Source organism: Atractosteus spatula, chromosome 4 (assembly GCF_055471065.1).
Source record: "Atractosteus spatula isolate fAtrSpa1 chromosome 4, fAtrSpa1.hap1, whole genome shotgun sequence".
In the NCBI taxonomy this organism is placed as follows: domain Eukaryota; kingdom Metazoa; phylum Chordata; class Actinopteri; order Semionotiformes; family Lepisosteidae; genus Atractosteus; species Atractosteus spatula.
The window spans coordinates 10,051,907-10,196,085 of record NC_142709.1 but is presented as its reverse complement, the minus strand read 5'-3'; the positions used below and the strand labels follow the sequence as shown (position 1 = coordinate 10,196,085).

The 144,179-nt window shown below is 36.1% G+C and overlaps 4 protein-coding genes across 8 annotated transcripts in view; 2 read left to right on the top strand and 2 right to left on the bottom strand.

The window, feature by feature from the left end:
- Positions 1–1,835, top strand: part of ecrg4a (ECRG4 augurin precursor a) — an 8,195-nt gene extending 6,360 nt beyond the window's left edge. Inside the window, exons 4-5 of the mRNA XM_088914709.1 lie at positions 240–388; positions 1,485–1,835. Of these exons, the coding sequence (XP_088770835.1) occupies positions 240–388; positions 1,485–1,637 (302 nt within the window). The 3' untranslated portion in view covers positions 1,638–1,835. The remainder of the gene's footprint in view (positions 1–239; positions 389–1,484) is intronic.
- Positions 1,836–1,998: 163 nt separating this feature from the next.
- uxs1 (UDP-glucuronate decarboxylase 1) lies at positions 1,999–50,502 on the bottom strand. Of its 2 annotated transcripts, none has more exons than XM_088913020.1 (15): positions 49,836–50,502; positions 43,230–43,257; positions 40,264–40,312; positions 35,169–35,212; positions 34,161–34,221; positions 32,898–33,078; positions 31,534–31,638; positions 30,344–30,403; positions 27,111–27,232; positions 15,518–15,637; positions 14,791–14,834; positions 7,168–7,228; positions 5,635–5,692; positions 4,726–4,829; positions 1,999–2,807 (listed from the first exon to the last, which is right to left on the bottom strand). In XM_088913020.1, the coding sequence occupies exons 1-15, from the start codon at positions 49,927–49,929 to the stop codon at positions 2,676–2,678; spliced, it is 1,263 nt and encodes a 420-aa protein (XP_088769146.1). In that variant the 5' UTR covers positions 49,930–50,502; the 3' UTR covers positions 1,999–2,675. The 2 variants fall into 2 exon arrangements, with proteins under 2 accessions (XP_088769146.1, XP_088769147.1); XM_088913021.1 differs by lacking the exon at positions 1,999–2,807 and adding an exon at positions 3,093–3,508 and having other exon boundaries at positions 49,836–50,497.
- A 17,414-nt stretch (positions 50,503–67,916) lies between these two features.
- Positions 67,917–86,212, top strand: tmtops2b (teleost multiple tissue opsin 2b). Its single transcript, XM_088914616.1, has 4 exons — positions 67,917–69,050; positions 76,166–76,491; positions 77,190–77,423; positions 85,325–86,212. Exons 1-4 carry the CDS (start codon positions 68,681–68,683, stop codon positions 85,538–85,540), a joined length of 1,146 nt encoding a protein of 381 aa, XP_088770742.1. The 5' UTR covers positions 67,917–68,680; the 3' UTR covers positions 85,541–86,212.
- LOC148835793 (beta-galactoside alpha-2,6-sialyltransferase 2-like) lies at positions 82,888–122,069 on the bottom strand. 4 transcript variants are annotated; one of them, XR_016090994.1, is made up of 8 exons: positions 121,852–122,069; positions 102,281–102,337; positions 100,257–101,213; positions 91,911–92,008; positions 90,967–91,068; positions 88,664–88,838; positions 84,671–84,755; positions 82,888–83,836 (listed from the first exon to the last, which is right to left on the bottom strand). XR_016090994.1 is itself a non-coding variant. In XM_088914612.1 (7 exons), the coding sequence occupies exons 3-7, from the start codon at positions 101,158–101,160 to the stop codon at positions 83,589–83,591; spliced, it is 1,527 nt and encodes a 508-aa protein (XP_088770738.1). In that variant the 5' UTR covers positions 101,161–101,213; positions 102,281–102,337; positions 121,852–122,069; the 3' UTR covers positions 82,888–83,588. The 4 variants fall into 4 exon arrangements, 3 of the variants coding, with proteins under 3 accessions (XP_088770738.1, XP_088770740.1, XP_088770739.1); XM_088914612.1 differs by lacking the exon at positions 84,671–84,755; XM_088914614.1 differs by lacking the exon at positions 82,888–83,836 and having other exon boundaries at positions 83,864–85,192.
- Between the last annotated feature and the right edge of the window lie 22,110 nt (positions 122,070–144,179).

Sequence of the window (144,179 nt, the reverse complement as noted above, 5' to 3'; positions counted from 1 at the left end):
TGAGAGTAATACAGGTATCTGCAGTTACCTCGCAAAAATCATGAAGGTATATTAGTCAAGAGTTAGCTTTTTAATTCCAGTTTATTAATAATAGTTTGGGGGTCATTATCTCAGTTTACACAAAGCAAACGAAGGCCAAAGTGCTACACCGGTTTATTTACTAACAGGTGACATCCTAGTGAAAGTACTGAATGAACGTGCATTTTTATTTTCTGTTCATCTCATTTCGCCCTTCAAAGCCAAGCCAGAACCCCTTGCGGTGTCACCATCTAACGCAAAAGAGTTTCTGACTGCTCTGAAACGACCGAAGCGAAACCTATGGGATCGATCCCGGCCAGATGTTCAGCAGTGGATTCAGCAGTTTATGTACATGGGCTTTGATGAAAGTGTAAGTGTTGAACCCAGCAGCATTCTGGAGATCCTTTTGATTTCAACATAGCAATGCCATGCTCGAAATAGATCTCTATCTGAAGTTATCAATTAACTTCTGCTTCCTCCCAACTAAAATATATTTTATTTTAGTTGGGAGGATTTCACTGCAAAAATTCATATTAAGCGCCAGCATGAAAAGGGTCAATCTGGTGAACAAGCCTCCAGCACTGGTTCAGCAATCCTAGCAAATGAATAGCCCAGTCTGAGGTTTGAAGAGTTTTTAGGATGAACCACAAGAATACTTACTCTCAGGTTCCTTGGTAAAAATATCCTGATATTATCTATATAATCTAAGCTTTATAAACATAGCTGGATATTATCTGTTATTGTTTCAGTTATTGCTGTGTTCATGTTGTCACCAAAAAAGCATACATGGCACACCTTTAACTATCGTCATACTAGTGCATGGCTCATAACACTTGGATTAAGTTGTTTGAAATGTCAACTCATTTTCAATTAAGGGTAACTTTAAAAAACAATTCTATGCATTAGTATCTATTATACAATATTGCTGGTATAGTGTTGCTGTCAAATTCTGTGGTAAAGGGTGCATGACACAGCTTACTGGACATTTCACTTCTAAGATATGGAAAATGTCATTCCATCCAAAGCGGGTCTGCTGAGTTACTTTGGAAATCGCACAACAGGTGGTATAAACTGTACTTAATATGAACTTGTATTTAAACAGAGAGAAAAAAATGTTTCTGGTCAACCAAATCTGAATCCTGATGGCCAGAGATGAATTATCTCAGTTGTCCAAAATGGAATACTCCATTTTCAAACAGCCCATTAAATAGTTTGTGCTTGAAATACTTCAATCTTCTTTTTGTATTCTTCATATTCTTCAGTATCTGAAAACTGTGAATTACTTTGACCCAGAAACTTGAATATTGTGAACAAAAGCTTTAAATTATGTTTGAAATAACTATGTTGATTGTTTCTTACAGAAGCTTAATTTTAATATAATTAACAGTCTATACAGTACTTTTAACAATAAATGTGTCTTTATATTTGGCAATATGTTAAATGAAAATGTTTTTTTTTTCTGTTAGAGATTTGAAACAGATTTATCATATTGGATGGATCACTACAGACAACACGACTACTATGGATATCAACACCATTATGATGAAAATGCACCTATTGGACCACGTTACCCGGGTTCCTTCAGGCATGGAGCAAACGTTAATTATGATGACTATTAAATAGGCTCTCATTACACTTACTCCCACTATGGCTCAGAATGTCCCCTGGTGAGAAACATAGAAATGCATGCCATTGTTATACCTTTGATACTTCTGCAAGCCCTCTTATACAAAGTACGCAAAAAATATAGTAAAATGTGTTACAGTATATTTCATAATTGTGTTTGTATTTGTTTTAATTAAAAAATAAACAGTGTATTCTGAAATTCAGAGATTTTTTTTTTCTACACAAGTTTTCAAACCTTTAGCAGAAACAAAGAAATGGTAAATTATGAATCCATGAATATCTAGACCTCATAGAATTCTGAAAATGACAGTGCATACCCAGATATTTGGTCTAAAAAGTTACACAAAAAAGTAAATGTCCTCATCAATATTTTATTAAAATAGTATATTCAATCACTTGTACTGTAGTTCAATATACAGCAAATTCTGTTCTGGAGCTCACAGAGTAACGTGTTCAGTACCAGTTTACTCATGAGTACAAAGGAACAATAAATCACTTTTATGCTTTAAACCTACCTATAAAACATTTTTAAAGGTATTCAAAGATGGTCTTTGTTTTCAAAGTACATCTAAACAACCATCACCAACATTAAGGGTAACTGCAAGTGTTCCACACATCAATATCATTAGTTTATTTAAAGCCTCTGTATGCATAGGAAAGCCACATAGTTAAAAGCACTCTGTAGAAATTTTAAATAAACTCTGCTTTTACAGTTTCTTTGGGATTTCAATGTCAACCCCAGCAAGTTTTTTTTTAAGAAAAAAAAATCACATCAAATGGAACACACAAGATAAACTTAAAAAGGACAGGTGACAAAGTGCAAGGCAAGGTTTGCAAATTTCTTTTCTTCTTTTTAGGCACATCTAACTTTGTATAGAAAGCTTGACTGGGGAGAAATTTCCAGCTTGCTTTTCACAAAACAGTAACGAAAGACAAGTCTTTTCAAGTTCGTGTTCTTTTAATGTTGAGCATCCAGAGTGCCCTTGCAAACTTCAGAAGTAGGTTTAACATTCCCTTTCAAGACTGGCTCTTTAGTTGTGCCTTGGCCTGCCTTTCTTCATCCGTGCAGGTTTGGGCTTGGGGATGTATTGGTTGTTTGCCTGATATTCCAGTTCTTTGCTGAAGTAGTGAATTGTTTTATTTAAGCCTTCCTCCAAAGGCACCTGTTAAACATAAAAAAAATCTAAATTATTAGGATCACCAGCACAACTAATGGCTCTATACAATAAAAAAGTTTTCAAAGTTACTGATTAGAATATTCAATGCTTTAAAAATGTACTGGAACTTTAACATAAAAGCAAATCTTACATAAATGTTTATACTGTACAAAAAAACACAAAGACATAAGATATATTTGGATGATTTAATTAGTAAAACGCTCCCTTAGATTTACCCTTTGGTTAGTGGCCGAAATTACTTCTTCTAGACGTTTCCTGTGACTTTATCCAGTTTATCTCTCTCTTGGCCCAGCTTCTATGAATCTTGACCCATCTATTCTTAAAAAAATGCTTCAGGTTGGTCAGTGACATTTGAAGGTTTCTTTTTATGAAAATCTCAGATCAGTTCCTCTCATAATTCAGTTTAGGTCTAGACTTTGACTTGGTCAATCCAAAATGTTAGATTGCTTCTCCAGTCAATCTGTTGTAGATCTGCTTGTATGCTTAGGATCATTGTCTTGCAGCATGACCCACTTTTGGCTCAGCTGATGAATGGGTGGCCTGACATTATTCTCCAGAATTTTCTGATAGAAAAGCAAATTCATAGCTCTGTCAATCATGGTCAGTCATCCCAGTCTTGAGGCAGCAAAGCAGATCCAAATCATCTTGCCCACATCATCATGCTTGACGGTCAGAATAAGGTTCTTCTGTAGGAAGAAAATGTTTGGTTTTTACCACATAAAACATTTCTTACTGTGGCCAAAAAGTTAAACTTTTAACTTGTCTATCCAGAGAACATTCTTCAAAAAGTCTTGTGGATTGTCCAGGTGCTTTCTGTTGAAGTTGAGATGGTGGCAATTTGCTTTTTAGAGAGCCATGGTTCCTTCCTAGCTATCCTCACATGAAAACCATAAGCCGCAGCAAGAAATGCCTGCTGATCCTTAGATGTTACTTTCAGGTTCCTTGCATCCTCCTGGGTGATTTTCTGGGCCACTCTTGGGGAGATCTTGGTATGATGACTGGATCTGTTTTAACATGTTTTAAATATCTTCCATATGTAGACAGTCTGACAGTGATTTAATGGAGACTCCAATGTTTAAAGATGTTTTATAACCCTCTCCAGAGTGATAAACATTAGCTAATCTTTTTCTCAGATCCTTTGATATCTCTTTTTACCATGGTTTGTCAAGTTCCCACTATCCTGAATGGGTGAAGACCAGATGCACAACATTTTTGACCATGTCAAGGCTATACGGTATATATGACAGGGCCACACAAATTTGGTCCTTGTTACCCAAATATTCAACCATTTGACTCAAATGATTCCCTAATTGCATAAACTAAGGGTTCACTTATTATTTCAAATACACAGATTCCTTATTAGGCATTTTTCTCTTCTTCATACTTCACTGTGTTCCAAAAAAACCTGAATTTATAAACAGAAACCCTTTCAGTTATTTAAGAAAAAGTCTGGTTTTAATCAAAAATGGATAACATAATAAGAAATTGTAATTTACATAATTCCATTGGGGGTTCACAAACTTTTTCTCAGCACTGCATGTTATAGACAAATCCAAATTTTAAGCACATTGTGAAAAACTACAGAAACCTTTCTTCATAAACTTGTGGAATATTGATAGTATAAAATATTATGGGAATGATACAGCATTGAAGACCACAGTGTATTTATCTCACTGTCAACATTTTTATAATATATATTGCCAAAATGAACAAACTGAATGGAGTTCTTTACCAAGCAGCACATCTGGTACGCCTTAGTACCAGGAATTCAAAAGAAGTATCATTAGTATAATAGAGCAGGCACATATTTTCTTTGTTAAGCCTTAATGATTATGGTAATTATGGGCTTTAAGATGGACAGAAAGTAAGGAAAACACACTGCTTCCTAATCATCTGTACTCACCACAGGCTCCCACCCCAACATCATCTTAGCTTTTCTGATGTCAGGCTTCCTTCTTTGTGGATCATCCTGTGCTTCAGGAAGAAATTGGATCTGACTCTTGCTATCTAAGGAACAGAACACAGTAATTCACTATAGTTCTAAACTCAATTCAACAGATTCTCATCGCACATAGATTATCACTACAATGCAGATAAACTATAACATTAGGAAGAATAAGCATTGTTAACAGCAACAAAACATATCACTTTCTAACCTAAGTAATAAAATCCACTTTTAAGAGAGAAAAATTAAATTAAGTTTATTATTGCAACATAACACCATTCAACCCCTAAGCATTTAGACAGCAGATGACAGCACTGCATCAAAGCTGGCTTTTATCTAGTCTCAAGATGAACAACATAAGGAAAGAGAGTTTTGTTAATGAATCCCATGATCATTTTAGCATATACTATGTTAAGGAAGGAACTTGCTGAACTGATCTTATTAATGGACTGAGAAAGGTCTAAATAATTCTATACAAAAAACAATTTGATATTTATTATTTACTTTAGAGTAAATTATTGAAAAACTATATTCCAAAATGATCTTAAGATAGGGAGGTCAGAAAAGTGCATTCTCAAAAAGAATTCATAATTTCATATCTACAAAATATATTTCAATGACAGAAAGTAAAGCTTCTCAAAGAACAAAGAAAATGACATGTAACATTTATAGTAGGTGATGTAAATGTTAGCAGTAGATGTAACATTTAGAAAATTTAGAAAAAATGGGGTTAGCTCTATAACTGGAAAATTAAGGAGAGCTACTATTGAGAGAGATAAGGAATGTCTTTTAAAGGTAGTACCTTGCAGGATCTCAAATCAATACAATGTTAACTAGATTAGTTAAATCATAGGCTTCATCACTTACCAACCAGGCTCTTGATTAATTTGGCAAACTCTAATATTGTGTGTTCTTCTGGATTCCCCTGTAAAGAAAATAATAGGAAATCAGTTAAAGCCACAATATTTGAATTGGTTTCGCTGGTCTAGAGATGTACCAAGCTCAAAGAAATACCCAACCTGTTACCTGGTTTACCTCCTATTGCGGGAATTGAAGTATACCGAGTACCACGACAAAATAACAGAATTGCAATAAATTCACAACTTACGAAAATATTGTATCTCACACATATGATCAATAGAGCTTCAGTCTGACAAAAAAAAACATCCACAGGATATCTCATTCTAAGGAAAGCTGCTACATGAGCAGCTTGAGGATGTATATTGTCTTGATGGAAAGTTGTTGCATCAGGATAAGCACACAAGAAGGGCTACAAGTGAGTTCCCAGGGCTTGATTTGTGCCATCAGGTTACCCTCAATCACTACAAGCAGAGTTCTGTAGCAGCCCGATACTCCTCAGATAATCACACTTGGAACTCCTCATTGATCTTGGTGAGGGTCATGACTAGTGTTCTCTAATACAAGGTCATGACCTAATACCGACAGGCTGATTGTAAGGTCTTGCCCTATTAAAAAACCGCTGGCTGTGAATGCTAATGTAACCTTACCCATACCATGTCTATGACATGAAGGAGTTCTTCTCTTGAGACACACCGATCCTTTTTGTGTTTTTATATCATTTTTACCAGGATTGGCAAAACTGGTTAAATCAGTCAAAAACCTTCTCACTAAAGAGGTGACAGTGCTTTTGCAACAGTGAAAATCACTTCAGTGTATCACAGCCAGTCATAAATGATCAATGAACCAAGATCTAAAAACATCCAGCCATAAATAGTTATGTTTATTTTTATGCTTAGTATACATGATAGTATAAATACTTAGGGAGTGGTATTTCTCACAATTATGATAACCATAGTTCTATTCTTTATTTTAAAGTATACATTTCTATGTTTTTAAACAATCTCAAAGGTATATTTTTATTGGTCTCATTTCTGTGTCACACACAACATTCTTCACCTGTGTGGAAAGAAACGTTTTTATATGCAACAAGCATTTTTTTTACCGAAACAATCAGTGCATGGTGATGTGATGATGTGAGGATGACGTGTTCTTTTCTAGAGCTTTCAAAGTCTCCGGTTCTACTGCATCAGTTCTGTTTTTGTGAGGCATTTACTCTCCACTGATTTATTCCACAGACATCAGCAGTATTATTGCTACTGAGGTGCTGGGCAAATAGAAGTACTATGGTATTCATATGATTTACAATCTTACAAATTTTACAGGTGATAAAGTAAACTAATTCTTTACACGATGTGCCAAATGCAAAGGTATTAATCCCTGCACACAGAGAGAGGGCCCTAAATCACTGAGCCCCAATCACAATTCTTTTACGTCTACATCTATAGGAGTTGTTTACCTACAGAACTAAAAAAAAATAGATATACAACCAGCATTTCTTATTTATTAGAAATTGTGAGTTGTTTTAGGAACAATACATACCAAATTGACAGGGCTGCTGATATTACTATTCATCAAGGCCACCAATCCATTTACCAGGTCACTGAAGCAAGAAAATACAAGTATTTTTAGAAAAATTCACTTAAAAAAACAAGAAAAATGATTAGAAATTTTATTTATTTCAACAACTAGCTTTATAATGTACATATCTATGTTTTTTTTTCAAAATGATCGCGTAAAAATAACTAAATCACACTATACAATAACATTTTTCAATTATTTCGAAATGATTAAAAAGACTTTTGTATGGGTAGATTTAAAAAAATCTGATCATTTGTATTGTTGCGCATAAAAAGGTAATACAAATTGAATTCTCTGTGAGTTCAAAAGTAAATAACACACTATGAGGACACTGAGAGTCTTGTTCAGTGGCGACAGAGGTGTGTCACAGAGGATGTGCAAGGCAATCATATTTAAAATAAAACAGCTTTTTCCCCAACTGGGAAGCACATTTCTATCTTAATGTCATGCACACCCCTTCCTTATTAACACATTCCCATCTAAACACAGTAAAAAGGTGTGTTGTGTAGTTAAAAAAAAAATAAATCTACTTTTAACCAAGTTATTAAAATATGAATTTAATATTTTCATTAATAACAAAAAGTATATTACATTTATATATAACACAATATATATAACACAATGTAAATACAGGTTGTTCAGAGAATTTGAAATTAGCAATAAAGTATCTGACTATATAATATTCAGTAGTATCCACATATTTTTCCAGTCATAATTTATACAATGAACCTTTGCATTGCAGAACACTAACAGCCCATTAAGGGAACATAGATATTAAGCTGAAAAAGTATATACTAAACATAAATCACATTTCTTTCTGTAGCACTTTTAATATTTTTAATTTTTTTATAATGTAATAGTGCTAATTTCTTATTTCTTACATCAATTTAGTTTAAATAATTTATATTGTTTTGCTTGTGAAAAAAACACAAAAAAGAGTAAAATATAATGTCTGAGGGAATATTTGTTTTGGATTTTTTTTGCGTTTTCTTAATTATATTAATTTAATAATTAAAAAAATCTGTTTCCAAAAATATATTTTTTAGCATGGAAATTATATACACAGTGATTGTATTGATATTGTCAGAATAGTATTGTATGAGCAGTTTTAATAAGATTTTCCAAGTTTATATTTTTATCCTGTTTTTTTCATATACTGTATACTTGTTCCATGTCTAATTCCATAAAAAACACCTTTCACTCTCAGAGTACTATACCCACAAGTAAGGTTTCTTTCATAACTTGCCAAGCAGCACAGGAATATATTATGAACACAGAAATCTGTACACTATGTGCCTCACCAGATCAAAATAAATACTACTGAAAAAATTTAAATTTTGAAAACAAGGCCTGGAAACAAATCAAAGCACTTGCAGTATAAGCCTCAGTATTACAAGGAACAGAGAAAAACAGTTTATTAAATCTCATAGAGAAACAGAACCTGGGCAAGATAATTGTGGACTTACAGTACAGCTGAATCTGTCCATTTACAGTGGTCTGAAGACGTATTCACCAACCTTCAAAGCTTTCACATTTCATTTGCCTTCTGAGCGTACTTCACAATACTTTTGAGTTAAATTATATATAAAAATCAACACAAACTATTCCAAATTTATTACATTAAAATATATAGAATACAATCAATTGAGTTTAACACAGAGAAACACATAGGATTTTTCCCAGTTGCATAAGGAATGAAACTATTTGCTACTGTAGCCCTAAATCAGCACAGGTGCAAATAAGTTGTCACAAAACTAGTGAAATAGTTTCTGTCTGTGGGTAATCACAGTGGTATAACATGTAACATGTTTGCTCTCAAGTATATAAGGACTTTGAAACTGTAACTGACAGCGATCTTACAAATCAACTGTGAAGACCAAGGATATTTTGAAATAAATCACTGCTTGTGTTGATTGCAATTCTTAAAATAGATAACCCATCCCCCTACTGGGCTATTAAATCAAGTGTACTGTTTACTACTTGCATTCAAATACAATTGGTTTCATTATTACAAAATAAGTCTGATTATCAGGTGAAACAGCCAAGGCAACTGAAAACCCAATATAAATCTGTAAAGAAAATATAAGATTTTCAAATAACATTTGACCCACTGGAATCCTTAAGGTAAAAAGAATATAAATTATACTGTATACATCTCACATTGCTAGAGACCTATGATTAAAATCTAAAACAAATGTGACGTATTATATACTGCAATCACTATTTTTGTTAATTTTACAAAAATGTAATATACAAGCTATTTTAATATTAAAGAAATGTTCAGGATAGCAAATATATACAGTATATATAAATAGGGAGATTGGTGACCAAGAAAATAATGAATAAAAAATGTTCTTGATTTTAGAGCAGCTAGCAATGTGTTTTATTATCAATAAATTATTTAGAAGGAAAATACATTTTGACACTCTACATGTACTAGCAAGGAAGTAACCCTCGTACCGAATACACTATTAAAGTTGAAAAGTATAACAAATGACATGTCTAGCTACTTTGTAGATCCAATTCATCTTCCCTTGTTGTAAATAAATGTACTTAAAAGTACTAATAACTGGCATTAAACATTACAACATCGATTCTATTTAGTATAGCAGCTAACATCAAAAAGGTGATCCATTCCCTGTCTCTGTCTCTTCTTTTCTGTTCTTTTCTGAAGCCTTGTAAAAGACCTTGAGACTGGAGTTAGAAAATTCGGTTAATTCATCTTAAGGTCCACTGACCCCAAAATGCTGTATACCCAGCCTCTCTCATCCCCTGTTTAGGATGGATATTCAGTTTTTCCCTGTTTGCTACATACAGAGGATTACGAAGGATGAAAGAACGATTTATTTGTTTGACACCTCAGCCTTTGGTCAGGCCAAGGGACAAACGTCACTGGCCAATGTTGAGGACATTGTGAAGTGTGAGAAAAATACCTTCCCTTTCCATCATAATCTCTAGGACAAGGAAATGGCAGTATAACTGGACAACATTACATTGTGTTGTATAAGTGACCAATGGTCATAAAATTAACAAATGGTTGTGTATTTTCTTTTAATATATAGTGCTTAAAAAAAGCAATATCAGTGAATTCCAGAAGGACTCGCCACTGCAAATTCTCATGCATTATTACATCAATATGAGAAACAGATTTCAGATGAAAATTTTGCCTTTTTTCATTTGAATACATCTTTCTTCTGATATTGAGCTGTAGACAGTGATAGTGTTTTTATCCACATTTTAAAAGTCATCAGGTTTACTTCAAAGGTGCTATTAATTTTTAAATTATTCACTATAAACTAGGTGACTTCAAGATTGTTACAGTAAATGCATTTTTATTTCAGTCCTGAACCATTTTAAATCTACTTCCAAGTCTTTAACTTGAATGATTTACACTGTATTTATACAGATAATATTATTTTTCAGTTTCTCCCTTTTTATAGGGAAGCAAGTGGGAGTGGGTGGAGAACATGTGTGTTGTTAATTGAACTCATCAGTTTACATGATTACTCATATAAATAATTAGTTCTGAACAGTATACATTCCTGTCACTCACTGTTAATCCACAACTGGTCTCATTTATAAAAATTGAATATGCAATGATACAAAGATGCATATGAATCAAAGTTTCCTTGTTAAAGAACAGTAAATATTCTGAGATATACTGTAGGTTTATAGGTTCTAAGATGATTCACAGCTGTAGAGCTAACAGGGATTTATTATTATAGTGCATGTGCACTTTCAACAGGTTTTCAGTATTGGAAAAACCTTGTGATGCACTCAATAAATAAGTTCAGTTCAATATGTTCAGTTCAAGGACTTCTGTTATTTTATATGACTACTCATACACAATCCTTCGCTTTTTCAACATCCAATGCCACTGCCAATGAATCAGTCACCCAGACAATGAACAAGTGAAATAATGCTAAAATGTAGTCAAGGTCAAAACCTAAATCACACAACACAATTACTGTCTTTCTAAATATTTCATATAAAGTGTTTAATAAAGATCCACTTTTCTGTAAATTCATACACTAGTGAATACTACCTTTATTAAAAAAAGCATATTCCAATAGATGCTAATATATGTGCTTGCAATTTTAAAAAAATGAAAATTCTAAACAGCATATACATCTATATACATGTTGCAATAAAAAGTTTAAAACATTAGAAATGAAATGAAGACATGTTACATTAAAATTGTACAATGGACTAGTGAGACCCCATTAAGAATACCGTTAAGAATATTAAGAATGGCCAGCATGCTACAAAAAAGCTATTACTGCACTGGAATCAATTCAGGTGAAAGATTTTTGATACATCCCTGGGTCAAATGAATACTCTACACAGACTGGCTAAAATAAAGAAATAAGTTCAGTCTTGAACAGATGGGACTTGATTCAAGGATTCAAAATGATTTAAAATAAGAACATAAGAAAGTTTACAAATGAGAGGAGGTATTTTGGCACCTCCAGACTATTTGGTAGTTAATACAAAGGGTTGTGAGAATATGGAACAAGCTACCCAGCCATGTTGCTCAATCCAATACCAATATCCAATACTCCTTCAAGGAACAGCTTGATTTGTACTTTGGATCAGCTGGTTTGAAGTTTCTTGAAAGATGCAGGAGTCTCAGATTCAGCAACGTAGCTTTACAAATCATTGTATTTCCCTTTGTGTGCATAAGTGCGTCTTTTTCTCAGTTTTAAGTCCACTTTAATATTCTGTTGATAATATCTTTTTTCAATATTATCAATCATTTTTTATTAAATCAAATGTAATGTATGTGGAAAATTGTGAATTTATTTCTGACAACCATCATCTTCTGCACTTGCTACCGTTAATCCGAGTTTTAAAAAATGTGTTGCTTCCATGTTCTCTTTTGACTTTCTCTTGCTGAATGTCCATGAAATTGCAATTATGGAAGGTACTTAGAGCTTCTGTAACTGACAATAATAAGGGAACCGTTACATCCTTTGTTCACATACTGTAATAACTACAGACAGGCATTATTGTACAACCTTTTCTTACGGTTACCTTACTTTCTCTAAAAACAAAATATTGAAATGTTAACAAAACAAAGCTGATAAGCTAAACAAAATGTCACAAATATCCTTAATACCTTAAATCAATGTCTATTTAGATCCATAATCAGAAAACCATTTTCAGTATTCCCAGTAAAGTGCACCAACCAGGAGCCTATCCCACAAGCATGGAACAGGAGGACCAGTAGCATTTATTTTTTGTCAATAGTACATTAAGGAAATAAATATACGACCACAGAATAGACTATTATGAAAGCTGTAGTCTGATTTAATTTTAATCAGATTTCAATTCTCACAACAAATAATTAGGTTAACATCAACAATACTGTTACTACAAATAATAATGCTTGTAGAAATGTCCATACCATTACTATGTACACAAGGAGAAAACAGCTGCTGAAAGCAGTCAGTACGGAACTTGTACGGAAGTTGGAAAGCTTTGGAAAAGGTCACTTTAAGGGTATACCTTACTCTTATGTTTACAACATGAATTAAACAAATTGCTAAAGGTAAATATTTATTTTCAAAGATTGTGACTTCAAATGGGCTATCATTGCTTTGATCTATACCGGCAGTGTAAACTGTTCATGTAATTACACTATGAAAATGATGCTCCTAGTAAGCGAAATATCAGATTTAAAAGACTAAGATCTATACTTCAGAGGAGACATCAATCAATACAGACAACAGACACACCACAATACTTTCAAATTAACATTGAGATTTCTTTCTTTGAAATATCCTGAACTCAATTACTGAAAAATACAAATAATCCCATCAATGCAATGTCACAATCTTCCATTACGTATGGAACTGCTTGCTGCATTAAAAGTTTATATTGGAAAAATAACAACACAGCTCTGCTTCCACTGATAGATACATTAGGTATACAAATACTTCTAATATAATTTGCACATTTGCTTTTTTGGGCTTCTGACAGGAGCTCCAGTCTCACTGCACCAAGCAGTTTGGGATAAGTGGTGTCTAGAAATTGTTCCTATGTGTGCGTGTGTGTGTGTCTAGGGTGCAATCCCACCTTGTGCTCTGTGCTTCTGGCAGAGGCTCCTTTGACCCTTACCAGTAACATGCAGCTTTCTGAAAATGGTTGTATGTTTAAAATGATCAAATTCTCATTTCCTACACTTAATAAAATGATTAGCCTTGACCTTCAGATAATACAACTGTGACAAAACTCTGTATAGTGAAAGAGGCATAACACTGTTTTGAACAGATTTTATTATGAGAACAGAAGTCTGAGTGTACTCAAAATACACATGGAAAGATAAAACCTGTGTACCAATGTGAGTGGGGGGATGTCAACTTTCTTTATGACTGATCAGTAATTATCAAAGAAAACATAAGACAACAGAAATGAAGTACAGAGGGTACTAGAGTACCCTCTTTTGGCTAGAGTTCAGTCAGATTCAATAGAATACACCTTTATTTATATTCAACATCATGGTATTGAGATTCTTAATTTCTCTATAATTATAATAATAATATCTTCCAATGTGTTGACTCAAAAAATGTAATTTTAATTAAGCTTTAAAAAAAATCAGTGATACTGCTTAAAGGAAATACATTCTGCAGGTGGGTGAGGGTCTGGTAAAGCAAGACAGTGACAGATATGAGTAGAGGCTGAGTTGTTCACATATTTTGACAGCTTTAAATTTAATAGCCAAAATTCAGCCATTAAAAATATGTAAAATGCTTACTAGAAAGTAATTCATAAATCGGAACCATTCCTTCCATTTAATTCCATAAATATAAAAAACAAAACTTAATATTCCTTCCTATTTACAGTATATGCAGAAACAACAGATTGGTTCTTGATTAATTACAGAAATGTTTATTCCTGAAAATTTAAGAAGTATCCTGCGGTTTTAACTAGTGATTATAGAATTAAGTTCTTAATACATCTTATTACCAAAAACATTTGTAAAAAGTGGATTTATTTCAAGAATTAAGACATCTGCAGGATTAAAATGTCATTTTTACGAATAGCATCAATTCTTCTTGCTGTAGAAAACAATCCCTGAGGGCAGTCCGTCAGTATGCCAAACAAATGTGTTATTGTACAGAAATCCTTTGCTTATCGGCGGGAGCCATGTGTTTCAGTCTGAACATGTGAAGGGGAACAGGGAATAGCGTGATACTGTTTGCATACCACATCTTGACAAATTCTAAGAAATAAATAATCTACCTTTCCCTTTTGTGGCCTTTTTACATTACATTCCAGTTCATCTAATGGATTATTATAGCAATACTGTAGCCTTTCCTTTTGAAATGATGAACTATAAAGAATGCATGGAGACACTGGAGATGCTGAAAATGGACTTAATTTTACTTCAGTGTAGTATTATATTTACATTTTTTTTCTGAATTCTTTTTTAGGTCATATGTATAAAACCTATGTTTTCTGGGTTGAAACAGTGGTTAACTGAAAATTCCTTTTAGATTTTTAACCACTTCTCTTATAAAATATTGCCAGTGTTGAAAAGGTATCTATTCAACAGTATAGTAATGCTTTAGGAATGCTCACCTGACATACTGAAAGGCCCTTGTTTGAGATCCTGTGCCATAAACCTAAAAAAAAAATGTGGCTTTGAGGTTCAAATACAGCACTTAAGTATTACAAATCTTAACATTTGATTTAAACAAAAAAATCATAATCCAAAATTTAAATTAACTCTGCAAATCACCCTTAATCACCTTGAAGGTCAGCTTTTGCACAGCGTGTCATTATTTCATGGCTAAAATATCACGGTTGAAAATATAATGAATTTATTAACTTTTAAGCAAGTGTGCTTGTGATTAATTATGAAAAAACAGATACATAATGCCACAGTTAAAAACTCTGAAACTTGTTTCCTGTACAGTAAAAAGGATTGCATACAGAATTTGTAAAACCTTTCAACAGCATGGCAGGTGTCTGACTCTAGATGAAAATACATTTGCTAAATATACTCCTGGTTGGGTCTAAACCACAGACAGAGACAGAGCTTAGAAACATTAAAAATAATATTCATTAAGTACTCTTTCATTCCTTCCGTTAATTCCCCCTACAAAAGGACCTTTGTAAACATTCTTACAAAGGACATCTTTGCCACTATAGATCTATTATATATAGAGAGATTTTTATAAAGAACATTAAGAAGGCAGTGTTCTCATTTACTGTACATTTCTACAAGATTAATCTAAGTTCTTTAAAACTTTAAAAAAGACATTAAATAAACCCTTTTGCTTTGCACCTGTACATTGATACGTACTGTAAGGGGCTCTCCTTGAAGTGCTTGCAGAATGAAATTGCTCACCACCCGCCCATCATTCATGTGCATTCGAGAACCAAAAGTGTTAAATATTCTGGCAACCCGCACCTCCACTCCTTCCTATTGGTGAAAAAGGAAGGCAATATTAGTATTAGCAAACGTGTCCAACAAATCTCTGTACATGCCTAAAACGACTCTTAACATTTTAACGGGGCATATTTTCCTTTCCAACTGTATTCCTTTTGTGTTTTTGGTCATTTATAAAAACTTTGTTTCATTGCAAAGGATGCTAAGCACTACACATATGGGTGGTACACTTATTGCACATTGCACAGACTCTGCAACCCATAGGTCATAGGAATCTATTAGGTCACCATTAAAGGTAACTGATTTTCAGAAGGAAGAATGTCACCCACTGTTCCGTCAGAATCACGTAAAGTCCGACTTTACTTTTCTCAGAGGACTCTCATCCCAGTACTGATCAGGCCCATCTTTGCTTAGCATCTGAGCTCTGGCAAGATTACAATAGATGGTGGTGATGCTTCTGCTATGTTGAACACCCACAGACATCACAAGTCTCCCTGCATCTCAAGTTCCACAAACCTGACACTTTTAGATGCACAACAATGCCTGCTTTACTTGACAGCTTATTAAGACTACCTCTTGAGTGTCTCCCTCCATACATACATAATACTAATAACACTCTTCAGATATCAGACAGCTTTTCTGTTAGAGTTACAGAATGCTTCTTAGCTTCACCGTAGACATCACATCTCTATACAAATCCCCAAAACAATATTCTCACTGTTTTCAAGCACATCTTTAACAACTAGTAATCTGTATTTCCCAATTCCTATCAGTTACACCCTTATCAGACAAGCTGAACTGGTTCTCAAATTGAATATATTTTCTTTTACAACCATTTCTACCATCATGTCAACAGTGTGGGCACAGGTGCCAGAACTAGATCAAGTTATTCTAACAAGTATGTTGGATGGATGAAAGAAAACTTCTTTGCCTACTATACTGGCACCGTTTCTTGACATTACAGGTGAGAACTGCACTGAATTCCCAGATCAGTTCAAATTCCAACCATCTATCAAAATACACTTTTAATCGATCCACCACTCTTAATAAGGCCTTTTATGCCTTATATTTACAGAATGTTTTCTATTAACATCTGGGAGTAAATATTCCAAGCCCACTAAACCCACATCTGTGAATTAGCTCCTTTATGGCCCTTTCGATCCTAAACATACGAGTAACTCTTCCTTTCTCACAGCTTCTCAAACTTCATCATTTATGCCACAATGAGATTCTAACACAAAGCACTCAAAATGTGGTCTTTTTCATTGATGAGCTCTCAACACACATCTCAGCCAAAACATCATTTGAAACATCAAACTCCTAAGAAATAAACATGCACAGACCTGTAAATGGCAGGTTCTTACCTATAATACTGGCTATTCCAAAGGTCAGCAAACATTTTACCAGAATGAATGTTCCTGCAACTGATCTTATTTGTTGATTTTTGAATATAACCACCACTGCTTGCACTACAACTTCAATTTAAACTGTAACTTTGTAAGATGGATCCTAGACTTCTTAACAAACAGGTAATGGGTCAAATGGGGGAAATGACTATCTGACATTCGCTACACTCTCAATGGATCACTACTGGGCTGTGGCTCGTCTCCCCTACTTTTGTTTTCCTGCACAAAATATTGTAAGAGCAAATGCACAGATAACATATCTCATTACATTTGCAGATGACAGCCCTTATCGGCTAATTAAAAGACTCAGAAAATTATCATGGGGCCATTCTAAATGATTTTACTAAATGGTATGTGGAGTACTCTTTGAGGTTTGATAACCAAAGCCTTCATTTTCAAGACATTTATTTTAGGAAAAGTGCAACACCCCTCCAACATACTGTTGACTGTAGAATTTGTCAAAGACTACAAGTACTTGGGACAAAAAGTTGTGGTGCCACTTATAAAAAAGGCCAATGCAGACCCATTTTTCTTAGGAAACTCAGCAATATAAAGGTAAATAGAATTATTTTAACCTTTTTCTATAAGTAATTTATTGGAAGTGTCTTAGCATATTGCCTCACATCAGTACTGTCAATTGTAATAAGTTGGAAAAATTAGTGAAAATATCAAGCAAAATAATTGGGTCAAATCAAATATACTTACTGTAAATACCCTCTACAAACAAAGGGCTGTAAAGAAGGCCAAGAGCATTATACTGTATGGAGTGAAAATCTTTCATCCCTGCTGGAATATCTCTTTCAAGCAAGTAACTCCTGTAACACTATTATATCAGCTTCTCTGTTGGTAATGTCTGTCTTCATAATTTTATTGTTGTATTAGACTATGTCGCAAAATAAATTTCTTCCAGAGGATAACAAAGCTTGAATTAAAAAAATTAAAATGGGCTAATTATCATAAACATGTAAAAGTGTTCAATACTCTTAAGTACTGAGTAACAATGACTAATATTGGGAGATTTTTTTCACCACGGGAACAAGCAGTAAGCTTGCACACGTAAAAGCACTGGGAATTTAAAATTATATGTTTTTTTTTTATTTTGTATTATTAACATTTTAAAGGATTTTGTTACCTTTGTAAATCAAGGGATAAGTGCAAAAGTATTTGAATTGGTCACCTACAGAAATGATTAATGATCATTAGTCATCATTATCACCCTTAAACTGTGTTTGAGGGACTGACAAGAATAGCATAACAGTTTCTGTGATAATAGATGAGAAGCTTGCCTGGTTTTAGCAGAGGTTTACTGTTTTTAAGTGGAAGACAAAATTGACAAAAGCAATACATATGTGCAGTAAAAAAACAGCAAAGTATTCAGTTCTCAACTATTAATTTGCTCTTTAGTTGCTTCTATCTGTTGTACTGAAATTAAGCATGTCGGTTTTTCTATGTAGTTTTACAAAGAAATACAAACTTCTCTACCTCTCTTGAACCACTTGACTCTTTATATTTTTCTTTTTCAGTAACAGCTGATTACCAAAGATTGGTAGGGCCTTATTACTATTTTCAATAATCTCTTTTTGATCTATGGATGTCTGTATCCAAACTATATGTGTGACACCTCTGGTTTAAGGAAATATGTTACAGCAACAAGAATCAAAGAACTTTCCATGCCAATAAGATTCCTTTGGCCTCCCCTGACCATGAATACACTCACATTTTGTCTGTGTCCTTTCACACATATTCAAAGATTCCCATACTAGAATTAGTGGCCAAAATTATCATTACACTTGCTTCACAGATCCCTATCAGTACTCAGCGACCAGTTAGTCATTTTTAAACTCTCCATTTACAGATTGCAACATTCTTAGTTCCCTATGGAATGTTTTTCCCACATGTCCATCTTATTATCCACACTTTACCTACCCTCATACCTTTTCATATTTATTTTCCCTATCCCTCATACCTCTCTTGTCCCTCTCTCCTCCACATACCAGAAGAAAAGCTTCACAGTATAAATGTTGTACTCTTTTTTCACTTCTCAGAATGGAATTAACGTCTCTAAAACTGACTCTAAAATTATTTTTAGCATGCTCTGAGCATCATGATGTTCACATTTATCCCATTACTTAAATTAATCATAACCTCACCTCTTTAATAGTCTTTTGACTTTTACAGAACAACCAATTTTTTCTGAAGATAAGTCACTATTTTGCTATGAAAGAATGACAGTTTGTGCACATTCAATACCCTATTGTAAGTACCAATTTAAATCTCCTCAGGAGAACATAAAATTCAGATATTATGCAATTAAAGCAAAAAAAAAGCACTTTATTACAGGAGAGCTATTATCTGATGCATTGATTGGAAAGTACTTTTAGAATACACTAGAAAAAGTTACCACTTATCTTTTTCCTCAGTCCCATATAAAAATGCCTTTTCTTTTTTATCAATACAAAGGTAAATAACCATACTCTATTATGTGGAATAACTCTCTTAAGTGAAATTGCTCAATAAAGGAAAGTCTTGAAAATGTAGTAATGTACTGTTGTTTTCAGAAACTACTTAAAAACAAAAAAATAACAGTACAACTTTTAACATGGAATACACTCATACCCCAGTATCCAAATCTAATTCGTTTCTGAAAATCTGTTCAGAAGGCGGGAGATTGAAAATCAAAAATTAAAATTCCATTATTTCTTATAGGGAAATTCCACCCTGTTCACTCAAAAAAACACTCTAAACATACAATACCATACAGACCATTATACCAAGCTTAGGGAACAATGCAGTTCTACACAAACAAGCTAACTATAGCTGTAAAATAATTAATGATATCATATTAACATTTTTAATTCTTTCGTAATAGTGCGTAAATGTGCATACTGTTGTCAACTATTCCGCTAAAGAATCTTTTTCTCTTCCTTAGGGGCCATAATGAACAGCAACTACAAAACAAACACACACAAAAAAACACTTTGGAAATGAGAGCACAAGCTTTTGCTGTGATTGTAGACAAAGCACTGCTGCCTAATGGCGTCCATAACCATTATGTCTTGCACATGCGCAGAAAAAAACAGCTGTTCAGTGGTTTTGAACTTCAAAATTAGATTAAAATTCAAAATTAAACTGGATTAGTGAAATTTTGTTCTCATCACAAATTACAAGGTACAAATTCTTTATGTTCGGATTAGCGAAAATCAGTATACCGAACATCCTTATACCAGGGTATGAGTGCAGTGCATTTAATTCTATGTAGGAATGTACATTTTATGTAAAATGTAATTAATTAATTAGGCCAGTACTTTGGATTAATATTGCAGCTTTCTGTTATCTGAAAATGTGATGAAGGAACCTTTTTGAAAAACCTATGATTACAATTATTTTTCTCTAAAATGCCCCTAAATTGTCATGGAAAGACATAAAATGGTTAACTGTTTTTAAGAATATTACACATGGTTTTCTTAATAAGCTGTGTGTACTGTTTATGTTGTGGCTCTGTAAAGTATACATGAACTTAGTTCTCCTAGATCCAATTTTATGATTTAGGGTCTAAGTAATTTTTGTGTCTTCTATGTTGTAAAGGCATAGATTCCAACACAAGTTGGAGGTCTGATGACAGCCTGCAGTGAACCGAATCAAAGTCCTACTACACTGAACATTTATGAGGAGAAATAGCTTAGATAAAAACAGGATATATATAAAACTGAAAATACTAAACAGGACACTAAAATGGTGTGAGAAAGATTACTGCTGTGAGCAAAAAAGAATTGTTTAATACACCTATTTGAATCTCTTCTTCAAAACACCACTTAATGTCTTCCCTGGCCAGCAAAATTTAGTTTGTGTCATACTAAAAGGTCTTGTGTCATGCTTATAGCTTTTTCAAAATGCCAAAACCTCATTCTCACTAAAACAAAAGGGCAAGACTGTTCTGAATCTTTCTCTGGATTGAAAAGATTCCTTTAAATTCTTCTCTTCCTTTTGGATTAGTCCTACATTATGCACAGTCTACCTAGCAAAACATCTCTTAGGTGAAATGAAAAACACTTCTGAAGAAAAGATTAGAGCACAGTAAGCAATTATCTTCCAAACTTAGTGACTGTTTCCAACAAGATTAGAGATTAACCCAATTAAGGTTCAAACTTCCTTTCTTTTTTGGAAACTCTTATGTTCACATGCAGCCTAATTTGTAGGGTTAGGGTCAAGAATTGGGGCCTGATTTACCAGGCAGGGCCATTATTCACAATTCTTTGAATGAAGAAGTGTTTCCTATTCTCCTTCTTATGTTGCTTTAAGTTTTCAATTGCAAGCCATTTCTTTCTTGCAATAGAAAGTGTGAAATACATTTCTAGTTTGTTCTAATTAATACCTCTTTGGATATACTTGGATCAATTCCACCCATTTTAATTTAACACCCTTAACATGTCTGTGTATCACAAAGCCCTGAGATGAGGAATCATTCTTATTGTTGTTCTTTGAAACAACAACATGGTACGGTAACCAAAAACAAATTGTCTAAATGAGGCCTCAGAGTGCTTTGTAAAGCTTTAGAATAACTTACCCAGATTTAAATTTCACACATCCTGCTATACTGTATATACAAATATTCTATGTATGATCTGGACACAGAAGCATGTACATAAATACTGTTGGGTGCCTTTCATGCATAGATTCCTGCAGTTCAGACTTATACATAGGGCATGCACAATGTACTGTATGTTTCTATCAGCGGTGTGGATCACTTTGCACTTCTCAATGTTAAAATTCATTTGTCATGTATCTTCCCCCAACATATTCTTGTCTAAATCTCCCTTCCCTTGCCGCTGTTTTTATGTGCAACTCCTAAAATGCATGCAAATGTAACTAGTTTGCTAATTACATAAAAATCTAAATTGCTGATATAGATCAGCAATATCAATAGGAAATCAAAAAGAATCCCTGTGACATAACACTACAATTAGAGATTGTGCCCTTTAAGAAGACCTTCTGTTTACTGTTTATCAATTATTAAGTCTTGTGTACACAGTATGTTTTCCTGGATTCCTACCTTGTGAAAAGTTTTTTGAAATAATCAAGCCATATGTTTAAATATTATCATGTGTTCTCATTCCTTGTTAAAATATCTCAGGTAAGTTAACACAACCTTCCCTTTCTAAACTTATTGTGGTGGCCTCTTAAAATACCAATGTTTTCCAAATATCCTTTTTTTATGAATTGGTGTTACATTTGAAATTCTCCAATCAGTGGATACTACACCAATTATAAATGTATTTTTTATTATCCCAGGTAGGAGTTTATGCATCATTTCGCTAAGAACGACTGGAAACAAATACCAGAAGAACCTGGAATGTTCTTTTGACAGTCTTAGCTCCAGCAGAATTTTTGTATCTCTTAAGATAGAATCAGTCATATTACCACAGTTCATTTTGTAACATGGTGCCTGTCATTGATGTCTTCTGTGGTATATCAGGTGGGTAGCTGCGTCACCATGAGTAGGCTGCAAAGGAACAAGTAATAGGTTTATTCCATGCTGAAAAAAAGAAGAAAGAAAACACAACATTTCGGCCGTGGAGCCTTCTTCAGGTGAAGCCTTCTGACACCTGAAGAAGGCTCCACGGCCGAAACATTGTGTTTTCTTTCTTCTTTTTTTCAGCATGGAATAAACCTATTACTTGTTTCTGTAGTATATACCTGTGTGAAACATTCTTTTAGCACATTTTATTAATATGTATTAACACCACACAAATTAATTAAAAGTAAACACTGTTAATTTAATCATGTATTTTATTGCTCAGATGGCAGTTCCTCAAAGCCTTTAGCAAGTTTGCAAAATCTCAGGAAATCACCTTCACTGCAATTAGGAGTTAAAGTAGCCTAAAACAAAACATTCAGTACCATTTCATCTTGGACAAAGTCAGATATTGTCCAAAGATCTAAGGTATAATGAGTATTGACCTCAACAAATCTATTGATGGCTAAAAACACAGTACATCACAGCGTACTGACTGTGGTGTCCATAATCAAAGTTAATGGGATGGTGGCTTCACTATACTGTACGTTTGGGTAAATTATTCAATCACTCACCCAAAGGTATAACTGTGAATCTCCAAAAAGATTTTGGCATAATCCATATATAATTTCAGGCAGATTAGCACCCAAGACTGACCTCATGTATTAAGTGTCTTTGATAATTTTCCACAGCAACATAAAAAACAAAGTATGAATTAGCAAACGTCAAGTGGGCTCAAAGGATGTGGATGATTATAATTATAATGTTGTAAATACAAGTAACATTCACATTCCCCCTTTGAACCTGATATTTATTTCCATGTATTTGACACTTTTCATATCTACCTAAAAAAATAATTCCTCATGAGTCTTGTTATGTTTCCGAAACAAAGGAGAAGAAAAAAATATGTTTCTAAAATCTAATCTAGAACAGCCTTGGAAATGAAAAGGAAATACATACATGGTGGGAAATCTGACAAATCTGGTAACAATGGATTCTTGGAATTTGATTTCTGTAGACAGAATTTTTCAAATAAACAAATTACAATAAAGTATTTCAGGAATTTATGATACGGTGCAATGGGTAATTTAAAAAATTCAATATCCCATAAATTCAATTTTTAAATGCCATGTCACTGTTATTATTCAAGTCACGAAAGAGCTAGTTTAATAGTAAATTCAGATAATGAATCATTTATGACTTACATAAAATGTGATCACAATGTAAAACAGGATCTTTGTAAATAAAATGTTCAACACCATTAATTCAAATAATTATTCCAACAACAACAAATCATGCAGGGACAATAAGTATTGCTATTATGATATTGAATTAGCTAATGATACACAGCATAAATCCACTGCACAAATGTGGAATTCCTCAATAATGCTGTCAGCATCCATGGAGAATAAACATCTGTGTTTTCTTGGAATTGTCATTCAGATTGTCTGAATACTTTGTATTTTTCTAAGATTTGCTTCTTCTGGCTAAAAACTATATTCTTGTTGATTTTGCACTGATGAAAAAGATCAATTGTCTCTTTCCATTGCTGTAACTCATTGTGTGTGTTTGCTTTTTGTCTTTAACATAATTCGCTTCAAAGCTAAAAAGCTGAACTTTGTAAGCAATAAACTTTTTGGCAATATGTGGTTTATTGCACAAAAGGTTGACTGGACCTTGCGGTGCAATATTACACATATCCTACTCCTAGACCCTGGAACTTCATTTTTGGAAAATAGTGTAGAGATCAATTTCACTTATACATTAATTAAAGCAAGGAATGCTAGTTCTCATAATTCAATGAAACTAACAATTCTTCGTCAGAGACATACAGGGAGGAGGTTGAAACCCTGGCAGTATGGTGCCAGGAGAACAACCTCTCTCTGAACATCAGTAAGACTAAGGAGATGATTGTGGACTATAGGAAACATCAGGGAGGAGACCACACACCTATTAAATCAATGGGACTGCAGTGGAGAGGGTCAGCAGCTTTAAGTTCCTGGGAGTTAACATCTCAGAGGATTTAACCTGGACCCACCACATCAACACCGTGGTCAAGACGGCACGGCAGCGCCTGTTCTTTCTCCGCAGGCTAAAGAAGTTCGGTATGCCATCACATATCCAGGCCAACTTCTACAGGTGCACTATTGAGAGCATCCTGACTGGTTGCATCACTGCCTGGTATGGGAACTGCTCCGCCCGGGATCGCAAAGTATTGCAGAGGGTGGTGAAGTCAGCGCAGCTTATCACCAGCTGTGAGCTACCAAGCATCCAGGAGATCTACTCAGCTAGATGTCTGAAGAAGGCCAGGTCCATTCTCAAGGACCCCAGTCATCCCAGTCACAAACTGTTTTCCCTTCTACCGCCCGGTAAACGGTACCAAAGCATTCAGTCCAAGTCCAACAGACTACGGAACAGCTTCTACCTCCAGGCAATAAGACTGCTAAATAGCCAACCTGTAGGTCCTTAGCATATCACCTGTAATGGCTACATGGACACACAATTCTCACTATATTCAGCATAACTGCACTACATGTATATATTGCATACACCATGGACACATAACAGCTCTACTCACATTGAGTTTTATTCAATTTCAAAAATGTAGCCTCAATTTTGTGATTTTTGTGTTTTTGTGAATTTTTGTGATTCTTGTAATTTTTGTGAGCTCGCAGAAAAAGACATTTCATTGCCAGCAACTAGTGCTGCACACCGTATTGTTGTGCATTTGATAAATAAACTTTGATTTGATTTTTACAGTGGATATCAATAGTCTACAAATCCTTACTAAAACCTCAGCTTTTGTTGATGTAAAGGCTGAAATCAGGACAAATCACCTCAGACCTTTTTTGACCTGTAATAAGATCTTGTAACCAACAATATTTAGGTTAAAAAAAATAAACGTTTCGGGAAAAATACTTTTCCAAAAAACTTTCTACACCTTGGTTGTATACGTGTGCACACCCTTTAAGTTATACTTCATGGAAACATCTTCTGCTTTGATTACAACAGTAAACCTGTTTGGATAGGTCTCCATCAACTTAGCACTCCTGGATTTTATCCCCATCTTCTTTGCAGAGGAGTTCAAGCTCAGTCGAATTGTGAGGCGCTCTCCGGTGCACAGTCCTCTTAAGGTCAGCCCACAGATTTTCTATAAGATTGAGGTCCTGGCTCTGGCTGGGCTATTCCAGGATATTGATCTTCCTTTTTTTCCTTGGTTGAGTTGGCTGTGTGCTTTGGATTGTTGTCGTGTTGAAAGTTGAAATTCTTCTTTAACTTCAGCTTTCTGGTAGAGGGCAGCAGGTTTTGTGCCAAAATATCTTGACATTTGGAGCTATTCATTTGCTCTCTATACTGACCAGAGCCCCTGCCCATGCTGAAGAGAAGCAGACCCATGACGCTGTCACCACCATGCTTCACAGGAGGTACTGTGCTCTTTGGGTGATGAGCTGTGTTGGCTTTGTGCCAAATGTGTCTTTTGGAATTAAGGCCAAAAAGTGGTTTTGGGAGATTGAATGCATCTTCTTGCAAAATTTTTATGGCTTGGATGTTCTTTTTTGTGAAAATGGCTTCCGTCTTGCCCCCCTACCTCACATCTCAGACCTGTTGAGAATACGCAAAATCGTTGTAATATGCAGGGAGTGTCAAGTTACTGCCATAAATTCCTGCAGCTCCTTTAAGGTTGCTGTTGGCCTCTTGGTAGCCTCCCTGATGAGCTGTCTCCTTGCTCGGTCATCAACTTTGGAGGGACGTCCGTCCTGATCTTTGCAATGTCCTGGTGGTGCCATATTTCCTCTACTTCTTAATGATGGTCTTCACAGTGCTCTGAACACAGTTATAAACCACTTTGTAAAGGTTGTGCACACTTGTGCAACCAAGGCACTGAAAGGTTTTAATTTTTAATTATTTCTGCTAAAAATGATCCATTTGTTTTTCACTTAAATATTGTTGATTACAAGATCTTATTAAAGGTGAAAAACGGTCTGACATGATTTGTCTTGATTTCAGACTTTACATCAACAAAACCTGAAAATTCAACAAGGGTTTTGATATCCACTCTATATATTAATGTATCAAAAAGAAGAGTACATTTTTCAGATTAGAGATAGGAAGGATAGCTAAATATCCATGGAAATAAAGCTTTATCTGACAGGAAAACATAACCCAAAGTTGATCACTTCTAGTCCATCAGGCAAAACGAAATACTCAAAAGGATACCAGTATTTCCTAAAAGCAAAATATTTATTTTTCTCAAAAGTCTGAAAGACATTTGACATGATTATACATAATTTACCTTTAGTGCTTTGATATAACTGAATAATTTACATATATTCAACTAAAAAACCCATTGTATTTTAACAGCAAATATTACCTCAAATGGAATATTTTGTTAAAAAAAATCATTTGAATGCTTTATACTGTTTTTACCTGTATTTAACTACATAAACATAAAAAATCCCAAAAGGAAATTTAAGATCTTGGAATTACCAAAAGATGCAAAACAGCTATTTTTATTCCCTCATTTTAGTATTTGTAGTATTTTAATCTTTCACTTCATTATACATCTGTCCGATATCAGGTGATTTACCTGCTTCATGTAAGCATAACACATGGTTTCTGCTACACGCTTCCCTTCATCATAGCAGGCTCGAGGTCCAATCGGATTGACATGACCCCAGTAATCCTCACTCTGGGGGTGAACTTCTGGATCTGTGAAGGAAAACAGAATTTTCTTATCACATCAGAGAAATAAACGACTCTCACAGGCATCGTTATTAGAGTACAACTTAGCAAATGAGAGCAGGGCGGTTGGCCAATCTAGGTTAATTGGTTTCGTGCAGGTATTTAATCCAGCTGTTTTTTAAAGAAGTTATGGCGTCAGCCTAAAAATATAGCCAGTGTAGTTTGTTCCAGACCTTGACAACTTTGTGTAAAGAACAGCCTCGCAGTTTCCATTTGTACCCTCTGCTTAATGTGTCGTTGTTAATTCTGAAGAACTCTACAGAACTAAGGTTGTCAGTTCTCTTGAAGGATATCTGAATCAGGTCCTCTTGTTGTCTTCTGCAGAGAAGACTAAAAATATTCAGGTTTTTTTAACCTGTCAGAGTAGGACATTCCCTTGAGCTGAAAAATTAGCTATCTTTTCCTCTCTGAACTTATTCTAGTGCAATATATAGTTTGCATTAAAGTGACCAGAATTGCACTTAATATTCTTAACGAGGTCTTACTAGTAAGCCAGATTCACTAAACTTCTGTGTAGTTTCTATTTCCATCTTGCTTCATTCAATAAGAACTAAAAAATATGATTGGTAAAATATTATGTCAGATTATTTTCTTACAAAATTCTGTTCATGATAGAGTGATTTTCATCTATATAATGTCTGAGTCAATCATGACCTTAGTTTATCCAATATATTTTGATTAGTCTTCAAGCCTTATATTAAAGGATTTAGGAAACTAATTCACTTGGATCACTTAAAATGTGAGAACAAATGGAGTTATGAAACGTGATTTAGTTCCACATTGGGAAAGCATTTTTTTCTATGATACAGAATTTTAAAAGTCTCAGTATTACTTATTTAGAGAAATGCATAAGACATACACAGAGCACAGGGAAATCTTATTGTAAAAACCCAGAAGCAGTCCATCTAAAGGAGGTAAATGCATTAGTTACACTTACGACATTGCTTTTATTTAGTTTTTATCTAAACAGTATTTCTTTATAAAGTTGTCAGCAGGTGTCACTAAAGAAAGCCATTCATGTATTTATTATTCTTTAAATTGCCAATGTGTTTGTACATATTAATCATACCAACAAGACAATCATTTACTGGGATATGCATCATCTATGATTATGTCCATAAATGGCTTTTAAAATCCAATTAAATCCAGAGAAAGGCAAGCAACAACAAAAATAAACTGAAGCCTTGCACAGCATGCACACAGCATGAAGGAAAACAAAGAAGCAAATCTGAAAAAATAGTTTTTTTTGTTCTTCATTTCACTACTTACGTCTTACACCATTATCAAATGCCAGATGCTGACATACACTTGTTGATGTGAGCTATCTTAAAATATGACTTATCATGCTTAAAATATACATTTTCAAATTCAAATCAGAGCAGGGCACGGTCAACCGTTTTGCACAACCAACAGTACAAGTGGATTTATTTAGAGTATAGCACATTATAGTTACATATTCTAAAGATCTTAACACTTTACTAAATTAAGCAGTACTACATTTCTAAAGATGTTTATATATATATTAACAGCAATACCACTATTGTTTTCTCAGTACAGTGCTGCACCAACTGATGAACAAATCAGTGTCTAATGTAGCATGTCTGGCATGTCTGTCTTGGTGTGTACTCCTGTAATTCTGAAAATAATACTTGTCAAGTCGTAATATGGAATAAAGTCACAGCGAGACCCTGGTTATAGTCGCTGCTATTCTCCTTTTTTAGGCAGAAATAAATCATTTTTCCCTTTGATCCAAGAGCTATGATGATTTTGTCCCCCTTGCAACATTTAATTTACATCCATTTCACTTTTTATATTTGCCTTGAATATAAACTGGCCCCCTACCACCATCCATACCCAGTGCTAATCATAAATAAAACGTATTATCAACCAAATAAAATTAAATTGGGATCTGAATGATCAATTAACTTATTTCACACATCATTGCTCCTGCAATGCAATTAGCTGTGCATAGCTGTCATATAGCTCTCAATCAAGGTCAGCCTGCCACTAGTTTAAGTACTATGACTAATTCTAACAAGGAGAATGGAGTGTAATAATTTAAGTAAATGAAACAACGCAATCCAGAATACAGTCGTTTAAAAATATCCTACATCTATTTAAGACCAAAATGTGACAAAACCACCTCTTCCCCATCGTATAATTGTTATAGCACTTAACCTACTAGAGGTTCAATTTGGTAATTTTCTGTTTATACATTATAGTTTGTTCAACGTTGTACAAAAAAATAAAAAAGAAAGATGGTCTTTTATCATAAAAATGTGAAAGTTTAATATTTATTAATTTATAACAAACCACAAAGCCAATTAATCAATTGGAAAATGGGAAAAGAGCTTTAAAATGGCACCAAAAATGTATAGGTCAGAGGTTACGATACCTTCAGGGAAGATAGTGTAGGTCCAAAATGCCCATTTTAAATAACCAATTTGCTTCTAATTTAAATAATTTGAAGCTAAATGATTAATAGATAATAATCTCAAAAAATATCTCAGCTACTAATATGAATGTTTGCCTAATATCCTCTCTTTCACAGGTGAACTGTAATGTGCACAATTCTAATATGAGACAGTCATGCCAAAGTCAGACATGATCTCACACAGAAACAGTGAGCTTCAAATATGAATCTAGAACTCTTAGCATGATTATTTCTGCATGTAGACTTTGAGGATGTTCACTACACCTTAAAGCTCTCAGAACTATACAAACATGATTTCTTGGTATACAGACATGAGAACAGTTCAGTTAAACCTTTGTAACTAAAAAACTGCAGCTTGTAAAATAGTGCTAGTAAAGTGTGAAATTAAAACTACACTAAAGTAGCTAAAGTAATGTATAATGGATATAATGCGGAATAAGTATTTTGTTAGAATTCCATTACTTTTCTAGTGAGGTACAAACAGCCCTTTAATGACTAAAGGACTGAAAACAATGGTATGTATGGCCAGTCAATATGGTAACTCAATAAATTCAATAGATTATCAAATTAAGCCCTGTGGCTCTTCATGACCAGAAGTGAGGATCATTGGTTTAGCATCAAACAGACATTTATGGATTTCTTACCTCCATATACCTCGGAAGTTGATGCTAACAGAAGACGAGCCCCAACCCGTTTAGCTAAGCCTAGAAAGGAAAGAAGGAATGAAATTAAAATCAGTATTTATTATGAGGTGTACATGTGATATACTGTACAACTGAGTTAGGAACCTGGGCCATTCATAAAAACACCATCACATTCAACACATACAAGACATCAACTTTAACTTTCTGTATGTACTATATACCTTCACATTGTAGTTTAAAGAAATATCAATATACCATAGGGCATGAACTATAAATCAACAACCAGAACCTGAATTTACATTCGCTCTCTGGTTATACTTGGTCTTAAAAAATGTTTCTCTTTTAAGGACCTCACTGGACTAATTTTAGGTGAAGTGTATATGTTATGATTGTTGCTGCAGATTTAAGATTTTCAAACAGTGAGGAGAGGAAACCAGAATACTGTTTTGATGATGATGACTTTTGCTTATAACTGAGATCACAAATCTGGCAAGAAATATAGCGAATATGTGATTAGGTACAGTATATATTTGACTACTGAATAAAATCTACTTTTCTAAGGTTTCTAAACATATTTTTAAATGTTAATTTTCAAATGTTAAACTATTCAATGTAATATATAATCTTGATAAATGCGACCTACTGTATTCCTATTGTCAGGCAGAACTTTATATTCTTGAATTTTCAAGTCAAATGTAAAGGCAAGCATGATCTGATTCTCTATGAGATGCACATCTTGCCAAAAGCACTAATTTGTGCAAAACCAAGTTTTTTTCCCTGAGAAATATACACTCTCCCATGCTTGGTTAAGCACTTTGTTCTGTAGTCTCTTAACATTATCCACTCAGAAGACTGAACAAATCTTGTACCGCAAGACCGCTTCCTCTCGTTACACAAGAAATAAAAAGCTTAATATTAAAAAAACAGAGAAAGGCATCTTTCTCTTCTGGTTGGTAATTAATATATTTATTTGAGGTAGTAAAATGCCTATGGTACATGATAGCTGTACTACCAAGTCTAAGATTTTCTTTCAGTTTTTCTTTTTCAAACATCAAATTATTTAAAGAGACAGTTAAGAGTTAATAGATTGCTTTCACCTCTTAGTTTTTTTAAGGGTCTCACATTTGAATTACTGAAAATATACAAACTAGAAAATAAAAAGTGCTTTACAGCTTATTAATCAAAGTTACCCAACATGTTCAAAGTCCCAATGGTATTGGTCTTCAGTGTTTTAATTGGATTATACATGTAGTTTGGTGGAGATGCAGGAGAAGCAAGATGATAAATCTGATCCACTGTGGAAGAACAATAGAAAATAAAATTAGAGTTTAAACTTTATTATAAAAATAAAACAGTGTACAGAAATACTTGACATCTTTCCAAAGAGTTTTTGCTCATTCCTCAAAATATAAAGGTAATAAATAAAAACATAAAGCTTTTGAGTGTGTGGGAATTGGCATGGGAAATCCATAAAGGTTATCTTATTACAGGTTTACAAAGCAAATATTACACTAGGTGGAGATCAGATTTCACAAGAGAGATACAATGAGCACCACTCATGAAGCAAACAGAAAAATAAAATTTCTGCCAGAAAGCTGTAAAGTAGCAACAACAGGGGTCCAGCAGTGATTTAATTTCCTCATGTTTGTATTTCCCAGGCTAAGATGTTACATAATCACACGCTAATGAGATTATATCAATTTCAAATTTAAAAGACCCCCTATTTGCTATAGTAGCAGAATGTTTCACTGTATATTATTATTATTAAAAATATTAAAAGACTATGGAATCATGGAAGCACACTTTCAGCAGAGATACGCACATCCCTTAACCTAGGTTATAGGTTAAGAAAGGTTTGCTGCCATCACAGACTGAGAATTGGAAATTCAAGTACACAATTCAGTTTGTGTGTTTCTTCAATGAATTTTTTTTTCAAAACCTTAAACAAAAATTAATACTTTCCATTATGACATTTTTTATATTGCCCTGAATGGTTTAAGTGGTAGGAACACACTCTGGGCACCATTCTCAGAAGCTTGATAAGAAAAATCAATGACTGGAGATTTTATATTTATCAATTCACCCCGCCTAATTTAATTTTGAGACATTTTAAATAAACACTGAATTACTCTTGAATTTAATAATAATTGTAATTCCTTGGATTTGTTTAGGATCCTAAAGAGCTTTACAAACAGGAGTGAACCCACTTCAGCACTTTAGCCACTATTTGATGAATTGTAATTCAAATGTAGTCACCTTCATATCACAGTGTACCCTGCCACTATACACGGGAATTAGTTTAGCAAATTCTGGTCTAAAGGATTGTGTACCATTTCTTGTTCCCACTAACACCACATACAAGCAGCCTGGTATTCCTCAGAATTCTTCCATCCCTATATAAACCAGGCCAAATATTTCATAGTTTCTGAGATATGACAGGATTCTGGTACTGCTGCTGAAAATATTCCCCCTCCTTTTTAAGATTTTATTGGTATTCAGAATTCTTCATTTGCTGGCGTCCTTTTGTCTACTGAATTTTAAGGTTTGTACTCACCCTCAATATACAGTGGTTCTACAACATCATGATTAATTAGCTCAAAGTTCTCATGTCCAATCCAGTGTTCCACATTCCTTTTTCTGCCTGTAAAAAAGTTGTCTACCACCGTAACTTCATGGCCATCCATCATTAATTTATCAGTCAGATGTGATCCCACAAAGCCAGCTCCTCCTGTGATCTATTAAAAAACAAAATTTGCTTTTCCAACAAAACAGTACCAGGAGAAGCATCTTTCTTTCACATCCTTCTTTAACCAGACCATGAACTACAACATGACTGTTCAAATTATGTATTTCCTGTTGCTTTCTTTACATTGGAGTAAACCAAAATTCTTGAAACACCAAACAGTTTATTTTTTCCAACTCCTTTAACCATGATGATAGCAATTTGTCAATAAAGCCGACTAATACGGTTTAGTTTCTAGCCGATGGATTAAGTTTAGTTTTGATGTAGATTCATCAAAATGTACAGAGTTGTCCTCCAAGCTCCTTTTCAAATTACTTTAGAAAGGAAAACTACCATAATGTCTATATTTCAACATGTTTGGGTAGATAGCTACAGCAGCATGCACAGGCTGCAAAAAACAGATAACAGTTTATTCCATGCTGAAAGGAAAGGAAAGAGACACTGCGTGTCGACTGTAAAGCCTTGTTCAGTTGTGAACCATTATCTGTTCCTTCACATTTCAACACGCTTGACAATGATGCATAAAATTAAAAAATCATATTGCAAGAGAGTGTTAACAATATGAGGGCTTTCTCAAAGGTCACAAAGATACAATTTCTTTATAAGAAAGATGGAGGTAGAAATCTGTGAATCAATCAAAACCTCCCTTGTAGCAAAGAGTGTTATTGGAATCCAAAAGAAGTACAGTAACTTTCAGTTGGACCACATCAACATACAGCTTCATAAGCTATTTACAAAATCAAACATGTCAAGGTATTCATGAAATATCCATACTCATGCACACAAAATACACGTCAAAGTCAGATGCCCACGACAGATGGCTACACGAATAGCCGCACATAAGTGCCAAGCTACAGTAGACAGATATTCATATTATCTGATTTATGGTTTATTATTATTAGAATTTCATGATCATCCATGCTCGCAGGTAGATCTTCATGTGCCTACAGTGTTTAAGGAAGAATAATCCTTGTAACACAGCTATATTGCTACATATGAATTCAGAGGTCCAGGGAATCAGAAAAGCTGCTCTTCTCTATTAACACATGGAAATTTTAAAAGAGGAACACTTACCAAAATTCTTTTGCGGTCCTTCTCAGACAGGAACTTAACAGGTGGATATTTCTGTGTGAAACTAAAAAAAATGTAAAGAATGTATTAATGAAATTTGAGAGATGCAGGCTATTGATGGAATAGGAAAAAATACAAAACACTATTAAATGGAAAATAAAAGTATGAGGCTCCTAACCGTCTCAACAGTGTGCAGCTCAGGCCTTATAGTTCACAGGTTTGATCCTGGACCTTGTCATTAGCTACACTGTGAGTGTGATTCCCCAAGTGACTTTAAATATTTGACTGTCTTGGTTGGGAAAGATTTAATTTATCCAAGGTATCCTTATCTTGATTACCACAAGCAGTGCTGTGACCTGTTGGCCACCGCCTGTTGTCTTAATTCCATAACTATAGCTCTTTTAATCATCTCTTTTTATATCTCTCTTTTCATCATCTTTGCAGTTCTACATCCGAGCTCTGCCTTTACACCCACGCTGATCCCCTGTGAAAAACAGGTCACTTGATATTCCTCGCATTCACTCTCCTTTCTCATCATTCTTGATTCCCTTCACTTTTCTCACTGTTCACTCACACAAATCAAATGGACCTTGTCTGAAACTCTTGAAAAGCCTTCTGCTTACATGCTTCTAATTTATTTTTCACTTTATTTGTATTACAGTTAGAATATGGTTGAACAGGCATTGCAGCTGTTTTCTTTAAAAAGAAACATAAAAATATATTTTTATGGGAAATAATACTTCCTATTAGAAAGCTTTTGAGAACTTTCCTACTTCTCATACTTCTTCATCAATACGATCCTGAATAATTAAAGTGCATCTGCATTTTACTTTATTTTTTACGCAATTACTTTATGCAGTTAATTTGTTGAAAAGGATAACTGTAAGTAATCTTATAACAAGAGCAAATGGGACATATAAAACAGTTAGATACTGTGTCTGAATCAAAAAGCTTATAGAGGTTTTAGTAAACATAGAGAGCTTCTATTCATATCAAGGAAGGAAAGTATACCTGACTTCCAAATCTCTGATTTTCTCCCGGAGAGGGCCAACAATCTTAAACAGAAAAAAAAACAATTAACAGGCTTACAATTGTGTTAATATTGATGAGGTCTTTAAAAATAACCACATTACAAAAATCACTGTTACAGTATATGTGATAAATTGAAAATATTGACTCTCAATAAATGTAAATGATTTATTTAATGTAATGAGAATTCTTCTGATATCACTGCAAATATTACAACTAATACCAACATAATTGCAATGGAACTTAGATGAGAAAAATTATGCCTGTATTTTACCAGAAATATATATTCTAGTGTATTTGCAGTTTTACTGATGGCACGTGAACCAGAAAATAAAGACAAGAAAATTTCATAACATTTTAAAGTTCTGCTAACAAATTTGCCCCTCCCTTATCTACATTGATATACAGTAATCTTTTTCTTGCTTTATCACATTCTCTAAGTCAGTATTTGATGAGAAATATAATATATAAAAATGTTCAGATCCTAAAGAACTAACATTTAAGTTGCCAATATCCTAGTGTTTACATTTTCATGACCAAGTAACATCACACTCACAGTGCTTTGCACTGGATTTTCACTCAAAGCCAAAGAAAATTAAGAACATAAAGAAGGTTACAAATGAGGTTTCCATTCTGGAGTCATCACATAACCTTCTTTGATCCAAACTAAAAAAAAAAGATTTTGTTATTTATCATATTCCTTTTACGACAGGAAAAAACATTCTTTATAATTCCCAGGCTTTGAAAAAAATGTAAAAGGAACTAAATAATCATTGGGCACTTTGAAGTCCCAGCCTAGTGAATTATAAGTGATGTCACTCATGTCTTTGAATTCAAGTAAATAAATAATGGCTGGTTTGTTTGGCTGACATTCACTTAGTCATTTCAATACCCCATTCCCTAATCTGCTAAATGGTTTAAAGGTGACTTGTCTTTTCACCTGTGACACAATATTAATTTATTCTTCGTTGGAAAATTAACTCTATATAAAGTTACCACTGAAAACTTTCACCACCACCTATTCATCTTCTATAGGAATCATTTTATCTCTGAGATGCTTCATTTCCTCCCTTTCTGATCTTTTCTTATTGTAACACTGAAAAAAGCTCTTGACATTAGTTTTGGGTTGCCATAGCTACAGTATATTGCTTTCTTTCTCTTGGTTTTCTGAAATCTTTCTTGACTTATGCTTACAGCTCACGGTTTGATTTGTGCAAATATTTTATATTTATTTCTAATGATCCATTAAGATTAATCCATAGGCCTTAGTATTATAAAACTGTTTAATAAGAAGTATAACCAGGATTTGTTAACCTTTGGGAGTATTTTTCTTATTCTTCTAGAACTACATTTCTGAAGTGTAATCATATATTTTCTGATGACGTTTTAATTAATTTCAATCCCTTTCACTTAAGTTCTAATTCTCTTAAAGCTAGCCTTTCTAAAATCATAAACCGTCCCTTTAGACTCTGCAATTTTGCCTTTGAAATATACCTCAAAAGTGATCACATTGAGGTCATGGTTTCCCAATGCGTCTCTCAATTCTACTGTTTCTTACTCTAATTGCATCAATTCAAAAGATCTGATCAACACAAACTCTACCTTACTGGTACTCTGACTACAAAAGAAGTTCTAAAAGGATTAACTATTTCTTACAAAGTATAAAGAGAAAAAAGACGGATTAAGGATTACATATGAGCTACAAAAAAGTCTCAGGCTCAGAAAAGACACTAATCCTAATATTTAAAGGCATTTAACACAGGGACAGGTCAGGGAACTGAACCTCTTTAGCTTAGAACAAACATCAATTCAGAAAAATGTGATTGAGTTCTTTAGGAATTTAAAGGGGATTTACAATGTTCTCTTCAAACACTTCATCAAACTAATTGCAGAGCCCAGGCCAGAAGTTCAAGACAATCCCTTACTATAACACATAGGTAAGCAGAAAACTCTACCTAAGCTGATTCAATGGGGCATTTATAGAGACATTTGTTTAATTTGCTGGACTGTAACAATACTGAACTGATGAGTCAAATACATTCATTTACTCAGTGCTTAAATTGCAATGAAAAAGCACAATTGCTGTAAGTGGAGATGATATCACAGAACTATGTCACTCATTACAGTGGGACAATAAAACTACCACTTATGTACTATAGTTAATATCTTGCACATAGAACAAAATAAAATCAATCATGTATTGATCCAATAATCAATCGAAATATTTATGTTTTAAAATATGCAGAGTTAAACAGGATCTGAAAACTGTAGCAAATCATTTACTACACAATATTCTTGTTTTACAATCTATGTGCAAGTACTCAAAACAAGAACAAAAAATAATGAAAATGTAGTTATTGAATGTAGTTTGTTTTTCTGTTCAGATTTCTGTCTGTCCATACAATAGACACATTTGCCTGGTTAATCTCTATTTTTCTGTCCTTGTGTCATCTGCTCCTCTGTTTTATTTGGAAAGACATTTACAAAGGTAAAGGATAAGGCTAAACCTATTCAACAGTGGGCCAAAAAAATTCAGGAAGAGCAACTGAAGAAATTGTTTTGACATGCAAGGATGCTCACATTGAAGAGCATATGACATTCATTTGTGGAAAAAAACTTGCTGAAATTCAGAACTGGAGATGGGAAGAGTGCTCACATTAATCCCACTGTAGTTTCTGAACCTTCTCTCCACTAGACTCCTTAAAACACCATGTATGCTAAAATAATTTAACAGGATTTACCTAGGTCAAATCTTTCACAAAGAGTGACTAAATTTGATCTTCTCTGCACAGTGCATGCAGATTTTCAGGCCAACACTGTATATACAGCACTGTATAACATAATTCAGCAATTTTTATTAACTTTGCCGTCTCTATTTGATTGCACACAAGTTTGCAAATAGTCTGTTAAGCTAATAAAAAACTAACGTTGGTCAAATTTCTTTTTGTAAGATTTTCCTTCATGAAACATTTTTGATTGCACTCTAACAGAATATTACCCTTGCTTGTTAACCATCAATTCAAATACCATTATTTATTGAGGAATGGCTGTGTGTGCATCTATGACTCTTCAGTCTGATTTTTGCTTTTAACAGACACCTCAGACAACCCCTGCAGAGCTTTATGTATAATACCAAGATCACTGCAGTTTAAAGCCTCGTGAGTAGTTAACCCATAGTAGTAACCCATCATATATTTTAAACTGATAAGGCACAGTGGTCAGAACTGTGATTAGCAATGCTGCCTTGCATTGCTGGGTCCCAGGGTTCAATTCTGCACCTGAGGTGCTATCTGCATGGACTTTGTTTGTTTGGGTTTCCACAATCCAAAAATACAGTGGTAGGTAACTTGGCTTCTGGGAAAATTGGCCCTAGGTGTCAGTGCTTATGTGTGCTCTGCAATGGATTGGGTTCCATCCAGGGTCTAACCTGCCTTGTACCTGTGGCTTGCAGTGATAGACTGAAATGGTGCATAGAAAATGGAAGGATGGATAGATTATGCATAGTTTAAATGTCAAGCACACTGTCACATTCTTTTATGTCCTGTCTGTTTTTTCGGGGGAACATAGAGGAAATATAAGTTGTCTAATAAGACTTTTGAAATGTTTTCTGCCTTCCACATCTTTCATAACATTACTGACTGCAGGGTCTAACCAATGAGTAGATCATTACCCCACTACAACATCTGGAAACATTGCTTGCAGCTGGCTCACATCTCCAGTATTTTATCCAAACACTACTGAAGTGCCGTCATAAGCCATTGCTAACAAATACTTTCAGATGACACACATTTAACTTGTCACGATTCCACTGCAGAGAAATCACTAATAGTATAAATTTGGTAAAATATTAATTGGAGCATTTATATCAGCTAACTGCACCCACCATCAAATCACTCCTTTTTATTCAAGGCATCAACAAGCAAAAAAGTTTAGCAGGAAGTGCTAAAAATTCATTAACATTCATTATATTTCCAAGAAAATATAATCCTGCATATTAGAGCATACTATGCTGGAATGCAAAATCTTTACTATGTCCTGATCATTTAACTGCAGGCAGTCAATTTTGTGTTCAAAAGAGCAATGCACATGAACATCTGCTTTGTTTCTTTATAAGCAAACATGGAAGCTGTTTGCTTGTTATCTCTACATGAGCCCTATACAGGCTGTATTAGACCATTCTAAACTTTAAAAGCAAATGGAAAATAAACATTTGGAGGAGGTCTGCTCAACTGTGTCTTTTCTGCTTATGTGCTTTGGTGTGTGCGTGTTCAATTATCTATTTATGGAGTGTTTTTGTTGTCAGTGTTCTATCTAGAGAATAGTTAGCTAAAGCTTTTGACAGCTTTATTTTGTGCAATTTCTCAGAGCCTTAATTGCTGATACACATCTCAGCCAAGCATGCAATGGATCAACCATCTGATCCACTCATAAACAAGACATTTTTTTCAGGTTTTGGACATTTTTTCTCAGATCACTCTGTAAGAACATCTATATTTATCACAATTCTACATTATCTATACTTCCTATGATCTATATTATTAACATATGCAATCAAAAGTGCACGTCTGCATTTTTATTTTTAGCTTTTTTTTTTGCTCGTCATTTTTCCTGTATGCCGACAGGGATTACACTACTGTGTTTCACAAAACTTCCTGGTAAATTTGCAATCATTTCATCCTCCCTTTTGATTTTCAAATGTGACCTTTCGACATAGCTTCATGATTTAGCACTACCTTTACTGCAACCCATGTTGAACACTGCAAGACATGCACACAGTACTGAACATTCAACTGACCTACATTTCAGAAGCAGGACACATTATATAATTAAAGTCTAAGGCTGAATTGAGGACAGTAATGAAGGACATAAGAGAAACTGTTTGATCACATAAATATATATAATAATCTGCTAAATTCTAACATGCAGCATTAGCAGTGTGGTCTTAGACTGAAGCTTCAGACTAAAAGGTAAGGGGTCTATGAAGTGGCAATTTCAGAAGCCTGTGTGCAAACTAAGCACTGCTTTTACTTAGGATTATGACACAAAAGTAACAATGGAAAAAAAAAACATCACTAACCTCTTCTATTTTCCGGTCAATCTTAAGTTCGCCATTTTCCTGTATGGACCTGAAGAAGAAAATATTTTGAACCAGAGAGATTGATGGCGATTTTATTAAAATGCTTTTCAGAAAAAATGAACTTCATTACATATTGATTACTGACACATTGATAAGTTAGATATATTTTATCAGAAATAAATTTAAATATGTAAACTAAAGTGATGTGGTTACCATTTTGTTCAACTGAACTGACTAGTCGTAAAGTGATAAATATGGTTTCATAGTGAAGAAAAATGTCTTTACAGATACTATGATTTTACAAAGGTAAGTCTGAATGCCTTCCCTAATTTACAAATTTTGACCAATTCTATTACACACCTGTAATAAAAGTCTAAGGGGATGTACTTTTACATGTTCTAATGCAAGTGTGTATAACCAAACTGGTAAATATCTATTCTTTCATTTAAAAAAGAAAAAAAAAACAGGACGTTTCAAATGAAGTCAGAAAATAATTAGTCATTACTAGACAAAAAACAACTATTCAAGTTCAAGTTCATTGCAAAAATGACATTTAAGTATAACTTGCTTTTCTTGCAGATCTAACCTGGCATAGTTTAGTTGACAGCAGGACATTTAAAAGCTGTACTTTTGTATTATCAAATTATCTACATGTAACCAGTACAGCAGCTGGGTAACAATGTAAGCTAAGTGTCACTAGGAAGCTTTCACACATGGCCATTGCGATCTGATAAAAAGTCACTTCTCAAAATCTGTACACTATCTACTGAATGTGATGACCTCTTTGGTAGAGCAGGACAGTCTTTTTATCATTGCACCATACTTCTATGTGTCTCATGGAGAGCAAGCTGGGGTATGCGAAAAGACAAATTCCTAATGCAAGAAATTGTATAGGGTTAATAAAGTGATGTTATGTTATGTTGTTACAAAAAAGTATTTTCTCATTATGTTCATCATGCAATCTCTCTAGATGATAACAAAACAAGCCTTCATTTTGAATTGATCTGTTCTATTGCTAAAAATTATTTTCAAGCTTTACAAAAACATTGGGCACAAAATTAAAAGGCATTTTCTGTTTGTTGAAGAACATTAGATTACTCCTGTAATCCCTATTCCCTGCAGAAGAGTAGCCAACAACCAATGGGATAATGCTTCTACCAGGTGCAGAGAGCTGAACATTTATAACATCACAGCCAGTCATGAGGGTGACACCCCTACACTTGTCCAGACATCTGAACTCAACCACTTGGAGTCTCCAAGATAAAAGGATTGAGAAGCCAGCCACATCCAGCCATAGAAGGTACTGAGAGAGAGTGTATAACACTCCTGTTGTAGCACAATGTCAGAAAAAGGGTTACGTTTGACACAACCTGAACCAAAACCCTACAGGAGTAATTGACAAGCAAGTAGTCTTTACAGTGTATTGGTTCAATCTTGTCCCCACAACAATGCAACGGACAGTTATATAGTCTGGTGTGACTCAAGGCGGGAGGCTGGAAAAAGAGGAGGTCTTAGAGAGAAAAAATACTTCCCTGTACATTTATGGAACTGGGAGAAAGGAATCACCAGGACACCCCCCAATTAATTCTGGGTGAGACAGAGAAATAGAAGGAGGTACACTTTAAGATGGGTGACCATCCTTCATTCAAGAGAGAATACTGGATCACTGCAACTAAGCAGTGAACTGTTGACCTGATTGTGGTCCAGGCACCACAGTTCAAATAGTTGCAATTTATAAGAATAGAAGTGCCTGGTGAAAAGTGTTCTAGCACTCTGAAGAGTAGTAACAACACCAACGACAACCCTACATCATCAGTGGGTGAACCCATAGTTGCCACACTGTGGGAGCAGCACATGGTTTGACCGTAGCAGAAACAGGCCTAGAGCTCTATGAGAGGTGTAACCTAAACGGAACAGAGTTCTCATTGGAGTGTGCAGGTGATATCCCACCAATTATTTGGAAGACTCAATACTAATAGACCTTGCACTGGAAAGTAGTACAATGAACATGAACTGTACTGCCCTCATTAGCAGCATGTTCTAGGCTTGGGTATATGGCAGAATTGTCATGCCACCCTCCAAGGTAAGCATTTTAGCTACCGGTAATGCAGTTATGAAAGCCAAGCATGGGTAGACAAAACAGGAGTTACAACATCTACATCATGGAGCACCTTTAGCTATTTTCAGTAACATAATTGCCTTTATTCCTTATTACATGCACCTGTGTAATATAAACCTCTCACCTCTTTCCCATCTTTCTCCTGTAACCCTGAAAATGTTAGGTTATCATTGTTCTTTTGGGGAATTCCAGAGAAACATAATGAACTTGGATGTTACCAAGAGGACAGCCAATGAGTTATAATATGAAATATACAACTAAATCTCCAGGGGTTCACTGGAGCACCAAGGTGTGCAAGGATTGCAAAGGGAAAAATGCAGAGGTAATGTGGAATACTCAAAACGGAACTGGTTTGAGTTTCTCCAGACAATACCTATTTTTGTATTGAACTCTTGATTCACTGTAGGCATCTTCTTATGCTATGAATCTAGTAAAACTATCATTTTGTAACCTAATAGCATCAGAATATTCAATATGGGTACATTTAAAATCAGTGCAGAGACCTGTACAAAATGTATTTTCATTATGTACAACAATGAAAACAGTAAGTTATTTTTCCATCAAAGGATGGAATAATAAAGGAGCACTTTTTAATTGTTTATACACATTCAGACAATAAAGGGTTGAGTGCAATGACTATCTACTTATTTCTAGTGTTTTATTTTCTTCCCCTACAGCAATTTATTGCTCCTTTCTGATTTTGTTCATTATCATTACAATGTGGTCTTAACTTACTAGGCTACACAATGATTTCTATCCAACTCCACTTTTAAAACCGTTAATCCTATATTTAATTTGCTCATTAAAAACAGTTTACAACTTTTAAACAACAAAAGCACTACTGTACCTCATGTTTGTGTAGGTCCCCCAAACAGCTGAAAAATACAAAAAAATATGGATGATAAAGAAATTAAGAACACAAGCATTGTTTTCCTTCAGATAACATTGTACTATTATTCACATTTTAATTGTTTATGTTCTATCAAAGAATGTCCATTATTTCATTAATACTAAATATCACTGGACTGAACACACATTGCAGGAGAGTCAGGGAGCTTATGAGAACACAAGAGAGACAAGGTTACTATCATTCTGAACAGCGCTTATACCCCTTACTTGTTAATTAACTCACTGATTGTCCTTTCTTTATATGTAAACAACCTATATCACTTTTTTTGCTATAAGTTGTAATTGATAGTACAAACCTTGAGAAGTACTTTGATTGAAATATTTGAGTTATTCTAAAATGTTTTTCTGCAGGCAGTATTATATTCCACCAATACTATCATTGATGAAGACAGACACCACGCATGCTATTATAAGAAGCTATATTATTTTAAATTAAATACATTAAAACAGATAAGAAAAACAGAAAACAATATGGCTTTTAATAACAGGCAATATGATTTTAGTGCATTTCCTGTTAACATCTATGTAGCCTGGAGGATATTTTTTCTGCACTATGCAAATTTTGTTAGATATTACAATAAAAAGGTTATATATTGCATTCATTCAACGTGGTCTGTTTGGTTGCTAGTAACACATTGCTGACTGCATCCAACTAAAATAAATGTCATCCATTAGGTGAATTCTATTTATTTGCAGAATCTTCTGGGTTGACATCAGAATCTAGATGTAAATTATAAAGAGCAGTGGCCCAAATATGGACTAGCCTTTGGTCTGGTGTTAAAAAATAAAGGTTGTGTTTAGAAAACGCTCGTGTCCACTGTGAAACACGGTGTAAGGTCTTTTATGTTTTAGGGTCCTTCTACCAAGAAGCTCTAGCTGGGCTGAAATTGGATATTTTAAGATGACAATGATACAAAGCCTGTATCAAAACTGAGAAAGAAGACATTAATGCCACACACAAATAAATGTTCTTGGCTGATCACCCAAATCTCCAGACATTAATCCAATCAAATTCAAAACACAGATTCACAAACAAAAAGCAAAGACCTAAAGGACTTAGAAAGACCTGGTAAGAGGAATTCTTGAAATTCCCCCTCAGAAGTGCCACAGCCTCATAGCAGGAGCCATCCCGTCAGTTTTATCCATGCCAGAGGAGGACCGACAAAATACCAGTTACCTTGGATGTGAATAAATGCCAGTTACCTTGGATGTGACCATCATGTCAAAAATATCCATATAATGCTCTTTGAAAGAATCTCTGGAGCATTTTGAAATAATGAAGAATTACTCAAAGAAAGCATTTTTAAAACTAGGAAACACTCAGGGAAAAAAACAATACTTTGTAATCATTTATTTAACCAGATTAGGCAACTGAGAACTAATCAGCCTTACAATGACTTACTTGGAGAGTACCCATTAGTACAGCAAGCCATTTACTACTGCAATCTGAGTAAAGTACAAAGTACATTACTCTAGTCTAGGGCACAACAATAGGATTCTGTCTGGGATTAAAAACCACAAACCTCTGGTCTTGAGTACAGAGCCCTAACCACTGCTCCATAAAGAATTTATCAGCAGTGTCAATATGTTTTGACAAAGAAATTATTAAAAGACTTAAAAAGGATAATGTATTAAAGATGACTAACACCTTCAAATATTTGTAAGCATAGAACTTGACATTTTAGCTGTAATAATGAGTGTTGTCATTGTGTCATTACAAATAAAGCGATCAGAACATTTTGTCTTAAGCTAATATTTACTTTTCAGTGCAATTTTGCTTCGAATACTTGTCAAACAAGTATTAAGCTAACTGCATTAGGATTACAGCATTTCATTTCTCTGCATAATAATTTCTACGCACATTGTACACAATAATGAATGCATACTAACAGTGCACTAAAAGAAAACAGCTATTATTCTGCTTATAAAAAAATCAGACTTATGAGTTGCATGAATCAGACTTAGTATGACAGTATAATCAGTGTAAGTTGATTTTCAAATACAATCTAGATTCAAAGCAATCAGTCACACAAACGCTTGTGGATCCCAGCTAAATCAGGTGTGATGATGAAGATTTCACAATCAAAACATTGTTTTCCTCTATTTTTCAGAGTGGAATTAACCTTGAATAGTCTGGTTTTTAAAAGTCAATAATAAATATCTCTAACCAAGAACACAATGACAGGTTTAAGGTTTAGAGGTTGAGCAACTCAATATTTCATAAAAAAAACTTTCTTTTGAAAACGTGGTGAGAAAAAAAGCAATAAATAGGGGCCTTCTGAGTAAGTTACAAGATCAGGTCAAAACAGGTCTGTACAAGGATCATGTAACTAACCAAATGTCTTCAAATTCCATCAAGATTAAAATTAATTAAATGAATGTTGTGCCATGTTTTTTAAAATGATTAGGACATTTCCAAGATCAAAAGTGGATTTATGCAATGTCTTTTAAAATCTTTAGTTTTTTCAGTTCCAATGAGCTGGAGTGAACATTCGTTGACTAGAAGTTTTTCAATCACAATTGATTAAACTGAAAAATGGTAGTGGCTTGTACAGCATCAGAAGAGATTAGCTGCTGAGAAATAGCTTTCTGTAAACAGCATTGGAAAGATGGGATTAGGTATCTGTTTACAGCTTGGAAAAGAATGAAATGGTGTTAACAAATAAACCATTCCCATCTGTAATTATGAGCCAGTTCTATTTTTTCTGTGATCAAGTAAATTTCTCTTCCATTACACAAAATCCAGCAACCACTTCATGAGATTCCTCATACCTTCTACCTCATACCTGTCTTCATTATATTCATACTCTTCATTATATTCTCCTATCCCCTCTTTCCTTCTTCTTCCTCTGCCTTTCAGCCAGCTCCTCAAGGTCATACAGCAAGCGAAACTGTAACAGAGCTTGGTTAAGGTCCAATACTGACATAATGCTCCGATGCTGACATAATAATACCAGTCTTTAATTAATTAGGATTAGATTATCATGTCTTATGTACTGGAATAATTACTAAGTTACTAAACAGACTTCGATATGTCCAGCAGCCTATGACTAACACAACTCTCCTCTATATATAAATTCTGTCCTGTGTAATTACATTGGCCCTCTCATGTTTAAAATACTGATGACATACAAGACACTGAACAGTTGAGATCCAGATTATGTTGAAGATTTACTGAAAGACTACAGTCCAAAACTTAATCACAGATCCGATGATTTATGTTTTCGTATACTGCCTATGACCATGATCTAACAGAATTAGCATTAATGCTTTGTCTTGTGCAATGTCATGGTCTTGGAACACATTGCTCACCTCTTTAATAGAACATCCACGAGTGTGGGCATTCTAAAATTTTGTTTAAAGGACTTTCTTTTCACTTCAGATTGGAATGTATTTTTATTGCTGTTTTTATTTGATCTAATAAGTGATCCCACATAAACAAGGCCCCAAACAACAGAACCTTTTGGAACCAAGCATTCAGGAATATAGAATGATCTTTAGTTTGGAATGCTCTGGGATGGAGACTTCAAAAGCATGTATTTTTTGAAAGTATTTAATACACCACAGTTGTGTTATTAATTTTTAAAATAATGATGAATATTTTTGAATACCTGCAAATGACAGCCACACCATGTGTCCAAAGTAAGGTAAGCAATCAGCTACACTTCCACAGCCTTTCTAGATCCAGGTGATCTATGGGAGTTTACGAAGTTCTGTCAGTGTGTTTCACTTAAGCATTAAGATATAATGTAATATATGTAAATCATACACAGCTTGATTTACATATATTACACAGGCTCATTGAGGTCATGTTCACATAAGGAAAAATCTTGCCATGTAAGATCCTGACGGATAATACAACCTAATTTATGTATACAAAGTTTCTCTTTGTTTAGCCTATACATTTCTGTGGAGAATTAGGTTAAGCCCTTTTTGCCAATTTCAAGATGATGGCTTAACCGTATAAACAGTCAACTTGTTATGATGAGCCTTATCATGGGAATGGCATAAAATGAAGAGCATTTAAAATTGACATTCTAAAAATTCATCTAACTGAATAAAGTGGACAAACCTACAAAATGAAAAGAGAAGAGAAGAAAACTGTGGAGCAGCTGAAACGTTGTGTTTTCTTTCTTCTCTTTTCAGCATGGAATAAACCTATTACCTGTTCCTCTGCAGCCTACACATGCTGACGCAGCTACCCACCTGAACTGCTTAAACCTTCAAAATGCTCACTTGGACAATTTCTCATTGCTCTCTATAATCCTACTAAAATTCATGATCGTTAATCCAGGAGATTATCATAAAATAAACAAAGAAATTAGGTGAACAATAACTGCAGGGTTCCTTTACTGGTTGGCTCCCTAATAAAAGTAACATTTCAATTATCCTTATTTTTAATCAATTAAATTTATTTTTTATGTCTAAGTTTATATGCACTATATTGCGGTCTGCTTACAAAAAAAATCAATCCTAATTGAGCGCTGTGGGAATAAACAAAGACCAAATTTTTAATATACACTGCTGTCCAGTTTTTATTTTTACAACTGTTAGGAACTGGACATCATCAACATCACATCAAGACACTTGTTGGTCATCAGTAAACAGGCAGTAAAGATGGCAAAGTACAGGAACTGGGTTTTGTACAGGATAAAAGCCATGTAAAAAATAATACTTGGCTTTTTTTTCAATAGATGTTAAAACATGGATTAAATACAGTATGAATATAACGTCTGTTTGTTGCTAGTGGATATAACTATTTGAACTGCTATTAAGAATCAAAGGAAATGGTGTGATCACTTTAATTCTGTCTCGGTGCACAGACTGAAGATATCACATGAATGCATAGTGCAAGCGGTTTGAGTAGGTCCACACACACCGACAGGAAACTTCACTATCTCATGGTTAAAAAGCTCACAGATGTGCTGGGGTACATAATAAATGTTGAATACTGTTTTCTTTTAATCAAAACATCTGCGGACGCATAGGCTGTTTGCTCCACATTGGGCTTCAGCTGTGCAAACATAAGACCTTTTTTCAATTCTTTCATCCTTTATGTTGTTGGGGCGGTGCAGTGGCTCTGTGGTTAAGGATCTGCGCCTGTGGCTGGAAGGTTCATATCCCACGGCCGGCAGGGGAATCCTACTCCGTTGGGCCCCTGAGCAAGGCCCTTCACCCCAACTGCTCCAGGGGTGCCATATAAATGGCTGACCCTGCGCTTTGACCCCAAGCTTCTCTCCCTGTCTGTGTGTCTCATGGAGAGCAAGTTGGGGCATGCGAAAAGACAAATTCCTAATACAAGAAATTGTATAGGGCCAATAAAGTGATCTATCTTATCTGGGGTCAATTAGGAATACAGCAGCAGAGTTACGTACAGAACGTCAACTGAATTATCAGTATACCGAAGCAATTGCAAAGTAACACCTTGCTCTACTTAGGAAGTCACAAGCACTTAAAAATTACTAAAGAACTGACAATTCCCCAGCCACGACCTCAAATGGAGTGTATCAGTAAAATCTGCAATTATGCAATTATCACCTCAAAGTCCTCTCTGCTGAAGAATAAAAAGGTTTAGTTCCTTTACACTTTCAGTGTAGAGTATTTCTTTAAGTCATGGAATGGAATAGTTTACTCTTCTAAGAACCGACTCCAGAGCAGAAAAATCTGTTTTGCAACACGGAGACCAAAACTGAGAATATGCTCAAGCATACAAATGTTCAGCATGGTTAAATATGTCAGAAAGGGACAGTCTGGAAAGAAAAAAAGATACATAAAAAAATAGAAAGAAAGTGAACACAATCAAAGTCTGTAGTTTGCAGTGCTCTATGCAGGAGTTGTACGTTACATCTTGAAAGTGAGTTGCTACTATAGCACATTACATCCAAGTAGAATCTTATCTAAACTGCTATCACCTTTCATCGACCACAGCAAAGCTGTCTGAAGTACTACTTAATGTGTTTTTCTTACCAGCCCCTGCATCCTATCACAACATGCGCATTATCACATGCATTAGTAAGAACACAAGGTCTCATCACAGACACCTAAACATTGTTGAGTCTTTGTAGTGTATCTCCACAGCCAAAGTTAGTGCATATTACTTAGCAGTCCTATAAAAGCAAGTACATAGGGTCACTCTGACGAATGCATAAGAATAGAGAGGATTTACAGACAATCCTGTAAAGAGACCTTACTTGATTATTTTATTTTACTTTCTGAAATTGTTCTGATTCAGAATAACATGTTATAATAGTTTATTCTACTTTAGTCAACAATAAGTTGAGTACGATACACAATACATTCACATAACAGATTTCCTGATAGTCTTTAGAAGCCGGACGTTTAACAGCCTAAACGTGGGCTACATTTTAACTTAATTTAAGGTTTACTTGAACGAAGAAGGATGAGACCAAGGTGTATCTCTGTCCACTTAGGAAATATTCATTTGAAACACATTTTCCTCTTGCTGTTTCTATCAACAGCGGCGTACATGAGTGTCTTCACACAATCATACGGTTTTCTGCAGGCGAGGCATCTCGTTACTTACAGGCAACATAGGCGATCAAAGCGAGGGCAAACATCAGCTTCATCATTCTTCTGTTTATTCCATTTATCAGCCAAATAACCCGCTTCTTCATCATCCCCCCGCCGAAAGAAGTAAACCCAGAAGCATGCGAGCTTCTTTAAAGCATTTTATTTATAGGACTAAATATTCTTCTTCTGCAATAAACTTTACATATTTCATTGCGCCACAATGTGCACGTACTTTTATTTAAAAATATCAGAGCGAAAAAAGATCTCTACCTCAGCAAGAAGATAACGTGCTTTGGCAAAACACTGTTTTGCAGATATATAACGCCTGAACCACAAAAATGGTTAGGCTAGCTGGGCGACCAGCTACACATCCCATGCGATATAATATTGAACCGTTTTCAGTTTCTTTTTTCTTAGTTACTATTTCAAGATTCCACGGGGAACTATGCGAGTTATCCTAACAAGCGCTCAAAATGGTAATGTCCCGTCGTTTTTACTTATTATTACCTAATTAATTTTTCCTATAATACGTACCTATTTTGGTTTATTTGTCTGAGCAAATGCCTTATTTTTTATTTACCAAACATAAAACGGACTATGCGATATAATAAACTCCATCTTTAGCCAGATTTCCTTCAAGGCCCCTGAGCTTCAGAGCGAGTACATCTGTAATCTACTAAGCATCCTGCCGCGATTGCAGTCGTTCGCTATACAAAATAATAAATATAAAAAGTCCTTAATCTTATACAGTAGCTAAGAAATACATATTTTATTTTAACGTTGTTTACAACAATTAAAAAATAAACTAATAATATACCAATAATTTAATTTTAAAATGTAGATGAACTATAACCTCTGCCTTGTTCAGTCTACTTTAATCAATGACCGATGTGCACTTTTCTAAATAAGCTTGTGATCTATTGAAACAAGTGGCTTACTTAGACATTAATGATGACACATTTAGACAGATAAGTACGCATACAGATGTAAAAAAGTATCTTGAGAAGTATGCCTTTACCATATTTTTTTAATATGCTAGTGACAATTTGCGTTTTCCGAAAACTGTCAAGAAATAAAATATCTTCTTGTAACATTAGGTCAATTAAAGCGATGTTTATTAACCCTAAACTAAAATAACGTGATCCCAGACCATCGTTGTTAAATTTTCAGCGAATCGCCATCTAAGGCATAAAAGGGTGCTTTTAAATCAAATTTTATTTTAAATTGGCTTGAAAACAGTATCGGAATGGAGTTTCACGGTGGTATAGCGGTTAGCGTTGCTGCCTTGCAACTGCAGGAGTGAGTTCCCGCCTGAGACGCATTCTGTTTGGAGTTTTCCTGTTCTCCTACTAGGTCCTAGTGGACGCCTGGCTTTTCACCGGATGCCCGCAGTCTCCCAGGCTGTGGAAGTTACTTGTCGTTTTTAAATGGTCCCTATATAAATGTGTGTGCGCCTTTTGACGGACACACATTCAGGTTGTATTCTGACTTGCACACGTTATCTCACGTGTTAGTCTTTGGTTCGCCACAGCCCTGTATTGGACTAAGCGTTAACTGAAAATCGGTTATAATTTAGACGACAAAACGAAGATTCTAATAGACCTTAAATTTGACCCTTCCTTAACATTCAGCATAGACGTAAATTCTTGCTGTCATGCTTTAGTAATTTCTGGTGAATTCAGCGACACCAGTGTCGGAGGTTCATTGTAACATGAATTAAGATGGTTATTTGCAATGTGTACTACTATTGTAACTCAACACATCCATGTAAACAGTTATGCTGTTCATGTACGGAGGTGTCAGTCAGACATGTTAGCTCAATCTTTTCAGTCTTATTGGATTTTTCTTCCTAAAGAAATTATGTTTCTTTGCTTTGAAATTTACCATCTATGTTGCTCTCTATTGCTATTCTTGTCTTTGCAACTATGGATATATGTCCGCCTCTCACTATCTGATAGGTCATCTCAGCTACTGTACATATTTTTAGAGGTCTGTTGTAAAAAGGTATAAGAAACAACAGAATGAATGCAATACACTAAATTGTACAAAAAATATAAAAATGTGAGGCTTGTTTGAAAAAAACATCCGTACTTTGCCTGACTTGTCAACAGTATTTGATCCTACTGAATCTTCTGGCTACTTTAAGTCTTAAGACTTAGGGATTCAGCCTTTCTGTTTAATTAGATTACAACACCATGGAATGATACAAACGTAGCAATTGCGATAAACGTTCAAAATATGGTACAGAGAACACCATGGAATGCAGGTCCATATGAGAACCATATTCTAATCACATAATGCAGTAAAAAATTCCACCTTATATTGCAATTAAAAAATTGTTTACTCTGAACCTTATTATACTGTTTACAAAGTTATGGATGTATAAAGTGAATAGAAATAATCAAAATGTAACTATTATATTTTAATTTAATTAAATTACATGTTATTCACAGCATAAGCCTTTTCTTTTTCCAAAAGTAAATGCTTATAAAACAAGTTTAGTACAGTAAATCAAGACATTGTCCTTTTCATAGCAACTTTATTTTTTAATATAGAAAATAGTTACATAAATTCTTCGGTCCTTTAAATTGTAGTAAATGCAGTATTAGATTTTTAAATATTTAAACATTTTAACTTTGTTATAATAAGCACTTTTTCAGAAGCTACACATGCATTTTAAAGTCTTCTTACAAAAAGCAGTGCTGTATGTAATAAAATAATGATAGGAGTGCTGGAAAGGTGATTAGTTCATTTGTGTCTTTTTGGTTTTTTGTTCAGGTTTTTAATGGGAAGGTTTAAAACGAAATACAAAAATTACAGGGAGGAACTAGTTTCAGAGCTGCTTCAGGAAGATAACCACATACAATGTTTGCATTGTGGTAGGCTTGTTGGTGTGCATTGCTGCCTTGTAGCCTTGGAGCTCTGGGTTCAATTCCTGGGGTGCTATCTCCTTATAGTTTGTATGTTCTCCCCATGTTTGCGTGGGTTTCCTTCTAGAAAAATTGCCCTGGGTGTGAGTGTGCGTTTGTGCCGATGGACTAGCATCTCATCCAATGTGTGTTTTGCCTTGCGCCTGTTGCTTGCTGGGATAGGCTCCCTGTACTGGGTAAAGCAGTTAGAAAATGGATGTATGTTTGTATTCTTTAAGAGAAAGATAAAATTCTGGGAAGAACCAAAGTACCTTCTGTTTGTAACTTTTCTTATGTTAGTTAGAAATTTGAACATCACAAATGTGTGAGTTAAGAAAGTGCCACTTAACCTTAATTTAACATCCCAGAAATGTCAATGCAATATTGTTTTACTCCGTAATCTCATAATAAGAAAACTATATTTAAATAATTGAAGAGTTTGATCAGAATCAGGTTTTCAGTCTAAGTGTAGTCTGATCTTCTGATATTACTGTATAGCTACATAGTAACCCATTTGGTCATTTATTTGACTCCTTTATTTGACATGATCAGATAAATGTGTTGTGAATCATGTAGATGAGTTCTTCCGGAGTAAATGTACAGATGTCTCTTTCAGACTGCCACCAGTCAGTCGAAATGTAGGAGATTAACATTTGTGTACATGTGGGTGGTAATATTTTATGGGCATTCATTTTAAACTTTATTATTACTGTACTTCAGTTTTTTTTCTAGAAACAACAAAATACAATGCAATTATAGCATATCTAAAAAAACTAATCCTCTAGTTAAGTTTCTGAAAATTGGCACACAGTTTTCTCTGTGCTGAATATTTCCACTTACGCTCACTTGGCAGTCTGGATTGACATCAGTGGGTTTTATGGCTAGGTGTCAGGGGATTGAAGCTCGGTTTATCCTCTTTCAAGAAAGTCCTGTGTCTTAGTACCAATACCACTGTATAACGTTTAGGCTCACACTGCTTCTATTCATGCATTTTTTAAAGGGACTTTTATAAGTTTGCTACTTAACGGAATTCTACCCATTCGTGAGCTTTTTCACTTGAAACTAGTGTTCCCATTAAAGAGTGGATGTGAATTTGTGAGTGACAAACATGCAGCACAAGCAAAAAAAATAAAGCTCTAATACACTGGGGTGTCAAAAGACCTGCACTACGATTTATTGGGTACGTTACCACATTAACCTTTTGAAAAGAAAACAAGTACAATGCAATGTTTATTCTTCTGTTATTTCCAGAGAAAATCTTTCCAATGATATATAATAACAATAAGAAGAATAAAGCTTAAAAAGTTCAAGGTGTTGTACAATGTGATGCACATAACAAAAAAGGGTGCACTAATTTGACCCAGTAAAATCATAAATACTGTATGTGTTAAAAGCCATATAGAGAACCGAAATCTTTAGGCAAGTTTTAGAAACTTTTGACAGTATCAAATTCTCTGATGGATTGAGGTAATGGGTTCCACAGACATGGTGCCTGGTCTTTGTTGGAATAAGAAGGCAGGTCTCAGATTTAATGTTATTTATGCAATAAGCTCTACTAGTTTGAAGGATGACTGTTGCCATAAATATTAGCATGAGAACCCATTATAGTTAACAGGCAAACTGTAGGATTCTGGACATAATTAAGCCTGTCATAATAAAAGTACCCAGTGGGTAAGGCAGTATTGTTATCAATATTTAAGCATCAGATAGACCATGCCTCTTAACCAAACAGTGTTACACAGATTGAAGAAACATGCCTTTGTGGCATGCCTAACATGCTTCAAATGACAACGCAGGGTGAAAACTAACATGAGAATTTCAAACTTTAGTTTTAACTTAATCAACAATGAAGTCGCTAACCATGTCAAGCTCATGTTGGGCTCACTTATGAGCATTATCACTTATGAACATTATCTTATTCTTGTCACAGTATTAAGAAAAGTCAGGGCTTAAAAAAAGTTCTGTTGCATACATACCTTAATTTCAAACAAACACCTTTAAAGAGCAGACATTACAGCTGCAGTATTTGATTTGACAGATTGATCCAGTTTCAGCCCTTTCTTTATTCTTCAGCCCTTAATGCTAAGTTGGTTCTTCCTATGTTATAAAGCTTGCTTTGATTGTTTTGCATCAGAAAATTAAACATCTACTAAAGGGTTTTAAATATCATCATGTCATGTCATTCGCCAAACCACTTTATATCATACGGTGTCGCAGGAAGCCGGAGCCTACCCGACAAGCAACTAGCGCAAGGCAGGGTACACCCTGGATTGGGCCCCAGTCCATCGCAGGGCAAGTGCAAGCCAGTCATACATGGGGACAATCTGGAGGCCACGGTAAGGCTGAGTGGGGAACTTTGGCCCGGACACGGAGATAACTCCCTACTCTTATAGAGAAATGCCCAGGGATCTTTAATGACCACTGAGACTCAGGACCTCAGTTTAACGTCTCATCCAAAAGACAGCGCCCACTACAGTATAGTGTCCCCACCACTATGCTGGGGCATTAGCACCCACACAGACCGCAGGGTGGGCGCCCCCCTGCTGGTCCCACTAACACCAAATCCAGCAGCAACCATAGGTCATAGGTCTCCCATCCAGGTACTCACCAGGCTCAACCCTCCGTAGCTTCAGTGGGTAGCCAGATGAGAGCTGCAGGGTGATATGGCTGCTGGCTTTTAAATTTTATTATCATAAAAAAATGTCTTATGTTTTTCTAAGGCATGTGTTTTCAGTAATTTGTTTCCGTGGAAAATTGGCCGTTTTGTGAGTGTGTTATTGCTTGTGTCTGTATGTGTCTGTGCCCTGGGATTGGCTGGTATCCCGTCCAGGGTGTACCCTGCCTTGCTCCCATCACTTGTTGGGATAACCCTGAATTGGATAAAGCAGTTAGAAAATTTAGAAAATGGATGGGTAGATAGTGGTACCTTGCATTCTCACAACTGCCTGTTCTGAGATAATATCTATTGTCTGTCTGACAGAAAGTGGTTAGAAAATGGATGGATGGATGGATGTCTCCATGGAAACACATCTGTCGTATTTACTTAGCCCAGATAATACAGCAGGCAAGTGAGGGGTCTGTGTGTGATTTTTTTTTACCCAGAGGCATTTACTATTTGCTTCATATTTAATTGTATATATAATTAGTCTTGCATTATTATGCCCTTCTAAAAAGATTGCAGCTCTCCTCACTGTGGTGAAGTTAAAGGACATGTAGCAATTGAGATAAACCAGTTTTTGCATTTCAGTCTTTCTAGTGCCTGAGGTGAATGAACATGGCTAATATTTAAAATTAAGTTCATAAGGGAAAAAGAACCAAAAAGCATGTGGATAAAAGCATCTGAATTAAATTTTGTGTCAGCTCAGTTATTATTTTTAATTGTCAAATGTGCCTAAATCCAAAATAATTCGGCTCTGACAATTGTTTTACACTAATGGTACCCTTAGGTGGACTTCCTTGGTTTAGGAAGGTGTCAAATAGCCTCCTTTCAAAACAGACATGGGGCTCAGTTTGTGAGGTTTCAAAATCGTGTGTCTTGTTTGTCATGGTGCATGTCAGATTCAGCTTTTGACGCTCCTCCTTATGTGATTATCCTGCTGCCGAAGGGTTCAAGGTCTGTGTATACTTCCATCCTACCGAGTGCATGTAGTGTGACTATACAAATAGTCATGTTAGTGATATATGATAAGACATACGAATCCACGGGTCAGTACAGCATAACACCTCAATATCACAGTGGATCAGATCAGTGTCAGACACAAGCAAAGCAGGGAATATGTCAGAAAAACTAACAATTTTGCAGTTAATTAATATATGAATATACAGTATGTGTCGGAAATTTAATTCCTGCCAGTAACAGACGTTATATTTCAACAGTGTCTGAGGTCCAAGGTAGTACTTCAGGTTCAAAATAATCTATCACCATTTTGATTTATTGGGTTCCCCTAATTTAAATACTGTACTTTATTGAATAAAAAAATCACACCAAAGAAATCTGCTAGAGCCTGACAGTCAAAACAGTTCTTCAAAATGACACCTTTAAAGAGCTACCCTGCCATGTTGCTAACAAGGATTCTACTTTGTTGCTATTTTCCTTTTGGTTAACTGAACCAAATTAATGAGGTAGTAAGAACACATTTATCCACCCATTCATTTTCTATTTTCTAACCACTTCATCCAGTTCAGAGTCACGAGGGGGTGTGGAGCCTATCCCAGCATGCAGCAGGCGCAAGGCAGGATACACCCTGGACAGCTTGCCAATCCATTGCAGGGCACATGTAGACATGCACACACTCACACCAGGGCCAGTTTTCCCACAAGCCAATTAACGTACCCTAACCTATGTATGTCTTAGCACTGTGGGAGGAAAATAAGGCACCTGGAGGAAAACCATGCAAACATGGGGTGATGATACAAACTCTATGCAGATAGCACCCAATGTCCAGAATTGAACCCAGAGCCCTAATGCTGTGAGGCAGCAATGCTAGCCACTGTGTCACCATGCCACCTCTGGAACACATTTATATAAAACGTATTTTCTTTTCATTTAATTCTGCGAAGCCATTGCTTATTTAAATCACAATGTATGTAAACCAAAATATCAAAAACATATTCTGCAAGGAATTTTCCTTGACATGTTTACTGTGATTTCAGCTTTTATTGTCAGTTTTAATGGATAATCAAATCCCAGTAGATAGAAGTGAAGTCCTCTGTTGCGAGTTGTGTCATGAAAATAACCCGCTTCAGATACTTCTGGAGCTCTTTGAGTGTAACACTGATGTTGACTTGTGTTAGTCAACAAAGCATACCTGAGGGGGATTCATGTAAAATTAGCGCTCACTGAAATGCTGGCTCATCCCGAGGAGTGCTCCCAGATTTTTAGAAAGTAGGTGTATAAAGAGATCATATTCTTCTGTTTTCGGAGTCTTGAGAGTATTAAGAACACCAATCCAGTTAGAAACCTAAACTGGGAATGATAATAAAATAGGGGGGAAGTATTCCTGGGTATTCCAGGGTGTGGTATTCCTAATGTAAAAGTAAAAAAAAACACCTGGGCAGCACAATGGGGGTGGCATGTTAGCACAGTGATCAGTATTGCTGCCTGCCTCCCAGAGCTGGGATCCTGGGTTGAATCCCAGACCTGGGGTGCTGTCTGTGTGGAGTTTGTATGTTTTGTCCATGTTCTTATGAGTTTCATCCAGGTGCTCCGTTTCATCCCACACTCCAAAGGCATACTGGTAGGTTAATTTGCTTCTGGGAAAAGTGGCCCTGGTGCCTGTGTCTGTGCAGTGATGGACTGGCGTCCTGTCCAGAGTGAATCCTGCTTTGCGCCTGTTGCTTGCTGGAATAGGCTCCAGTTTCCCCATGACCCTGTACTAAATAAAGCAGATAACATGCCCCTGTTGTCAGTAATAAAAATTGACCAAGCTGATCGTGTAGATTCTTTGTTTCCCAGCACAGTGAGAGAGCAGAGCAATGAGGAGATACAAACCTCCCCTCAGAGGCAAATTGCAAAGGAGAAAAAGCTGTTCAACAAAAGACACTCCATGGGACATTCCACTGATTTATTGAGAACAGTGTACTCCTACATGTACATGAATTCATATATATATGATTTCATACAGTATGTTTCTTAGACAATATTACACGTCACACCTTTCCTAGACATAACACACCTGAGCCCTTTTGCCCAGGGCAGACAGATGAAGAATATGGTGATAAAGTAAAGCCAGCTACTTTCCTTCTGTAAAACAAATAAACAAATGCCCCTTGGGAATAATAAAGTCCCTCTCTACCCTCTGTGAAAGTTTAAAACCTGTCTGAACAAATTCAAAGAAATGTACTGTTCACAATGTTTATTGAAACTTTGGGTCTAGAGATCTTATTGCCTTAACTGGAAAACTTAAACAGTTTGTCTGGAATAATTGCTTGGTCAACGACACTGAAAGTTAATAGTCCACTTTGCTCCATTATCCCTGATCAATGTTGTTGTTAGAAGACCTTAATTCCTCTTGTATGTAAGTGTTATACCTTCATGCAAGTGAAGAAAGAACAAGAAAGCTGACTTAAAGAATTTAAAAAAATGTACACAGCATTATCCCTTACCAAAACTGACAAAACATATGTTCATGTTTCATAATACACTTTTATGTGTTCTAAAACTATAGATGGCACTGGCGCAATATCTGAGGTTAATGAGGTGAGATAATTTCAAGAATCATTTAAACCTAAAATGTCTGGCAAGATTATATATTAGATAGAACTGTATCTTTTCCTTGCATGAGCATCTTCAACCTTCCCTATATCAACTCTATCTTGGTCATCAAGATTCTGCAAATTCTAGTACAAATGTTGTACTATTTAAACTGTACTAGATCATATAGTTCGGAATGGGCCTTGTTCTTGTCTAAGCCAATATTGCTCTTTTATGATAATAGATTATGAATAGTAATAACAGTAATAATAATGACCATCTTATAGAAGAGATGTGTATTTTTTAAAGTAATTAAATTAAGCTTTTAACAGCACAGTACAATCTGAATTGTACCCTCTAATATTATTTAAGAAAGTACTATTGTAAGTGGTATGTATTTTCTTCATGGTGAAATTTTATTTTATAAGTGAAAGGATGACCTTTTTCTCCTTTAATGGCTGAGTGAAAGTAATATATAATACCCTTGCTGTGAAAATAATTTACTGCTACGAATACTGATCTGACAGTGAAGAATAGGCATCATTGAGCACTGTGAAAAACCAACATGTGTCAGAAACACTGGTCTAACTGTGAATGATCATAATTTCATAAATTACATAGGTATTTACATTTCTCTGTAAATGAAAAGTGTTTTGATTTCTATTATTTAAAGCCCCAGCACTGAAGAAACAAACAGATTTTGATTTCCAAAATTTAGTTTAAGGCTAAGTTTATAATCTTATATCATATATAATTTCTTCCATTAATTAAATAAGTTTGTAATCTTATTTAAAATGATTTTTAACAAATATAGATGTCTGTTAATGTTCATAGAGAATCAATCAATATGTACAAGACATTTGAGAAATAAGAATATAGAAAACTCAGTTACATAAAACACCATAATAGTAGTTTTTCTCTTTATGCATTGTATGACTGACTATTTTTATGTCATGGTTTTGCTAAATTAACAGAAAGATATTTATAGTACCATAATGAAAACACATGGAACAAGTCAAAAATTATAGAAGAAAAGTTTTGTTTTCTTATATTTCAGGGTAGCAATACCTAATGTACCACAAACACTCTCCAAATTCTAAAACAGAAGGCTTCACAATAGACACACATGAATATAGGACATTAGTTGTAACCTGTATGGCAATTATATATTATATATATATATTTAGCATTATACCATAATGCATAGGTTTTCAGCACAGCATACAGTACTGATTTCTGTGTTAACTTTGGGTATCATGTCCCAAACATCTCAATATACATGCAAGATCTTTATGCATTATGTGCTCTAAATTCTAAATCATTATTTGGTTGAAGCAGGTTATAAGATGTGTTTATGATTCATTTACATATCTGACATTATTTGCCATTCAGATTTGTTTTATTTAGTTATTCAAATCTTGTTCAAACTTGGGTTTTTAGATGCTGCCGTATCAGTTAGTGCAGCCAAGCTGATACAGGTAGTGTGTTAGCCGGAGTGGATCCTGATGCTGCTGTAGGCAATAGTCGCCCTCACAGATGTGCACAGGCACTCTGCTGTGCTTCTGAACACTGCAAGCAATATTGCGTCCACTTCACCAAAAGGTCTGAGCTTTCTGGTAAAGCTTTGGCTCCTACATGCCTTAGGCTCTAAGTGCTATGCCATGCGATACATACCAAAGGTGAAACCAAATTACATAGCGAAATCAATCAATCAATCACAGAGCAACATCTAAAATACTTGTCCCTTTTGACATATACGGTATCAAAAGGGACCTGTTATTCTTGCTATGTGTCTGGCTCATCGCACATCGCCATTTTTATCTTGTCACATAATCTTGGTTTTGCACTGGCCCATCTATTTATTTTTCTTTGTATATTTTTTTTTGTGGAGACTCCGGGACGCTGTTTCATTATGAGACTCTCTATTCTTATTATCCCTTGTTGATCTTGTCATTACAAACATACAGTAGATTGCGCTTCTTTGGATTGCCTGTAGTTTTCATCTAATTTATGGTTCTGTGGCATTGGTTCATGTATTAATACAGTAAGTATGCAAGAGTCAGATAGCTTCCTTTTAAGCCACAAAGGAAATGTCTACCAGTTCATGCACCAATTGTCAGACCTCTGCATATTCTTTGCAGGGGACTCAGAAACCCTTAGCTGAACCCAGATATAAACCCAGAAAAGGCCAGTTTCCATAGGATACAGTACCAGTCCATTGCAGGTCACAGACACACTGACAGGGAAAATGTAGAGATACAGTGCCAATTAACCTGCCACCATGTTTTTGGATGGAACTAAGAAGGAACTGAATATCCCAGCACAAATATGCAAACAGAGGTAAAGTGTAGTTAAGATAGTTCCTTCTTGAAGTGGGACATGTAAATATTTCACATATCCAGCACTGCAATATTACTACTTAACCACATTGTGGAGGGTATCGCTGGGATCTGTTAACTAAGCCTTCAGCAAAAGTTAATCTAAGATAAAATAAAGCTGACTTGCTTTAGCAGCTCCATCAACTTACGCTACATAACAACAGACAGGATCAACACCCATAAACATACCATAAACAGGATAAAGCAGATCAGTGTCTGCTGCATATTGAAGGACAGGACTTAGGACTTAGGACTTAGGACAGAACAAAGCAAATCAACTTAATAATAATTGCTTACACTTATATAGCGCTTTTCTGGACACTCCACTCAAAGCGCTTTACAGGTAATGGGGACTCTCCCCCACCACCACCAATGTGCAGCATCCACCTGGATGATGCAACGGCAGCCATAGTGCACCAGAACGCTCCCCACACATCAGCTATCAGTGGGGAGGAGAGCAGAGCGATGAAGCCAATTCATAGATGGGGATTATTAGGAGGCCATGATTGGTAAGATCCAATGGGAAATTTGGCCAGGACACCAGGGTTACACCCCTACTCTTTTCGAGAAACACCCTGGGATTTTTAATGACCACAGAGAGTCAGGACCTCGGTTTTACATCTCATCCAAAGGACGGCACTTATTTACAGTATAGTGTCCCTGTCACTACACTGGGGAATTAGGACCCACGTGGACTGCAGGGTGAGTGCCCCCTGCTGGCCCCACTAACACCTCTTCCAGCAGCAACCTTAGTTTTTCCCAGAGGTCTCTCATCCAGGTACTGACCAGGCTCACACCTGCTTAGCTTCAGTGGGTTGCCACTTGTGAGTTGCAGGGTGACATGGCTGCTGCTTATGCCACATATCAAAGGATAGGACAAATATCCATAACAAACCACCAAACTGTGCAACAAAACTTTCTGAGCCCATACTGTATATAAAGGTTGGAAAACCCTTTCAGGGTGTCTGTTCTGAGAGGGCCGTTACCATATCTCAAGAACTCAGTCAAGCTCGTCCTGTTTCCTACTTCACTGTTTATCATATGTGTGCTGTTAGTTACCTTTTCTCATTATTGTTAGTGTGCTAAGCTTCAGTGAGCTCAAGGTTAGGTGTTTGGTCTGCACAGCCTGATCCTTTCAGTCCCTCCTGTTAACCATCTGGTGATAGCTCAGACAGGTTACCTACAATTCTCCACTTACATATTAGGAGAGCCCATTGACTCCTCTGATCCGACGTTTGGGTAATTTGCACTCCTCTTACAGCCTTAGCTGTTCCCTATTGGAAGGGCTTGAGCCTGGGAGTTTTTTTATATCCGATTAGTGGTCTGTACGGGCATGAAATTGAAGCCCGAACCCGTGACCTTGAGACCTGACACGACCACCCCGAATGGTACTGCCAAATTTGAAACCTGAACCAGAAATCGGTCACTCTCTTTTCCTCTCAGAGCGAGTAGACACACATGCACACACAGAGATGAATTCTCGCAGATGCGGTTTTACAATGCTTTGCTGGCTGCTATGCGCTTGAGTTGCTAGAAAATGCTGTGCGCTGAGAAAGCCTGGTATTTAGGTCAGAATGTTTCCATAACGAAGCCGTCCCCGACTCATTTGGCATTTTGAGAAGTTCTCCCTTTGTGAGTTTTTATTGTTTTATTTCATCCATTGTGAACAGTTAGCTAGGTAGGCTCCATTACACACATACGAGAGAGAGAACGAGCGAGCGAGCACGCAAAATAAGTTACGAATTTCTTCAAATTAAAATAAACATTTTAAAACATAAAATAATAATAATGTATGTTCACTTATTAGAAAACAAACCCGAACCTGGCCCGAGCCCGAAGTTGTACATGAAAAACCGACCCAAACCCGGCCAGAAACTCGATACTTTGTCGGGCCCATTCAGGCTAGGGTCGGGTAGCAGACCTCTAGATCCAACACTATTTCCTGAACCCCATTCTAGCACTGGTGGTGTAGGTGAGGGGCTGCTGATAAAATCCTAGTTCCTTTTTCCTAACTACAATTACCAAATGTTTAAATTATAATAAAATAAAATGACCACACTTTTGTAAAGCTAATAACAGAAACTAGCAGAGTCTCCTGCTGTCTTAATGTCTCACTTACTGTACCAAGAGCACTAAACATTAGAGTCCACCAACTTCACCACTGTTCCTTGAAAGTAAAAGTGGCTTTTACTTTCCTCTTCTTGAATGACCGTCTGGCATAATTGCTGGCATCGGCAGGTCAAGCCACTTCTGGCTTTCTGGTTCTCCATCTTCAGTCAGGTCCGCACTCTTCCACGGCTGAAGTGAAAATATCCCCCTACCGCTAAGGAGCCTGGCACTCATGAGTAGAATATGGATTCTAGTGGCACCAGATAACGCAATCCTCATGCATTTACAATCTTGTCTGTGAAAACACTACTGGGTTGGCGACAACCGTATGTGAGCACTCTCTTGACTTGTGTTGATAATCCTTCACTCCTGCTCCTGCCTTATTAACTGCCAGTTTTCCTTTCTCCCTCACACCTGAAGAAGGCTCCACAGCGGAAACGTTGTGTATCTTTTCTTTTCAGCATGGAATAAACATTTACCTATTCCTTTGCAGCTTACGCATGCTGACGCAGTTCCCTACTTGAACTATATTAATGTTGTGTTTATCTAATGATGCATTAAGATAGGTTGAAATGTACTTTTCAATAAAAATAGTGTAATAAAGCAAGTTTCTGTGTTACTCTGCATTCTGATTTCTTGGATGGTTTGTGTTCACACTGCTGAACATATTGTATGTGTGGGCTGATCCTAGGCTAATTGATTTGCTTGAAAAAGAGCACACCCAAGAGTGTCTATCTGAAAGCTGACTGTTCTCACTAACAAAGTTTTATTTTCAGGTACGCAATTATACTCTTCTATTTATGTAAACGTCTTTATGTGAATATCAAGACATCTTAATGTTTACATTAATTATCAATGAGTGGAGCCACACTGGGTTTTCTGAGCACCCCCAAGGGAGTTCCGCCTCTGATTTGAAAAAAGTACAAAATTACAAAAGTAATGTTTGCTTTAAATAAAATCTTCCTGCTGGTTTGAGAATACTTTGCCTGCTGCTTTACTGCCATGCTGCTAGCAGGAGGCTGTGATAATAATTTGGATGATATGCGCAACAATGCAAAAATGCTAAACTTTAGACATTATTCTTTCCTTCTAGCATGATGTATGACCCCATTGAATAATAAATGAAATTGTAGCATGTACTGTTTCATTGCATTGGCGTTTTGAAGATAGAAATCATTTGCATTGTATTTTAAAGACCTTGTTCATAGCCTCCAGGAGTTACAATGTAAGTATATTTAATACCCATTTTTTGAGTTCTTCCATTATTTATTTTGCTAGGCGGGCATAGCACATGGTTTTGGCACAACTAATATCATAAAGGTTGATTGGATATATTTAAGTATATGTAATTTTGTAGGGAGGACACCATTTATTTACCTGCTTTAGCTAATTGTTCCATGTATTTCATCCAGTTGTCTCTTGAAAAAAGCCGGGAAATAATGATGGCATATTTCACTTCTCTTCACTTTCACTTGATTAGCCATATATAATTTCTTCCATTAGGAATTTGTCTTTTCGCATACCCCAGCTTGCTCTCCTATTTATTGAAGGGATCAATCTGGATAAATAAATAATTCTTTAGTAATTATGTTGAGTTCTTTCCTTATTAAAGGAATTATTAGTATTAAAATGCATTAATTAATTTAAAATGTTTCTTTTTCAATGCCATACAAGTCCCCTTTGTGAAATGGCGTTTTCTCCACAGAGCTGTAGAATTCTCCTTAACCGGTTTCCTCCTTGCAGGGTGTTCAGTTTTGAGGGACAGTTTGTTGTTGGCAATGTCTGGGTGCCTTCCACTTCCTAATGATCAACTTTGTCATACTTAAAGAGATATTAAGGCTCTGTGACATGTTTTATACCCTCACCCTTATCTGTGCCTTTATACAGGTTTTGAGTTTCTTGATCTTCATCGTGGAAATTCACTACCTGATAGAAGGACCTCCCTGAGATAGGTGTATTTATTCTGTATTTATGTGCTAAAGCAAATAAGACACAGGATTTCTAATGAAATATATTTTTATATGAAGCATACAGATGAATAACTGATGAAGAAAATAAAATAATAAAATATATAAGGGGAAATCAAAGAGCTCCAAGGACAATCTAAACAGAATAATGCCTCATATTTTAATTCAAGGAAAGTAAAAAGGAGGATGGTTTAGACATATGCTGATAGCCACTGAAGGCCAAGGGAAGTGCTTATACAGCAGAGAAATATAACATTGAATAATAAATGGTGAATAAATAGACAGTGATGGAGCACAGAGCACTGCTTTCCTGGGATTCTGTAGGACAACACATGTGATGTAACTCCCTTGTCTGTTTCATAATGTGCCCCATATCCATTTCCTCATTTAGCTTCTACACGCATAGAAATACAACCATACTGTATGTATTGTCAAAACAAGACGTCCTGCAATTTTCTGTAGTATTCAGTAAATATGAACCTGTGATGTTTTATTAAATATATCATAAAAATTAAAAGCTATGAATATTTCTAATGAAACTAGTTATACACTTTTAAAACTAAAAATGCCATTTAAGAAATCCTTTTATTTCTTAATTGAAATAGTGCTGAGGGTAAGAGGTTGAGTTATTTTACATTTAAATCAATTTCTGCAGAAACACAACCCTACAATTATTAAAATGAATACAGTCCTTGTAATATTCTTTTTGTGTCAGACACTGACTACAGAAATAGCAGCAAAAAAGAAGTTTATCTCAAATGCCTTACAGAAACATTCCTGACATTTATTAAGAACCTCTTACACATGTTCATATAGCTAAATCATTAATATCTACTGGAGACTCCAGTGGAGAGTATGAAATCACAGATGTATTTTGTGCCAGGTTTATATCTTGTCTTGTAAGTGAAATGGTATAGTGTTAATCCATGTGTTATGGGGTATGAAGGATACACTTCAAGTTGTTTATAAGTTTTCTAATGTGTGATAAAGTATAAAAGGTTGGGGATCAAGTATAAAAAGTACAATTTAATCTGTGATTACAAATAAAACAAATAATAAAAAATAGTCAATAGCTTTCTTTCTTGTACCAAATGTTGTTTTCAAAATGGAGTTATCCAAGTACCAAATGCAATGTTATATTGCAAATACTGTAATTCTGTAGGGTAATTGTAGGAATGTTTCAACTCAAGGGTTATGCTTCTTTGTGTTTTGATGGATTAAACATTTTCATCTTTGACTTTGTAACAAAAAGCCTTACATATATCTCAAAATAAAATCTAGATGTAGGTAGCTGACTACATCACCTAGCAACTTTAAGGGTCCTTTTACGTCTGTAACTGGTTCTTTATATCTACCATAAATACCAGGGCACTCACAGGCCATCACCTGGCATTAGTGTTGCATAAATTCCCCTCTCTAGTGAATACAGCACTCCCCATTGTCTAAGAGAAAACACATAACCCACAACAGACCAAATATCTCCAAGGGATACATTCTTTTACCAGAGGTTCCTTTAGGTAAAAAAGGAAACGTCACATTAAAGTCCTTTTTAGCTATACAGAACAAGTATATTTAATTCATAAAAGTAGAAAACAAAACAGTCTACACTAGTCCCTGATGGGAAAAAGAAGCAAGAGCAAAAAAAGATGCCACACAGTCCGATCTCCCCAGTCTCTGCAATGCTGCAATGGCCGGGCTATACTGGAAATCCTCCTGCAGGTCCTAATCTGTTTCAACTCTGTTGTCTCAGTACCAGATCTCCAGGCCAGGTCCTTTGCTCCTTGTCCCAAGAAAATTGAAGTTCCAGCACAGTGCCTCAGTTCTGTCATTAAGACCTCCTTTAGTATGTAGTTCCTTCAATTACAAATGTTCTTCTGTCCTGAGGTCTCTCGGAAAGAGGCTTCCCTTGCTCTGGCTGTCTTGCATAGATGGGTCTGCATGAGAAAGAGAGTTCTGTATCTGTCCGGGTCCAGGTTTTTATTTTTTTGGCCAGCCAATCTCACTCTGTGGGGGTCTGCCATTCTCACTGTCAGGGGCAGGTACATCCAGGTAATTAAAGGAAGAAACTCAGCAATATCGGATGTTTGAGAACTGTCAGACTTCCAGGTGTCCTGGAGCCCTCTCAATCATTTGTTTCCTTTCTTGCCCACTCTTCCCACTTACCTCTGTCAATACTTAAAATGTAATTGAGTTATGTCTGAGGAAACAGTATGCTATTCAGTCCTTAATGTTACCTGCCCCCCGTCTACTGCTGAAGACGTTGATTAAGGAGAGGAAAAACACAAACTCCTACACTCACAAAATCACTAGCCGCTATTACTAAATGCAAACTCAGTCACACCCCCTAAGCCTTTGCCCCTTTTTAACTGTCGTCATCCTGTGACATATACAACGTCTTAACCAACAGACTGCTAGGGTAGTTACAGCATCCTCAAGACGTGATTGCATACGTCATTCTGTCATGTCCCAGCCAACGTTAAGACAGTTTAGTTTTTTTTTCCTCTATATGTAATCTATGTGTAATGTTGAAGAGACGATAAGTTTGAGATGTGCCGCGATTCGGACCACACTGAAGAGGAATGCTATTCACAGCGATTAAACTCCAAAGTTATCGGTATCTTTTCTTGGAATTCTAACTCGGCAATAGAAAGCAAAAGGTTGCCTGGAACTTAAAAGTTCCTAACATTCTCTCATCAGATATATTAAATTTGGATAGTTTTATGTTTTATATTAGTAATTCTTCTCATTCGTAATTTTAATGTATTACACCCTCTGGGCTAAGTGCTTCACAGGATGCTGCAAACGAGAACACCTGTTATAAACTGGACTATCGGGAATTGGGATGCTCAGTATCCAGTATCATTGATGAGATGACTGCAAAACAGACAAATGTCCTTAATTTAATGTTAGTCGAGACTGATTCATTGAATATTTGATATAACAATTGCATTGCAGCAACATTACACTAAATTTCAAAAGTCTCTGTAGAATCAACGTAACGAAAATGAAAAAAAAACTTTCTCTTTCAAACTGACACGATACATCAGTATTATTTTTTAACGTCATTTAAAACGCTCCCTTAATGGCTTCTCTTTCAAATTGATGCGGATTTTAAGGAGCATATATATACCATTTTTCTTATTTGACAATAACATTATTTGCTTTCAAGATAAAGCGTTGTCTGGATGAAGAACTTGCACAGCTAACTGATCTTTTTATATTTATCCAAGGATATAATTTCTTGTGTTAACGAAACGAATCAGATGCTGTGAACTCTGATATTCTAGCTGCGGAACGCGAGTATGTTTTTTGAAGTAAGTAATCTCAATCACAGCTTCAATCTGAGCGGAGAAGATCCATTTTCTTCTCTCGACCAAGAATGGGGCGAAGGGTCAGAAGAGAAATTATCCAGGACAGGACATACTGTGGTGTCTGTGTTTTTGGGATCTATTCTGATTTTTGGTTTCTTTAATAACCTAATCGTGCTCGTCCTATTCTGCAAGTTTAAAACTCTGAGGACACCCGTGAACATGCTTCTGTTAAACATCAGTGTGAGTGACATGCTCGTCTGTGTCTTTGGCACCACACTGAGTTTCGCTTCGAGCATCCGAGGAAGATGGTTAGTAGGAAAACAAGGCTGCATGTGGTATGGCTTTATCAATTCCTGCTTTGGTGAGTATAGATAAAAACACTTAATATAGAGTCAGTTTATTACTCGACAGAACAGATGCATTCTCTTCTCTGAAATTAGCACTGCACCAGAATGTAATTGTACTGTTTGGTTAAAGGAAATTACACATATACCTTGTAAATTTAAAGGACAATTACTGGAAATTTGAAAACAGATGTATTGATAAAATCAGATTTTATACAAGCGATAAAATAAATCACGCTGTGTTTTTATTATTGTTGTTGCCTTTTGTTGTAACAAAACGCGGGTTTCGGATAATTTCTTTCAACCGGAGGAAAGAAAAAAGTACTCTGGATGATGATGTTACTTGTAAAAGGCTACGTACAGTAGGACACCGTTTTCACTCTCACTATGTACAGTCATCAGGACAAAATGCAGCAAAGCAATCATTTTAATGAGTTTCCCCCCCATAATTCAAATGTGTCTTAATGCAGTTATTGACTTCAGTCTGGTTATAACCAGGTGGCCTAAAATCAAACCATGTACAATGAAATCCCATGAGATAATGTACTTTTGTTCATGTTGTGCTTTTGTAAAACGTGGATTTAGCCGCACAAATGCACTGATAATGTTGAGCTGCAATGCAACGTTCAGAAAGCCTCGAGTCAGAAGCATGTCCAGATGGCATGTATTATTGTAATAGCACTGGTATTACAACAAAGATTTAATATGTTTTAGTGTTGGAATGTATGTGTCAAATAACTGCATGTATGTATACATGCAGTATGTTTAAGGTCAGATGTTATAATTGAATAATGATAAAATACCAATTCTAACATCAATAATTTAATTAGTTCAACTTGTAGCTCAATGTTTCTAGAACAGCGGTTCACAAGCCTAGCCTCGGAGATTTGTATTCAATGTGAACTCGAATTCTTCAGTGCAAGACTTTTATTAAATGTGTTTCTTTGGAAACGGAGTGTCATAAATACGGTTTCACACAGAACGGAACTTTACGTGACCTTTCCTTGCCTCAACTTGTTATTTCTGACAAAACAGCTCTTAGTAATGGATCAATTCAAGATGAACAAAAGCAGGCAATAATGATACTGTGTCAGGCACTCTCGCGGCGTTTTTGCTTTTTACATAGATCCAATGTTTACGTTTCCGACAACACACCTGAATGAGGACAGTTCTGAAATTCAGAAACTGGTACAGGGCAGATACCAACTGCCAGTTCCAAATCCCATTTGAGCTTATAAGAGCTGAAAGCAAATTTACAAATATCCTCCAAATAGAATACTGAAATGAATTAGCCTGTGATTAAGAAGTCAGCTGGACCAGAAGCAGAAGACAGTGTCCTTTTGGGACAAGGATTGGAAACCACTCTACTACTAGACCAAAGGAGTATTGTTTATTTTACTCTCAATTTCAGCCTTGCTTGTGAACATGTTTCATACAGCAAAGACACTCTTATTAGAAAGTCCATACTTTTAAGACATCTAAACAAATATTCCTGGCAAAGTAAGCAATCAGTTCTGAATATAGACCACCACATGCCAGGGCTCCAGGAATTTACTTTTTACAAGCATTTGTATAATCTGTGAAGTCAATTCTAACAATTAATATTTCAATTGCAAGGTGTGTAGTGGTATTTACTGTTTCAGCCAATTCAATTGAAACACTCAAGAATTCACAGTAAAGAATTACATGTTGGAGTATGAATTTATTTCAACCTAAAGGGCAAAGAAGCAGCACTTCCATCATCTCCTAGTTGATGTGATAGTGCTCTTTAATTATACTAGAACAATAATTTTATAATAAGCGTTTCTTGGCGTGACATTTTTAAACATTTTGTTACGTTTTATATTATAACTGCCTTATTTTGAAATCACGCATTCTTTACTTCTAAGTACAGGAACGAGTCCTGTTCTACACAGGGAGATTGCAAAGACAAACGTGCATCTCGGACCCTTTCCATATGAAAAGGCAAAGAAAAATATTCCATGATGTTACCAATTTTAACATAAATATTGAAACCATTTTACCTAAAGTCCCAGGAAACCTTATTAAATTTAGATATCAAGTGGCAAACAATTGTGGTAAACTGGACTCCAAACTAGACACAGTTTTTAAATACATATAAATCATGCCATCGTCAGATGTTATCTACATTTTTTAAATCTCGACGGTTTTCTCAACACCATGGTGCTTTTGTTATCAGTATCAGTTCTGTCTACACTTTTATTTAATATGAAAAACAGCTTTGAATACAATTGTTCAACATGATGCTGCCTGTGAAAGGAATCTCACTGTCATTATCCACATGTGAGAAAATTGGACTGATTATTAATGCTTTCCATGAATGATGCCTGATCAGCTGTAATTAATTCAGTATTCATTCTATTCACTGTCTCTTAAGAACGTATTCACAAGCTAGTAAATCAATAAAACAGGATTTTTGCTGGTTGTGTTGGCTTTAGGCAAGGTCTCTAAGAACTGCAGTTGTTAATTTTTCAAAATTAGCTGTGGGTCATGTAGAGCATTAATCATAAGAGAATGAATATAATTACATGGCAAAGCATAATGTTATCAACTTTTACAAACCGGTGCCCTCTGTTTTATCAATTTTGAAAAACAAACTTTATCTTCCACTCATTTCGCTTTTTTGTGGGAAGCACTCTGTGGCTGGAGCTTTCTTTTCTTAGTTCAAGAAAAAAAATATTCATAAGGAAAAATGTTCGGTGTTTCGTACGTTATAAATTATATACGTATAATTGGTTTCAGAATAAAAAATGTTGCTTTAGTTTCATGGTTGCAGCTTAATTTTCGTGAGTTTAAACTCAGTTAATAAATGACTAAGATTGGGTAATATATTGTTTTTCTTTTCTTTCAATATAAGAGTCACTTATATTTTAAGGTTTCAACAATAAAATGGTGGTATTTGAGCCATCAATCTGTTTGCAATCCCTTACAGCTTTTTCTGACTATGAGACATAGGAAAGTACAGTAGTTTACATAAAATATTGATTCATATTGCTCTTAGACTTTCAAAACAACATTTTTATCTAAAATCTTTTTCTGCCTCTGCCTGTGTTAAACATCGGTGTGGTATACTGTAGTATTATACACATTGCTGCTGCTGCTGCAGCTAAGTAGTATTGTATATAAGTTGCATTTCCTGTCTTCCTTTGTTCATTGGTAGCCAGCAAGGTGACCTCAAAAAAGCTTGCAGCAGACTGTGTAAGTGGCTTTGAAATGTCAGTGCTTTTAAGTCATGCCATATAAAACATAATCATAGTACTGAGATCTGATCTTTGTTCTGTAATACCCTGTGGGGTTTTCAGTCAGTTCAATCACAGAACAAAATTGCTTCCCAAATGCTTGTAAATAGTGAGGCATCAAATGTATTAAATATTTCCACCTTTAAGCAAGAACACCTTTTTTTACTTAACTAAAGAAAAATAATGCATTGAAGAAAACCAATCTGTACAAAGTTATCAAAGGGTTAAAGATGTTATAGCCACCACAAATGTCATTAGTTGTACTAATGTCTTTTCTTATTTTGTGTTATTTATACATGTTTTTAATGTTCTGGAAGTTTTAAAATGTCTTGCATATAAGGATGTGTATATACTATGACCTTTTCAGTTTGGCAAAGCTAAGTTTGGAATTATGAATTCAAAGTGTAATTAACAGGGAAATCAGAAAAAGGTGTTTCAGTAATTTTTTAATTTACTTTTCAAGATAAACCTGATAACATTTACAGTATGTAGTACAATTTCAAAACTAGACAAGAATCAAAGTACTAAGGCACAATGTCAAAAAGGAAGTGTTAATGGTAGGGAGATAAATGCGTAGGAAATAAATAAGTATACCTGCATATGTAGATTTAATTTTAATAAAACTTTAAATTTTACAACATAAAAATATATGGATATATGAATATTATGATATTTATAGATATGTATCTTACCAAATGGTCTCATGGAGTTAATTAATTTTAAGGTGTTGTGTAAAGGAAACATACATATTTTTTAGAAATGTGACTATATACTGTATATATGTACAAGTCTATTTATATATCCTCTGAAAATGATTGTCAATCTGTACTACTCTTCCATAGGAGTGTAGATTTTTCTGGCACTTCTGAGAATGATCGTGGTGGAAAGATGAAAAGCAAATGGAAAAAATAAAGAAAGGATACAAAAAGCAACATTTCAGCACTGGTGTCTCCTAGTTTCCTTCTCTATTAATGAAGATTATTTTTGTCTCTCAGGAAGAGTTAAATTATGTTGTAATGGACATAATAATCTTTTTTCTCAAAGACAACAGGGGGTGCCTTTTCCAGTTTTTCCTGATGGTTGTGCTCTTTGATACAGTCTTTGCTCATATAGCAGATTGTGTGTATTTTTCAAGCTGATTAAGAGCTGACTTGACATTGATTAGCCTATAAACATGTAACCACAGAAAAACAAAGCTGCATGGCTGTAATTTATTTTACAATTATAAAGCAATGTGCATTTTTTCAAACATTCAGATTGGACTGAATAGATCAATATAAAGGTATATGTTTTATCCTGACTTATAAGGTTAAATGTTTCATAAAGATATACATTTATCCCAATTATAGTGTTAGAATGCAGCATTTTATCAAGTTCCAGACTGAAATTTACAATTAACATTGATTTCTGACCTTAAGTCACTTAAGATAGCTAGATTGTACCTAACCACTGCTTTTGTCTTACTAATTAATGTATTTTTCGAATTAATGAGAACAAGCAGGTTTATTCCATGCTGAAAAAAAGAAGCAAGAAAACAATGTTTTGGCCGTGGAGCCTTCTTCAGGTGTGACAATCTGTATTTCTGTAATAATCTGCATTTCCCAGATGCACCACATTAAAATGAATACACTATATTGTACAAAAGAGACTGTTGGAGTGGAACTCATATTTAGTGTTATTTTCAAATATCTGTTGGTGATGGCAAATACAAGTAGTAACAAACACAACAGATAAGGATATAGCAGAAATATCACAGTCCAGTACTATAATTATGAACCGTTACTATCAGAAGGTATGCCATTATACAGTATGATGTCTATTTTCTCACACCTGAAGAAGGCTCCATGGCCGAAAAGTTGTGTTTTCTTGCTTCTTTTTTTCATCTTGATTTTTGTTCTATTTTTGTTCTATTCAGTGTCTCATCCTGAAACTGGTTGGCCAACCAACTGGTTGTGCTGTATATATAAATTAGGATATTCTTTCTTGCCTGTGATCTTTGACCTCTGAATGGTCAAATACAAATGTCATTGAATATGTTATTTTCTACAACAAAAAAGACAAATCTGTAGTAAAAAAAGCAATAATTTTAGAATAAGACATTTTAAAATATCCCAACAAAGATGAAAGAAACGGTAAACATTAGTGCACATCACATTAGTTTAAGATCATTTATAAAAGGATAAATACAGTATTTAATATTTCTTTTTGCAAGACCACTGCAATCAGCAACATTTGAGAGATTAGAAACATAGTTGAGTCATTTACAGTATACTGTAGTATCACAGGGGCACAGAGTGTCATTAAGGCCCAAACAGTGTTAATTCAGAAAGAGGCAAGACTACAGACACTGACACTATTTGCATTGGTAGAGTACATAAATTATTTTTATTATAGGCACTACTAAAATTCAGACAAAAGAGAAAACTGTAAAATGCATTTTAAAATAGCAACTCAGCTGAATTAAAATAAAAAAGGTTAAATTCAGCAATGTACTGTCATTTAACAAACAAAAACATTATATCAGTAATGCCAGCAGTAAAAGCACAGTATGAAAAGTACATACTGCATATTGTTATAACAAAAAGACATTTTCAGGATTTTTGTAGTAAAATTGAAAAGATTTGTGTCAGGAACACGGACTGAAATCCGTGTCAGATCTTGTAGAAGACCCTATGCGATGCGGTAAGCTGGAGAAAACAGGAGGCGTGGTAAAAGGGAACACACAGGGGTTTAATAGTGCACAAAAATAAAAGTGACAATCCGTGAGACAGTGTACAGGGAAGACAAAAACGGCATCCAAATCCAAACGGGTCCAAAGGCAGGTCAAAGCACAGTCCGAGAGTCCATCAACAAGGAATCCATCCTGGAACGCGACAAAGTTAAAATCCCCGGGAGGGGGGAGCACACGGACAAACAAAACATGGAGGTCCAAGGGTGACGGGGCGAGATCCTCCAGACCCCGGGCTCAGGAAGCGGGAGATGTCGGGGATGAGGCCTATGCCCTCAGGAGACGGACGTAGGGTTTCCTGGTGCTAGGCAGGCCTCGCGACATCTTACCCTAATGATGAGCCCCGAGGACTGGAGGAGCTGGTCTTTAAATAATAACACTAAAAGGGTACACCTGGAGAGCTTAATCACACGGACAATAATGAGAGCAGTGGAGAGCCCTCTAGGGAGGGATGTCGGGCGTGACAATTTGTTTATTTGACTCAAGAACATCTATTGAAAAAAGCTTAAAAATGTATGGAAGTTATAGATTTGAACACATTTTAAACTGACTGTTTTCCCTTTAGTATTGCTATTGAATCCAGATGTTAAGTTGTCTTTCAAGGTGAGATTTTTTTGTGAATGAGGAAATGGTACTCCAACAGAACTCTGACATCCACAGAAGTTTAAGTCATTATTTTGTTTTTCATGCTTCAAATTCTCCAATGTTTCACAGGACGGTGGGCACTGTTAGAGTAACCAGCGTGTCTCTCACTGACATGCCTAAAAAAATAAAGGTACCCAGCAGTTGACAGGAATCAGTGCTGCACAGAAAGCTCTGTAAACCCAAGTTAACGCTGCCCCATCCATCCTTAGGGAGTCAGTTGTACTTGGGGAATCCCAGTAACACATGGCTACTTACGTAGCCCAGGCTCAACCAATGGTATCTAGGCCAATCATTTTATAACTTGTGATGCAGATGTTTATGCATAAAACCTTAATATAGATAGATAGATAATACTTTATTAATCCAGTAGGGAAATTGATGAATATGAAACCTTAATATGCAAATTTAGGATTGATGTCTCTTAAGATCTCTTTTTTTGGTCTTATGACCCTGAAGAAATGTCAGTAACATTCAATGTTGTCCTTCTCTTCTTTCTTAGGCATTGTGTCCTTGATCTCACTGGCAGTGCTGTCTTATGACCGCTACAGCACCTTAACGGTCTGCAGCAAGCAAGCCACAGACTACAGGAAGCCCCTCCTAGCAGTGGGGGGCTCATGGTTGTACTCCTTGATGTGGACAGTACCTCCACTCCTGGGCTGGAGCAGCTATGGTCTTGAAGGAGCTGGAACAAGTTGTTCTGTAACCTGGACAGCTAGGTCATCCCAATCAATATCCTACATTATCTGTCTCTTCATCTTCTGCTTAGCTGTTCCGGTTCTGGTCATGGTCTATTGTTATGGGCGCCTTTTATATGCAGTGAAACAGGTGAGTTAATATTTCATTAGGGTTATGGGCTCATTCTTTCACTGGCCAGATCGACAGTGTCATTTTTTACATTTACAGTTACATTTTTAGGCTCATAAATATCTGCCCTCAATGAATAACTATAATGCCAAGGTCCTAAATAATGCATCAAGGGGTGGTTAAATCAAGGAAGACACAATACTTTCATTGTACACATGGAACAAATACAGATTTTTTAGATTAATTGTTGTTTTGTTGGATGTCACTTTAATCTGAATGTAACTCTTGTCCTTTAAAATCAAAATATAATATTAAAATATTAAACATAATATTACATTTTAAATTTTAAGAATGACTAAGTTATGGTTTCTATAAGATTACAATATAGGTAACAGAGACATATGACATAGAAGTAGACTACTTCAACAAATGTTTTTAAACCACCAACACTTAATACCATAAATATGGCATTTATTAATTGTTCCATGAAAACATTCGCAGCAAATGTTTCTGAAATGGATGTTTAGATTTTGTCAGGAATATGTAAATAATTATAAGTAATATCATTCATTTTAGGCAGGTCTAAATAACATTACATTCATGACATTGCAACAGTGAAGCTCCAGATAAATGAATGAATGCTTAATACTCAAAACATTTTCTCTGCCATTTTGTTAAGGGAGGAAATAAATGATAAATTACATTTTAAATCTTTTTAGGTTGGGAAAATCAGAAAGACTGCAGCCCGCAAAAGAGAATACCATATCCTTTTCATGGTGATTACTACAGTAGTGTGCTACTTGCTATGCTGGATACCTTATGGAGTGGTTGCAATGCTAGCAACATTTGGTAGACCGGGAACTGTATCACCCATAGCCAGTGTTGTGCCTTCTATTTTAGCAAAGAGCAGCACTGTCTTCAACCCACTGATATACATTCTTATGAACAAACAGGTAAGTGAGTTATCATGAAGTTGTGGGGATTTTGCACTTATAATAGTGACATTCATTCTGATCCTTGAGGATCGTGGTTTACTTTAACTTAAAAAGGCTTATAGTTAATATATAATCCTCAGTGTTAATATAGAGACGTTAAGCGAATAATTAATTCAAATACAATCCTAAAGAGTCCAGGATGGAATGAAAACCAGTGGACATGGTCATCCTCCAGAATCAGAGGTTGATGAATATCATTTGTCAATTCCCATGTGGCTATGGTCCACTATTTACAGTAGAACAATAAGTTTTTATATCAGGTCAATATGACCGTCTGGAATGTAGTGATGAAACTTATTTCAGTCAATTCCAGCTCAAGTTTTCATAATTTTAGAATAATTAATGACATTACCACTTTATTTACAATATTTTTATTTATGCAGTAAATAAAGAGTAAACAAAAAGTTCCAAGCTGTATACAAACTGTCAGTTTCTACAAATAATTTTAGTATAAAACCGAGTTAATTCATTACAAATTGATGAACAATTCCTAAAAAACATTAACATTAAAAAAACAAGGCTGTTTAATGTGAGTTGGCTTTTGATTTTTTTAAACCTGTGAGCATTTAAGGCTGTTATAACATTTTCTGAGATTTCAACTTTAAACAGAATAATGCAACAGCTGTCACTACAGTGCATTAAATTCAACCTTTTGACACTAAAAGAAAAAAAAAAGTTTTGTTAAACATACAGTTTCATGCATCTTATAATCACTCAGTTATGATATTAGAATTTGATAATTAAATGAAGTGAAACATCTTGTTGAACAGTCCACATTCTCAACATTCAGACAATATAAATTTTAATCTACACTTTAAAAAAATAAAAAAGACCAAGACTTGGTTAAACCTTCATGCCTGTGCATCTTATGAGATGTAAAAATATTGTGAAATACAGTACTGACAATGTTTTTTTTTTACAGTTTGCTGATTCAGTGTTTCACAATCATAGGTTATTTATATATAATAGTATACTGTATGGTATACATTTGTGCCTTCATTACGCAACTTGTAGTGAAAGTACTAAGGCTCAATCTAAAGAAGAACATTCAGCTAAGAAGATATTTTTGTGCGGTCAAAACAATAAGATAAGTGGGTAGTGGAAAGAAAGCTAAGTAGTTAAATATTTATATAACAATAAAATAGTAACAAGTAATTATAGGACATGTAACGAAAATACAGTAAACAATATTCATTGGTAAACCAAGTGATATTAAAATACAAAACACAAAGTCTCCCATGTCAGGTTAGATGGTGAATCTAACATTTTCCGACTAAAGCCAAAGTCAGGAATTATTAGATATTTTGTCTTTAGTTCATCATCATGAAGCATAACAGCTTTACCTATTACCTTACCAAGTATGTTATAGAGAGTGAAATCTTTATATCAGGATTACCCATGCGAAAAAAAGCAAGTGCATCCACAAGGACTGGTAGATGTGAACAAACAAAAATAATACGGCAGCAGTAATGATCATAACAATAATTGCATTTGTATAGCGCTTTTTATGCCAAAAAAGATTACATATGGAGGGAACCCACTTCATTCACCACTGAAAGTGCAGACACAGTAGCCAGTAGCCTTTCCCTAAACAGTGGATAAGTTAAAGAAGTGAGAAAATATTTCACTAATGAAAATAAGACTGGAAACTTACATAGGCCAGACTGTGCAAGCCCAATGTGAAATTTGCTGAGGAAAGCAGTGAACAAACCTGAACCACAGTTATAACATGTTTTCGGAAGAATGGCACCTCCTACAGCAGAGTGCCCATGTGGCCATATTGGGGCATGAGTTTACAAAATTCCTGTCCAGAGGCATGAGTGCCACCTATTGGATCACTCACATTACTTACAGCAGCAACCTGGTTTTCCTGACAGATCTGATATCCTCTTACCAACCAGGCCCAAACATGGTTAGTGTCTCAGATCAGCATTGCCAGCATTAGTTACATTCACACTCAATCTGAGCACTATCAAGCCAGTTCCTAAAGGCACCAGAAAATAAAATGTGGGTTAGTAACTTTCACTTATATTTGAGTAATGAATTGTTTTAGATTTTCAGATATTGCTTTTTCAGTCTTGTGTCTCAGCAAGTTGAATCACTCCAGTAACTGAGTATCTAAATGAAATTTCCCCAAGGCATTATTTGTGGTTAAATTCCATTTTTTAACTCATTTACATTACTCATTTAAAAATATGCTTGTTTCCTGTCCCCATATTATATGCATTCAGACTATAATCAATAACCATCTTTTAAGACTTATTTTGGCACAAACTGACTAATGATAACTATTATAATAATATATATACTATAAAGGAACAAGTAATAGGTTTATTCCATGCTGAAAAAAAGAAGAAAGAGAACACAACGTTTTGGCCGTGGAGCCTTCTTCAGGTGTCTGAAGGTGACACCTGAAGAAGGCTCCACGGCCGAAACGTTGTGTTCTCTTTCTTCTTTTTTTCAGCATGGAATAAACCTATTACTTGTTCCTTTGCAGCCTACGCATGCTGATGCAGCTACCCACCTGAACTATATATACTATATATTACTACTAGTAATATAATACTGTATCAAGTACAATAACAATATACAGCAAGCATCAGCTGTGTTCTGATTTGGATTTAATCGTATTTACTTCACTGCATTTTCAATATAATCTCCAGTTTTACTTGACATTGCAGGAAAAACAATTCTGCAAATGATAACTATCTCCTAAGGTCCAAGGATTTCAGAGTGTTCTTAAGGCCAGTGAAAATGGTACACCATTTATCTTATATTTTAAACAATTTTAATCTGTGTCTTTGATCAATGCATCGGCTAAAATTACTGAGTTTGAATTAAAAAGCTCTCTCTCATCCTAGCGTTAATCCCGCATCAGCAGGGTCCACTTGTTGGCACGCCCGTCTCCATTTGGTGGTTTGAACTGACATTGCCATTAAATGCGACCGAGAATACTCCAACCGGTGCATTGCTCCGCCGGTTGGGGGGGGAACAAAGTAATGTAGCCAATTCATAGAGGGGGATTATTAGGAGGCATGGGAAATTTGGCCAGGACGCCGGGGTTACACCCCTGCTCTTTTCAAGAAACACCCTGGGATTTTTAATGACCACAGAGAGTCAGGACCTCAGTTTTATGTCTCATCTGAAAGACGGCGCTTGTTTACAGTATAGTGTCCCCGTCACTATAGTGGGGCATTAGGACCCACATGGACCGCGGGGTGAGCACCCCCAGCTGGCCTCACTAACACCTCTTCCAGTAGCAACCTTAGTTTTTCCCAGGAGGTCTCCCATCCAGGTACTGACCAGGCTCACACCTGCTTAGCTTCAGTGGGCTGCCAATCGTAAGTTGCAGGGTGACATGGCTGCTAACTACTTTGAATTAAAAAGCTGTGTTCCATTAATACCACTAATTGTCCATTGCTGATTTATCTCAATCTAAACACTTGCTGATTAAAATAGAAGTTTTAACCAAAAAACATTTAACCCCAAAAATTTTCTTTTTAAGACGTTATGCACATAAGTGTGAAAGGCAGAAAGAGAGTTGTAATTAAATTTGTTCAGATATAAAAGTCACCAAAATCCCTAGAATTAGCATTTACTAGGATTAGTCAAAAGGGCAAACACTAGACTTCAGCAGGTTGCTGCTGGAAGAGGTTTAGTGGGGCCAGCAGGGGGCGCTCACCCTGTGGTCCATGTGGGTCCTAATGCCCCACTACAGTGACGGGGACACTGTACTGTGAATAGGTGTCGTCCTTTGGATGAGACATAAAATCGAGGTCCTGACTCTCTGTGGTCATTAAAAATCTCAGGGTGTTTCTCGAAAGGAGTAGGTGTGTAACCCCGGCGTCCTGGCCAAATTTCCCATTGGCCCTTACCAATCATGACCTCCTAATAATCCCCATCTATGAATTGGCTTCATTACTCTGCTCTCCTCCCCACTAATAGCTGATGTGTGGTGAGCGTTCTGGCGCACTATGGCTGCCGTTGCATCATCCAGGTGGATGCTGCACATTGGTGGTGGTGGAGGAGGGGAGTCCCCATTACCTGTAAAGCGCTTTGAGTGGAGTGTCCAGAAAAGCGCTACAGTATATACGTGTAAGCAATTATTATTAATTATTATTATTAGACAATATCTGAACTTTTCAGCTTCAATATGAAACAGTTTAAGAGATGTAACAGATGAGATAAGGCAAGAAAGCAAAGCAACTTGTGGTTTAAGTGTTTTCTGATATTACTACTTTAAACACATTGCCACATTCATTGCCATTAAAATTACATCAGAATTGGAAGAATAATAAAGGCTTTCAATTAGAATTAAAGTGGAGTATAGAAATTTAATGGCCAAAAACAGATGTCGAAAAAAGCAGAAATTGTGTGGCAAAATTATTAGAAACTATGATTAAGAAGGGGAACTATAAATCTATTTTGCTGAGAAACATTTGTAGTAAAGTCCTGCAAAATATCTAATCTTCATGAAATCTTCTTGAAGATGTTAATTTTTCATTGGGTGAATGACTGACTAAGCCTGAAGCCTTTCATTTTGATGATGAAAAGATGTATTGTGACATTGGTTGCATAAGCATAAATTACTTTTTCTATTAGTACTTCTTTGGCAAAACATTCTGAAATAGATTCAGCTGTTAAATCACATAGATTGTGCTTACTAGAAAAAAAATACAAAAGTTAAAAAAAATCCTGTACACTTGGAACATTAAGAAAATAGTGAAATTATACTCTTAAACAATGCTAACTCAAAAAAAACAACACATCGATGTCCAGGTGCACAGGTGTTCCCATCTAATCAGATGGGTGTTAATGTATTTCATAATAATGAGTTTTGGTACAGAATAAGGTATTGTTAACTGTGATATTATGACTGAAAACAATGTTTGAATCGGGGATCGTTGATATACAGTACAAACTGTAATATACGATACAATATCCAGTATTTCTAGCTCCACTCTGGGCATCTGAACTACCCCAAATTTTATTAGTGAAGAAATGTCTCACTTCTCAACCAGATCTGTATTGTATTGGGGCTGCTAACACAATGACTGCTGCTCATCACTTAGTTTGGTGGTGTAATGAAGTGGCTACCCTTTTTTGTGTAAAATGCTGTATAAATGCAATTTTCTATTTAATTACAATATAAAATGCACAAGTATCAAAGCCTTCAAATAACAAATCTTGGTCTTCTTGGTAGAATGATTGGGGAAAAAAATACTTTTTTTTCTGAAAAAAACAGTGCATTTGTATTAAGTCACACACCAGAATGGAAGTGAAAGAACAAACTAGAAAACTGGAAAAGGGTGTTTTAAAAAGTTCCATAAACATTTGCTCAACAAATGTCAAATTATTTTTTACTCAAGCTTAGTCCGTTATCAATATAATTAACTTTAAAAAAAGCAATCACACAACACTATTTTACAGTGGAATTTACTACCAAAAGAGGGACTATTATATCAACACATTATGTGTGTGTGAATCTCACTGATTTTGTCCTTTACCTCATCTTAAATATCTGATACGCAACTGTTTATGGATTGTTTTTCGACATCCATTTTTAAGTGTGATTTACTGAATATGAATTTTTCATCCAGGCATATGTGAATCTTCTGCTCTTTTGTATTAACTAGATTTTTATTAATCAATTCATAAAGAAGGCCAGGATTGGTTATTAATAGGAGTTTATAACTGTACATTTTGAAACACAGTTGAATTAATTGCTACTTTATGACATTACGCCATAACTTCAACATTTGTCAGGAATTTCTGATTTAAAAACAATTAAAATTAATAGCTGACATCTACAAAACACACACATATATAAAATCTTATCCTACATGCATTCTTCTATGAATATCTAACCAGCACTTTTAGTTTTTTTAGGCTTTTAGCCAATGCAAATATTAAATTACTTTTAACATTTTTCTGTAGGAGTAGATACTGTATTTGCCTTTACACCATTTAAAAATGTTCTAATATTCATCAATGTACTAATGAACTATAGCTTAATTTGGCCATTTACAGTTCTTTCAAGTACTTAATTTTCTTAAATAGCACATGGTAAATTATTGCAATATTGTAAAATTTTATTTCTGTACTTTTTCCACAAATGCCGATTTACTGTTTACAGTTTATGGCTCTGAATCCAGGCAAAGTGACTTTGCCTTTCTTCTTGAGATCTTCCTCTGTTCCCATGTTCACTCTCTGTATCAGCATCTTTTCATACAGCAGAGGGTGGTATGCCCCCAGTGTGCAGGCAGCATCGTAGTATTGTTCATGATAGTGGCACAGGTCTGTTTGTCTGATAGAGGGGACATACTCGTAGACATCCACTTCATCACATAGAGACATCATGATAAGAATTCCTGGAAGACACAAAAGCGCACACCACTGAAGTACAGGAATGAATATTTAACACTTCAAACACTACCCATTTTAAGCTGTATACTTTAGGCCAGCTGTCCTCACCTAGGTTATGTATATTTAAAGCAACACTGTGCAATTGTCTTTTAGGTTTTTACACTTGAGGATTCTAAAGTTTATCCAATTCTTTAAAACTGAAAACAAAACTGCAAGGCATGTTATAAGTTGAAATTGGGTGACAAAAAAATAATTTCTGCAGCTTTATTAGAAATGTGTAATCTGTTGATTTTACACACAACCTCTGAACACACTCTTGCCTTTAGGAAAATCTCAGTGATAACTAAGTGCCTTTCTTATATTCATATCCCAGAGTTAAGTGCCAAATCGGGGATTCCTGAAGCCGGTCTTCTTTTCATCAGAATTAGTTCGCACTTTGCTCAACAGTACTACTAACTGGTAGATGTCTCAAATTGTGAGCTTCACAGGGCAGACAAAACATCAAGATCCGCAACAGATAGTTACTTCTGAGGAAACAGTAAGTTTTAAATTGCTCTTTCAAAGAAATAATAAAGAGTGTCGAAAGCAAATTGAAGGTTGACGCCTCCAGAGTGGCTCAGCGGATAAAGGTACACAAACCAGATTGCAGGCTGAGCTACACAATCATGGGTTTGAACCGTGCGTCATGTCGGAGTCGACAGTGACCACAATTCCCCAAGCAGGGACGCGCAAATTAGCCAAGCGCAGCCAAGGGTAGGATGGGATTAGTCGGACTGGGCTCTCGTCAAACAGTGACCCCTTCGACTTCCTGTGTGTGGTGTCATTGGAGAGGTACATACCCTTCTTCCAACCTCTGAATCGCCAGTATAGGGTTGGTTTGCCATTGACACGTTTAGAAACCAATGGCTTGAAGGTTTGTTGGCTCTTCCAAATTGGGTGAAAAGAGTAAAGCAAAGGCAGGGAAGGGATAAACAAAAATTACAAGTACAACTTCTAACATTAGCTTAAAGACCACAGCACTTAAATGAAGTTGAAAAATGAAAGTTCGCCATTTTCATTTGACAGGAATTAAAAAAAAAAAGATCTGCCATTTGGCTCTTCCAGTTTTATGTACTTGAATATTAAGATAGTGTCATTCAGAGTTTTAGACCTTCAGACACTGACATTTTTAAATGCCACAGACAAGTTGTATGGTCTTTATAGAACAATGCATAAATGTTTCTTCTTTTCTTCATAAAAAGCCATGTCAGCTATCAGTTAACCCTGCACTTTGTCACTGATTGTTATCCTTTCAGTATATAACATTTTGTGAGAATCGGGATCATTACCTGCCACAGAAATCACATTTTGCTGATTATGTCCTACACAAAAAGAAAAACTATTTAAAGAAACAGCATATATCTTCTCCATGGACACTCATGCAGATTTTAATAAATTATAATCACAGCAGTTTATCTAAAATACTATTTAATTTGGCATATTTTCTTTTTCAGTTTTATGGATGTTTTCTCAAACTTTTTCACTGCAAGCAAAGATCTAGTGCAAATGGACCATTCTCGCTACAGTCAAAGACTACTGTTATCCAACTTAATCGGAGAGTGTACAACAACACAGTAGATGGAACTGTTCAGATAAACACAGCTGATGAAGACCGTGAAGGTACACCTCCCATGAAAGTAAAATCAAATCCTCCAGAAATGAATCCCTGACTCCTTGCTTATTTGTATACCTGTCAAGTTGAACATTTTCAGCAAGCAAGTAGGAAGGGACATCCTCACCTTTCAACTCATGTTGGATAAGTCTGGTTTCATACTGGGATCACATTGTATAACAGTATCAGTTCATAGTATTAGAATTTGAATGTTAATATCTTTAACCAGGAAGGTAAAAGATTTTATCTAATTTTAAAATATTATTTCACTGTTCTGTAGATGTATATTGTCTAATGAGCACTTAAACTGCATTGCCTATATTGTGAAGAACGTATAACATCTAATAAAGTGCCATAATTTACATGTCACATGAAATTGCATAAAGCAAAAATATTTCCAAAATAGTTTGACAATACAAGAAGCATATTTGACCTTTTCAGAAAGCACAGAATTGTGAAATAGGACTTCACTGGTGTTTTTGTGAACCATTGTTATTCATTACTGTTACTGCCTTTCACTGTATTTGAAGGCATGCATTGTATTTTCCATGAAATAATCTAATTATTTATCAATCTAGTTCTGAAACAAATCTGAAGAGTCAGTAAAATCTAACCATATCATGTAAAGACTACCAATAATATTTTATCATGTTATCCACTATCATAATATAATGGCTTCATAACAAATAGCTTCTTGTAACTGAAAAATCCATTAGCAGTAATTATTTGTACTGGGGACTACTGGGGATATTTCTGGAAAAACTGTGCTGTACATTAATTTCATGCATATTATTCAGCACCACCTCACCGATGTCGCATAGCTGAGTAAAAGCCTGGTGTATTTTGTTTTGCACCTTGATAAGACAAACAAATACTGTCTAATGTTGTGTTGCAGCAAATTAAATTGCAGATGACATCTAAAATAAACCACAAGATGTTAAATAAGTGGTACTGCAGGTATTCGAGAACCCTGGGAAGTACTGGGGTGTTCTGAAACTGTGCCTACCATAAACACTCTTAACATCATGAGCAGTGTTAAAAAAGTGTCAAAACATGATTAATTTATAAAAAATGTAAATTGAGGTAGATCATTCCAAGCAACATGTACTCTGAAGACATATGAAAAAGGACTGTAGGTAATATGATGTCTTCCGCATATGTGTATAGGTTTCACATTGGTGATGCATTATTATAGCTGAGGTTTTCTGAAAACAAATATTGTGCTGTGTGAATTGTCTATCCTGGCACAGGATCAAGATGGGTCACAAATGCCATTGACGCTTTACAAGAGCAACTGTCATGAGCTATTCCAGTACTGATGCACTATATTGGGGATATAATTAATTATTGTACTCAGTTTTTTGTGATGTTATTGTATGTAGGACTGCAAGAAGATCTGACCTCTTTTAGTACTCTACTTCAAAAAGTAAGTTTTGCATTGTCCATCTCCAAAATTGAAAGGAAATAGATGTGATTTGTGATTTGATCTGTAATGTGTGCCATATTTCATAATAGCTACAAAACACACAGAAAAATATAATTTTGCTTTAAAATGTATTAATATATTAATTTTTATTACATGATTTCTATAGATGAAATTGTCTTGGAAAAAGTTAATACTTTATTAAGCACATCAAAGACTGCGCAACAGCAAAGCAACATTTTTAGGCTCTAGAAAATCATTGAGGGAACATGCAAAACTGGATTTTGTTCAGATAAATGTAAAATCTAGGTCTGAAATACTACTTTTTTTAATTATGTTAAGTAACATTGAAAGGATGTTTTTATCCATTAATTATTATATAATAACATCATCTTATTAAAACACAAATCGTAATCAAATTCAGGTAAATGTCTTCTCCACTCTGTGATAATACCAAATATAAACTTTGTTCAACAGAAATGCTAAAATTACACTGTCCTAAGGTTCTATAATAAACATCAAGAAATATTTTGATAAGTTCCTTGATTACACTAGATTATGTTGGTGTTCAACAAAGTTCACTTTTGGGCTCTCTACCTTTCAGTATATACATACAGTATAGCCACTTGGTAAGTACATCTGACATCATGCTGTTAACTTCCAATGTTACACTGACTGCAGGCTCCAACGTGCTGCCTATGAAGATATTATGCAACAATTTGAAATTCAGTAATGGTAACGCAAGCTGCTTTATATGGATACCTTTAAGATGGTCATCCACAGCTTAGAGGTTAGGTTCGCTAAGCAGGTTAACAGACTTTGTGTTCTTCTCAACCATAGTTTTCATCCGAGTCTCATGCCAGAAATATGGCAGGAGTGTCTTTCTATCAACTGTCTGTTTATGACCTACTCTGACTATCATATAATGAGAGACTGGCCCATGCCTTTATTCTTTCTAGCTTGGACTGCTGCATGCACCGCTTCCAAATGCGTCTAAGCACATCAGCAGCAGATTTTGGTATGTTCAAAACCTAACTGCTAATCATATCCAATCCCTACAATAAGCAGCCAATTCCATCTGAAAATAAATCTGAAGGTGGGTGAAAAAAATATCCCTCTTCATAAAGTTCACTTATATAATATAGCCATGAGGTTAAACGTGTAAGTACTGTGAGAATGCTAACCCTAAACCTAGCTGGGGGCTAAATTGAGCAACTATGTAATCGGTCTCTGAAGCCCTCTATTCATCAGATATGAAAATCTTCCTCAATCCAAAAGGTATGAGCCTTAAACAATCAAATCCATTAATAAAATTATTGTAAATTCATCTTCTTCAATGATTTATGTTCTTTAGGCACATTTTCAATCAGTTGAAAAACAGGGTTAGGTTTACCATATCCATTCATACTCCTAGTTCCACTAAAATCGAAAGAGCTAAACAATGGAATGGGTGACTTGTAATTAGATTTATCCTAAACCCTCTTATAAAGATTTTGCAAAGTTTTCTAAAACAAACACAAATATAAAGGGTTTTAGGACCTGTTAAGTAGTATCATTTTGAAGCATTTAATTGGTACTTTTATACACATTATTTCAACTTTCTCTTAAAAAGCTCTATAACAAGGATGTTTGCTCACTGCAGGAAATGTGCAAACTTAATAATAATAATCTTACAACATATAAACATTTTAATACTTTACTACAGACATGTACTGGAAGTATTCAATACGCATGACAATCGCTGAATCCTTTACTTACCAATAAAGCCTGAAGAAGGAGGATTGGGCTGAATCTTCTCATGGGTATTTTTCTGAATCACATCCCACATTTTCCAGATGAATTTGGGATGAAGAATATAAAAAGGCTGGTAGGGAAACTTCTTTCGATATTCTACATAAGGTGTAAAAAGGTCGTAATCTGGATTTTCATACCACTGTGAAGAATTAAACTACATTTTAGTTTACAAAACACTGACAAATAAATATTAGAGTAATGATGAAAGTCTCCTGCAACTCTATATTGCATACAAAAACTAAACAAGTTCTAAAAGGACATTTCATCCACATTAACATTATCATATAACTATGCTGAATGAGGATATAATCATATAATGAATCCTCTAATAAGTGCAAAAAGTGCTGGAGTGTATTTTGATATGTACAGTCATCACATTTAAAAACTACACCTGTTCCAGAGGGGAAAAAAATATAAACCAAATTAGCAAAAGTAAAAACCAATAGTAACAAAGCAAATATCATTCAAGGATATCAGTACAATTTTGCCTTCACACGTGTACATAGAGTGATAGATGTCTAACTTTAAAATCGTGCTGCATGTTTTAATTGTGGGAAATATTTGATAAATGAGGCAATTAAATTCTGAGAAGCATAAAACATTTTTCTTAATTTACTTCATATAGCATAGCTGTACAGAGCAATTCTGAAATCTTGCTAAATACATGGGGAAAAAAGTTACATAATTGGTGTATTTTCATGCAAGTATGGTACATTATATAGCAGTAATTAAGTTTGGAGTCATTAACTTTATTTAGAATAAGAAACATACAAATGGAATACAGTTTTCATTCAAATGTACTTCTAGGCTTAAGACATGAAAGCCAAACATAAATGACAACCATAAGAAAAAAACCTTTATTTTAAAAAATATTTTTCCATTGCAAAAAAATATTCCCCATTCACAATTATAGAAGGATTAGTGCCCAGTATGATCCACGGGAAATAGCTATCATTTGTTTTCTGACATTTTTTCCATTTTTCCTTAACAACTCACCGCTCACTGAACATTATCTAGAAAACCGCATTTACATTTTATGTTAGAACAAACACATTTTTAAAGGAAAATGTATAGACTTCAGGTTCAGTGTTAACCATGAAGAGGACCAGGATTATTTTGATGCAGTTTCATTGGCAAAACTAATCATGCAGAATGCATTTTGAATTCACATGGGCATGTATAAAGCATGAAGCAATTTTTTTTAACAGTGTTGCTTTGCAAAATTCATATTATTTACATACGTTTTCGTCAGGGGTTTTAAAAGTGCTTTTTATTTTACTGATCACATAAAAAAATCACTTAAACCAATTTTGACTCCATCCACTCTCTGATTTAAACTGTGAAAAAGTACATGTAAAACAAGTGATTTGCATTTACCTACATGGTGAGTAAGCAAATAATCTTTTCTTGTTATTCATAAACCATGAAGAGGTGATTGGATGGCTCTGATCCTACTGCAATATTATCTTCAGCGGTTCAAGTAGTTCACTTTATCTACTAATGGTACAATTTAAATTGGTGGTTTTGCAAATTTCACAGCTACCTTATCAAGAATTTCCTTTGCTCTCTTTTAGCATTGCACAACACTGTACACAACTATTAGCTCATCATTTACAACCTCCAGGGTTTGTAGGGGATAACAACTTCTAAGACTGACTAGTTTGCACTTGCTTAACTAATTTCAAATAACTGCCTCTTCTTACCTTTCTAGATTGCCACTGTTGTAACACACACACACATTTTAAAATGATGGTAACACCTAAGATTAGGTTTTCATAAACCAAATATTACAACATTTCAGAAAGGGGTATTTGAATACATTCACAATTATTAATGATTGAAGTAACAAACTTGTATTGAGTGGCTATAATGACTGCAATGGTTATGGTTGCGAGCTTTATCATTTGAATCTGAAACCTTCAGTACTCACTTAAAAAAATATAAATACTTAGCTGTAAGAAATTACTTACACCCCTTAGCATCGATAGCCTGATTTCCCTTATTGCATCATATGGACTATGGAGTTGCAAATCTGTTGAAAGACTAATTTTAGCTCATATTGTGGATATCCATGCTCCAGTGATAGTGATCCCTCAGTGTGTGTGGCCTCAATAATTAATGCCCATTCGAACCATAACTTTAGCCAACCTGTAAATTGCAAATTAGAAACCTAACTGTAGCTGCATTAGGTTAAACTGAGCCCAAGGTACTTCTTTTGCAATATTGACTTCAGTTGTCTAGCACTAATAATTGACAAGAAGACCTACCTTCTGAAGGTTAGCATTGTATGGTGCAGGATCCCAGGCAATCAAAATGACATCTCTGTATAGTGTGCTGATATTGAATCGATGAATTGAATTGGCTATAATCTATAGTTTTTAAAATGAAAACGAACATTAATCAGAATGATATGAGTAAAACAGACTACTTTCTGAGCAAAAAGCAAAAGCAAATCATATCCTTGACCAAGCCAAGTTACATCAACACTATCACAATTATAACTTCCAGCAGTAAAAGCCTAAATTAGGTGGCCCAACAATTTTTGCAATATTTTCTAGCACTGTATATAAATAAACACTTTTTAACACTTTTTGTGTTAACAGTCACAGAAACATGATTAGGACAAGGAAGATTCATATGTAAAGATGTTTAGGAACAATGAATAATTAGGAACTTTCTTATGAAGACGTATAAAAAAAACCTTTCCAACAACGTATGAAATTTTTAAGCAATTCTAACATTTGTAAACAAGCTGTCAAACACTGAGGTAGCAGAAAATGATCATTTTTATTGAGGAAGGAACACCAGCTGAGTTAAAGCAATATTACCTACATTTTCACACAGATCAATAAATTCATTAGCACCTTCCACACAATCACTGTTAGAAAGTTTAAAAGGGGAATTCCAAGATCCTGCTCTGTCTTCAGAATTACTGAACTTTAAAAACTTCTGCTGCTTAGACAATCAGCTTTAACCTATTATGACTAGTCAAGACTTGAAAGTCCTGTCAGTAAGTAAGTGCTGAGTCTTGGCTTCTGGCCTGGCGGGACTGCATTTAAATGTCAAAAGACACTGGACAGCAGATTTGAGGTGAAATCCCTAAGAGTCAGGTGTGAATTGTGTGTTACTAAGGAAACCGAGTGTCAACAACAATCTAGGTGCAAACAGTTTGTTTTGCATTGCATGAATGAAAAAAAAATGCTTTTCTCACCTGTGAATTAACAATGCGGATTGTCGTCTTATTTCCCACATCTTTTTCATAGCCTATTGCTGGCGCCGCGTTGAACCTCACAACGGCTTCATGAGAATCTTAAGAAATCAATAAGACAATTGGAAGGTACACAAAATAATTCCACTTCAACTATCCTTTAATGGGCGTTTTCTCTTTATTCTGCTGAAAAGCTACTAAACAGTTAATGGAAAAAAACCATTTAATTTCTTAATATTAACGTCTTAAAATTTACCTATTTTCTTAAATGGTTATGAAATTATGAAATATGAAAATATCCAAGGAACAAACAATATTTAGATTTTATTCAGACAGATACATTCTTGAAACACAAATATCTAAATTAAAACAACTACCACTCTGTTATTTGTAACAGTTAAACAGGTGTTCAGTTTCACCTCTTACAAATTCGTAATCAGTTATTTGCTTAAAATACAGGTGTTAGGTGTGGCTTCATGTAATTGGGATCATTAATTTTCAAGTTCTGTTTCTTCAAAAGGTTTTGAAGAAACATGTTTTTCAAAGCATAGATTCAAATTGCTAGTTCTAAATTATTGCAATTTGGTTGAAATAAAGAGATTCAAGAGATTATAATTCATCCTCTATCACTCCCCTGACAAGTGAATTTCAAAGTGAAAAATCCAAATTTTGTGGTCATTAGTCCATCTGTTCACCCCTACAACCATTTGTTTGATGTGCATTTGGTTTTAGGAAATGCAGAAATACAATATGTGGCTAGAATCTTGAATTTGTCAGTTTTAAAATGACACCACATACATTATCGCATTTCTCAAAATTTGATAGCAAAATTTGATACCATATAAGATATTTTATTCTAAAAATATTATATTGCCTGCTTATCCTACATGCTGATTTGTTAAGAAATTGAGTTTTGGACTGTATAGTTTAAATTAAGTGATGACATATTCAGTAACTTCATTCTTGTTGAAGTTACTTACTTGTTGAAGAGCAGATTGAATTGTTGCTATTGAAGTCAGTTGTGTTGATTAAGTACGCACTGCAAATTTGTGGTTTTCTTTGGAATAAAGGTGTCCTATGTCATCCTACTCCTAGGGAGTTTCCCTTTGAATTTCACAGGAAATTCAGTCAATATATATTGCATTATTTAATTAAAACACAACTTGTTTACTAGTCACTAATATAAATAAATTGATCATATTTAAATAAAAAAATGACATCTGTACGCCGAAGACTGAAGTTTATTTCAAGGGTTTTAAAGTTTGAAACTTAATAAAATAAGAAAAGCAATTTCAGAATAGCAATGGTTACAATCATTTGAAAAGAAACATTCAACTGGTTTCTGAAATTTCCAACAACTTCAAGACTGGAGTTACCTATGGAATGTTTAATCTTTTTCTAGGAGGTTTACAATTCTCATTAATGCGTCTGTCACTATGGCTATTTGGTTGATGTCTCCCAGAGAGACTTCCTAGCTCCTACAGGGGTGTTCAGATGTGCAGATGAACCCAATATTCTCACAAGATGCGTGTATTAAACACAGGCCTCTGCTGTTTATCAGTGAGCTTCAAAATTTCCTTTTTAATTTTCTTACTTTAGAATGCATATTCATATGAATACATCTCCAAAAACATTGTGACCTGTGACTCTTATAACTAATACAAAAATAGAATAAACTCATTTGTTCTTTAAAGTCTTTAAATAGTCAACAGGTCTTAATATTTCAAACACTTCATAATTTAAGATTTACAGTTTTCCCATTTATGGGCAAGGCAAATAAGTGACAAAAAGGCCAACATGAGATACATGAGATTAGAGTATAACTGAAATCACAGAAAGGAGAGTAATGTTAATAATGAAGTTCTAAGAAGCCGAAAGCATGCTATACAAAGAGGTTAAAACTTTGAACAAAAAAAAAAGATTTAGATCATACTAGATATAAGAATCTGAATACTGAAAGGTATTAATAAAGTGAAACCAGTACATTTATTCATGCTCGGCCATGTAACAAAAACAAAAGGGCACAATTTGTACATTTAAGAATGAAAAGAAAAGATATTTCTTTACAGAAAGGGTTGTAGATTTTTGGATGAAGCTACCCACCTATGTCCCTTAGAACCCTTAAAAATACTGATTCACATCCTCTGAACAATAAACTACTAGCAAATAGATGAACAAAACCAGTCTGAATGTCTCCAGTTCTCAACCTTTTCATGTGCTGCATGCTTTGCATACTGTAAGCTTACTTTGCATGATTGCAAATTTGAGGCCTAACAGAATACCTTTTCTTAATGAAAAGGTTTAAAAGAGAACTCTACCGAAGTCACTATTTTACCATCACACAGATAGCTTTTTGAAGTCAGAATGTTGCAAGAGCAAAAATGCAAGTTTAAGAAACAATTTACATTTACAAAGCACTGAGAAATTATAGAGTTTATACATTCAGTGCATATTATTAAGGAAATAAAGTACATTAATGAATGATAACAAATGTGACATTTTAATAGAACTTTTCACAACTAGCTGCTGAAGGTTGTATGATATTGTGTAACAAGGTTTTCTATATAACTGTAAAGCTGCTTGACTGGATTTTGACTACCCTCAATTGTGCACATGAACAGAATCATATGGATTGTTTCTATGACTCATTTTAATCATCTGACAGATCTGTGCAGGATAACTGCAACTGTATTGCCAAAACACTATTATTTTTTTAGATTAGGTTTATCAGTATTATGTCATAAATACTAATGCAAACACATTCACACTTTAAAAATACCAATAATGTTTGCTATTCACAGTAGCAATTCAAAGTTTTCTTGATTTAAAAAGATCATTAACCATTTTCAATTAACTTCCCTTTCCACAAGATGGCAGAAAAAGACCAAAATACAGCCTTGAGAGTTAGTTATAGTCCATATTGGAACATCATCCTCCCCCAGAACCTCTCTCCTCTTAAAACTCCTTCCTTCTTCCTCCAAAACTCCTGCACCTTTATCAGTTCATATTATGTTATTCATATTATCAGAATGATATTATTGATTTTTGGTTGCTACAAATATTGCTGAAAAAGTGACACAATCGTAAAAATGTCTATTGTCTGTTAAGTCTACAATATCATTTGATGGAATGTTCTCTGCCAGAATTTCTGCAGAGATTTGAAAATGATATTTTCTGGTCAGATTAAATGTCAATTTGTTTGGAGACAAACAGTAACAGTGACCTAGTTTTGATCATTACAAATTTGTCAGTTCACCGGTTCACAGTTAAACCACTTGCCTGGACAGTAAATAATTTCAATATGAAGTTGATTACTGACTTTCATGTCAAGTTAATCATGACTTAATTTTGATCATAATTTTGAACAGATGTATGCAGAATAACTCTGTATTGTCACCTATTGTATTCTTTTTTAGATTAAGCTCACCAGTATTATGTCATAAATACTAATGCAAACATCTTTCACACTTATATATCTTATATACAAAAATATCAATACCTATTAAAAACTGGTTTTGCAACCACAACTTTGTAACCATAAATCAATAACTTGATGATGTTTTGAGGGAGTTAAGTTGTGCTAATATGCTGGTCAAAAAGCAAATGCTCAAAACCAAGTAAAGGTAGGTTAAAAGTAAAAGAGCAATTACATGTACTAAAGTAACAAACATAAATAATATTGGCAGTCATAATGAGGCAGTGATTACCTCTGATAAGTAGACCTGTAGAACTTAGTTAAGGACTTTGAAATTTTATTGTTTAATATTAACAATCTTGTTTCACATACTGATGAGCCTCTACATTTTAGAGAGCAAACTCCAATGACAGAGATATTGATATTATACAGGAAATATACTACAAGGATATACAATTAAAAAGAGGTTGCTAGAAGTGGAACTTGCAGAACTCAATCTTACAACATTAAGAAAATTTGTACTTTGCATAACCCTAATATTTTTGCTTAATTTAGTTAAAAGGGAATATACTGAGTTGCAAATGGCATATGCAAAAAGGAAACCTAACTATAAGCCAATGTTTAATTTCTATACATTATATTTCTAGACAAGTCCATGGTACTTAAACAATCTCAACTAGTAGCGGCATAGCTACAGGATTACAATTTCATTGAAACTTCCCCTTTTATCTGAAATTGTTCTGTGAAATTGGAGGCACATTGTCCAAAGAAGAGACCCAGAGGCAGGGCTTTTCTGACTTCCAGAACCACAGATGAAAGCAATAAACCTATTAAAATAATTAACTGGAGGAAATCTGAGAATGAGGACACTTGGCATGCTATCAGCACTCCTTCTGAAGATGACTTATAGTAGTTTGCCTGGATTATTGAAGTGGTATTAGCTCAAAGAATACTCAGTCCAAAAGCTCCCTCACTCTGTAAAACAGCACAGTAGGATCCATATGGTGAGCGTGGTGATGTTTTTACTCTTAATTCCATAAGCTTTTTCCAGCTCCCCATGCAGATGGAGTCATTTATTTTGATTTCCAGACAGCAAACAAAAGAAAATCGCAAGTAATGTGCAGAAGAATAAAACAGTAAGATACTGTACATGCTTCATCTGTATGCTCTCAATTTAAATTGTTCATATTAAATTTACAAAATTTACTTTAGTTTTCCCAGTATTCCTGAAATAATATAGAGATGATGTTTAGCTAAGAAGACAATTAGGTAATTATCTAATTTACAGATCCTTTCAAATGCTACCTGCCATCTACTGGACTCAGTTTTTTTTTACAAGATTACCACTATCATTAATATAACATTATTGACTCAATAAAAATAATGAAATAAGTAATGGAACACAAATGACTTAAGAATCTTGAGGAATGGAGCTGACCACCACACTTCCACTGTTATCAATGAAATCATCCACCAGCAAAGCCATTTAAAACCATCAATTACTGACCTTACATTCTTCAACTAATTTATGGTTAAATTGTTTATTCTACTTTATATTTCTTTTATGGTGTTACGACCCCAAGTGTCTAGGGGTAAAAGGGGAGTAACATTTAGGATCATTTTTGGAAGCAGGTGGGTTCTGGTGAGGGACTAGGAAGCGTGATAACAAGGGTCGGTGCAAAAGTGATCATTTTAAGGTGAATAAGTGACTGGTTCAAATTGGGACACAAGAACACACAGGGGTAAGGAACTAGAGTGGTGCCAAAGAAAAGAAAAGAAACTAAATGGAGCTGGCTAGGAAAGTGAGGGAAAGCTAACCTGATTACAAAAGACAACCGGAAACACACGGTCTTTGGCGTCTTCAACACCCTAGCTAACCTCCACTGACTACCCAACACCATACAAGACAAACGGCACTCACCCGTACTAAACTAGTGTGACTAATACAAGAATCAACTGCGTGCTTGCAAAATGTACCCAACAACCTAAACTAACTCTATACACAAAAGGTCACACAAATACACAAGTGAACTAAAAATACAAACCAGAGTAGACAAGTTACAGGGTACAAAAGAACACAGAGGTTGATACAATAACAAGTTTGGGCAAGGTACTGGCAAAATAAGGATAACACAAACAAACGAAAGTACAAAGAGATGAACAGAAACCAACAAAACAACAAAGCCGAAGCTATACGAAAACACACACACCCAACAAACCAACAAACCAACAAACCAACAAACCAACAAACCAACAAACCAACAAACCAACAAACCAACAAACCAACAAACCAACAAACCAACAAACCAACAAACCCGAATCGAGTGGGACCGAAGTCACACAAAAGGCCTCTTCCTTCTGAAAACCTCCATGTTATATAGTGAATAAGATGAGTTGTGATTAGTCGAGAAGCTAATTGAAGATGATGTCATACGGAAACAGTGGTGTAATGATGGACCAATGGCGGGGGGGGGGGGGGGGGGGGGGAGAACAATCAACATCAGAAGTGTGGAACACGACAACAAAAACACACATAGACCACACACTGGGCCGTAACACATGGTTTGAGTGGGGATGTGCATCAGCATGTTTAATATTGAATTTGATTACAAAGGAAAAGTGAAAGTTTTAAAGTAAATAGTAAACCCAAGCTTAAATTGTTTTTCTACTTCATATATTTTATTGCTCAAAATATCCCTACAATCTATTAATAATAACTTCCAATTCCATAAAACAGCTGTGGCTTGTCAAGCACATCTTTTTTTTTGTCACACACCATCAGTCTGAACATTTATGCTACAACAAGTCTGACAATTAGTTTCACTCAGGCTGAACTAGTTTAGTAAAGAAGAAAGAAAATCCACAAGAAGACAAATTGTTTAGTCCTTAGGGTTTGAATTAGCAGGTCTTCAGGCATCCAGACAACCAACAGATGCTATTCCAATAACTTGCAGCAAAACTGCCAAAAAATAAGCAGGAAGATTTTTTAAATGAGAAACTGAGGTACAATAATTCAAAGCTACATATCTGAATTTTGTTATATATGATTTGTTCTTACAACTGGCAAGGAGTTTGTTTTACCACATTCATCCGCTGCTTTATTTGCTCCTAGACATTTCACCTTGTGATTTAACAAGGCTGAATACAGCATATACTGCACCTTTGAAATAGACTGGTAATGTATGTAGAAAAAGTCTTAGTCATACAGATAAAAGGAAACAAGCCATATTAGTCTGTCTCCTTCGAATGAATCTGGAGCAAATGGTCCTTGCTTCCTGAAAACCAGGTGAATGCTGTAAATGGGGCACACATTTCATAGATTAATTTTATAGGAGAAATCATTTTAAAACCAAAAGAATGGCTCATTCAATCTGCAATGTTATTTAGAAGCCTATAATTGTAGCTACAGTATGTCTATAATGTCTTCATTATAATTTGTATAACAACTCAGGTTTCAACCAGAAGGCTTCTGCAAGAGCCATCTGTTTCCTTCTCACACCTGCAGTGTGTCACGTTACAGTTCAGATAGAGAAACCAGCATGTGAGGCTGCAGATATGAAATGGGGCCAAAACAGGTCACATTGTCTGGGTGTTTTTCGGATTGTCCCATGGATACATTCAAGGCAAATTAATCCAAACACAGCAACTGCCAACAGAAAAACAAAATATGTGTAACGGATCTTGGGGTTTCCGGCCTTGCCGCTCCTGCCCTGCCAGTTCGTCCCTCACTGCCTGGGTGTGAGCCCGGGTCTCCGGGTTCACGCAACAGGGAACTTGCCAGCTGAGGTAAAGGGGAACTCCCCCAGCCTGGGCGGCTGATGTCTCTGTTATACACAGGGGCATATTCGTTACATATGCAAAATTACACCATTCCAATTACAGGAGGCCTGTGTAGTTCTTCAGGCTTGTCCAGTGTCACGTTTATAAAATACAATTAGGCTGTAGTTTTATAACATCAATCATTATACATAAAGAAAGCAGTACAAGCTCTTCAGAAAAATTGCGCTTGTATAATCTATGGCTTATACTGCATCATTTACATTGATACTACCGCAAATATGTTAGCAAGTCATATTATAGACAGCTATAAGTATAGTGTGTTGATCACTATTTTAGAATTATAAAATTATGTTTAATTTACTTGCAAATACCTTCAGAGTAAAACTATAGTTTATGGAAACCAACAATAAAGCCTATGCTTTTTCCTATGATTATGTTTTGAATTTCATGTTGAAGTTCAGAAAACTGTTTAATTGTTTCCAGCTGGCTTATTTTCATCTGAAGGAACAGTGACAGAAGAAAGCACGAAGGTTAATTCTTATTAAAGCCTTAATAAAGATTGCTCATAATAATGGTGAGCAATGTACAATGTACTCACCATTTGTTGCTTTTTCCAAAAAAGTGCTAGACAAAGATACATAAGCATTTCATCCAAATTATATCCCATCCACTATTTCACAAACAAGGTTTTTCAGCATGTCTTTACTAACCTTTGGTGACCAACTTTTATGCCCATTTTTTTTTTTAAACACCCAAACCAAAATGAAGAGAAGAGGGTCAAGTAAATTATAATCCCAACCATTTCTAAAACAAAATAACTGCTTTTGGATTACTTTTTTTGCAACAGACATTTACAAACTCAGTCATTTTGAGGAGATGGTATTCTTTAAGATCTAAGAAGTCTTTCATTTGCTATACCGTACTTTGCAACACTTTGCGGCACGGAACAGAATTTTTTTCATATTATTTCTCTCAAAATAAAGCTGAATACTTTGATTTTTACCAATGAGATTTAAAAAGAAATTCAGAAGGAGGCAAAACTCATTCGAATTTTTCTCTGAATAATTCCTGGGTTTACTTTTATATTCAGATCCAGTAAACTACAAAAATCAACTTGGCCACAAAAGAAAGGTTCCTTAATTAACTTAACTTACCAATCTCTTTTCCCAAGGAGGAGTTGAGCATGGCCCCTGCAGATGTCACCACCGCACATTTCCTGAACCCATCTGGATGAAGCTCATCGAGGGAAATTTTTGGAACAAACTTTTTCCATCCTAGCTTAGAAAAGGGACGTTCAGTTCCATCCAGGGACTGGACTTTGATTTGATGCTTCAACTCACACAGAACTTCCTGTCTACTGAGTTTAGATGTCCTTTTACCTTCATAACTAACATTGTGTTTATTGGCATCAAGGTACTCCTTCATCGCCTTTTGCAAACGAGGACTGAGCATCTTTGAGGACACATTTCCTTTCCACAGTTTGTAAATGACTGACTTTGATTTAAAAAGGTACTCTTCCAAGTCCTCCACAGTTTTTGAAGTCCTGTGTCTACGGCTTCTTGACCTGGATCTTTTCATCACTGTGGGTACATGTTCTGTTTTATCAGAATTATATTCATAGAAGTAAAAGTTCTCCACTGCGTGCTTGTTTACCTGAGTCTTTCTGTGTTGCTGACCAGCAGCAACAGATATTTCTCCAGTGCTCATCTGGGCTGACGTATCATCTCTTGAGATTGTATTCTGTATCTCATTCTCAAAATATGACCACACTTCTAGGTTAGGAGTTCCAGTCTTCAAAGTAAGGACTGGGCCATTGTAGGACTTTTTATGGCTGTTGCCGTCTGGAGTAGAAATGTCTGACTGAGATAACATAACGTTCTGATTGTTGACTTGAATAGAGGTCAGCTTTCTTGTTTCTGTGTGAGACAAGGAGCCAGTCACACGTGGGACATTCATTCGGAAATCCATGAAATAGGTAAACAATGCCAAAAAAACAACAATCCATGCCAATATTCCCATCAGCACCAGCTGCTTCCATTGTTTAACTTTGGATTTCATGGTAGTTTACTCCCAGCTTTAACAGGCTTTTGAGCAGCAGGATGAAGACAGTCCTAGAAAATCCACAAACATTGTTGGGTAGAAATATTAAAAACTTAAAACTCACAGACAAGATGTGCAGTTGATGGAAACCAGTACTTTTATGTTAAGAATAGTCTGCTGGATTTCCCTTGATTGAACTTTATGGTTAATTTGGAAAAATATTTTAATCTTTATTTTTTTCTCAAGCTTTCCATGATTAAAATGATTCTCCCCTCCGAATGATTTTTAACTGTTACTACTGACATTATCCTAAGTGTCTTTCGGTGTAATAGCTTGAAAAGTATTTGATGAATATCCAAATCTGTCTATCTTTTACACATCCAGACATACATTTCTATAGTTGACACTCTTTAACTCTGCCACTCTCTTATTAGCTTTTTAGTCAAGCTAATATCAGTTAATTGGTAAGATTGGTACTTTGTAAAGTTTGCTTGGATGTTTTTTTGTTCTTGCATCACTTAAACTTTATTTTGATTAGTTATCATCAGTTTTTCTGATTATTCTCCCAACTGAACTCTCATGTTAGTTAATACTCCAAAACAGGGCTGCTTGATTTGCAGCCATTCCAATTACTCCATGACACTTTTTTGCTCATTAATTATTTAATTGAATCTTGACAGCATCTATACAGCAATTAAGAAGCAAGTTATATCAAAGTACAGCAACTGAACAGATTGGAAGGATGGAAAGTTGAGTAACCCTGCGTCAAATAAGGTTAGGATGCACTAAAGCAAGCATTTTAAGTTCAAACAATTATGAAAGTAAATTCTTAATGACAAGTCAATTAAGTCAATTAAATCCGAGTTCAGTGGTTTCTGTAACACAAGCATAAACCAATATTCTCCAATATTTTTTTAAATATTCCTATTTGTCACTGAAAATATTAGATAAATCTTGAGTTGTTCTTGGCCACAAGCTTTTTCTCCATAACAGAAGTCAAACTTTAAAATTCATGAATATACCAAACTCTCCCAAATCCACAGACAATTCTCCCGAAACTGCTGAAGAATATTTTTTCTAAATGTTCTGTATATGGTGGTGTCTCCATAAGGAAAAATGTGATTACAACAACACTTACCAAAGTAGACATTACCAACATAGGGATGCCATTTTGTTTCCAATGCACAGCATTGCTCTAAAAAAAATAATAAAATTAAAAATCAGGCAGGAAATTTAGATGCAGAGATTAAATTCAAAAAGATATGAAAACCAAAACCCAACAAACTACCGCTTTGTGTTTTTAGAATGTTTTTACGTAGTTGAATATTTCAATATAATGACCATTACATTAGTATGGTAAATCTACTGTTTCCTGTTATCAGCCCGTTATTCCCTGTTGTCACACCTAAATTACATAATACTATAATAGAAAAAAGGAGGCCACTAATTTTGCTACTACTGTACATGGTCAACATTGGCTCTTTGATGAATCACAACGTGGGTGAAAGCATACAATTTAATGCACGTACAAATTAAATACATTCAACTAAACACAATAATATCGCTGAAGGTTATGCTTTGTTCCACAGATCTGTCTCACTGGTCCTCAGGGCCTGAGCTGCAGCATTTAACCAAACTCAATTTAATCAAATAATGATCAAGTAGTCAAGGTAACAAGATGACTGACTGGGAGCTTTTCAAGTTTAAAAAAATTAGAGACCTTTAGTTATTGTAATGAATTCGGATTACAATTAAAGGTTCAGTTAATGTACGCAGCAGAGTTCAGCAGGAGTGAAACCCAGCCCGAGTGGGAGTTGCCAGGACCAGAGTTGGGAAACCTGCTCTGAGAAGCAGGAGGGAAGTTCCTGGAGAAAACGACTGTGGCCATGAAAAAAAAAAACCGCACATCTGCATACTTCACAATTTCATCTCAAGCCTTATCAAGCACACATTTACTCATTATTTTTGGAAAGTATAGTTACATGACCACATAAAAATGATACAACAGAGGAACAGTCATCTTTAAAATGGGGTTTTTAAGTGTTTTGTCTGGCGGCTCTCTATTAAATTGTCTTGTACTTGGAATGCCTCTAATTTTAAAGAAAAATGCACTGGATAAGATTTTGTTTACTTTGACTGCCAGATGTACTGTACTTAACACAAAATGTCTTTAATATTTGGGCACCTACTAACTTTTATTTAAACAAAAATCTTTTTATTCTATTACACTTTCAAACCAAACTGCTGATAAACTATTCAATATCTTTCTTACAGACCAGAATGAAATGTTATTAATTATAGAATTATTGAATTGAATTATGGAATGATTCTATGAACATTAAAGGCTCTACGGTGTATAGCTTATCAATTATTTCAGCTTGTTCACATTCTGTAATAAAATAATTTTAAAAAGTGTGTAACCCAGTATTTCATTTTATCCTCATGAAATACTGTATTATAAAAAGCAGAGACACTGAAGAAAGATTTTGCACCAATGAGATGGTAACTGTACGTCTGTGGTTACAATTAAGTAATGACAAAATGTGTTTCACAGATGCTTTGGATCCTCTGCAAAAAGGGGGAAAGACGAATAATCAACAATATCAAATGTTGGCAAACCCATTCCATATGCTCTTAATTATAATACGATGTACACACAAGGCCAGCAAAACAAAAGCTGCATTTAGACTTGTTCCAATGTCACAAAGTAAACCTGAATAAAAGCCAGAAGTATTGCAGCATAAGAGTCTTTTTAAAGTTTTCTGTCAATGTCTCAACCCTATCTTAACTACATTGCGAGAATACTATAAATAGACTACCGGAACAAATCACAAGCATAATTATGATGGTGTCTACTGTGCATCTAGCAGGATTATATGTTCTATATATACTACAGACAAATCAAAACAAAACTGTATAGGGATGATGAGACTTTGCAACAAGGGGAAATCTTCCTAAAACGGAACACGGAAAGAAAGAATTCACTCACATCAAAACCTATTAAGCCCGTCAAAGTAAAATGCAGCCAAGGATATGTTCTGAAGAAATTTAATTGCAAAAATTTCATATCAAGCAAACACAAACTGCTTATATCATTGCATATATTAAGGATTTTACAACCGCTTAGTCTAAAATTTAGTTTTTATTTAATAAAAATCAAGTTAACATCTCGTTAATTAGCTTCTGTCACAGTTCATTAATACTATAGAAACTTCCCAAATAATAACAACAACAACAACAATAATAATTAATTATAATTAATAATTGCTTACACTTATATAGCGCTTTTCTGGGAACTCCACTCAAAGCGCTTTACAGGTAATGGGGACCCTATCAGATGGGGCTACAGTCCCACATGTTGCCATTGCAAAACTACAATTAAATATTGCATCAAATGGGTTGCTGACTTAATTGCAGCATTTTCACAGATTTCCCCAACTCTTCAGCTGTTGCTCATTTATTGAGATATACACATGAGAAATGCAGCCTTCCAGGGGTAGAGCTGGGACCCCTGCTATAGATTCATTCCAGAGTTGTTTTGCCACTGCTGTGGTATTTGCAGACATCTGGGATATCAATCTACACACACATTCCCTGTTTACAGACCAACACACCCGTCCCAGTTTCAGGCACTCCATTGCTCCCCATGTACAACATACACCTAATACTAAGCCATCACACTTAACAACATTAACAGATCTATTTTAAAAGTTTAGAAAATGGTATCAAGTTAACTGGATCAATTGCTGAAAATATATTGTGGGATTGCATTAAGGCCTTAGATAAAGGAGAAAGATGGCTTGGTGAAAAGGTTTATGTGGGAACATGTGGGCTATGATCAACATGGGGCAAAAACAGTTGCTTGTCACTACATAGCAAAATATTGCATTTATAAATTTGATCTCAGACTCTGTGCCCTTGATTGTTAAAAACCTTATATAGCTACCTTTATACCTATAGGAGTATGTAAAAATATGTATTATAATAAATCACTTATATGCTATATTTTTTGTGGAATTAATTACTGTAAGTGAACTATGATTGCACTGTTTTATTTAAACTGTTCTTATTTTGTTCAAGAAGTTAATTCAAATGAAAGAGGCAGGTGGTACCACTTTGTTATGTTCATTTGGTGGACAAATTTCCACTGTTCCCTGTAACACCTACTGTATCTCAGTTTCTTGCATACAATACAGTTTCTTAAAAGGTACAGATTTGTTACTTGCCCTTTCTGTCTATGAAATAAGTGTGATTCATATACATGTAGTTATATTCAGGTCACAGCATCTATAAATACTTTTTCTTGAAACCAAAAAATCTTTTCTTTCAGGCTGAAATGATGCCCATCTGACCATGCTTAAACATCCGGATTAAATATTATCTACAGTATGTATTCATAGCAAAAAAAAAATGTTCCTTTACACAAAAACCAAAAGGAACATTTTTCTTTATATGTTCAATAAAGAAATCTTGGCATCAAGATACTACAGTGTGATTTTTTTTCTCTGTAGTTTAGAGCAGGGTGGTCCAGGTCTGGACTTGAAAGATAGTCTGTCTGCATAGTTTCTTGGTCTCTTTACAGCAGTAGCACCTGAAGAGCTGGGAGAAGAGTTCCAATTAAGGCAGAAACAAGCTGAGTTGGAATGCAAACAGCAGACACACTAGTCACCACCCTGGACCACCCTGGTTTAGAAAACCCGACATAGAAAATGCATTATCAGTCCTTCATCTGAAAATGTCATCTGAAAAAACAATGCTGCATTGTTTTTGTTTGGAATATTAGTTAAATTTGTTTATACTAGCCCAGAATTATATCAGACTGTACCAGGAAAATTCCTTTGTGCCTCAATTCCCTCATCCATGCTTTCAGTTAGTTATCACCACCGGAGCAGAATCACCCAATACAAATGTAATTAATCACGCAACAGTGTAATGCATCAAGCAGGGACAGGAGCACTGCTGATTAATTTCTATTCACTCTCATGAAGCATGATGTAAGTGAAGACCTATCTGGACAACAGTTAGCAGGTTTTGCAATAGCTGAAGTGGCACCAGCACTCCAATAAAGAATCAGCAATCATCATCTAAAAATGATTTCAGAAACTCTGTGAAACCATAGCTGCGGAACTCTTACTTCATACCCAGTGTATATCTTGCTCTTTACATGTTTTGCAAACAGTTCCAAAGAGGATAGAAAGCTACTGTTATAACACATAGAAGGAAGACATGGAGATACTAAATGGTCTGTACCCACTTCTTTAGACATAAGAGCCGCTCTAACATCAATATGAATGTAACAGTCAACGCCAAAGGGAACAAAGGGTTCCAACAGTACAGCTCCCAGCAAACTACTGTATTTTTAGAGTTTAGTCTCACTCTCCAATCTTCTAATCTGACAACATCTTCGTAAGATTCAGTGCTGATCAGCTCTTCATCAAGGCCAGAACAGAAAGAAGAGAGAATGTTGCTTAAAGATAAGAAATTTATCATTTGCATATAGTGGAAATAATATTAAAATTATTTAATAATATCTATGTTAGTGAGTGAAGATAGAAAAAAAAATATATCTACAGTATATGCTAATTTTCTAACCTGCGCTTTTAGTCTTCCAACACCTAGAGTTCAGCATAGCCTCTTCTAAGTTTACCTTTCATCTCAATTAGTAATTCGGGAATTACATACAACTTGTGTGTGTAAGCAAGAAGATTAACAGCAATGTAAATATCTGTTTCAACAGTACTACAGACAATGTGGCAATAAATTAGTGATCATCAGAAACATGTACTTAATATCAACAGAACAGATATTAATATCAACAGTAATATCAAAAGAACAGTTTTCTTTGAAGAGGTGAAAAGCAAAAAACAGAAAACAGATGTCATAACATTAAATTGTAGTAGCCTCTATAAGAATGTAAAAAAGGAAATATCAGTTTACATGGAGGACACAAATGTGACTTACAGTTCAGTGAAAAAGTAAAAAATGTAAAACACTGGATAATTAGAAAGGTGTTTTACCTGTTCTTTCGTGGAATGCTGTTTCTGTGTTAAAACCCACACAAACAGATAAATACCTCTTTCACAACATCCATGTATTTGATAACAACTGACCTTTCCACTTTTATTTTGAGTTGGCAAATAAATAGTTCAGCTTCATTCCACTGCTCTTTTATTTTCAGTAGTATATTTGTCCATTAATTTACATTAATAATTAAAATCATGAAACAAAAATAATGGTATAACCATATCCAAACTATGTACTTGTTTTGGGTCAAATATTCTGACTGCCTTGAGACATCTGTAGCTGATTGGATAATTTGTTTTCTTTTTTAATCAATCCAGGTTTAAGTTTGCAGTCCACTTTTCAGCAACTTGTCTAAGGTCTTTTTACAAAACTGCTATGCCTGTGCCATGCCAATGCTCGATGTGCTTTTATTTCCTCAATTATATTGTTTCACAGACTTCACAACTCAAACCATTTTAATAGATGAACCAGAATTGCCATGTGTCACAATTAGAGATCTAAAGTACAACCTTCATGAGCATTAACAATCATGTATACAGTAAAAACAAAATCATTTAAACAAAGCTTGGGAAAAATTGCTGTATCATCAAAATACGAATTCAGTTATGAAAGTTCAGGAGGATGTACATACTAACAGAACTAGCTTCCCATACACAGCATTTTTCTGCTTCTACATATTCACTAGATATGATCAATATAAGCTGTTTTAGAGAACAACGATAGGAGATTGCCATTTTTCTCTGTAACCCAGTGTTCCTAATATTCATTTCTGTTTCTAGGGTATTGTCAATGGATATTGGAAGGTTGTGACAATAATAAACAACATTTATTATAAAATAATAAATATTACTCCTTAAGTAACAGAGTTTTTTCAAGATGAAGTTAAATTTTAAAACACGCAGTTAGCAAAAGCATTGTCTATATTATAATATGCAAAGGAACAAGTAATAGGTTTATTCCATGCTGAAAAAAAGAAGAAAGAGAACACAACGTTTCGGCCGTGGAGCCTTCTTCAGGTATATTATATTATAATATGATTAAAGTAATTTTCTACAGTTATTCTGGATATGTAGACACTCACTGACAAATACAGGAAAACTGTATAAAAAAAAGCAATGGTAAAAAAAGAAAAAACACTACATTCCGACTTTGGAGTCTTTATAAGGTGTGATGGAGAGGGAAAGTAGCAAATAAATAAAAAGGCAGGGGAGAACAGAAGAGAGTAGGTGAGAAATGGGCATGTAGCAGGTAAGAATGAGGGAGAACAGGAGGTGTGGAAAGCTGAAATCTGCAAATGAATACAGAGGATTTAGAAGGAAATTAGTCTGTTATTGTGAGAAGGGGGAAGGTGTGATCCAAGTTTAAGGATTATTCTGGGTTTGGATGTTTTTCTGCAAGAGCAGTTCTGAAACCCCTCTGTGAGGATGCAGATGGAGTGATCAGAAACACAGTGGCCATTAGAGGTGAAGCTAGGTGAGGAACTATGGGTTTAGAGCAGTGGTTCTCAAACTTTTTGGACCAAGTACCACCCCTAATCCAACCAAAGCATCCAAGTACCACCTACAAGTCATCATCTCATAGGAACCCCAGAAATTCTCAATGACCAACATGAGCGCGCGTGCACACACACTCACACACACATATAATAAATATTATAATAATAAATTTTATTTGATATAGCGCCTTTAAAGGTGGCTTCTCAAAGTGTTTTACAGAAAAAAAACATTAACAACAACTAATAAAAAAGCACCATTTCAGTGAGAGGGGTGAGTCTGTTTAGTTGAGCAAAGCAGATGTGAATTAATTTTTCGAGCCTTGATACAATTCACAACAGAGTCTAACAGATATTAAATAGTCAGGCATTTTCTTGACGGCAAAGGTCTCGCGGTGGATGTTGTAACGCGTACATTAATTTCTGGAGCAACCTCTCTAATTCGTGCAACTACACCGTTATGTCGGCTTGTCATTGCACTAGCACCGTCTGTACAAACTCAGACGTATTTTATCCAGTCGAGGCCATTCTCTTCGATAAATTCATTCAGAAGCTGAAGTATGTGCTCTCCTGTAGTTCCTGTTGGTAGTGGTTTACAGAACAGAAAGTCTTCATGGGACATGTCCTCAAACTCGTATCTAACCTAAACGAGCAAATTGGCCAAATCGACTACAGACTCATCTAATTGCAGTGAAAAACATCTGCTCATCTTAACGCGCTCAATCAGTGTACTTTTGATATAATCCTTCATTTCAATATTTCTATGAATGACTGTGTCTTTCAGGGGGAGGGGGGCAGCAGGTCGAGCTGTTTAGCAGCTTTTTCTCTACACATAATATGTGTCAGCTCTTTTGCCAACGGTAAATAAGGTTCTTCAAAAATAGTGTAGCTTACCTGCTTTAGCAATAGGCAAGCTTGCATATTTCCGCGTTTCCGTTTTTATTTCCGTATTTATTTAAAGTTTTTATTTCATGCGCATGGGAGCGAAACACAGAGACGCTCAGTGCATTTTTCTCAAATTAGAACAGTTCTTAAATATTTTTCTGTTATCATGCTTTCGTGTGCTCACAAGATTACCTGCGTTCGTAGCACGTATTTCTATGCATTCCTGTGTTTACAACGTTGGCATTGTTCCAAAATCACGCACATTCTCCTTTCTCCCTATTTGCTGGAGATACAGTAGCTTTTTTAAATACAATTGGTCACTTGCATCCGTAGCACGCATTCCTATAGAGTGGTATAGAATTACAGAGTATCTCTCGTGTCCACTGAAGTATTAGCGCGCACTGTATCGTAGTATGTAGGCTGCGTATTCGACACGTATTAAAATACAAAATATGAAAACCCATCCCGATTTTTCAGCGCACACGACACAGTTCCAGGGTCATTTGGCGTACCACCTGGCGGCACTCCACGTACCACTGCCGGTACGCGTACCACAGTTTGAGAACCACTGGTTTATAGAGATCTTTGATCCTCACAGCTCTGACATGTTCCCTGAAACAATCTGCCAGTCTTCCTCCTGTCTCACCAATGTAAATGACTAGGGCATGTTTGCATGAGATACAGTAAATAAAGTTGCTGGAAATATATAATGTGAACTGGGTGATACAGAATTGTCCAGAGGGTCAGTTAATGTGTGTGGTATTGGACAGATATCTGCAGGTGATGCAGTACATTCTGTTGAAGGGCAAAGTGCCTGGTGTGAATGATTGCTGTAGGTAAAAATGTAAGAAAAAAACATTAATACTGTATATTAAACATAGAAAACTTGCCTCCTTATTAAAGGAAAGATTTCAATGTGACCACTGAACTCCACTTGCCTGAAAAAATGACAACTGACATATTATCACTGACCTATGAAGTACAGCTACTCCCTATTATTTCCATCCATTTTCTAATCGTTTTATCCAATACAGGGTTGGTGGGAGCCAGAGCCTACAGGAACAAGGCAGGATATACCCTGGATGAAATGCCAGCCCATCGCAGGGCACACAGAAACACAAACACCCACACTAGAGCCAACTGTCGAAGAAGCCAATTCACCTACCAATATGTCTTGAGGAAGGAAACCAGAGGACCCAGCAGACACCAGCGTAAACACAAGAAAAACACCATCTCCACGCAGATAGCAACACATGTCTGGAATTTAACCCAGGTCTCCAGCACCGCAAAGCCACAATGCTGTTCACTACTGCCCCCAATAAGAAAATAAAGTCAAAATTCTAATGAATTTTCTGTAGAAAGACTAATATAGCAGGGATTCAGAAGCTGAAAACTGTTTCAAGGTTAATGTATATATTAGCTGCATTATACGATACACTGTAACTGCACCTGATATCAAGCTTGTGTGAGTATTTGCATCAAGGCAGTGTAATGGTATTATAATTTGAGATTTTCTTGAGTACTTCTCTTGCCAGAATTCTGTGCGCAGTATTCAGTCTGGGTCCAGTCGAGACATGACATGGGTGTTTGGAGAAAAATTTAAATCAGGACTAAAACTGCAAACACACAACAGCAAACACTTTCACTGACTCATAATGCAATAACTGAACACTGACAAATTGCATCAACAAAAATACTTTGTGCCAGCCAATACGGGGGCAAAACCAGTATTTTAAAAACCCATTCAAAATTTCAAACCAATCGAAACTTTGTAAAATTTGCACACAGAAAGTTGCTACAATTATTTGTATTCACACAAATGGTATTGATTTGTAGTGAATGTGAGGGAATTATCCAAAATATCTTCACTTCATATGAATAATTAGGGTACTGAATGAATAAATACAAGGAAAATTGAGGTTTCTGCACAAAACAAGATGGCCGACTGACCACCATTTTATCATCTATTTATGGGCAGCTTGTAACACTAACTCCTGTTTAAAATTGGTTGATCAATGCAGGGATAGTTTGTATGTACAAAGTACTTTATTGGCTACAAGGAATCAACCAATCAGAACAATTAATGGGTTATGCAAATGGATTCAGAGAACGTAAGATACATTTTTGTTAACACATTTATAAAATTAGGCAATTAAACTACAAGGGTAAATGTAAAGGTGGTGTGGTACACACAAACTGTGTAGCAGACAGGCCCCACCCCACTGGGGGAGTTTGTTGCTGGCCTGTCTGTACATGAATTTCTCACGGTCATTCTACACTAATTTTTTTTCACATTACACTTCAAACATCAGGACTGAGGGACTACAGCTGAGTGTTTTGCTTTCTGGTTTCTCAGTTCTGGGTTTATCAATCAATATTCATAAATGCTCAAAAGCCAACATAAATATTACTTTTTAAGTTACTTTAATGAATTCAGACATTATGAAACTTAATTGTTTGGTAAAAACTGAATTCCTGAGTGTTAAAACATGAATATTAAATGTAACAAAAAAACTAATCAGTGCTGCCCTGATAAAATCTGATGGATTCATGTTGATGTTTGTCCTGTCATTGCCTGCTGTAAACTGCCAAGAGGATGTCTACTTGACTCAGGTAAATGGAAGAGCTCTGTTGTTTAGCAGTTTCCTTAAGGCAGATCCTCCTTAATGCACACATGAAATCTGGCCACAAGTTGAAATTTGCAGCTGCTACCATGTATATACAGTTATGTCGACAAATATGCTCCGTATTATTTCAGAGATCATTAGAAACTTAAGATTTGGGGATTTCATCACAAAGCTTCTCTAATTGACCATGAAGTCTGTTTTATGTGAAGTCTCACTCAGAAAATGTCTTTCTGCTAAAGTTTTTTCCAAAAGTCATCTACACATTCTGCTTGTGTAACTGGTAATATACACTGGTTGCATCTCTGAAGATGATCACACAAATAACACAAGCTTTTCTTTTGCTTTTAACAATACAGAAAGGATACCAACAAAACCACAGCCATACAACATATTCAATAAATAAATAATTTATAGTTAATTTTTAAATTACTGTCACATCGTTTAAATAAAACAATATTCATGCTATACACCAACAGTAGATGAAATAGTAGTCCAGATCATCGTTTTTGAGAAGTAACTGAATTAAAACCATCTGGAGGTTATAAAGTGTTTTTTTTACATCAGACAGTAGGTTTTGCATTTTCCACCAAACTTTCCATTGAACACAAATGGAATCCAAGTTTGGCACATTATCATTATTTACCTGGTCCGTAATGTCATTAGCAAGGCAAGCACTTCAGTCTCAACCTGAAGTGTATCTCAACTATATACTGTACTTATACAGAAAAGTGGCACAATGGTTAGTGTTGCTTCCTGGGCTGGGCTCAATTCCCCACCTGGGCTGCTAACTGCATTGACTTTGTATGTTCTTCCTTGGTTCACATGGCTTTCCTGCAGGTGCTCCACTTTCCTCCCCCCGTCCAAAGGACCTGTGTGAGTGTGTGCATGTCTGTGTCTGGGTGTCCTGCGATGGACTAGTATCCTCTCCAGGACGTACCCCAACTTGCACCTGATGCTTGCTATGGATGGATAGTTAAGATAGTAAATTAGGCCTTGCTCCGTGCTGTCCTGCACATGCTGCACTAAAAAATGTGGCATTGACTACAAAGTGTGTGTTACAGAACTGGCATACAGACATCAGACACCCATAAAAAAAGTGTCAAAGTATAGCTCAACCTTTTTTGGTTTGGCATGCAGGGCGGCAGTCACAATCACTAGATTATTTTGTCAACTTGCCAGACCCATAGAGAGCAGCACAAAAAACATTCCAACAGCTTTTAAAATGTGTCATTCTGGATAGAGACAGATTGCAGCAATACCAAGTATAACAACCCAAATGGCACTTTAGTCATTAGTTGGTTATTCGAGTCTTATCATAGATTTCTAAACACGTGACATTCAGTGTTCAGTTGGGGTTTGAGCACATTCCTTTGTAAAAAGCAGACAGAGGTAGCAGCATTTTGCGGCTGGTGGTGTCAGGACAGACCCAATTTATGGTGGCCTAATTTGGGTGCTGGAATGCAAGGAGATCCCTTTATTAGAACCCTGTCACAGAAACATTCCTGAGAAGCTGGCTTAGAGAAGTTGACTAGATCCTGGAAGTATTTTCATGGCAAGAGAAAGATCAGAATAATTACCTTTCTAAACTATTTATCTCCAAGTCTGGCCATACCTTACCACCTACACAAAATGAATCTAAGTATCTAAATATAATTCTCATGAGCATGCAATTAAGGTCCAATACATTCTTGATGTTGCATATACCAAAATGGCAACTAGTATGCCATTCAGAAAACTCACACAGCTTTCTTTCTTAAGAACTACTATACCTGTTGATTCAGTACTATGCACATTTCATGAAGATCCAAAACTGCTTCAAACCTGCATAATGTGGTAATTTTCCCACCCATAGCAGCCCATCAACTGTCCACAAAACATGGACTTTAATGGAAACTGCTCCTACTCAATGACTCTTTGGCCACTTAACTCCAGCTTGGTAAGTATTCTAACAACAAAATGTTTACCATGTGCTGAAATGCAAAGACATCTAAAAGCCATTTGTTTCTTTACAACTGGTGTGCAATTTATGCTTGTGGATAATGTGCAATGTATTTATACTGTGTAATACATCTTGTGTACTGTACATTCTGGTTTGTTTTTGTATATTCTGCACTGCGTGCAATTCTCTATACTCCATTTTTATTGCACTACTCACTGACTGTGCTTACTGTATTATTACGTTACACTGTACTGTTTGACTGTGCCAGGCTGCTGTTGCACTGCGATTTCCCTCACAGGATTAATAAAGTATCTATCACAACCTGTTTCTGACTTGTACCTCTCATATTGTACCAACACTTTTTATGCCTGTAATGAGTCATCACCTCCTTAGAAATGCGTATCCCTTCCTGCTAATTGCTCTTTATTACCTGTTCAAAAACACCAAACTGTTCACTATTCACAAAACATGGACTTTAATGGAAACTGCTCCTATTCAATGACTCTTTGGCCACTTAACTCCAGCTTGGTAAGTATTCTAACAACAAAATGGTTACCACGTGTTGAAATGTTGAAACACTTTTTATGCCTGTAATGAGTCATCACCTCCTTGGAAATGCATATGCCTTCCTGTTAATTGCTCTTTAATACCTGTTCGAAAACTTCTTCATCAAGCTTTCCATTCATTTACTCATAATTCACTCACAGTGAATAATGTCAATGGATACGGACTTGAACTTAAGCATTTAATACAGTTTCTAGTTTTCTTTGTTTTTTGGGGAAGTCAGATTAATCAGGAATTTACATAAAAAACACCTGGTTCAAGCTGAAAATGAGTAGCAAAACACAAAAAAATGGTTAAAGATTTATTCCATGCTCAAAGAAAAATAAACTGTTTTGGGCATGGACCTAACAAGACATACTTGAAGAAAGCTCCACAGCAGAAAAGCTGTTTCTTCTCCTTTTGGCATGGAATATACCTTTACCTGTTCCTTTGCAGCCTATGCATGCTGACGCAGCTATCTACTCAAGCAAAAAAAAACATGCACTAGAACTCTGCAGCCAATAACCATCAAGAGAAGAATACATTCTTCATAAAGAATTTGGAGAAAACAACTTCATGGAAAAGAAAAATGAAGTAGTACATTTTAAATCTGCATGTGCTTATCGATTCTGCTTTTCCCTACAATTTATTATAGATTTAAATTAGACACCCCGTTCAGAGGTGAAATTAACTATTGGTGTAGAGAGCTTTCTAGAGTTACAAATGTGAGATTCAATCATTTAAGTTGTAACTTGTCTCATAATTCATAGAAAAATCACTGGCTAAAATTTCCAGAAAGTAGGAATAAAAATCAACCAAACCAACATTCAACTAAAAATACCCTAAAAAAACTAAAAAAGTTCCCTCACACAAAACTAGGGTGAACACTGTACACTAAACCCACAAAGCGCACGGTTATACATCATACGTATTTAATTACTCAAAGTATGATGTGGCATATTTGAGTTATTTCAGAATTACTTGTTTTATGTCATTCATTTTGTCTTGTTTTACAGTACAATATTCATTTTAGTCAAGAAAAAAAAAGACTGCAAGGTATAGGGGAAATGGTACAACCAAATAGAAATATGGAAAGGAGAAATTATTTTATAGAAAATATGATTGTTAAATGCCATTAAAGATGTTCATGTGCAAATATTGTATAATCCTGCAAAGCCATGGCTTATTTCATTTTTAATCTTATTCTCAAATATCTCCTAACCTAGTTGTATCTAATCCAGTTTTTTTAATCTCTGTATTGTAGTGTAGTGCTAAAGTTCATGGTTAAAAGATCCAAAGGAATACATGGGTTCTCTGCTTCACATTCAAAACTTGTACAAGACCCTCCTTGTAAAGAGAGATATAATTGAGTCCCCCCGCAGCGTAATATTATGGGAATGGCTTAATTCAAAGGGATACCATGTATATTTCAATATTATTGTTTAGATTTCCTAGATAACATTTTTCTTCTGCATGGAATCTTTATATGTACTTTATCCCTAATATTATTAGTCATCATAAACTGACAAAGAAAATACAATGGCAAATAGACACCAAACACAAAACGGAGCACAAAAAATCCCACCTTCAGAGTATACTGCAAACATTTATATTGACAACAAATTTTTCAGTTATTTCTGTAATTCCAATCATTATGATGGACAATCATTTTAATACAGGATAGTTTAATATTGATTTCAAGATATTAAACCTGATATTTGAATAAAAAATTCAATGAAGTGAAAATAAAGAGAAAAATAATCTCTCATACAAAATATCCTACCTAATATGTAATATAAAATAAGTGTGAATTAAATCATTAATGTATTCATCATCTAACTTTTTTAAATTAAATCTTTCCTTTTAAATTATTTCAAACTACTAAAACTAAATCTGAATTCTTGTCAACTGAAATTGAATCTATTTCAATTCGTGATTTTTTTCTAGCTGTATACCCTAAGATTTACAGCACAAAAGAATAGATACTGGTACAGTTACATGAAAAAGTATGTCCTGAAGCAATCCTTCAAATATTATCTATTGTTAAAATATTGTATAATACATAATTATTGTATCAATAATTACTACAAAGGACATTTTTGCATAATAAAACAATCAAAACTATTTTTCCTATTTAAAACCACTTCACCTTTTTGAAAAGTGTTATCCAATTGGATAGCTGTTTAGAGTTCTGTGGCTTCACTTTAAAATCCCCTGCTTGAATATGAAAAGCAAACTCATAAGTAACAAGAATTTAATTTTAGTTAAGCTTTAATATCTAACCAGCTGGCAACTTTTTGCTTGATTTCACATTTTGTATTTGAAGAAGGTAGCCCATAAAGAAAGAAAACCAGACCATATGTAGGCTTGGGCTTTCCTACACGCACAGAACAACAGCAGGTTATTTTCTTAAACAAACAGTGGAACCATTTATTACACCATTTATTATTGGACCATAGTATCCTTAAACAATTCTTCACAGTCATATAATTGTATAAAATTACCTAGGATTTCAAATGTAAACATTACCTGTACAGATTTCTTATGCAGGTTCGTGTAATGAAAACAATCTCTTCTCTCATGTTTCCTTTTGTATTTAGATCAACTGACTAACAGGATTTAGTCTCATGTTAAAGAGACTTGTTGCATATTATTTTTGTTCTTGCTTTGTAATAAATATAATATGTACAGCACCCAACACCTCATGTAACTTAACAGGTATTTTAACCATGTTCTTTTCTGCATTTAGATTAATAACGTTTAAGTCCTCTTATAAAAAAGGTGAAGACACAAGTGAAAACGTGAGTGGGTGGTCTAACTGCTATCTTTCAAGGTATGCCTTTCAGGGTTATGGCATCATTTCTGACCTAGTAGTCACTATTGATTATAATACAGAATTGCATTTATAGAACGGGTTTCATCCTAAATGATCCCAAAGTGCCTTACATACAGGAGGATACCAAAGTCATCCACAGCTGCCACATGTTACAGCAAAAACCTGGGCAACCTGTGGCAGCTTTTATGCACCAGCAAACCACTATTTAGCAAACTGGGTGGAAAAACTAGAAATAACTTCTCCAATTGAATTAAGGGGAACACTGAGTAGGTCAGAGTAAGCAGGTCTAGAGTGAAATTTAGTCAGGACATCTGGGCTACTTACTCTTTCAAACACTGCTATGGAATCTTTCATAACCATGTAACACTAATCTTTATCCAAAGGACAGTACTACATAGAGGATGATTAGTCATTGCAAGGCCTGAGAGCCACTGGTAGTATAGTAGTTTAACATGTGGCCTCTGACACAGGAATCCTAACAACACACAAATGCAAAACCATCCCATTATGATATGCTATTAATTAAGTCAAACGGAGCCAATGGTTTCAAAGGAGCATTCCAGCACAAAGCACAAAAGTAAAAACAACACCAGCAGTTGCCTATTCAAAGAGGTAGGCTTTCACAGCCTCTGATAACCACAAAGACGCTTAGCAGCAGTTGTCAGAGACAAAAGGGATGCTGTCTTAAGGGGAAGAATAAAATAGATTAGTTCTTAATCCAACAATCAAAACAGTGAAAAAGAAAGAATATTGAGAACCAAAATGCCTGAGGAAGCAGTGTTGCACATGCCAATACAAAAGCACAGCCCAATGAGAAATGAATGGTGTGTGCTTTGCAAGCAGAATACATCTTCAAGAAAAATGGATGGATGTTGAACATACCTGGTACTAAACAAGTTTAATTTGTGATCAGAAATATTCTGCTTTTAAGTGAAGCAGACATGAACCCTATTACAGAAAAACAGATGCCAGTTTTAATGATTAATACCCAGCTGGTAGTTACCTAAGGAAAAATAAATTCCAGCACCTCACCCTGTTCAAATATTGCTTCATATGTCTAGGTCTGTAAATGAGAGTTTAACAGAAACTTCACGTCAGATCCTGTAGATTTTAGCTAGATACTAGAAAGCTTATTAAAATTATTAAAAGATACTTTAATTAAATAGATTATTAAAATATACTATTAGTGCATGAGGAAACAAAAGTAAGCAACAAACCTAAAGCAAATAAAAGGACTACAGATTAAATACAACCATGAGAAAGGTGGAGAGAATTATTACAGATGTTTGGCAACAGGTGCCAGAGCATATCTCAGCTGTACTCTGCTTTAGCATACCACTGGATGAAAGCATAGATGTGTGTGACATTGCACAGTTACACTTTTGGATTTCATTCCCAAATAAATAATTGTTCCAGGGGGAATTATTGTATTAGATACCACTGAAAGGTCAGACCAGAGGGGAAAATACTTTGAGTAGTATACTGAATGTTTTTTGAGTAATTCACTGGAGTTGGTCCAAGATGGCATCTGAATGCACTGATGGCGCTACAAACATGCAAGGAAAGGACTCATCCGTCTGAGTAGAAAAAAAGAATTAAACCCAAATTCACCACTACCAACTACATAAGTTGTGAGCAGTAGTGGATGAGTACAATATGTCCGGAGTACGGAGACCAGGTGATGCACAGCATGGTTAGATGGGTGTCACACAGCAAAGTACCCAAGTGATTCTTGAGTCTCATTTCTGAGATTCCAAAATTAGTTAAAAACCAAGGGAGGAGGACGATACAGTCAAATAACCCAAAGTGAGTAACTGAGCTAGCATTTATAACTGACATTTACTGTCAGTACTTCAGTTTAAAACAAACTTCCTGGTAACATGCTACACACCATGATGGCAATTCAAAACAACATCATGGCACCGTTTTTACCGGATAGCTTCCGAAAACCCACTGTTCCTAACTGTTAAAACCCTTAACCTACACCTAATCAGTAAAGATACTGGAGGAAATGAGGGCAGGGTATGAGTCTATATTCGAGAACATGATAGATGATAGATGATAGACGACAGACTTCACCGAGAACCTGTTCCGCATGTCTGCATTATCTGTCATCCGTTATTGCAGATGTAGGTATACTGAAGACCATAAAACTGGAGAGTGAAATTGTCAGACAAATGCGGCCTGAACTGCAGTTAGGTGTTCAGAATCTCTAGAACATGGTTCCAAACACAGAATACTCAAATATCAAACACTTTGTGCACAAAAGGCTGTTCTTTTTTGTCAGCACCTACATGTTAAGCAATGTATTCAACTACAAACTTTGTAGGGAAAAATGCAACTGACATTTAGGCTGCAACACATTGCCATTACAAATACTTTATAAAAAGGTAAAGGAGCATCAGACATTCCATTCATTCAACTTTTGAATTAAGTTTTGAAATCTCACGTATTATATTTTATTAGTATTATCTATATTAATAATAGAATAAGATAATACAATAATATTATTTTCTATGTTCCTATATATTATTTTACTTGAAAAAACATAATATCTAAAGTACTGTACTACTTTAGGAATATGAAAGTGGCTTCACATTACATTTTTGTTTTCTAACAATCATGATTATAATGTTTCATTGCACATAAAAACTAGTTAATCTACCTTTTGCAAAACCTAATTACATTGTTTTCTTTTGCCGGCTGTTAGGCAGTTATCACACTGTTGTCTTACTGTGAACTCTGACATTCTCTAAAAAATAGTGGAGAAAAAGTAAAACTCAATAGGTGCAGCATGTTTATCACAGAGTTCTTCTTTAAGCATATATGTTCATCATACACGGTCACTGTAGTGGTGTGGTGGTTAGCATTGCTGCATCACAAGCCCAGAATCCTGGGTTTGACTCCACCCTAGACACCTGACTGTGTGTAGTATGCTTACCCTTCAAAAATCAAAAAGTGGTATCAAAAAGTATGCTACTGTTCACATGCCATTCTGGAAAACAGGCTACTAGGAGGCTGAATGTTCACAGTTTAGCTGGACTAGTATGTGCTCAAAAACAGGAAAAGCACATCAGCTCTTTCAGTGCAGTATACTACTGTACTACTGCACTACTGCCAAGAACAAGACATGTTAATACTGGCTGTTAGTGTTGATCCTGCATTCACAAAACATGACTTCACAGCTCAGCACAAAATGACCCTGTGCACACAGACAATTCTTGTATATAGAATGTGCATAGACAATGTGCACAAAGACAGAACAGCCTGATGATGACATGGATCACGGAGCTGGACTGGCACACCTGGCAATCCTATTCAGAAACACACAGTAGATGTTAAGGAGACATTTGAAAGCCGCACATATTTGGCGGCAAGAAACGAAACTTTTGTTGGCATTTGTCCTGTACTTCATATTATAAAATTGCCCATAACAAAAAAGGACTGAATTACAATACATAATTAATTGCACAAATCTGAAAATTAAACAAATGGATAAAACTGTCCTTCCGTGTAATAGTTATCTTACTGAACATTTACTAATCCTAGAAAATGGTACTTAATTCCCGTAAATCAAGCAATTGAAAATAAGAGCTGTGGCAGTCTGGAAACCCCTTTCCAGGAATAAAGGGATTTCTGATAACTGACCATTCCAATCCTTTGGTCTACATCTCTATAGATGTCTGAACGACTGCTGTAACAACTATTTTTTAGACTAGACCAAGTTATTGAAAATGAGATCAATTCAGCTGCGAAACGTCCTAGTTACTACACGTTTTAATGACTTAATGAATTCATGAGCATTTGCACAAGAACATAAAGGAAATACGAAAAAATATTCATTCGAAACAAGAATACTGAAAAAATACTTTTGTTAATACAATATTAAGAAAGGCACAAGAGTTGTAGACGGTGTAATCTACACCTGAAGAATTAAACATAATATACGCTAAATAATCACGTTAAGCGACATTCTATTTTGCTCTAGTTCACCACGCGCGGCTTCAAACACGAAGGATGATGATGTATTTTGATACGTTTTGGTTTTGTAATATCCTCAGCTAGCTAGGTATCAGTTTTGACTGTAAAATAAATATTACTCTCCAATGTAGTACACACATTCCATGTTAAGCCTTTCAAATAAAAATATGTGCCGCTTACCAAAGCGGTTTCTGAAATTTCCACGATTCCTACAAAATAATTCGGAATTATTTGAGAATCAAGTAACGGTTCCACCAAATAATAGCACCCCAAAAACGTATCTATTGTTTGCTTACCGCACGAATAACTGAATGCATCGCAATACCTATTTTTTTTAAAATGAATGCAGCTTGTAAAAATCTTGTTACAAACAAAGCCTTACCTGTACAAAAACCACCCCTTACGGGTTGCAGAAACAAAGATACATTGTTTTTGGTTATATTTTTTTACAAACACTGCACAGAATACATGCTTTTGCTTCTCCAAAAATCACACCACCGAAACCACCGATGTAGCACAATGCCGACAGTCATTGTTAGTTTTTTAACCTTCCATTCCAACCCGTCCTGAAAAGTGGGCGGGGACAGCTGGAGTAAGACTGCAAAGCCTGAGCTCGTTACCACTGCATAATAGCTGGCATTTCTGTCAAGGCTGTAGTTTTAAGGAAAGGCGACTGTAGGCCGACAGTGGGGGAAAAAATCCAGGGCAATTTCCTGGATCATTTCCTTGCTTGTCTGAATTGGTGCAATAAATGATCAGCTGGTATTTGTCTCTATCGATTGCAAGGATAATTTGAATGGCACTCGTTTTAATTTGTTATTCAAATTGAAAAAAAAAGCGATGGAAAGACTACGTTTGCTGCGTTATTATAACTACTGATAGATAAAACGAAGTGATACTTGACTTTCTTCGTCCGTTTCAATTTGTTTTCCTTTTAATCTCAGGGAATGATACACCACGAATTTAAATCTTAAATATTTAAACACGTGGCGCGCCGTTTATATCTTACGCGGTGTTTTTTTTCTGTTGTACAGTAGCAAATTTAAAGATAGTTTTATTAGATTATTGTCAGTTTTTAAAATGTTTAAATTTTGCACATGGCTAATTTAAATTTACTTAATTTCTCCACTGGAGATCGAATTAACAGAAAATTGGACCGGGTTACAATAACTTGAATGTATTTGTCTCTCAAAACCTAACTGTTCCTCAAGATGCTAAAGAACAGGGATATCTCCATCTCATGTTTCAACCCAGGTAATTTTATGGGTTGTCTGTTCATACACATCAGCATTATTCAAGCCATCATTTCAATTAAGAGATTTCTGATTATGGAAGGCCAATAGGTACTCAGATTTTGGTCACAGATAATTACTGAGGTTTATACGTCACTGGTTTAATTGATCACAATGAAATTGTTCCAAGGCTTTACAAATCAATGGTTTAATGAGGATCTTGAAATATGAAGGTTTTCCCTAGACAGGGTTGGAGCCCAAGTCTTTGATGGATTAAGAAAAATCTGGTGTAAAGCAGATAGAAAAGGGAGTATAAATAACTTTCACAGTGCAGTATTGCATAGATCCATCACCTTTATGAGGGGGGATAAGGAAGAGGTCAAGCATGTACAGAGGGACCTAAAGCAGACGTTAAGAGAGAGCAAGTATGCCTACAGAAAGAAGGTAGAGGACAAGCTGCAAAGGAATAGGGTGAGGGATGTATGGAGCAGCATGAGAGAGATCACCGGCTTCAAACAGGCTGGGGGTGTAACAGAGGGGAACCTGGAAAACAAGTTGAACTATTTTTTTAACAGGTTTGATACGGGGCCCTCTGTGGCTCAACATCCATCCCCCCACAGCCACACGCTCCCTAACCTTTCACAGCTGCGACTGCCCAACACCTCACCCATCCCCCAGCTGCCACTCTCCAACACCTCCGCCATTAACACCTGCAGCACTGAAAGCGCTATGAGCACCATCCCCCAGGCCAGGCTGACCATCACGGCTGACCAGGTGAAGAGGGAGCTGAAGAGGCTGCACCAGGGTAAGGCCACAATACCAGATGACGTCTGTCCCAGAGTTCTGAGGGCTTGTGCTGATCAGCTGAGCGGAGTGCTCCAGCGACTGTTCAACATGAACCTGCGCTTGGAGAAAGTCCCTGTGCTCTGGAAGACATCATGCCTGGTCCTGTTACCAACGAAAGGGCGCCCCTCTGTCCTCAATGACTACAGACCAGTTGCACTGACTTCTCACGTCACGAAGACACTGGAGAGGCTGGTCTTATCGCACCTGAGACCCCTGGTTAACTCATCACTGGACACCCTGCAGTTCGCCCAGGGTTGGTGTGGAGGATGCGATCATCTACCTGCTGCAAAGGGCCTACTCACACCTGGACAAGGCTGGCAACACCATAAGGATTATGTTTTTCGACTTCTCCAGTGCCTTCAATACCATCCAGCCCTTACTTCTAAGGAGGAAGCTGGAGGAGATGCAAGTCGATGCCTCCATGATCTCGTGGATCACTGACTACCTGACAGGCAGACCACAGTCTGTGAGACTTCAGAACTGTGTGTCTGAGCAGGTAGTAAGTAACACAGGGGCTCCTCAGGGGACGGTTCTTTCTCCATTCCTCTTCACCCTCTATACCTCAGACTTTAAATACAACTCAAAGTCATGCCACCCGCAGAAGTTCTCAGTTGACTCTGCAATTGTGGGATGTATCAAGGGTGGGCAGGAGGAAGAGTACAGAGGACTGGTCAGCAGCTTTGTGGAGTGGTGTGGGGAGAACCACCTGCAATTGAATGTAACAAAGACAAAGGAAGTGGTAGTAGATTTCAGGAGGAAAAAGGTCAAACCTACTCCTGTCTACATCCATGGGAGTGGCGTGGAGATGGTGGACTCATACAAGTACCTGGGAGTGCACCGACGATAGACTGGAATGGTCTAAGAACATCGAGGCCATTTACAAGAAGGGTCAGAGCCAACTTTACTTCTTGAGGAGGTTCAGGTCCTTCAATTTGTGTTGTAAGATGCTACATATTTTCTATCAGTCGGTGGTGGCGAGCGCCATTTTCTACGCGGTGGTATGCTGGGGCTCTGGGATTAGAGCAGTGGATTCTAACAGGCTGAACAAGCTCATCAGGAGAGCAAGCTCTGTCATTGGGTCTGGCCTGGACCCCCTGGAGGTAGTGGCTGAGAGGAGAATGGTGTCCAAACTAGAAGCCATCATGGACAACGTCTCCCATCCCTCTATGACATACTGGTAGAAATGAAGAGCACATTCAGCAATAGACTGATTAATCCACGGTGCGATGGGGAGCGCTACAGGAGGTCATTCTTGCCTTCTGCCATAAGACTGTACAACGCATCCACCTTGCATCTGGGCAGAGGCAACATTGACAGTGACCTGTTTCTGGACTGAACAGTAAACTGATACATCTGTTCTTTTTCTTTTCCCGTTTACAACCGTTTTTGTGCAATATATGGCAGGGACCTGTGCAATACATTTATATTTATAGTCATATTGTGCAATACGACTTTTTTGTGTACTGTTCTGTTCTGGTTTGTTCTTTGTGTGTTCTGGACTGTGAGTAACTCTTCTTAGTGCACTTCTCACTGTACTGATTGTATCGTATGTATTGTATTATTATTATTGTATCATTCGTTACACTGTGGCTGTGTTGTCTGTGTTAAGCTGCTGTTGCACTGCAATTTCCCTCACAGGATCAATAAAGTATCTGTCGTCTGTCTGTCTATCTATCTTTCTTGTTTTGTGTTACAATACATGGATTTTGAAATTCCTTGTATTGTCATGTTGTGACCATCACCTAAAACTGATCAATAACCCATACTTGGTGTAAAGCCAAGATTCCTGAAACACTTTGAAGACTGACTAGCACAACTGAGTTACATACAGTACGTGGTAGCCGTGTGACTATGTGTTATGAATGCAGACACACTAGCGTTTCTATGAGTTATTCCATTTGACATTAATATTTATTACTGAAGTTTATAGATGCTATATAACATTATGTAAATTGCGGGTAAATGAAGACATTTTCCTTTTTTAGACTTTTTTGAGTCCGGATAGCACTGCAAATTGTCACGCCATCTGCAGCCTGAGGGCGCTCCTACTCTGTCCTGTCCCTAGTTTCCTGCCTGCTGCCCTTCCGGTCCCTCTCTTTCCCTTGGGTTATATATTTCCGGGTCTTGCACTCTGCCCTCGCTCAGCATTGACGTTCAGATGTCCTGAGACCCGCCTAGCACCAGGTCGCCCCACGTCCGCTCCCTGAGGGCATTGGTTTCTATACGGCATTCCTGAACTCTTTGCACTAACGACCCCGGGCCTTTTTCCCGTTCCTCCGCTACGCAGATGGGTCTTTATCCGCTCTCCTGCTCTCCACGGTTAGTCCCTTTGGACGTCCGTTAAACAAATGGTTTAACGACCATCATCCCTCAATGGTCGTTAGCTAATTGAGTCTGGCTGCTAAAGGAACCCTTTCCATTACCAATTGTTGAATTTTGATTTAAATTTCTACTTTATGTGTGCTTTAAATGCACTTATTTCCACTGTACATAGAAGTGTTTACAGAGGCGTTTTCAAATGTCAAGGTATTTAAAATGGAGATGAACTGAGTGGTGAACAGCATGCTCAGTAGACATTTATTAATCTAAAAATGTATCCTTGTTGCCCTATTGATGTCTACCAAAACTCATTAATTTAAACATGACATATAATTTCAAACAGGAATTGAGCAGATACAGTATATGCATAATGCAATATTCATTCCTCCATTTCCCACCCTCTTTATTCAGTACAAGGGGGAGCTGGAGCCTGTTCTGACAAGCAATATGCACCAGTCAGGATACACACCGGACAACCAGTCCACCACAGGGCACACATAGTCACAAGCACGCACACACTCACACCAGGGCTAAATTTCCCAGAGGCCATTTAACCTAGCAGCATGTCTTTGGACTATAAGAAGAAACCAGAGCACTCGGAGGATACCCACATGAACATCACTAATACTGTAGCACCAAAGGAATTGAATCCAGGGCCCCAATGCTGCAGGGAAACTATGCTAATCCCTGTGCCACTTCCATAATGCAATATATTTCTTTGAAAGTGCACTACATACAGTATACTGTACACTCTCAGGTGAGCTTTGGAAATTACAGAAAAGACCCCACATGATTCTTACTTTACATTCTTCTTTGACTTTAAGGATTATTTTTAAATGAGAGTATGTAGTAAAGATTGAATTCATGCACCAGTGTCCAGAATGATCTATTAAAAATATGTCTCTGTAAGATCAAGGGAAGATTGAGATGCAATTGTAAAATGATTCCTATTTTTAAGTTTTGTTTCCTGTTTCCTTTATACAAACCTGTTGAAGCAGAATCACTGAAGCCAACTTGTTTTCCCGTTGTGTTGATAATAGAGTACTGATTATGTTCTCAGCATATCTTAACTGACAAATCATAAAGAACAAATAGTGTTCTATCATAAAAAACATTAAACATTAAACTAGTGTGTTTATATTTCTGTTGCGTTTTTGCCAAGAGGGTGCATTTGTTTAAAAGGAGCCTTCCTAGTAAACTATAATTTCATTATTTATTTAAAAGCTTGAATGCTATCAGAAAATTGGATGGAATGAAGGTCATAGGTTTTCATCAGAATTCAAAGATGGTTAATTTATAACTAGTGTGCTCTTGCCACACTAGGTATTATATAGTTGCAGTTCTCGCAGCTTGCTGTTCAAAATCTTAGTTCTAAATATACCTTAATTTCTTCAAAAGTTCACTGCTGTGTATAAACATTCTGTAAACCTTTCACACAGTGGTACCTACAGTACAGTGTGCTGTACAGTAGAAATAAAAAAAAATCAATACACCACCTAATTCAATCAATGTAGGTAATAGGGGCTTCTATTTGCTGTTATTTTGTTGTAGTTGTTATTTGTTGTAAACTTTCCAAAGTTTAAGAGGATGTTATTAGGTGATTTCATGTTAGCATACCATCATGTTATTGTTTTATGGTAATTTCACAGAGCACTCTCCACATATTTTCTATTGGTATGAGTGATAAAGTATTCTAAGAAATGTGTGCATTATTCTTGTAAAGCTATGTTTCCTAGTTTGGTATTTAATGTATTTAATGATCTATCTATAGTATCTATTTTTTCTACCACTTTTGCCTTAGTGAAAAAACTGGTTCTGATTATGATGTAAAATACTTCAAAGCAAATGTCGGTACAGTCTGGTCAGAAAATACGATGTCTATGAATTATATGAACAGGCCCAATTCAGGATTTTTAAGGTTTAACTATATTATACAGTGTGCAGAAAGAAACAAAAGAAAGGTTACAAATATGAGGAGCCTATTGAAAGATAAGATGCAAATGTTTAAAACTCTTATCAGATTTTTTCATCAGTTTTTCTTGGAGCTTATAGTAACTTGACAGTAATTGCGGTGTAGTGCCATATCTACTTTTTATATATTTTTTTTTTATTTGAGGAAAATCATTCATGAATGAGATTGTGCCTCATTTTAATGGCCTGATTTGCTCAGAGTTCTTGAAAGCAGTCAATGGCCTCCCAGGGTAGTGTTTCTTGTCCCACTTACCACAGCTAGAGGTGTCTATCACTACTTTGTTACATCCTTTCAACACTTCACCATAGATACTGCAGATGCTTCTTTCTGTGACGTACTTTTTAATGTAGCTTTTATTAGATCTCCATCGAAATATTTAGTGACTGTGCTCTGCTTCTGCAATTGTTCTAGAAGCTAGTGATATGCTATTTCCAATACCTTTTTTCACATTAGTTTACATATTTACTTTACTTTATTACAAACTGTTCTTGGACTCAGCAGCTGCTTACTGGTTCAAGGTTCACTTTGTTTTGAGAGTTTGCTAAGGTAGTTTATTCCTCCAAATCTGCACTTTCTCTGTTTTCCCATTCACCAAATGGCAGCTTTTCTATTTAATCTTTTTCAACCTTCTCTTTTCAAGACACTAGTGACTCTTTTGTCTGGTGTGCAACTCCAGCAGTAGCAGGACCACACTACGGGCACTAGGGAGCACATGTACTTTATTAATGCACTTTTCTCTTTATAGAACCTAAAGTGCAAAATGACACAGATCTCATGTGAGCTCTGGTCCTGCCATGGCCATAATCAGTCACCTGCTATCTAGAATGACATCAGGTTTGACCATGGTACTGCTTCATGTTTTCACTTTGTAGCTGTTATTGTAATGACTGTAGACACTTCCCCAGTGCTGAATTTGAGGACTGTCATGCGCCCAGTGCCTCTTTTGCACTTTTCATGGTGTGATAAAACGTGAGGCAAGGGTGTATTTTTCACTCAGGATATAGAAAAAAATATTCTATATCACACAGTTCAAATGTGCTTTTTCCAGTTGTATGTATGGCATTTCTAAGAAGGGAGAGGTAAAACTATATTTTCATGCAGACAGGGGGTTATGAGTGTGCTAAAGAACGATAATGTGGCACATCTGTGTGTTGTTTAGAGAGTGATTCAGATATGAAACAGTGAATTCTTGATTTCAGTTTTATGAATATTTGAAAAAAACGTCAACGTGAAACAAAGCACTAGAATACTATCTCTTAATAAAATTCCACAAGCAATTTTATTGAGTATACAGTGTAAAATATGTGCTTATTTGAATGGATGCCCTTTTAGTATCAGATGACCTGAAAAAGTCTATAACCCAATGGAGATGGAGATGGGAGCTAAAAGAGAGTGCAAGCACATTAATGTGATCCCTGGCACAGCACTGCGTTTTGTTTAGTTCTAAACGTGAAAGTACCAGTGAACAAGTGTGGCTCCAGCTGCAACTAGGTTGTTTCCATAACAACAGTCCACATGACAGACGTGCATGTCTATGTACACTGGCCCAATGCGATGTCTGCATTGCCTGGAATATAAATGAGCTTGTACTAATTAGGAGCTTATTTTTTCTGTGAAAAAATTCAGATGAAAAAGGTGTGAATAACAATAGTCATTAATTTTCTTTTAAGTTTTATGTCCGAGTATATTCAGACTTGTTCTGCTGATCAGTGTTTTTCACCTTTCATTATTTTGTCAAGAAAGAATTTGCAGTTGTTAGTCATGCATTTTATCATTTACAGATAGTTGCCTTAAAGAAAGGAAAAGCAAGGTTCTTAAATGCGTATATTTACTATGATGAGGCAAATGACATTCATTAAGATCTGAAATTTGTATTTTAATACAAGATAGAAAAAAATAAAGTTTTGATATATCTAAGCAAAACATAACATTTCTAACATTTCTGTTAGAATGACAAACTTGGTCACTGTGGATCTTTTGTTTATACAAAGTGTACAAAGTATTCGATACTATATGCGAGTTTTAAGATGCCATGTGTAACAAAAGAAGAGAGAAAGGAAAAATACTACTATTCTATTAATGACTAAAATAAGCTGTAGTAACTCCTGTAGAGACTGTGATTGTTCCAAGAATTATGAAAAATGTGATGTCCTGAATTAAATGTAATATTGTCCGCTCTTCGGACAAATGGCATTTTTGTGCCCATTTAAGTAGTCATAGAATATAATATCTGCCCAGCTGTTTTTCCTTGGTGACAAATCCTGTGCTTTCTGTTGAAATCATCTTTGAACTTTATTATTGTAAAGGTAAAGCTGTGATAGTCATACTCCTGGTGATCAATATAAAACTATAGTTCGGCATCATAAAAAGTATGAAAACACCATTAAATAAGACCCTAATTCTCAAACAGGGTATTAACAACTCTTAATAAAAACGAACAGCCATTAGGGGATATGCAAAATGGAATGTGTAGATTATGCATAGTACAAATATTATTTTACACTTTTGTCCTATGTCCTTGGCTGCAAAGAAGACTTCTTCATAATCTCCTATTGATTGTAAGAAGCCACCTAGAGCTACGGACAGGGCTATAATTTCTGGCTTGTAGTTACATCTGTGCTTGGATTCCTTTTCATTTAAATCTGTGAACTTTGATATGATATGGGATAACAGTATTGCACCATAGGAAATGTGATGTTTAAAAATATACATCTGTGCCTAAAGAATGTAAGAATGTTTTGTTTCATTTCTGAGAAATGTAACCTTTCATAGAAGAAATTATTGATTTTCCATCAAGGCTTTATTATTAGTTATTTCATTTTCTTCAACTAATTCCAAAGTCTATGAAATCTATTTGTTTCCTCATGGAAAGCATGTTCCTTGACCCTCAGAACATCTGTACTTGAGCTTTTCTTCTTGTAGGCAGAGCACTGTGCTGTGATCTGTTCACGCCAAAACCAGACTGGTCAATGATGATCTTACCAGACCCTTGTGTATCATACCTGGAATGCTGTGTTAAACCCCAACTACCATGGTTACCCAAGCTTAGCAACATATTGCCTCCTCTCTCATGCTGTGAAGAATCCCCTGCCAAACTCATGAGAAAGGTCTGCCAAAACAGCAATCTGCCACTATATGCAGATCTTATGAGCTACCCACCAGCTTGATTGTCTTCAAGAAGCCATTGATCGCTTGCTTAACTCTTAATAATCCACTTCCTCACCCTCCTGTACTTGCACTGTTTTTGACTTACCATGGAGTCTTTTGACTTTACTAAATCATTTCCATAGAGGACAAATGGGGTCAGGATTGCAACCCGAACTGAAGCTGTGGATATCCCTAGGCTATGTTGTGCATGGTACAGTACATTAATGTCCAAAACACCTCTTTGATGATAATGCTGTTAAGTGTTTGGATACTTTCAGCAACACACTAGAAGAAGACTGAAAACTCTGTTTTATTAATTTCATTCATGACCCAGTAACCATAAAGTCTATACTGGACCTTTTTATCTTAGCCTGGCTCATTTATTCAATCTATTGTCTAGCTTTTTTTTTCCCATTGACAAATATAGTTGCAAAATTTACAAAATACTTTATTTTCTTTAAATAACAAGTTTAACTTGTTTAATGCTTGTATCAACATTATCATACCTTATGGTGCATTTAGTCAAATTTATGGTCAATAAAATGGAGCTAATTCCTGTTTTACATTGTAACGCATATGGCCGACGTTACAGGTTCTGCGAGCTGGTTGCCAGCACGATGACGTCACCGCCCTTCCCTGCAAATAGCAGGGACCTCAGCTGCCAGCCTGAGGGGAGATCTCCCTTTAGCTCAACTGGCTGGTTCACTGTTGAGTGGCACCAGAGGCCAAGGTTCAAGACCCAGCACTGGAGGGTTGACCTGAGGTGGGAGCGGCGAGGGCGCAAACCCACGTGAACCTGAAAGAGCTACAATATTTAATGTTTGCTTCTGTGTGTGTTTCCTGTTTCTCTGCCAGAAAATGTTTTCCTTTGCCACAGTTCTGACATTCTTGAGGGTCCTGGTAGGTGATATCACAATAGCAGTCTTATCTTAAACATACAAACGTGTTCATTAATACTTTCTTCCTAGTACATGTGACATGGAAGAAAACAAAGAACACACAATATACTGTATACATTGTATTAACGTGTATCCTTGTCCCTGTGACCCTTTTGCTTATATTCTGTTCACATACTGTATGTTTTGTCTGAACATTTCTCCTTTTTGTTACAATACCTGTAGTAGTCTAATAGTATTGGTAAGGGAAAAAAAGTCAAAGAAATACCTGGATTGTTGTTTTTCTTACTGCTGGTTGTGGTCTAAAACAAGGTCCTAAATCAGCATACAAAAATAGATTATGCAAGGTGATATTTTATTTTGTTTGTAGACGTAGTTATGATACTGTTGATGCTTAAGGTTACTCCTATATTGTCTTCACACTTGGTCTGGCATCCATGATTTTGTACCAGGTGGCACAGTCTGTAGCAAAACTATCATAGCTGCAAAACAACAACACCCACATTTTGATGAGCAGCTGTAATTGACACCACTGTATCTAACTAATATAACCATACCATAGACATAAAGGATAGGTCAACAAAATATACTCTACACTAAACACCAAAAGTTCATCAAGTTATCATTTCTACATACGTATTCTCAGAAGAATAAAGTATTTGGATTTTAGAAATAGACTAAATATTTTTTATATAATTTAGAATAACTCATCTTTCATGACTAACTGCACTGAACTCGAGTGACTTTGTTGCATAAGCACCTAACCTCTTTGGTCTAGACTCTAGAGAGTGGAGTCAGCACAGGTGATACATATTATACTGTATACTGTAAGTATTCGTCAATGACATAACCTGTTGAAAGTCAAACCTCTCTAGAGATGAATCAAGGTTTTGTGTGGATTTTCAGATTCTGTGTTTAGGAGAATTTGCATGACAATTGTAGTGTACAGACCACTCCAAGGATATATCTAAGTGTAATGGTCAAGACTGGAGTGTCTAGTCAGTGCACAACTCCAGATGTACTGATTGTTGTCAACCTGTGCTGTCAAGTGCTGGTGCTATTGTTATGCTGCAGTCGCCTGCAATACATTAGCACAGGCAGTCTGACAGGAAGGGCTTTGGGTCTTTGAGTCTTTGTGGAGGAAGTGAGAGGAGCTGAAGGGAAAGGCAGGCAAGTAGGCAGGCCCATAAAACTTGATCTGCTTGTGTTGAAGCCAAGTGACCAGCTGCAACCAGCCGGTGAGAAGCAGCTCGGAATTGGTGCAGGCTAGAACGGGGCTGCTTTAAGTGATGACAGGAATGGCAGGAATGAGGCTGCTTGGAATTAGTGCTGTACAACAGAGTGGAACAAGGCTGCCAACCCACTGCGGTGTGACAGTTACTGTATATCCTGAGGTGAAAAAATTCCAGCAGAGAAAAAACACATCCTCATTCTGCTCATGTAATTACAACCTTTTTACAATTACTGCATTTAAATGAATTCACCTCTAAGAGAATTTGGCTTGTACAGCAAGAGCTCATAACATAAACATTTATGACAATAATACAATATGACAACGGTACAATATCATGATGCAAAACAACCTTTTGGGCCAAACTGGGTGGAGCTAGGCATGCGCTATCAGGGTAGTTTGCTCCAAAGACGAGGCTGGACTGGGCATATGCTGCTGGGGAGGTCTATACCGGGCGAACCGGAGTCTGGGCTGAGCCAGGAGCATGCTGTGAGGGTGGACCTCAGGAAGAGTGCAGGATCAGATATGAAGCAGGGGCCAGGCAAATGGAAGGGCTGACAGGCTGGGGCAGAGTCCATAGGGTGGTGTCTGGGTGGTAAGCAGGTAACAGGGCTGGAGTGCAGAACCACCAGGGCCAGAAACTGTGCTGTGATCCCAGTCCTGAATAACAGCAATGAAAGCAGATCTACAGAAGGGAATATGAGTCCTTTCTGTTTTTCCTTTGGTCTAGGAGCTCAATGAAAAAAAATGACCTTGCCTCATTGATTTATCTAATGTAAGAAGCTGGCTAGATGCCTAAAAGGTTTACAGTGCTCAGAATGACATTTATAGAACAGAGTAGCTGGTGAATGAGAATGAGATTACTTCAGTGTATTAAGTGCAACATAAAGTTAATATTTCAGATATACAGAATGTTTTTTAAAAAACAAACAACAAATTATCAATAATAATACTTTAAAAATAATTAATATTTCATTGAGTAAACATTGTTTTTGATTTTATCCTTATTGATTAATGCTTACAGAAGCCGCTGCAAAACATGTTAGTTCTGTGTAAGCCACCTGAAAACAAATAAAGAAACAAAAGTCTAATTCAACTTTCATTTCTGTTGTGATCCTTGTCACGGTGTTTCTATCCTAACAAAGTCCATCCTACTTCTCTTCTTAAAGCAGAAAACAATGGACAAAAATAGTAATCCACTGGAATATTTATGCACAAGAAAATAAATATTTTTCTTACAGTAGGGTGAATTGTGCATGTTTTATAAAACATATTTTGTAAAAAGGTACAATAGTGCTGAATTTTCTAAAACCTATTATTTTTCCAAGCATCAGCAAAAATCTCTCTAACATGAAAAATTATTACCCTAGGAAAATTGTATCATTAGGAAGTTTCACTTGTCTTATAAGTCAGTTTTGGTTTTGGAGTAAGATCTCACTGTTGCAGCCTTCAACTGAATATTTAATGTGTAAAGAACAGTTCTCATTTTACCATGTTAATAGGTATCATTAATAATTGATAGGAGGATGTTAGAATCTTAATGGTTCATATTTAATGTTTTATAATGAAAGCTTCGGTCTGTAATATTACTACTCTATGATCAATAGTCTGAGCTTCTTCCTAGAAATTATTTTGATTTTTAGCAATATTATTGGTGTTGTTGTGATTGGTGGTGGTGTTTAAAGATATTTATTACCCTTGATGTATTAAATTAAGAACAAATACAAAAATTAATAGCTGAAATAGAAAATAAAAACAGAAGTTAAATGATTAGATGAGGCAATTCAGTCCGGTTCCATGCTTCATCTTTGTTTCTCTGTTGTATTGAATTCAACATTTTTAGTAGTTACTTTAATACTTTAAAAAAACAGTGCATCTCATGTGCAAAAACATTTTTGAGAGACCAAATTCAATCCTTTACAATTTTCAAAACAGACACAATTAAATTATATTATGTGTACCATGTTAAATGTTTTCCCTGAGGGAGCAAAAAAATAAATTTAAGGTTCTCTGAGCAGATGAGTGGTTCACCAACTTGAACTTGATAACGACTTGACAAAGAGTGAGAATGGATTTAAGACCATCCAGTTGTGGGAAAGAGCTAAAGAGCAAGAGAGGGCCAAAGGTCCATCTTAAAAATGTCAGGTGTTTATAACAACCAGCTACACACAGGGTGTAAATATAAAATGAACTATAATTCTCTTTAAAATTTCTGAAATAAAAGTATTCTCTTATGTTTTAGTGAGTGCATTCATTTTATTTTTCTCATTCCAAAGATCTGCTCTTTTTGGTTATGTCTCCGAAAAAAGACAGAAAAAGTGGCAACAGTACAGTATGTGATATGTTATGAGTTATGCCTGAAAGAGGTTTCATGTGTACGAATGAATGTTTTTTTTTTACTGAAACAAAAGAGCAAGGCTGTAATTTTGTATATTCCTTACAATCTTTCTATATTAATACAGGAAAAAATAGTGAAGTCATGAATACAGTGTTGGCTTCTTTGCATTTCTATTCACAATTCCTTTTACTGCTTAATTGATTAAATAAGTTTTTGCTGAAGGCTACATTTGAGAGGAATATCCCAACCTATTATTTTTGTTGTTGTCTTTTGTCCATGGAAACTGTCATTGCACATTGAGTCATATGACCTTCACATTTCAATTCCACACCTTCTAGAAACAATAATGCTCTGTGCCAGGTCTGGGCAACAGCCAAGGACAGTTTACAGAAAGTCGTTAGACTATCCCTGTCTCTTTACTAATATCCAACTATATAGGCAACTTAAAGTAAAAATGCTAGAAAGTTCAGATGCTTTTCAAAGGCTAAACTATAATTAAAAATGACAGATGGAATTGAAGTGGGACATGTATACAGTATATCTCACTTATCCAGCATGAAAGTATAACCACTTAAGCACATTGTGAGAGGTGATGGTGGGGTCTGTTAATTTAGCCTCAAACAAAAGTTACACTAAGATGCCATAAAGCTAACTTGCTTCAGCAGCCCCAGTGGCTTAACTCTACATAATAAAAGACAGGAACAGCACCCACACACAGGATAAACCAGACCAATGTCTGCTGTATATCAAAGGACAGAACCTAAAGCAAGACAGTAGGACAAGAAGTAATTATATATCAAAGAACAGGACAAGCACTCAGATTGTGAAACAAACTTTCCTCTGACTGTATATAAGAGCTGGGAAACCCTTGCAGTTTGTCTGTTATGTGGGGCAGACGCGGCGCGCGTTGTTGGACTTATTGAGCTCAATAAAACTGAATCTGCACAAGACTGCTCCTCTGATGAAGAATTTCCCACAACAGAACAAAGCAAACACTTGCCAAGAAACCTGCTTCAAATCCTAAAGGGTCTCAGCAGTAAACAAGGCCAAAGGATATTCTGCAAACATTAAATCTTGTTTTATTTTTAATAAAGTCCCTAAGTTGTCCTTTTAACCTATTCAACATTTTAAGTCATTAAGAATTGTAAGAAGGACTTATCCTTGTTATGAACTCTTTCAGGGTGAGAAAAAGTTACTAGATTGTACTTCATGTGTGTTTACAATTATAAGCAATTTGTCTAAGTAAAAGCATTTATTTTTAGGAACAATGACTCTAATTTAAAATGAAAGTGCTTTCACGTATACTAAGAATTAAAAATGACTGCCTTGTGTGACCAGTCAATCAACACATTCTGTAACAAATACATTTCTTCTGCCAGTAGGAAATGAAGCCTCATTCTATCACACTTCCTGAACATCATCTATTTAAGGATATTAATTCTGAGTTTACTTTTACTCTGAGTTAGTACTTAGTCTTTATATCAGAGCAGTAAATAATAAAATAACTTACATTTATACAGTGCTTTACCTTCGAATGGACTCAAATTGCATTGTAAAGAGCACATTAAAATCTGTAGATCAGTTTAAAACACATTTAATCTATATTTATAATTGTTTTCGAAAATGTAATGTAATTAAATTTAAACTTTAATTTTTAGTCATGTTAATATTGTATTTTTGAATTGTTAAATATATGACGTTTTCCTCTTTATTTTCACCTTTTATTATAGTTTTTAACAAATCTTTTGTTAGGATTTTACCCCTCATCTCTTCTTTGTGCTAAATATTGTTATAAGATAAGATCACTTAATTAGCCATATACAATTTCTTGCATTAGATATTTGTCTTTTCACATACCTCAGCTTGCTCTCCATGAGACACACAGGCACACAGACAGGGAGAGAGAAGCTTGGGGTCATTACCCTTACAGGGTAAGTCATTTACACAGCACCCCTGGAGCAGCTGGGGTTAAGTGTTAAGGATTCGGTAAGAGAAACCGAAACCAGTGAATGAACCCACTTGCAGGAGCTGATAAAGCCTAGCCGTGATCCAAAGAAAGCCGTAGTCGAAGAAACGAGCCGAGAGTCCAGGGGAAGCCAGAGATCCAAATAGGGAATGAGTTACCGAAGCCAAAGCGTGATCCGAAACCGTAAACAGTAGAGCAATCTGAGAATCCAGGGGAAGCCAGAGATCCAAAACAGAGCGTGAGTACCGAAGCCAAGCCGTAATCCGAAAAACCGTCGTCAAAGGGGGAAAATCCGTATCCGAAAACCGAGAATGATACAAGACAGAAGAAGGAGTAGTGCAACCAGGAAGCTCGAAAGGAAAACCAATACTGAGCAAGGAGGTAGGGAAAGACAGGTGTTTAAGTACAGGATGAGACGGGGGTGTGGTGGTGAATAAGAAAACTGATAGGTAAACTGATGGAGTAAGGCTACGCCTTCTTCTGCCTCTTCCGTTGCCGGGAGGCAGGGATCGTAACATTACCCCCCCCTCTACGGGCGGCTCCTGACACCCTAGCGGGACAATCAGGGAAGTTGAGGTGGAAGTCTCGGATGAGGTTGGGATCCAGAATATCCTTCTCCGGAACCCATGAACGCTCCTCTGGACCGTAGCCTTCCCAATCAACTAGATATTGCAGGGATCCACGAGACCATCGGGAATCCAGGATCTTATTGACAGTGTAAGCAGGGAGTCCATCAATTACTCGAGGCGGTGAGGGTTTTTGTTGTGGTTTAGACAGGGTGGATCTGTGAAAGGGCTTAAGGAGGGAAACATGGAAAGTAGGGTGGATCCGAAGGGTAGGAGGCAAGGCCAACCGATAAGTTACTGGGGTAATCTGGGTGAGGACACGAAAAGGACCAATGTACCTGGGAGCAAGCTTGCCAGAAGGTTGCTTTAGAGGAAGGTTACGGGTAGACAACCAAACAAATTGATCACGTCGAAATCTGGGTGGGATTCGACGGCGCCGATCAGTCACCTTCTTCTGCTGAGCTGCGGTGCGAAGAAGGGTGGCTTTGGCCTTTCTCCAGAAGGTCTGCAGGTTTGTGATATAGTCCTGAACAGATGGGACCTCCGTGTCGGGATGGGAGTCTGGGAGAAGAGGAGGCTGATAACCTAAGGCACACTTAAAGGGAGACATGCCAGTAGATGTAGTATACAACGAATTGTGTGCATACTCTGCCCATGGAAGCAAGGACACCCAATTATCATGGGTAGAGGAGATATAGGTCCGTAAGTAGGTCAGCAGTTCCTGATTCATGCGTTCCGTCTGACCGTTGGCCTGAGGGTGATAAGCTGAAGTAAGTGAAACTGAAGCGCCCAGCGACTTACAGAAGGCCTTCCAAAATCGGGAGACGAACTGAGGGCCCCTATCTGAAACAATATCTTTAGGGATGCCATGCAGATGGAAGATATGCAGTACGAACAATTCTGCTAGTTCTCGAGCCGTAGGTAAAGAAGGCAGGGGAATAAAATGAGCAGATTTGGAGAAGCGGTCTACCACTACCATAATAGTCGTGTGTCCATGGCTAGGTGGAAGGTCAGTAATAAAATCAACTGAGAGGTGGGTCCAGGGACGGTCAGGGATGGGTAAGGGTTGAAGAAGGCCTGCCGCCCTCATCCGGGAAGACTTCATTTGAGAACAGATAGAGCAGGCCTGGACATACTCCTTGACATCTTTGGCCATAGTTGGTCACCAGAAGTCTCTGGAGATGAAATCCAAGGTACGTTGGAATCCAGGGTGTCCAGCGAAACGGGAGTCATGTCCCCATTGTAAAACTGCAGATCTGACTGGATTAGAGACAAATAATTTGTCCTGAGGGCACTGAGGAGGTACCGTCTGTCCTACCAAGGCTCGTCGAACAATTACCTCAATGTCCCATCTTACAGCTGCCAGGAACTTACCAGAAGGGATGATGGGTTCAGGAATCAATTCGGCCTCAGGAGGGTCGTGGATCCGTGAGAGAGTGTCTGCTTTGATGTTCTTAGAGCCTGGAGTGTAGGTGATAAGGAAATTAAACCTGGTAAAAAAAAGGGACCATCTGGCCTGGCGAGGACAAAGACGTTTGGCCGATTGCAAATACTCCAGGTTTTTGTGATCAGTGTAAATCAAAAATGGATGATGAGCACCCTCTAGCCAGTGCCTCCATTCCTCCAATGCCAGCTTAATGGCCAAGAGCTCACGGTTACCAACATCACAGTTCATCTGTGAAGGGGATAACTTCTTAGAGAAGAAGGCACAGGGGTGAAGAATCTGTTTTTCTCCATGGCGTTGAGAGAGAACTGCACCCTCTCCATGGCCAGAAGCATCCACTTCGACCACAAAAGGCAAAGAAGGATCAGGGTGTTTTAGGATGGGGGCTGTTGTGAAAAGGTGTTTCAGGCGCTGAAATGCTTCTTCTGCTTGAGGGGTCCATTTACCTTGTCTTGGTCCTTTTCGAGTTAAAGAGGTTATTGGAGCGACCACCGAGCTGAAGTTTCGAATAAACTTCCTGTAAAAGTTAGCAAAGCCGAGAAATCGTTGTATGTGTTTGAGATTCTTTGGTGTGGGCCAATCAGTAATCACGGAGACTTTATTCGAATCCATTTCCACCCCCTCTGGAGAGATGACGTAACCTAAAAAATGAATCTTAGAAGCATGGAAGGTGCACTTCTCCAGTTTGACATAAAGTTTATTCTTAATGAGCCGGGAGAGTACTTCTCTGACATGGAGAAGATGATCCTGGAAGGAATTAGAAAAAATTAGAATGTCATCCAAATAAACCAAGACAAATCTTTGTAGCAGATCACGAAAAATGTCATTAATAAAAGACTGAAACACTGCTGGGGCATTAACCAAACCAAAAGGCATGACCAAATATTCGTAATGTCCATGGGTAGTCATGAATGCCGTCTTCCACTCATCCCCTTCCCGAATGCGGATTAGATTATAGGCCCCTCGTAAATCCAGTTTGGTGAAGATCTTGGCCCCATGCACAGACTCAAGTGCTGCTGGAATTAGAGGCAAAGGGTACCGATTCTTGATTGTGATCTCGTTGAGGCCACGATAATCAATGCAGGGACGGAGCCCACCATCCTTCTTTTCCACAAAAAAAAACTGGCACATGCAGGTGAAGTGGATGGACGTATAAGTCCAGCCTTCAGAGAATCTTGTATGTAAACTTTCCACCTCAGATTCAGAATTAGAGAGCGGAAATATACGACCTTTAGGAGGGATAGTACCTGGCAAAAGGTCAATTGCACAATCATATGGTCGAAGAGGTGGGAGGGCCAAGGCCTCCTGCTCATTAAATGCTTCCTGTAGATCAGAATATTGAGGGGGTATGGTAAGAACACCAGAAGGGGACATCGCCTTGAATGTAATTCTTACGGGTAGATGACAGCAATTCCTAATACATCTGGGTCCCCAGGTTAAAATTTCTTTACGGGACCATGAAATGTTAGGGTCATGCTGTTGTAGCCAAGGAAAGCCTAGTACAAGGGGATGTGTTGGGGTCTCAAGGAGATAAAACCAGATGTCTTCCACATGGGTGGCGCCAATCTGCAAGCTTATAGTTTCTGTTTGCCACCTAATAAGTCCTGGAGATACTGGGGAACCATCAATAGATTGAACACGAAGAGGTGGAGTCACCAGGGTCAAGGGTAAGTTCCAAGTTCGAGCGATGGAGGCGTCTATAAAGTTTCCTGCCGCCCCTGAGTCAATAAAAGCAAGAAGAGGCTTCCGTTGATTTCCCCAGAATAGTGTAGATATAATAGAAAATCCTGAGGAAAACTGAGGGGATTGAGTTATCTCACTCACCTTAGGATCTTGAGAATGTGGACGGCGCCTCAAGGATGAGTATAAAGCAGGGCAGTCAGCTTTAAAGTGTCCTAATTTTCCACAGTACATGCAGTGACCCTCTCGGTGACATCTCTCTCTTCTTTCAGGGGTTAACCGGGTGCGGGAAATTTCCATAGGTTGTTCTGAGTCTAAAGTTCTGGTAGGTGATGGCTGAGGAGCCTCTAGTATTGGTGTCCGGGATCTTTCTGTACTCCTATGACGAATTCTAAGCTCTAATTCCAACACCTGGGAAATTACTTCCTCCAAGGTTCTGCCCAGTTGCGGCATATTCACCAGGTGGTCCTTTATTTCGTCACTAAGTCCTTGACGAAAAAGAAAAATAAGGACCTCATCATCCCAGTGAGTCTCCGCTGCTGCTTCTCGAAAATCTATGGCATAATCTTGTGCAGACCTGCGGCCCTGCTGGATGGAGGAGAGGCGGAAGGCGGAGTCTTGCCCAACTAAGGGATGACAAAAAACTCCCTTAAATTTTCCTAAAAAGAGATCATAATCCTGAACTTCGGGGGCCCCACGATCTAGCAGACAGTAGCCCATTCCAAAGCACGGCCGGTTAATAGTGATACTATGAAGGCAATCTTGTCCTGAGGAGAAAAAAAGGTTTCCGGATGGAGCCTGAAAACCAGCGCACACTGTGCTAAGAAGCCCCGACATTTTGTAGGGTTGCCGTCAAACCTATCAGGTGGAGTAAGTGGAAGAGGTCGAGGGGCAGGTGTAGGAGCTGGCGGGGGCGGAGCCGAAGCGGCAGCTCCAGCGTTGCTTTCTCGATTGCCGATGGGCGGCATTGCCGACAGGTGCGCGGAAATCTGTTGGACGGAAGCCTGCAACTGGAGTAAGGCTTGCCAGTGCTGATCCAAAACCGAGCGAATCTCCTCTTGCTCCGCTGGGTCCATGTTAAGTGGCTCAGTATTCTGTTAAGGATTCGGTAAGAGAAACTGAAACCAGTGAATGAACCCACTTGCAGGAGCTGATAAAGCCTAGCCGTGATCCAAAGAAAGCCGTAGTCGAAGAAACGAGCCGAGAGTCCAGGGGAAGCCAGAGATCCAAATAGGGAACGAGTTACCGAAGCCAAAGCGTGATCTGAAACCGTAGACAATAGAGCAATCCGAGAATCCAGGGGAAGCCAGAGATCCAAAATAGAGCGTGAGTACCGAAGCCAAGCCATGATCTGAAAAACCGTCGTCAAAGGGAGAAAATCCGTATCCGAAAACCGAGAATGATACAAGACAGAAGAAGGAGTAGCGCAACCAGGAAGCTCGAAAGGAAAACCAATACTGAGCAAGGAGGTAGGGAAAGACAGGTGTTTAAGTACAGGATGAGACGGGGGTGTGGTGGTGAATAAGAAAACTGATAGGTAAACTGATGGAGTAAGGCTACGCCTTCTTCTGCCTCTTCCGTTGCCGGGAGGCAGGGATCGTAACATTAAAGGCCATGCTCAGGGGCCCAACGGAGTAGGTATCCTCTGCCAGCTATGGAATTTGAACCGGCAACCTTCCAGCCACAGGCACAGATCCTTAGCCACAGTCCCATAGCCCCGCTCCACCAATATATAGTTATTGTTGAACAACATACTGCTGCTTGTGAGTTCTTGACTGCAAAGAAAAGACATCGTGCAGTGGAAACCCAGTTAGTAAATATGAGACATCTAGTCTGTAACTCAGAGAACGTCACAGGGCAGTTCAATGATCAACAAGTATAAAACAATATTTGCCTTTATTGATTTCGACTTACCAACACAGTCCAAAACAACATTCAGACTGCAGTCTTCTGAAGCATGATTTAACCTTTCATGTGTAGAAAAGCCTCAGATCTTCAGATGCTCTGTTGCTTTTGAAAACATTGTTACTAAAAGTTGACCTTTCCTAACTCACAAATTAGCCATTAACATACAGTGGCAGGAACTGTGGGATCAAAATAAAATACAATAATTGAATCTTCACAACCACACTTTCATTTTATTGAATGAAAGCCAACACTTGATTTCCAGTGCCCTCTAAATGTATTCATACCTTTGATTCAATAGGAACAATAAACATCAGATAATAGAAATATTTACAGATTGGATAATGATCTAAAATGTTTTACAGTAAATGCAATAGCAGTGCACAGAGCAAAGTCATATTTGTCATAATTAATTAGTCCAGAAATAATTAATGTTCCATTATTTACACTGCTGTATTTTTTTTAAGTGGTACAGGTTATCCTGTCAATACCTTATTCTGCCCATGGTGCATTGTGATCATATTTCATTGGTGGAATAACCATCTGGAGGGCCCTGTAATTATTTGCCTCTCAACATTCTTGTAAGCATTATTATTTACTTACATTCTTCTAAGTGTGCTTAAAATGTTTTTAGAAGAAATCTCTGTAAGTTACATTTAAATTATTATCTTTATGTCACTAACTTACTTAGCCTGTAAATTACATCTAAATGATGATCTTTCTTCAGCAGTTATATCTGGTGACAACTGTTGTGCTTGTTCAATGAATTTGCTGTGGAGGAGGTGCCCCTAGATCCTGAGTCTGAACGTGACCAGCTATACTTGAAAACAAATTTAGAAAGCCATTTGCTCGGGATATCCAGTTTTGATTTACAGCACTTGCCTGTAAATTCAATCTGCTGATTAAACCACAATCGTTTCTAAACCTTTTACATTTTGTGGTATCCTAGTTACAGAAAACATTATCCTGTGTATCATGACAAGAAGTCAATAAATGTAATTTGGTTTGTTTCCAAAGAAATGTAATTCTTCCTAGATGCTACTTAGAGTTAGGTAGTAAAGAACTATACAAAAAATAATTCAATGCTAATGTCAACATTGTTTTTTAATCAGAAAGAAGATTGATGGAATAGAGTTTCACTTTTTCAGTTTCTGCCCAACAGAATCTG

Excerpts from the sequence above, each read along its gene's own strand:
- uxs1 (XM_088913020.1), bottom strand. The coding sequence starts at position 49,929 with ATGATGAAGAAGCGGGTTATTTGGCTGATAAATGGAATAAACAGAAGA. Across the intron at positions 35,213-40,263 it reads TTGACCGGAAAATAGAAGAG|ATTGTTGGCCCTCTCCGGGA; the intron begins GTTAGTGATGTT and ends TTTCTGTTTAAG. Across the intron at positions 27,233-30,343 it reads AACTTCCGAGGTATATGGAG|ATCCAGAAGTTCACCCCCAG; the intron begins GTAAGAAATCCA and ends TTTCCTTCACAG.
- tmtops2b (XM_088914616.1), top strand. The coding sequence starts at position 68,681 with ATGTTTTTTGAAGTAAGTAATCTCAATCACAGCTTCAATCTGAGCGGA. Across the intron at positions 69,051-76,165 it reads CTTTATCAATTCCTGCTTTG|GCATTGTGTCCTTGATCTCA; the intron begins GTGAGTATAGAT and ends CTTCTTTCTTAG. Across the intron at positions 77,424-85,324 it reads ACATTCTTATGAACAAACAG|TTTTATGGATGTTTTCTCAA; the intron begins GTAAGTGAGTTA and ends TTTCTTTTTCAG.
- LOC148835793 (XM_088914612.1), bottom strand. The coding sequence starts at position 101,160 with ATGAAATCCAAAGTTAAACAATGGAAGCAGCTGGTGCTGATGGGAATA. Across the intron at positions 92,009-100,256 it reads CTCCTTGGGAAAAGAGATTG|ATTCTCATGAAGCCGTTGTG; the intron begins GTAAGTTAAGTT and ends TGATTTCTTAAG. Across the intron at positions 91,069-91,910 it reads TCCGCATTGTTAATTCACAG|ATTATAGCCAATTCAATTCA; the intron begins GTGAGAAAAGCA and ends TAAAAACTATAG.